Raw genomic sequence first — 144,179 nt, forward strand, 5'->3', positions numbered from 1 at the left:
TGGTGTCAGGGCATTAGCAGAGTAAATATGTGAGGTTATGGGAATACAGCATGGGTGGGATTGTGGTTGGTGCAGACTCAGTTGGCCGAATGGCTTCTTTCTGCATTGTCAGGATTCTATGTGACAGTGATAAATCAAATCAAATATAATATGCAGGAGAAACAGCAATAATATAAAATAAAAGTAATTGTCTATGGAACATCCTCCCTATTGTCTTCAACATAGCCTTGTTTCTCATTACAGCAGAAGAGAAATATAAACCTACTTTGATGTCTTTTTGTTCAAACAGGTGAAATGCTTCACAAATGATGAGACAAGTTGAGAATTCAGTTACCGTGGACCTGAAGATTTTCTACAAATCAGGCTTCTGCTTTCACCCTGCTGAATGATGTTTTGAAAGAATCTGTGAAAGGAGACCCAGTTTCTGTAGTTGCACATAAAGCAATGGTAACTGTGACAGAGTGTTGATATTAAATTGAAGGTTGAGGCACAGTATGGGTGGAAGGCAGAACATGTAGGGACATTTAACACACTGTGAAGACTGCTATGTTCTTTGTTCAAGGCTGTACTTAGCATTCATGAACATGGTTACAAAAGTCCATATTAATGCCTCACTGATAAACATTTTTAAGCAATAATGTCAAAGTGTAGTGAATTTGCGTTTTTGGATGAATGAGCCTCAGATGAAATTGAAATGTTGGAAATTGAAGTTGAGGGACTGAACATCCGGGTGTTTAGCAAGATTCAGTTACCAGACATCACAAACCTCCCGTTGTCATCGGCTTTACTTTTCGTCTTGGATCTGGGCAGGATTTTATCAGCTGGAGACTCTCCTGTTTTTATTCAGTGTTAACTGTTTTCTCAGTGAATACCTTTCTGTGACACGATGTATAAATGTGCACTAAAGTTATATGTTTGCAAAGAGTCAACTGTAGTAAGACACGCAAAGATATAATTATAAATGAGAAAGTTTAGAGAGATGTGCGTCCTTGTCAGATACTCTTATTCTTTGCCCCTCCATTCCCAGTGGTGAATCCACTTTTGAAGGGAGGCTTGAAAGCTGCTGTCGCCCCATTTCTCTGATTCATGCTCTATGTGATTACAGCATTCCATTGGGAATCATGGAATTCCATCTTATCATTCAGGATAAACGACACTGTCTCCAAACCTAGTGGCTTATTAATGAATAGGAGGAAAAAGACCATTATCTTCATTTTAAAGATTTTGTTATCAAAATATGTCCTTTTCTATCCAAATTTGTCCAAACTGCGTTCTTGATTTCAAATGTGCATTTTCAATGACAGACATAGCAACTTCTGCTCCGTGATGTTACTGAGGTGAAAGATGGGAACATGCATAAAGGCCACTATACTTTCCAGAACACCTTTCCAAAACTATGTGCCAAGAGGCTCAAGGCAACCCAAAGCTATAATGTGCTTGTGCCTCCATTTCCTAGCAAGCCTACAAAGCAGGCCAGTTGCCACATAAATCAGAGCAATTCAGGCTGCTACCCTATGTTAGTTGGACCCTTCACCACACACCATCGTTGCTAATAGCTTCTACATCATCGCTTGTTGTCAGACATAACTAGCCTAAGAGTCACAAGGTTATGAGTTCAAGTCCCAATCCAAAGACTCAGTCCAAAGAGCTCAAAATCTAGGCTGACAATTTGGGAGGAATTCTCTAGCCCTTCCTGCTGGTGGGATTTTCCAGTCCCGCTGCAGTTGACCCCCACCTTGGGTTACATGACAGCGGCACTGAGACAGAATGCAAATTGCTGTTGACTTTGGCAGGAGTGGAAGATTCTAGGGAGAGGGGGCTCACCAGCAGCTGCCAGTGGATTTGACTTGATTTGATTTAATATTGTCACAGGTATCAACGCAGTGAAAAGTTTTTTTTTTACGCACTATACAGACAAACCATACTGTTCATAGAGAAGGAAACGAGAGAGTGCAGAATGTAGTGTTACAGTCATAGCTAGGGTGTAGAGAAAGATCAACTTAATGCAAGGTAAGTCCATTCAAAAGTCTGATAGCAGCAGGGAAAAAGCTGTTCTTGAGTCGGTTGATACGTGACCTCAGACTTTTGTATCTTTTTCCCAAAGGAAGAAGGCGGAAGAAAGAATGTCTAAGGTTCTTGTGGGGGCTCCTTAAATTGCTGGTTGCTTTGCTGAGGCAGTGGGAAGTGTAGACTGAGTCAATGGATAGGAGGCTGGTTTGCATGATGGATTGGGCTACATTCATGACGTTTTGTAGATCCTTGCATCCTTGCAGAGCAGGAGCCATACCAAGCTGTGATACAACCAGAAAACATGCTTTCAATGGTGTATCTGTAAAAGTTGGTGATATGCCAAATTTCCTTAGTCTAAGAAAGTAGAGTCATTGGTGAGCTTTCTTAATTATAGTGTCGGCATGGGGGAACCAGGACAGGTTGTTGGTGATCTGGACATCTAAAAACTTGAAGCTCTTGACTCTTTCTACTTTGTCCCCATTGATGTAGACAGGGGCATGTTCTCCTTTATGCTTCCTGAAGTCAATGACAGTCTCCTTTGTTTTGTTGACATTGAGGGAGAGACTATTGTTGCTGCACCAGTTCACCAGATTCTCTGTCTCATTCCTATGGTCTGTCTCATCGTTGTTTGAGATCCGGTGGTGTTGTCAGCAACCTTGGAGGAGAATTTGGCCGCACAGTCGTAGGTATACAAGGGGTATAGTAGGGGGCTGAGAACACAGCCTTGTGAGGCACCGGTGTTGAGGATGATTGTGGAGGAGGTGTTGTTGCCTATCCTTACCGAATGCAGTCTGTGAGTTAGGAAGTTCAGGATCCGGTTGCAGAGGGAGGTGCTGAGGCCCAAGCCTTGGAATTTGGAGATGAGTTTCATGGGAATAATCGTGTTGCAGGCTGAGCTGTAATCAACAGATAGGAGTCTGACATAGGTGTCCTTGTTATCTAGGTGTTCTAGAGTTGAGTGCAGAGCCAGGGAAATGGCTTCTGCTTGAACTGTAGTGGATCCAGGTAGTCCAGGATGTTGAAATTAATTCATGCCATGACTAACCTTTCGTAGCGCTTCATAATGATGGGTGTTATTGGATCAGATCATTGAATGGATCTTCCATTCCTGCCAAAGTCGACAGCAATTTGCATTCTGCGCCAGTGCTACCATCATGCAACTCAAGGTGGGGGGACGACTGCAGTGGGACTGGAAAATCCCGCCAGTAGGAAGAGCTGGAGAATTCCACCCTTTGGAGCAGTAGAGAGGATGCAAGATTGTCGCAGGCACTGTTTAGGATGAGAAGCAGTACACTGTCTCAGGTGGATGTAGAATACCCCAGGGCATTATTTTAAATAACAGCAGTCCTGGTCACTATCCATTCATCGAACATGATCACTAAATAAACAGATTAACCAGTCATTATCACGTTGTCATATGTGGGATCTTGCTTTGTGCCAATTTCCTGTCCCTTTTCTTACATTGCACACACAGTAACTACTCTAATTGTAGGGATATCCTGGAGGTGGTTTATAAATGCAAGTTTTTCTTTTCAGTATGTTCCATCAGCAATGTAACCATTTCCTTTACAATACGTGTGTTTGCGCTGGTGCCTGCCTCAGGTAGCAGTGACAATAGTTTACGCTCAGGTTGAGGTGCATTCAAGGTGTGCCTGATAAGACGATGGTGTTCTCCTTACCTGATAAAGGACAAATGTTACACTTGGGTTTGTTTTATGATTTTGCACTGCTAGTCTAGCATTTTCCATTATAAGAGCACAAATCATGAAGCTATGGATCTATACGCTTGAATTGTTGCTGGCAATGTTTCTATAACCAGAGCACGAAGTCAGAAAATCTACCCTATGGTGGATATGCAAGTACAGAATTTGCTCCTTTATGTTTCAGTCTCCACTGTTCTTATGTTAAAGGTAAAACTGCACATAAATCAGACTTCTGAATAGATCTACGTTATATTTCAAGGAGAGTACAAATTCATGTGGGTTAGGTGGACTGGCTATGCTGAAATAGCCCTAGTGTCGGGGGGATTAGCAGGGTAAATATGTGGAGTTACAGAAATAGGGCCTGGGTGGGATTATGGTCAGTGTAGACTCGATGAGCCAAAAGCACTGTAGGAATGTTATGATTCTATGGTTCTATGAACCCGTGCCTCTAGATACCTTTGTGCTGTAAGTTGTCCTTATACATCCCAAATTGCAATGATTACAAATACATCTGCTGTTGTTCCTCTAATGAATCCCACATGACTAAGGAAGCTCTGAACAGCTGCCAAGTCAATGTGGGCAATTGCGACTAACTTAGTGGTTTAAACAAAAAGGCAGCATGGACAAGTTGGGCCGAAGGATGTGTTTCCATGCCGTAAACCTCTATGGTTCTATGATTCTATATTAAGTTCATCCTTCTCTACACTCTAGCTACGACTGTAACACTCTGCATGCCCTCCCTTCCTTCTCTATGAACGGTATGCTTTGTCTGTAAAGCGCACAAGAAACAATACTTTTCACTGTATTCCAATACACGTGACAATAATAAATCAAATCAAATTGGCCCTGGAAGAGATGGAAGAACTGGACACATTATTTTTGAGTACTGCATTATTGGTACATGCACTGTGATTTACTTGTACACAATGTATATGGAATATATAATTATTATGGTACAAACGAGCAATGCATCCATCAATTGCAGTGTCTTCTAAATTCCTACCTCTGAATGAATTAACCATAGCTTCCTTGTCCAGTGTGAATTGCTTAATATCTGAAGCTCCCTTGCCACTTGTGTCAGTTTTGTTTTTGAGTAGTAGAACAATGGTAATTGAGATACTCTCTGCCACTGTAACACTCGCAGGAATGCAGTGGGGTGGAACATCCACTCTTATCGTGATTCACCACTAACCTTGTTGCAAATTCTACAGGGCATGATTATTTGAGTATTGAGAATGGGTGCTTAACACATGGAGCAACAGAATAGTGAGTGGGGAAGAGAGGGGGATATAACGTGTTGGCACGATGGAACTCTGACACAACAACTATTGAAGGTCCAACATGATTGCTTTAATGAAAGCTGGGTGCAGTGATGGGGCGACAGTTTGTAGATTAATCACTTGGCCAAAAGGAACTGTACAGAAATGTGTGCCAAACCAGAGGGCACTCTTCATTCTGGTCAGTTAGGAACCAGACCTCACTAATCGGTCGAACATTGGTTTGCCTGATGCTCTGGAGTTTAGTTTGGTTTAATGGCGGGCAGACCCCCTTCATGCCCCCATTTTGATTGGCTTTCACCTACTAGAAATGGCTTAATATTGCCCAACCCAGAATGGCATCAGACAAACTTTGAATAGTGTTTGCCCATGAGACATTATGTAAAATTAATGCTTTTTAGCCCTCTTTTAGCACCCATGAGAAGTGGGTGACCAGATTCAGTTTTGTCCCCATTGTGTCCGACATATCATCCTGTTTGCACTTTATCTATTTTTTCTCCTCTCTCTCAGGACCATATAGTCTGGCACATTTGTCACTGAAATCAAGGCCTGAGTGCTAGTACCCGATTTCCTAAAACGAGTGAAGCAATCTGTACTTACAAAGCTATGATTGAAGGACGTGCTGTGACAGCAAATAATCACAAATTTGACATCTTCACATGACAGATAGTCATTAAGAGAAATCTTACAGACATTTTAAGAAGAATTATCAGCCATGGCTCAGCAGTCACTGAAAAATGGGGACCAGAAGCATCTACAGGGACAAAATTGATCGAAATAAGGGTCACATTTGAAATAAAATATCCATTAACAAAATTCAAATACAAAAGTGATTCAAACCTATTTATTGTGAGATGGTTAGGAACGCATTAGTGTGTTCAGCTAGACTTACATTTACAAAACTAAAGGAATTCTCAAAGCTTGGTGTCATGGCAACTATTTTTTTCATCTAAAATTGAGACAGCAAATATTCCTTAAGCGTTAAGGAGATTACCTTATTTATATTTCATGAGGTGAAAGTTAACACACAGATTACAGGCGGCTAATGGTTTAAGTGCATGTTACCTGCACAATTAAAACATGGAATAATTTTAACTTAAAAAGACAGATTGCTTTACATTAAATAAATTGTGGGGCAGTTTTTGCTTTTGTTTTTCAGGCAGGAAAATCAGGCGCGGAGACATTCTAAACAAAGCGAATTCAAGCAATCACCCTAATAAATAAATAAATAAACTTTACTTTAACAACTTGTATTTATGCAGCACCTTTAGTGTAGTAAAGCTTCCCAAGACACTTAGTGGGAGCACGGTTAATCAAAATTTGACATAGACTGATGTAACGGGATATTCAAGGCAGATAGAATTAGGTTTAGAGTAGCATCTTAGAGGAAAGGAAGATAGAGAGGCAAAGAGATTTAGGGAGGAAATTCCAGAGCTCAGAGCTCAAGATAGTTGCAGACACAGTGGTTAGCGCTGCTGCCTCACAGCACTGGGGCCCCAGGTTCAATTCCAGTCCTTGGGTTACTGTCTGTGTGGAGTTTGCATATTCTCCCGTGTCTGCATGGATTTCTCTTCCAGTTTCCTCCCACAGCCCAAAGATGTGTGGGTTAGGTTGGTTGGCCTAGCTTTTAGCCAGGGAATCTCTCAGATAATTTGATCATAAAAATCGTCTAAGCTAAAGCCCATAAAGCAACTAAAGCCACAAAAGATCATGCACAAAGACAGCCAAAAGGCTTGTATTTGATTTATTCTCATATGTATTAGTATACAGTGAAAAGTATTATTTCTTGCACGCTATACAGACAAAGAATGCCATTTGTAGAGAAGGAAAGGATAGAGTGCAGAATTTTCTTTATTCATTCGTGGGACATGGCCAGCGTTTATTGCCCTAGTTGAGAGTCTACCACATTGGTGTGGCTCTGGAGTCACATATAGACCAGACCAGGTAAAGATGGCAGATTTCCTTCTCTAAAGGACGTTAGTGAATCAGATGGGTTTTTCTGAAAATCGAGAATGGTTTCATGATCATCAGTAGATTCCTAATTCTAGATAAATATTTTTTAAATTAAATTCAAATTCCACCATCTGCTGTGGGGGGGATTCAAACTTTTGGGTCCCCAGGACATTAGCTGAGTTTCTGGATTAATAGCCTAGTGATAATACCACTTGGCCATCGCCTCCCCCTGGTTTATTCTACAACCAGATCGAAGACTTGTTCATTTTCAGAGGAGTGAAAGCAGTCAAAATGCTTACTGGATTTAATTTAAAACAAACGATGGAGGAACTAAACTGAACAAATCTCCGAGAACTGAGAGTTTCAGGTTTCAAGAGTGACAGGTGGTGCAATCGCAAAACCGTAAATCATAATTTTTCCCAAATTCTCTAGATTTGAAAATTGTGTCCCTGAGTTGAAAAACTGAAAAGGTCACTGCACTATGTTTGGCAGCACTGAGAGAAAGCACAAAGTTACAACCTGCCTACTTGATGTCAATTGCAATAAGGATACCGCAGTCTCCATCAGGGCGACTGGGAGCTTGAACAAGTATGATCAAAGAAAGTGAACATGGCTTTGTGGAGGGAAGGTCATGTCTGACTAACTTAGCTGAATTTTCTGAGGAGATTACTAACATGATGGATAGGGACAGTCTGTAGATATTGGTAGAGTGTCTGATCTCAAAGTTTCTAAATCAGTGAAGTGGTGGCATCGTGGTATTGTCTCTGGACTAGTAATCTAGAAATCAGGGTAATGTTCTGGGGACTGAACTCAGTAAAAATATGGAATTAAATGTCTAATAATAAACTCTTGCAAATTGTCACAAAAACCCACCTGAATGACTAATGCCTTTTAGGGAAGGAAATCTGCTGTCCTTACCTGGTCTGGCCTACATGTGACTCCAGAGCCACAGCAACGTGGTTGACTCTTAAATGCCCTTAGAGATGGACAATAAATGCTAGCCCAGCAAGCAATGCCCACATCCCATGTACGAATAAGTGAAAAAAGAAATACGTTTAACAAAAAAAAAGCTATTTCTTATACTTAGGAATGATCCTGAAAATTTGTATTTTGCATCCCCTCAGCCCAGTGTCAGAAAGCTCTTAAAGTTGACAGTAGTGACGTGGAGAATCCATTTGTCGCATTAAAATTGCAGCGACTGAGCAAATGCAGCTTTAAATTATTTCCAGGATGTGAGGGATTATCCTGCAGTTGCTATTAGAGTAATGTTCATTTTTCAATATAATTGCTGCTCTTAAAGCTTTGGCTTCCACGTCGAACACTAAACAGCAATCTGTTCACGGCATATTCAGACCCTTGTATAACTGCCCAGCACACAACAAGGCACTTCATTTACAGGACACATGCACATGCAGAAAGATGTTTTATGACCACCGTAGGAAAGCAGTGGATTGCTGAAAATTTTGCTTGATTAGCACTTACAGTGAAATGTAGTTTTCTCACCATCCTGGTTCACAATATTGTGTTATCACTTTAAATACCATTTAATCAATGGGATGAATCAGCACACAAGTGGCGTAGTTGTATATGACACATTTTTGTTCAAGTAAATGAAGCTGTACTTCAGTCAAGCATAACCCTCCTTGACAAGGAATAATTATTTGTATACTTGAGCACATAATTGAAGCTGACACTTCAGTTCAGCATTAAATGATTATTATATTGTCAGATCTTGGTGGTCCAGGTGGACACGAAACTTCCCATGGAACTATTTGAGAAAGAGCAGCAGATTCATCTGCTGGCTTAGTCAGTATCTATCACCTGAACACTATTACCAATTGTAGGCAAAGATCTGACTCGTAAACCTGTTCTCTGGCATCCCCATATGTGCTCTGTCTGAAAACAAATTCCAACGAGTCTGAATCTCGCTGCAGAAGCCTGTGGGTGGGACTGATTACACCCAAAATACTGCAGCTCTGATTGGGTCCTCCAACTGCACATGCGTAGTAAAAAAAATAGAAAAATGCTCCCCTGCTTCCAGGCTGGATAATGCCTCCCCAGCCCCCACAGACATTGCCCCACCCCACAACATCACTGACCCCCTAATCCCCCCACCCCACCCCCCCCCCCACTACCCAGTCTGATCACAGCCCCCTGCCCCCTTCCTCCCTCCCACCACTGATCACAAGCAGAGTGGCAACAGACCCCCTCTGCGCCCCCCCCCCACCAGAAAGCCATCTGACCCACCACCCCCACTCCAACCCGACCAGAGAACAACCTGACCCACCTCTCCCCATCAGAGAACAACCTGACCCACCTCTCCCCATCAGAGAACAATCTGACCCACCTCTCCCCATCAGAGAACAATCTGACCCACCTCTCCCCATCAGAGAATGATCTGACCCACCTCTCCCCATCAGAGAATGATCTGACCCACCTCCCCCCTATTACTTGACCAGAGAACGATCTGACCCACCTCCCCCCATCAGAGAATGATCTGACCCACCTCCCCCCTATTACCTGACCAGAGAACAATCTGACCCACCTCTCCCCATCAGAGAATGATCTGACCCACCTCCCCCCTATTACTTGACCAGAGAACGATCTGACCCACCTCCCCCCATCAGAGAATGATCTGACCCACCTCCCCCCTATTACCTGACCAGAGAACAACCTGACCCACCTCTCCCCATCAGAGAATGATCTGACCCACCTCCCCCCTATTACTTGACCAGAGAACGATCTGACCCACCTCCCCCCATCAGAGAATGATCTGACCCACCTCCCCCCTATTACCTGACCAGAGAACAACCTGACCCACCTCTCCCCATCAGAGAATGATCTGACCCACCTCCCCCTATTACCTGACCAGAGAACAATCTGACCCACCTCCCCCCATCAGAGAATGATCTGACCCACCTCCCCCCTATTACCTGACCAGAGAACAATCTGACCCACCTCCCCCCATCAGAGAACGATCTGACCCACCTCTCCCCCATCAGAGAACAATCTGACTCACTTCCCCCCAACCAGAGAGCCATCTGACCCACCTCCTCCCTTGAGGTGAGACCTTGAGTTTGAATAGGCTGCTGTGTTCAGTTACAAAGCAAGATGAACTGCAACTCAATAGACTCATTGATATTAGAGCACTTGGGGACCTGTGGATGTGAAGGATCCCATATAAATGCAAGCTCTCTTTTGTTTCTTTCAAAGTAAGGATCCATATGGGTGGCATGGTGTCACGGTGGTGCCTCACAGTGTAAGAGATCCAGGTTCAATTCCAGCTTCGGGTGGAGTTTGCATGTTCTCCCCGTGTCTGCGTGGGTTTCCTCCAGGTACTCCGGTTTCCTCCCACACTCCAAAGATGTGCGGGTTAAGTTGATTGGCCATGCTAATTTGCTCCTTAGTGTCAGGGGGATTAGCTGGGTAAATATGTGGATTATAGAGATAGGCCTGCGTGGAATTGTTGTCAGTGCAGGCCTGATGGGCTTCAGTACCGTAGGAATTTTATGATTTCATTTTGCAAAAATTTGACAAAATCCATTTCCCAACTTTCCTCCCACCTGACCTCATCACATGAATTTAAGTGGCAAAATCACCTGACCTGGCCTGAAATCCGTTGGCGTCATTTTTTTGAAAGTGAGTGATTATCTATCTCTGCTTTTAACATATTGCATCACTATTTTGTCTCCCATGTACATTTTCGCCATTCGGGAAAAGCCTTCATTAATGAACGGATGGGTGACATGTAGAAAATCCCACAGATTGGAATGTTTCTTCTGTTAAAGTTACTACAACATTAAGTTTCTTTAAAAGAGGATCCTTGCAGGGAAACTCTTCACAGAATCACAGGATTGATGTGGAAGGAACTTAATCAGTCCATTGTGTCTGCACTAACTTTTCCAAATGACGCAGGACTCTGTGCTCTACGGGCTGTTTCCGGGGACGCACACTGAGACAAATATCAACTGCTGCTGGAAGGTCATCAACTCGGTGAAGGACGCACTTTGGTCCGCCCGAAACTTGCTGATCTTCCAGCTGAAAGAACTGTCCTCGACCGAGTGTTGCAGACTGGCACATTCCAAGGTCCAGGACTACGTGCTAAGGGACGGGCTGAAGCTTGGGGCAGCCGCCGCAAAGGCACAATGGGGAAAGGCCACACTGTAAGGCCTTTTAACGGAGGCAGACCGAGGGCCCAGGAACTGCAGAATACCCTCGACCTGCATATCTGTGTGCCAATCTGAGCACTAACGGCACACAGTAATCTTTTGAGGCGTGTATATAGTTTTTTAAGTATTGAAATGTAATCATTGTAATTTGTACAAATATGTAAATATTGAGGCATGGACATAGTTTTTTTAAGTACTGAAATGTTAAGTACTGAAATGTAGTCACTGTAGTTTTGGACAGATCTGCAAAAATGTTTTCATTCCGCATTGTTTTGCTACTCGAAGCCCTGTACACTGTAATAGATTACTTGAGATTTTTATGAATAAAGTATATTTTTGGAAAAAAAAAACTTTTCCAAATGAACAATTCACCCAGTGCCATTTTGTCACCTTCTCCCCTTCTTCTGGTTTGGAAAGCAACAGAAGATAACTCCTTCATGTTAATCCTAGTTCCTTTTAATTCTGAGTGGCAGCCCTTTGAGGGTCTCTGCCTGAGTGTCTACCTTCCAGCCAACTGCACTACGTTACTACTGATCATTGTGCCTCTTTTTCTTTTAACTTCATGATACCGATTTTGCAACTTGGAGCATTTGGAAAAAGAGGTAATGCAAGGCAAAACACCAGGAAAATGTGCACAAAGATCACCCAAGATGGCAACATGGACTGACCTCTCAATGGGAGAAGCAGTGAAGGCAGCAGACAGAATAAATCAACGGAGAAAGATTGTTCATAATGCGACCAACCCTTGGAATGAGGAGAGATGAAAGAGAAGAGAAGCAGCCCTGGACATGGGAAGGATATAGATCTGATGTTTGGGATGTTAGAATAGCAGAAAATGGCATGAGGTGGAGCTGATATGCGTTTCAAAGATGGTGCTGCCTGTTTGTGGTGGGATCTACCACTGTTGCTGGTCTCAACCTTAGAAAGGTTTTTGTAAATCATTGATTATTCATCAACTATTCACAATAAATTGGATTGTCTGGAAGAAAGTTCTATTCCATTGAGACTGTGGATATCCAGATCTCTTGCCATTCATGCTGGTGGGATTCTCAGGTCCTGTTTCCCAGCAACATGGGTAACTTCAATGGAAATTCCCAGTAACCCGCAAATCTTTGGACTGTGGGAGGAAACTGGAGCACCCGGAGGAAACACACGCAATCATAAGGAAAACAGGCAAATTCCAGACAGTCACCCGAGGTATTGAACCCAGGTCCCCAGTGCTGTAAGGCAGCAGGGCTAACCATCGTGCCACTCTAATCAGCCATACTCCACCTGTTACCACCCTTTTACTATTTTTAAGTTCTAGATATTATTTGATCTTAAGTTCTAATCATACTCATTTGAGACTCACCATTTAAACAGGAAACAGTTTGGTGTAGGAACTCAGCAAGTCTTCTGGAGATTTATATCTATTAACAAACTACAGCTCTTGCTTCCTGGTTTCAGTCTTGATGCTAATTGCCACTCGCTCTCTGTACCTCTTTTGCATACCCAACAACTAATCAAACTCAAATTAACTTCGGGACAAACTAAAAGGGGCAACCCTCCAAAAAGGAAGAGGGGAAACAGCCCGAACAGAAACCAAAGTCGAAAGGAAACTTAAAACATTAAATCAAAATGTGATTGTAAGGGTCTACAACACATCCCAGCCCCTGCGGTGCCCAGCGGGCACAGAAGGGCACTCGCTGTAGCACTTACTTCCCCCAGGACAGCAGGCGCTACAAATTAACTTCTGTTCTAAGTGAAAGTGAAAGCTTCTGCCTATTAAATTCATTCCAAGCTGCAACCCATAGTGTGACCAATGATGTTATTGCATTCTAATTGGCCTAAATGAGGTGAGACTAATTTTTAATTGGCTTAAGGGATGCGTGATCAATGTTTGATTGGTCTAGGTGGGCATGATTGGTTTCTAATTGGTTTCTTAAGGGTGTTGGTCATCTATTGATGTCATTCCCCATAGTCCCCTGACTGGTGTCAATTACTTGTGGGTCCATTCCTCTCACTAAAGTTTGTTTGCTGCCTTACTTCTTACTCAGCTAAAGAGTGATTACGATATCTCCCACTCTCATTTGTTCAGGTAGCTCTTTTGCATACCAAACAAGTAAACAAACTCAAATTAACTTAGGGACAAATTAAAAGGGGCAGCTCCCCAAAAAGGAAGGGGGAATGGCCTGAACAAAAAGCAAAGTCCGAAGGAAACTTAAAACATCAAATCAAAAGGTGATTTCTCATTTGTTCAGGATGGGGAAAATATGCTGGCATGCCCCAGAATTGATACCTTGAACTCATCATCTCAAAATCTTATTTAATTGGTATAAAATCAAACTTCTATCAGTGACTCAATGTTTTGGACAGGTTATTTGAGAGTTTCTGTTATTTCTCTTTGATTATTTGGAATGAGATACTTTCCCTCTAAAACAAGGAATAGAGCAGGAAGGTTGATTATAACCTTAACAAGTAAAGAAGTTGATAAATATAGCTTACATAATGTTAACTATACAATGTACGTGAGAATAGTTTTCACACCTGCTTTTACCTGAGATAAGCATGCAATGTGTCGGAACATGGTGTAGATGTCAAAATGATTTACAGGATTTCATTAAAACGGGCATGTTCTCGCTGAGACAAGGCAACTGCTTTACTGTAGTTTTTGTTTGTCGTATCTGTCTGTACTTGGTAGAAGTCAATTAAACTAACAAATAGTTCTGCAGAACTTAAAGTTATGGAAATTACACAAAAGTCCACATAAAATTCATATCAATGTTTGAAAATGATTGGTGTGGTAGATATAGCAACACATTCAACTGACATATTAAAATTTAAAAGAACTGCAAAGTTACAGAAGCTAATTAATAAAGTTTATTTATTAGTCACAAATAAGGCTTACATTAACACTGCAATGAAGTTACTGTGCAATTCCCTTAGTCGCCACAGTCCGGTGCCTGTTCGGGTCAATCTACCTAACCAGCACGTCTTTCAGATTGTGGGAGGAAACCAGAGCACTTGGAGGAAATCCATGCAGGCACGAGGAGAATGTGCAAACTTCACATAGACAGTGACCCAAGCCGAGACTTGAATGCAGGTCCCTGGTGCTGTGAAGCAGCAGTGCTGACCACTGTGCCAACGTGCTGCCTACTTTCTAAATTATTCTGAAACATTCTAAACTTTGAAAATCATAGTGTGAAATGTAGTGATTTCCATCATGTTATATTGCACTAATTTAATGCACGAGGCTGGATGTTTGAATATTTTTCTTTGCACAATAGGGCTTTGAATTTGGAGAATTGATCATTTTAATTGTGAGGGAGGTGGATTGTTCTACACTAGCAATTATTTAAGCTCCACTGCCCTAACACTGCATGTGTTATTTCTCCCTGATCGATTTTGAATGTGATGTGAAGGCCAAGTCATGCGATGTGTTTGTGTTCCAGAATTCAGCATGAGATCAGATTAGCCTGAAATTCTTAATCTGTGTGTAAACTAAAAACCTTTGCTTCTCTTATTTGCAACTTCACCTCTCATCTGAATCCTTTATTTCAGCTTTATTTTCCATTGTATTTTCTACCTGATGCCAGTCAAAAGCACACTTTTTCATCTTTATCCTAATTTTTGTCTTTTTTGTCATCAGGAGATCTAGATTTATTTACCCTACCTTTCCCATTCAAGGGAGTTTTTAAAATTCATTCACACTGCCCGTTCCTGAGGGCATTTAAGGGTCAACCATGTTGCTGTGGACCTGGAGTCACATGTAGGCCAGACCAGGTAAGGATGGCAGATTTCCTTCCCAAAAAGACGTTATTTTCATTTTACAAGTAGGCTTACATTAATACTGCAATGAAGTTACTGTGAAAATCCTTTGTTTTCACAGGCACCCGTTCGGGTACTTTGAGGGCAAATTTATCATGGTCAATACACCTAACGAGTACATGTTTTGGATTATGAGAGGATTCCGGAGCACCTGGAGGAAACCCACGCAGACACGGGGAGAACATGCATTAGACTCGCACAAACAGTGACCCAAGCCAGGAATTGAACATGGGTCCCTGGCTCTGTGAGGCAGCAGTGCTAGTCACCGTGCTGCCCGCATTAGTGAACCAGATGGGTTTTTAGTGGTTCAACAGTGGCTCATCATTAGACTTTTAATTTCAGATCCTTATTGAATTCAAATTTCATCATTGGCCATGGTGAGATTCAGGTGCAGGTTTGTGGATTACTAACCCAGAGGCAATATCACACGCCACTGCCTCCCCCACTGCAACTACCGTCAATATACCTTGACTGTACCCAAGTCATCCCTTCTTTGAAGGTAACTCATTGATCAGCTTTTATCCTGCCAACCTTTGACTTCAGGTCTAACAGTGCTCCTTCCACATTGGACTGGAAACATACTACTTAACAAACGTTCCTGAACACATTTGAGGAACTCGTTCCCTTTACATTACTACTATCCCAGTCTATATTTGGATAATTAAAGTCCCCCTTTACAAGTACTCAGTAATTTTACACCTCTCTGTAATTTCTTTGCAAATTTGTTCCTCCACATGCTTCCTTTTAGTTGTGGCCTATAATCTACACCAAGTACCTTTATTGTTCCTGACCTATAGCCAAATACATTCTGTCCTTTACCCCTCTGGGACATTCTCTATTCCCAGCACCCTTCTCCCTTTTCTTTCTTTCCTATATTTCCTGAATGCCTTGTACCTAGCGATATTTAGTACCCAGTCCTGTTCTTATTTAGGCCAGGCCTCATATTTCCACAGGGCACTCTGTGCCTGAACTTATAGAGTCATAGAGGTTTACAGCATGGAAACATGCCTTTTGGCCCAACTTGCCCATGCCGCCCTTTTTTTTTTAATTTTAAGCTAGTCCCAATTTCCCGCATTTGGCCCATATTCCTCTATACTTGTCTTACCCATGTAACTGTCAAAACGCTTTTTAAAAGACAAAGTTGTACCCACCTCTACTACTACCTCTGGCAGCTTGTTCCAGACACTCAGCACCCTCTGTGTGAAAAAATTGCCCCTCTGGACACTTTTGTATCTCTTCCACTTTAAACCTATGCCATCTAGTTTTAGACTCCCCTACCTTTGGGAAAAGATATTGACTATCTAGTTGATCTGTGCCCCTCATTATTTTATAGACCTCTATAAGATCACCCCTCAGCCTCCTACACTCCAGAGCAAAAAGTCTCAGTCTATCCAGCCTCTCCTTATAACTCAAACCGTTAAGTCCCGGTAGCATCCTAGTAAATCTTTTCTGCATTCTTTCTGGCTTAATAATATCCTTTCTATAATAGGGTGACCAGAACTGTACACAGTATTCCAAGTGTGGCCTTACCAATGTCTTGTACAACTTCAACAAAATGTCTCAATTTCTATATTCAATGTTCTGATCGATGAAACCAAGCATGCCAAATGCCTTCTTCACTACCCTGTCCACCTGCGACTCCACTTTCAAGGAGATATGAACTTGTACTTCTAGATCGCTTTATTCCTTAACTATCTCCAATTCCCTACCATAATTGAGTCGGTACTGCCCTGGCTCAATCTATGCATTTATCTAAATTAAACTCCATCTGCCACTCGTCAGCCCACTGACCCAATTGATCAAGATCCCGTTGCAATCTGAGATAACTTCCTTCACTGTCCCCTATGCCACCAATCTTGGTGTCATTGCAAATTTACTAACCATGCCTCCGATATTCTCATCCAAATCATTAATATAAATGACAAACAACAGTGGACCCAGCACTGATCCCTTAGGCACATTGCTGGTCACAAGTCTCCAGGTTGAAATACAACCCTCTACAACCACCCTCTGTCATTTTGTCATCAAACCGATTTTATATCCATCTAGCTACCTCACCCTGGATCCCATGAGATTTAATCTTATGCAACAACCTACCATGCGGTACCTTGTCAAAAGCCTCACTAAAGTCCATGTAGACAACATTAACTGCATTGCCCTCATCTACCTTCTTGGTTATTCCTTCAAAAAACTCAATCAAATTTGTGAGACATGATTTTCCATTCACAAAGCCATGATGACTGTCCCTAATCAGGTACATCTCTAAATGTCTTTAGATCCTGGCTCTCAGAATACCTTCCAACAACTTACCCACCACAGATATGAGGCTCACCAACCTGCTCTTCCCAGGCTTTTCCCTGCAGCCCTTTTTAAACAAAAGCACAACATTTGCCACCCTCCAATCTTCAGACACCTCACTCGTGACTATCGATTATTCAAATATCTCTGCTAGGGGACCCACAATTTCCTCCCTAGCCCCCCACAATGTCCTGGGATGCACTTCATCAGGTCTCAGGGGTTTATCTACCTTGATGCGCTTTAAGACTTCCATCACCTCCTTCACTGTAATATGTACACTCCTCAAGACATCACTATTTATTTCCCCAAGTTCCCTAACATCCATGCTTTTCTCAACTGTTATTACTGATGAGAAATATTCATTTAGGATCTCACCCATGTCTTGTGGATCCGCACATAGATGACCTTGTTGATCCTTAAGAGGCCCTATTCTCTCCCTAGTTACTCTTTTGGCCTTTATGTATTTGTAGAAGCTCTTTAGACTCTCTTTGCCTTACCTGCCATGACCTCTCCAACCTCTTAATCTCGCTGGGCACAGTAAGAAGTCTCACAACACCCGGTTAAAGTCCAACAGATTTATTAGACATCATGAGCTTTCGGAACACTACTCCTTTATCACTCACCTGATGAAGGGGCAGTGCTCCAAAAGCTTGTGATTCCAAATAAACCTGTTGGACTTTAATTTGGCATTGTGAGACTTCTTAGCGTGCCCACCCCATTCCAACACAGGCATCTCCACTTTAGGGTCTAACTGAATTAAAATATTGATCCCAAACCATCACAAAAGGCAATGAATTGTAACAGTATTCACATATACTACAAACAGCATTTATTTTGGGCCTTCCAAAAGGCAATACATACACCACTTAAAAAAAGTGTTACTATAACACTGTTAAGTTACTAACACCATTCATCCTATTTGTACAATGAGGTGGCCATTACGTGAGATATATTGGCTTGACTGCTTTAATGTCGCAGAAGTAACGACAGCTGTCAGGTCTATTCTATTTATGTTTAATAATACTTGCTTTGCTGTTAATGTCCTAAATATAGTCTCTTAGCGCACTCAGGAAACATGACTGAACTTTACGTACCACAATATTGGAAGATAAAAAGAGACCTCTGTTATAAATGTCTTTGTAACTTGCTCTTCAGAGTCATTTATTTTCTTGTGTATACATGTTGAAAGCTACAGATCCAATATTTAAATTCCGTTTGGGATTGACAACATGTAAAAGGTCAAAGATGGCACTTTAACATTCTAACAGAATGTCAGCCTTTGTCAGTTTTGTCCTTGTAATAAGTGCTTGAGACGGAGCCTCATTATAGGATTGTGGTGAAGGTGACCTATTACTCAGACTGAATATTGATCAAATAGTCTACAACAGTTCTAAGCAGCATCAACATGCTTTAATGCTTTTATTACCAACTATTCCACTGCTCTCTCGGCTGCCCTCCCACCTTGAACCCTCTGTTAACGTAAGCTCATTCAGAACTTCTACTGCCCATATCCTAACCTGCACCAAGTTTTTTTTTAAGCCCATCACCTCTGTGCTTGCTACCCAAGTTGTCTCACTGCCCAGCACTGCCTTAATTTTAAGATTCATATTCAAGTCTTCAAATTCTTCCTTGAGCTTCCCAGGCCCTCCTCTTCCTACTTTTGTAACTCCCTCCAGCCCCACAACCTTCTTGAGGTCTCTGCACTCCTCCAGTTCTGGGCCCTTGTATATCCTTGATCATAGAAGCCCAACAGTGCAGAAGGAGGCCATTCGGCCCATCAAGTCTATACCGACAGCAATCCCACCAAGGCCTTATCGCCATAACCCCACATTTTTACCCCGCTAATCCCTTTTACCCACGCATCCTGGGATGTTAAGCAGCAATTTAGCATGGCCAATCAACGTAACCTGCACATCTTTGGATGTGGGAGGAAACCAGAGCACCCAGAGAGAACCCATGCAGACGTGGGGAGAATGTGCAGACTCTGCACAGACAGTGACCCAAGCCGGGAATTGAACCCAGGTCCCTGGCGCTGTGAAGCAGCAGTGCTAGCCGCTGTGCTACAATGCCGCCCTCCGCCTTTGGGCTTTAGAATTCACTCTTTGAACTTCCTGCCTCTTCACCTCTCTTCTTCAAGGTGCTCCTGAAGACTTTCATCACGTTTTTAGTCACCTGGCTCAGTGCCTTGGTTTCACACTTTGTTTGATAATTGCTCTGAATGAAGCACCTTAGGGCATTTCACGGTATTGTAGGTGCTCCATAAATGCCAGTTACTGTTGCTGCTCATCAATATTTAACCTGGAATACACAGTAAAATGTAAAATATATGCTTAAATATTTGCTTCTATACAGCCCTCAAATTGTAGTTTTCAGCCATAGAAACTATAGAAAACTTAAGAGCAATTGGGCGATTTTAAAAGCATGAGTAATATCTACTGCCTGTATTGAAATGACTTCAGTGAAACATATGTATCCAGATTTTGAATTGCTTTGAGAAGTGATGAAGTAACAGTTACACTCAGAACACATTTCAATGTCAATTTGCAGTACATAATGTAATTGCAGGAATACTACATTTGTATCAGGAGCAACAGCCCACTGTATATCACATTGATGCGAGGACAATTCCATGGATGTAAAAATCAGACACGTAACACTACTGGCACCAGTATCACAGGAGCCAAGACTCATTAATGTCAGCCCGACGACTTGTACTCTGTCTGGCATGCTAGAATTGTGAAGGTGCTAGTGCCAACATAGCATGCATGTATAACTGAGACATTAATCAAGAAGACATACGTGTGCAGGGGGTACAGGGAAATAGCGGGGACTAGGCCATGATGCTCATTTTGGACAGCTGGCACTGACACAATGGGCCAAATGGCCTCCTCTGCTCTGTAATGATTGTGATCATAGAACCCTACAGTGCAGGAAGAGGCCCTTCGGCCCATCGAGTCTGCACCAAACACAATCCCACCCAGGCCCTAACCCCATATCCCTACATATTATACCCACTAATCCCTCTAACCTACGCATCCCTGGACACTAAGGGGCAATTTCTTAGCATGGCCAATCAACCTAACCCGCACATCTTTGGACTGTGGGAGGAAACCGGAGTACCTGGAGGAAACCCACGCAGACACGAGGAGAATGTGCAAACACCACACAAAAAGTGACCCAAGCCGGGAATCGAACCCAGGACCCTGGAGCTATGAAGCAGCAGTGCTAACCACCGTGCTACTGTACCGCCCATCATGATGTGCCGGAAACATGCAGAGTGAGCAGATCATGATGTCAAACCACAGGTCCCGTGAAGACAATAACCTAGTGGTATTATTGCTGGATTATTAATCCAGAAACTCAGCTAATGTTCTGGAGACCTGGGTTCAAATCCCACCACGGCAGATGGTGGAATTTGAACTCAATGGAAAATATCTGGAATTAAGAATCTACTGATGAGCATGAAATCATTGTTGACTGTCAGGAAAAACCTATCTAATTTACTAATGTCCTTTAAGGAAGGAAATCTACCATCCTTACTTGGTCTGGCCTCCATGTGACTCCAGAGCCACAGCAATGTGGTTGACTCTCAACGGCCCTCAGGCAATAAATGCCAGCCAGCCAGCAATGCCCATGTCCCACAAATGAATTTTAAAAATTGCCCGCTCTCAAATGCTCCTGATTGAAAATGAGTTCAAAGACATGAGGAGTACTCGCACCACCAGCACTATTTAAAGATATTGCCGTGGGACTTTCAGGTGAGGTGCTTATGATTTACTCTGCTGCTGCAAAGTGAGTGGAAGCACAATGTTGAATGTTACTAGGGATGTTTTTGAAAAGCTTTTGGATTTGAAGGGAGATGGAGCCCAGGCAGCAGTAAGCAGAAGCAAGGTGCAGAGGATGGGGGAAGAGGGCTTTTGACAGCAGCTTGTATCTTGCAAAGGTATCCAGGAAGCACAGCACCTACTTCCAGCTCAGCCAATACCAATGTCTGAGGCATATTTGACCAAGGAAGATTTGACTGCCATCTTCTGCCAATCTGCAGCTGCCAGCTATGCCAAAGATAATGCTGCCAGTGGCTGTCAAGATCATTGTGACCCTCCAATTTCTACGCCTCGAGATCCTTCCAGATAGGAGCAGGTGAACATTGCCAACATTTCATGGTTAGGTTAATAATTCTATGTGAAGTCTAAAAACAAAGAACAAAGAACAATACAGCAATGGAAATAGGCCCTTCAGCCCAACAAGCCCGCGCTGCCATTTTAACAATGTGCTTTTCCTCCTCCACCCTTGACCCGTGTCTATGCTTATGGCACCCCCACTGGAAACCAGATTAAGGGGAGACTAATTTAGGGACAATTTGTTACACCAAAAGAGCACATCTTTGGGGTGTGGGAGGAAGCTGGAGCACCCAGAGGAAACCCACACAACCACAGGGAGAATGCACAAACTCCCACAGATACGGGCCCAAATCCATGTATCTGCACAGCTAGCAGTGATAGTCACTGAGCTGTCGTGGTGCCCATCTGCTGGTCCAGTTTAAGCGTATACAAACGACGCGAAGTACTAGGCTACTCTCGAAACATCCAAGAGCAGCCCACACACGACCCACCGCGTGTATGCCCCTCGTTAGACAACAAGGTGGACTGACGCACCTGTGGAGTAAAAGAGAAAAACATCAACACATGTAACAGTTGATTTCTAGGAACGTCCCAAGGCTCTGATCCTTATTTAAAACAGTCTCCTATAACCCTCCATCTCTATTTCGCTCATGTGTCTATCTAAGTAAACCTTAAACAAGTCCAGTGTGCCTGCCTCCACCACCTTACTTGGCAGTGCATTCCATACGCCCCCCTCCCCCCGACCCTCTGTGTGAAAAACCTCCCTCTAGCATCCAAATTATACCTCTCCCCCCTCAACTTCAACCCATGGCCCCTCGTGATATTTGTCTCCAATCTAGGAAAAAGCAAGTCCCCAGGACCTGAGAGTCCACATCACTGAGTGTTGAAAGAGGAAACTAAGAAGATAATGGATGCATTGATGATCATGTTCCAAAGCTCTATAGATTCTGGAAAGGTTCCTGCAAATTGGAAGGTAGCTTTTGGGCATGCACGAAGAGGTGTTTAGCACATTGCAGAGCCTACCACAGAGCCTCTTGTGAATGTCAAACAACATGAAGGAATCTAGCTCCATCTTTGTGCTCTAAAATCTTCTGAAAGAAGTGTGAAACAAGTTATATTTATTGAGCACCTCATCACACCTTCCAGAAATGTCTCAAAGCACTTCACGCACAAGCACTTCACATGCAAAGAAATGGGGAATGCAGCAACTCATGTTATTTTCACCTTGCGAAGATGCTTGTAATTTAATAACTTTCCTCTAGAGGGGGCATTAAGAATCAAGTGCCTCTCCTGTTTGTTTAGATACTTAAGAAGCATTTAAGAATGGATACCAACATGGGAGAAATTACAAGAATAATTAGCAGCATATCATAAATGCAGTTGTGTGAAATCGCTTCACTTGCTAATACAATAAAGGCATTAACTTGTTTATTTTAAATGTATTAATGTCTCCGTTACGTTAAAGACAATTTCACAGGACACGCATTAACTCATTACTAATATCAGAAAACGTTAAATTCACCCCACTTTAACACCAACAAACAAAATTGTTAAAGATAATTATTTTCTTTATTCATTTGTTCAGTGTATATGTGCAAATCAACAAAGGGTATTCACATATTTGATATCCCCATCCATCACTGAAAAATGGTACAGTGTTGTAATTCTTTGGCATATAGTCTATTAAATATTTTATTTGCCATTACAGCTGGTGTAGTTACTCATCATTGAATACAGATTTCTCCAAGCTATAGTTCTTAGATCGCTTATACTTAATGTGAACATTTGCTGTATAGTATAATCTATCTTTTTTATCTCATAGAATCCCCTACAGAGCAGAAAGAGACATTCAGCCCACTGAGCCTGAACTGACAAAAATCTCCCACTAACACTAAGGGTCAAGTTAACATGATCAGTCAACGTAATCCGCACATCTTTGGAGTGTGGGAGGAAACCGGAGCACCCAAGGGAAACCCACGCAGACATGGGGAGAATGAGCAAGCTCCGCACAGACAGTGACCCAAGCTGGGAATGAAACCCGGGTCCATGGTGAAGCCCAGTTGCTGGGCTTCCATGCTACATCAGTCAACAGGAAAGAACTGAGCCGATCTATCTTCAGTTATTGAGCCCAAAAGCAGAACAAATGTTCTTCTAAGTAGCTTCATGCATTTTTGTTACTAAAAGAGCTGTATTGAGGAAATAGATTTTGCCTGATATTTTTACCAAGTTGATTTAACTTCTTCAACCCTCTCCTTAGGTGTGACTTGGAACATTCTTGATAATACTCTATAGCTGTAAAATTGCTTGGTAGAAAATAAAGGCTTTCTTTAGTATCAAAGCAAGTATAGAAGGTTGAGAAATGACATTATTTGTCACTTTATTTATGAAAGACTTCCATTTGAATGAACTGTAAGCTACCAGCATATGTGAATAATATCCAGCTGTTGTATAAAGCGGCTGAGATCAGTTTGAGGTTTGCAGTGGGATTTGCCCTGCTTCACTCTAACTCCCAGACTACAGCCCACAGCATCCTCACTGTCTCAGATGTTGGACTTTGACAATCTAATTACACACTTGTGCAGCAAAGGTCCTTGAGGCATCAAAGCATCGCATCAGATGATGATTGCCTTGGCGCCCAGAGACATGTCGAGAGGATAAAACACTCTTTCTGGCATCATGTCATCGCTAACATGACAGGCTCAGTTACTGGTCCTCCTGGCCAGGGGGCGCAGTTACTGGTCCTCCTGGCCAGGGGGCGGAGTTACTGGTCCTCCTGGCCATGGGGCGCAGTTACTGATCCTCTAGGATGGGGATGCAGCCACTGATCCTCCTGGGCAGGGGGCGCAGTTACTGATCCTCCAGGATGGGGATGCAGCCACTGATCCTCCTGGGCAGGGGGAGCAGTTACTGATCCTCCAGGATGGGGATGCAGTCACTGACCCTCCTGGGCAGGGGGCGCAGCTACTGGTCCGCCGGGATACGGGGGTGCTGTTAATGGTCCTCCAGAATAGGGAGCAGTGTTTCTGCTCCTCTAGGGTGTAGAGTAAGTGGTCCTCCAGAATAGGGACGCGGTTAGTTGTCCGCAAGGAGAGGAGCGGAGTCATTGGTCTTCCAGGGGCGGAGTTGGAGGTTCTCCGGGATAGAGGCAGAGTTACAGGTCCTCCAGGCTAGGGGGTAGAGTTGCAGGTCGTCCAGGCTAGGGGGCAGAGTTGCAGGTCGTCCAGGCTGGTGGGGCTGCGTAGTAGGTCCTCCAAGCTAGGGGGTGGAGTTGCAGGTGCTCCAGGCAACGGGGCGGAGTTGCAAGTCCTCCAGGCTGGGAGGCGGCATTGATAGTCCTCCAGGGTAGGGGGCGGAGTTGCAGGTTCTCCAGACTAGGAGGCGGAGTTGCTGGTCCTCCAGACTAGGGGGCGGTGTACAGGTCCTCCAGGCCGGGGAGGGGTGGAAAGCTGCTTGTTCTCCAGGCTAGGAGGCGGAGTACAGATCCTCCAGGCTAGGGGGCGGAGTTGGTGGTCCTCCGGGGTAGGGGGCGGAGTTGCTGGTCTTCCAGGGTAGGGGGCGGAGTTGCTGGTCCTCCAGGGCGTGCGGGTGCTTCGTCTCCAGTTCAGACGCGCGGTTCTAAGATGGCGGAGGAAGCGGTGCAGAGTTCTGTGGGGCCCGGGGTTTTGCAAGAGATTTTTACCAGTCCTCTGAACGTCAGCCTTCTCTTCCTGTGCCTCTTCCTCCTCTATAAGATCGTGCGGGGAGATCGGCCTACTGAGGGGGAACCGACAGATCGCCAGGAGGAGTTGCCCCGGCTCCGGAGGGACTTCACCCCGGCCGAGATGCGGGAATATGATGGCGACAAGAACCCGCGGATCCTCATCGCCGTCAACAGCAAAGTCTTCGATGTGACCAAAGGAAAGAAATTCTACGGACATGGTACCGACAGCCGGGCCGCAAGTGACCGACACTTGGTCAAGTTATTTCCCCCGATATCCCCCCGCCCTCACGATCCCCCCCCTCTGTCCGATCCCCCCCTTTGCCCGCCCCCCCGATACCCCCCTGCCCATCCCCCCTATCCCCCCCTGCCCATCCCCCCTCTGCCCGCCCCCCCTACCTCCCCCGCCTGACCCCCCCATCCCCCCTGCCCGCCCCCCCAATTCCCCCTTCTGCCCGCCCCTCTGCCTGACCCCCCCTTCTTTCTGCCCACTCCTCTGCCCGACCCCCCCGCTGCCCCCTGACACCTCCATTTGCCTGACCCCCCCCACCCGACCCTCCCCTGCCTGCCCCCGACCCTCCCCTGCCTGCCCCCGACCCTCCCCTGCCTGCCCCCGACCCTCCCCTGCCTGCCCCCGACCCTCCCCTGCCTGCCCCCGACCCTCCCCTGCCTGCCCCCGACCCTCCCCTGCCTGCCCCCGACCCTCCCCTGCCTGCCCCCGACCCTCCCCTGCCTGCCCCCGACCCTCCCCTGCCTGCCCCCGACCCTCCCCTGCCTGCCCCCGACCCTCCCCTGCCTGCCCCCGACCCTCCCCTGCCTGCCCCCGACCCTCCCCTGCCTGCCCCCGACCCTCCCCTGCCTGCCCCCGACCCTCCCCTGCCTGCCCCCGACCCTCCCCTGCCTGCCCCCGACCCTCCCCTGCCTGCCCCCGACCCTCCCCTGCCTGCCCCCGACCCTCCCCTGCCTGCCCCCGACCCTCCCCTGCCTGCCCCCGACCCTCCCCTGCCTGCCCCCGACCCTCCCCTGCCTGCCCCCGACCCTCCCCTGCCTGCCCCCGACCCTCCCCTGCCTGCCCCCGACCCTCCCCTGCCTGCCCCCGACCCTCCCCTGCCTGCCCCCGACCCTCCCCTGCCTGCCCCCGACCCTCCCCTGCCTGCCCCCGACCCTCCCCTGCCTGCCCCCGACCCTCCCCTGCCTGCCCCCGACCCTCCCCTGCCTGCCCCCGACCCTCCCCTGCCTGCCCCCGACCCTCCCCTGCCTGCCCCCGACCCTCCCCTGCCTGCCCCCGACCCTCCCCTGCCTGCCCCCGACCCTCCCCTGCCTGCCCCCGACCCTCCCCTGCCTGCCCCCGACCCTCCCCTGCCTGCCCCCGACCCTCCCCTGCCTGCCCCCGACCCTCCCCTGCCTGCCCCCGACCCTCCCCTGCCTGCCCCCGACCCTCCCCTGCCTGCCCCCGACCCTCCCCTGCCTGCCCCCGACCCTCCCCTGCCTGCCCCCGACCCTCCCCTGCCTGCCCCCGACCCTCCCCTGCCTGCCCCCGACCCTCCCCTGCCTGCCCCCGACCCTCCCCTGCCTGCCCCCGACCCTCCCCTGCCTGCCCCCGACCCCCGTTCTGCCCGACCTCCCCCTCTGCCTGATGCCCACCTCTGTCTGCCCTGCCCACCCTCCCCACCCCACTCTGCTTGCCCCCTGCCCACCTCATAATAAATGCAAATTCTTCTTTTTAATATAGATTTTTCAAAGGGTTAATATCTGTTTGCAAGATATTTTCAGGTTTGCTAACTACACAGATGATCGTGGGGTCATTTGTGAACTTACACAATCTTTGGAACTCTTGCCAGACAGATTACATGGCAGAATGGGGGTGAAACCAAGGAGTGTTTAGTCCCAATGCTTAGGCCATTATGGTTGGAACAGCTTTAGTGAATGTTCTGTCTGCTATTTTCTCATCTTCCCTTCAGAAGCATTTGTTATGATCTTGAACCAGATCCCCAAATTTTGGTTTGCTCTAGTGAGGGACCAATAACATTTTTCGACATAGTAAGTTCTTGGGATCTAAAACTAAGAAAATAAAGCCGCAATATTCTACAGTTTAAAACAAATAAAAATAAACTTTACTACTCAGATGTTTCATACTCTAATATTGAATTAATAGACAAACTGCGATCAAACTCTCTGCATCATAAATGGCGTTTGTGATCAAGATGGATCCCACAGATTTCTAAGCACTCCACCCAGACTTCTTTCTCCAGTGCGGGTTACACAGTGTCATTAAAACTGTGAACTTTCTCCAAAGGTCACTCTGACTTGGGCTGCCTCAACAATTGCTCATCTGATTAGTTCAATCTCTTCCCTTAAGACTACTCCCACTGGCTTCCTGAAGCTGCACTCCAGCACTGACTCAGGAGCACAACTCCAATTCTTCAGCCACACCAAACAGAACACCACTTCTCCAAAGGGTTACCATAACCCGCAGCACGGAGTCACCAACCTTCCGCCTCCTTTTCAGCTCTCCAGGGCTTCGGCGAACCCAACCATACAGAGCCAGCACACAGACACCATTTCTTTTGCTGCCTGTTCATAGAACATAGGTGCAGGAGTAGGCCTTTCGGGCCTGCACCATCATTCAATATGATTACGGCTGATCACGTCCTTTCAGAATCTCACTCCTGCTTTCTCTTCATATCCCTTAACCTCAAGAACCATATCCAGCTCCCTCTTGAACATATTTAACAAACTGGCCCCAACAGGTTTCTGTGGTAGAGAATACCACAGCTTCACGACTCGCTGAGTGAAGAAGTCTTCCTCATCTCAGTCCTGAATAGTTTACCCTTATCCTTACTCCTAGTTCTGAACTTCCCCAACATCGGGAACATTCTTCCTGCGTCCAACCTGTCCAGTCCCATCAAGATTTTATGTTTCTATAACATTCTTCTCTCTCATTCTTCTAAATTCCAGTGAGTACAAGCCCAGTCGATCAAGTTTTTCTTCATATGTCAGTCCTGCCATTCCGGGAATCAATTTGGTGAACCTTCGGTGGATTCTCTCAATAGCAAGAATATTCATCCTCAGATTAGGAGACGAAAACTGCATACAGTACTCAAGGTGTGGCCTCGTCGAGGTGCTGAATAACTGCAGCGACATATCCCTACTCCTATACAGACAATATGGTGGCACAGTGGTTAACGTTGCTGCCTCACAGTGCCGGGGACCTGGGTTCAATTCCACCCTTGGGTTTCAGTGTGGAGTTTGCACATGCTCGCCAAAGCTGCGTAGGTTTCCTCTGGGTGCTCCAGCTTCCTCCCAGACTCCAAAGATTGGCCAAGCTAAATTGCCCCTCTGTGTCAGGGGGACTAGCAGGGAGAATGGGTGGGCTTGAGGAGGTATTGCCTGAATGGAATTGTGGTTGGTATAGACTAGATGGGCCAAATGACCACCTCCTGCATTGTAAGGGTTCTGTGAAAGCCAGCATGCCATTAGCTTTCCTCACCGCTTGCTGTATTTGCATGCCAACCTTTAGAGACTTTTCCACCATGACACCCAGGTCACGTTGCACTTCCCTTTCTCCTAAACTGCCACCATTCAGATAATCTTCCTTTCTGTTTTTGCCACCAATGTGGGTAACTTCACATTATATTGTATTTGCCCACTCAGTCAGCCTGCCCAAGTCACCCTGCAGCCTCTTGGCATCCTCTTCACAGCACATATTGCCACCCAGCTTAGTGTCATCTGCAAATTTGGGGATATTGCATTCAGTTCCTTAGTCCAAATCATTAATGTATATTATGAAGAGCTGGAGTCCCAGCACTGAATCCTGCGGTGCTACCTCACTGGTTACTGCCCACCACTCTGAAAAGGACCCCTTTATTCCACTCTCTGCTTCCTGTCTGCCAACCAGTTCTCTATCCACTCAATAAATTACGTCCAGTACCATGAGCTTTAATTTTGCTCACTAATCTCTTGCATGGAGTCTTGTCAAAAGCCTTTTGAGAGTTCAGGTGGCACAGCCATCCTTTCCACGCAGGCCCACTGCTCTCAGGAGGACTGCGTCATTCAACTGCAGGAAGGGAAACCCAAAGCAGCATATGCACAGCCAGACATCTTGCCTTGATTCTGGTTAGGAGCGAAAGTAACAGGGTAGTTGTAATGGGGGACTTTAACTTTACAAATATTGACTGGAAAAGCTATAGTTCGAGTACTTTAGAGGGGTCAGTTTTTGTCCAATGTGTGCAGGAAGGTTTCCTGATACAGTATGTAGATAGGCCAACAAGAGGTGAGGCCACATTGGATTTGGTACTGGGTAATGAACCAGATTAGGTGTTAGACTTGGAGGTACGTGAACATTTTGGTGATAGTGACCACAATTCGGTTATGTTTACCTTAGCGATGGAAAGGGATAGGTATATACCGAAGGGCAAAAGTTATAGCTGGGGGAAAGGAAATTATGAGACGATTAGGCGAGATTTAGGATACATAGGTTGGAGAAGGAAACTGCAGGGGATGGGCATAATTGAAATGTGGAGCTTGTTCAAGGAGCAGCTACTTCGGTCCTTGATAAATATATAGCTGTCAGGCAGGGAGGAAGTGGTCGAGTGAGGGAACCATGGTTTAAAAGGAAGTTGAATCTCTTATGAAAAGGAAGAGGGAGACATATGTAAAGAAGAGACGTGAAGGCTCAGTTAGAGCACTGGAGAGTTACAAGTTAGCCAGGAAGAACCTAAAGAGAGAGTTAAGAAGAGCCAGAAGAGGACATGAGAAGTCTTTAGCAGGTAGGATCAAGGAAAACCTTAAAGCTTTCTATAGGTATGTCAGGAATAAAAGAATGATTAGGGCCAGTCAAGGACAGTAGTGGGAAGTTGTATGTGGAATCTGAAGAGATAGGAGAGGCACTAAATGAATATTTTTCGTCAGTATTCACACAGGAAAAAGTCAATTTAGTTGAGGAGAATACTGAGATACAGGCTTTTGGACTAGATGGGGTTGAGGTTCATAAGGAGGGGGTGTTAGCAATTCTAGAAAGTGTAAAAGTAGATACGTCCCCGGGCCGGATGGGATTTATCCTAGGATTCTCTGGGATGCTAGGGAGGAGATTGCAGAGCCTTTGGCTTTGATCCTTATATCATCATTGTCTACAGGTATAGTACCAGAAGACTGGAGGATAGCAAATGTCCCCTTGTTCAGGAAGGGGAGTAGAGACCGTCCTGGAAATTATAGACCGGTGAGCCTTACTTCTGTTGTGGGCAAAGTTTTGGAAAGGATTATAAGAGATAGGATTTATAATCATCTAGAGAGAAATAATTTGATTAGGGATAGTCAACATGGTTTGTGAAAGGTAGGTTGTGCCTCACAAACCTTATTGAGTTCTTTGAGAAGGTGACCAAAGAGGTGGATGAGGGTAAAGCAGTTGACGTGGTGTTTATGGATTTCAGAAAAGCGTTTGATAAGGTTCCCCATGGTAAACTACTGCAGAAAATACTGATGCATGGGATTGAGACTATCTCATGATGACTAGTGTCATCATGAGATGACACTAAAGTCGGTGGAATTGTGGACAGTGCCGATGGATGTTGCAGTTTGCAGAGGGACGTAGATAAGCTGCAGAGCTGGGCTGAGAGGTGGCAAATGGAGTTTAATGCGGAAAAGTGTGAGGTGATTCACTTTGGAAGGAGTAACAGGATTACAGAATATTGGGCTAATGGAAAGATTCTTGGTAATGTGGATGAGCAGTGTGACCTCGGTGTCCATGTGCATAGATCCCTGAAAGTTGGCACCCAGGTTGGTAGGGTTGTTAAGAAGGCACACGGTGTGTTAGCTTTTATTGGTAGAGGGATTGAGTTTTGAAGCCATGAGATCATGTTGCAGCTGTACAAAACTCTGGTGCGGCCACACTTGGGAGTATTGTGTACAGTTTTAGACGCCGCATTATAGGAAAGATATGGAAGCATTGGAAAGGGTGCAGAGGAGATTTACCAGGATGTTGCCTGGTATGGTAGGGAGGTTTTATGAGGAAAGGCTGAGGGACTTGAGGTTGTTTTCGTTAAAGAAGATTAAGAGGTGACTTAATTGAGGCATACAAGATAATCAGAGGATTAGATAGGGTGAACAGCGAGAGCCTTTTTCCTCGGATGGTGATGTCTAACATGCGGGGACATAGCTTTAAATTGAGGGGTGATAAATATAGGACAGATGTCAGAGGTAGGTTCTTTATTCAGAGGGTAGTAAGGGCGTGGAATGCCCTGCCTGCAGCAGTAGTGGACTTGCCAACTTTAAGGGTGTTCAAATGGCCAGTGGATAGGCATATGGATAATATTGGAATAGTTTAGGTTGGAGGGTCATTAGATTGGTTCCACTGGTCGGCCTAACATCGAGAGCCGAAGGGCCTGTACTGCGCTGTAATGTTCTATACTGTGCAAGGGCCAAAACCCATGGGCTGCTGGGGATTACAGCCTTTGGCCTCTGCCTGGGAACACACCCCTCCCCAAGAGAAAAGTAAGCCCTGTTTTATAACACACTGCCTAGAAGATTACACTGTTGCAAAGACTGTCTCTTGAGCATTGATGTGATGGCAGAAATGTTGTGTAACAAAGATTTTCCCAGAACTAGCACACCACCTTCTAGCGATTATGTGTGCTGTCTTCCTATAGGTCTCCACATGTAACCAAGCCAGTTCTTTCGTCATTTGTAATACAATTTTTTCTTTTTTCTGCACCTCCCCCTTTGCCTCATGTATCATTCTGGAATTGGCTTCTAGGCCAACCTCTTTGTGCTAGGAGGGGGACGGGTCACACTTCAAACACTTGCTACCTGAGCAAGTTCGTCGCTGACGAAGGGTCATCCTGGTTCTGTTCTCCCTCCTCAGATGCTAGCAGACCTGCTGAGATTTTCCAACATTTTGCTTTTGTTTCACATTCCAGCACCTGCAATATTTTGCTTTTATTTCAAAAAGATAAAGTTTGATATGATACAAAACATGGAGGTATGAAAAGAAATGACTTGCTGAGCAAAAAAAAATCAAGCAATGAATTATTTAAAAATACAAGTAATTAATAAGGATGAGAATTATAGAGAGTGATATGGAGCGGGAGGGAGAGAGTGATAGGGAGCGGGGAGGGAGAGAGTGATAGGGAGCGGGGAGGGAGAGAGTGATAGGGAGCGGGGAGGGAGAGAGTGATAGGGAGCGGGGAGGGAGAGAGTGATAGGGAGCGGGGAGGGAGAGAGTGATAGGGAGCGGGGAGGGAGAGAGTGATAGGGAGCGGGGAGGGAGAGAGTGATAGGGAGCGGGGAGGGAGAGAGAGATACGGAGCGGGGAGGGAGAGAGAGATACGGAGCAGGGAGGGAGCGAGAGATACGGAGCAAGGAGGGAGAGAGAGATACGGAGCAAGGAGGGAGAGAGAGATGCGGAGCAAGGAGGGAGAGAGAGATGCGGAGCAAGGAGGGAGAGAGAGATACGGAGCGGGGAGGGAGAGAGTGATACGGAGCAAGGAGGGAGAGAATGATACGGAGCAAGGACGGAGAGAGTGATACGGAGCAGGGAGGGAGAGAGTGATACAGAGCGGGGAGGGAGAGAGTAAGTCCAGAGGCTTGGGATTGTGGATAACCCTGTTCAAGGCAGTGCTGCATTGTAAGCAGCTGGTTACACACTGCCAGAGGACTGGGAGCCCCAGCTTTGCAGCTTGATTCAAAATCTCATGATGCTTCTCATTGTGAAAAAAGTCCTCTATGAAAGGGATTGCCAGAACTGCTTATAACAATTGAGAAGTGAGGCTCGTTGACATTTAGGAAAGGCCAAGAAAGTTGGGTGAATAGGCTGGTAGAAAAGACCCCGTAAATGTGTTTAAAGGTAATGGGGTGGATTTTTTTGGCAGAAAGTGGGGAAGAGTGAAGAGATTGGGGACTAAGATGGAAAGTGTGTTGCTGAGGCAAAAGAAGAAGCTGTTTGGATTCTTGTGACCTTTTCCTCGCACGTTCTTCAAAAACCACTTTTACTCAGCAAGAGTTAGAAATGATTGTTTGGAGTAGTGGATGTGGGCCTTTATTTAGCTTGCATTAGATTAAATAGCATACTGTCCATTCAACAGATCCCTCATGGTGTGTATTGGAGTACTGACTCATAGTGGATATCAGAGCACCATCCCCATCCCTGGCCTGTGCTTAACAGTGAAGTTAAATTCGGAAAGAATCATTCTAAAAAGTGCCTGGTCTTGTTTGTGAACAGCTTTTGAAATACTGGCTGTGTTACTGATTACTCATTGCAGGCCTTTCCAAATAATCAGTAAGCAAATCAAATCTTTGTGGATATTAGTGTATACACTGCCACTTAAACAATAGCTTGGTTCCCACCTCCACTTCTTGTACCTACTTGTGTAATTATGACATTTGGACCCTAGTTTCATTTCAAAGCAGTGACTGCAGAGCAGGTTATTCAAGTGTATGTGGGAATGAAGGTGATTATACTAAACAGCAGGTATGAGAGGTGGTGACTGGTGTATGACCATGGTTCATCCTTTCTAGCAACACTTTGTTTGCTTCAGATTTTCATCTAAACTAGTAAGCTTTGCGTATATGTGTTGCACAATGTCAGCTGATCTTTGGTCATCAGCTGCTGTTGTGTGCAGGAATACATTACTGAGTTCACAGGCTCACGATTCCTGATAAACAAGCATCTGTGAATGGGCTCATCACCAAAAGTACACATGCCAGTGCTCAAAGTAATTGTGGTATACCACAGGAGATTTTCTCTGGTCGTACTTTGAGGAACAGTTCTCTGTGACCAGAAATGCTGGTAGATTCCTTCCCTTTTCTGAACGGTTTTACTCTGCCTAGTTCTTGGTGCTGGTCTGAGGATCTGTCTGAATTGTTTATAGGTGGCAGCCAATGGCTAAGAGTGGATTCTGATCTGTACCCAATGCTTAATACAAATTCAGTTGTTTGTAAATTAGAGTCAGTGCATTGTTGCTTCCCACTTAATTTCATGGTATTTCAATTATGTGCCTTTTTCCCTACAGTCCTGAAACAGGCCATTCAGTCCATCGAGTCTGCACTGACTCTCCGATAAGCATGTGGGAGGAAACCAAAGCACCCCCACAGACACGGAGACTGTGCAAACTCCACACATGGTTACTCAAGACAGGAATTGAACCCAGGTCCCTGGAGTTGTGGGAGGCAGCAGTGCTAATCTATGTGCCATTCTGCTGCCCTTACGTACACATGGTAATTAAGTATTTTGAACCACCTGTCACATAAATAAATCAAACAGACTAGGACTTTTCTTTATTTAATCAAGTATGTTAGTATGCCTAAACCTAGATATAACTCCAGGAGCATTTGGAAAATTTACAAAGAATCATCTGGAGCAATCAATAAAGATTGGACATTCCCCCCCCCCCCCAAACCGGGTGCCATGACTCAGCAGTCTCTGGCTGTCGAATTTCCGGCGGTGTCAGCTCCACACCAAAAATTGGCACGGAGCTGAATAAATTATTTAAATATTGATTTGAATGTGATTAGCAAGCCCAGGACTAAAGTTTCTGAGCATGCTAGAGTCTCCCCTCACTGCCAGGAATGTTTCACTCCAGCAGGGTTTACAGTAGCTCCCCACTTGCAAGGAGCTGGCAGCCCAACCCCACTGGAGATTTGGGGTTGGGTGGGTGGTGCCCCTGAGCATTGCCAGTTTGGTAGTGGCAGCCTGGCTCCCAGTACCGCCCCAGAGACAAAGTGGCAATGCTCAAGGTTGGTGGGGGGGGGGAGATTGGTGGGGTTGGGGGTTCCCGTTGCCAATCTGCACTTGGCAGTTACAAAGGGAGGGAGGCCAGCGGGGTGGGGAGGATGTCGGTCTGCTTGGGGTTTTGGGGGAGTCAAGGCTGGCTGGGGGAAGGGATAGAGTTTGAAGCTTGTCTGGACACATCTGGGATGCCAGTGATCGGGCAGGGTGTGGGTCGCATGGTCAGCTATGCAGCTGGCCAGCAATTCGGAGGCTGACAGTGTGGGGCTACAGCACATGTGCTGATCTCGGCACTGACAGATCAGCGCATGCGCAGTCGCCCGCTCGGCACTATGCTGCCAGTCTGTACAGCAGAGATAGGCCCAGCCCCCTGATTTTTAATGATATTCACACTCATGCACTCTGTGGTGCACAGAGTATGGGAGATTCATTTTGAAAATCCTTCTAAAAAAGCCATCGGGAGTTACTCCAGTTTTTACGCGAATTCAATGCTTAGAGTTTTTTGGGAGAGCGTATGTTAATATGTCAAATAATAAGTTTATTAGACCTAGAAATTTGCTGCTGTTGATGCATTCATTCTCACAAGTTCCCCTCTATATCTAGTTTGGACTGAGTCATGTCATCGCCTTGAACTGCAAAGTAAGTGCAGGCCATCCTGTGAGAAACATCTGCTATTCCCTCCATCTCGTCCTGATGGACTTTCTTGTGTTTCTGTTTTCGTAACTGAATTCCCTATTCACCTTTCTGACTAATCCTGCTAAAACTCAGTGTCTTTCTGGAGGCCATACCCCTTGTGGCCTAGATTGAATCAACTTCTATATACTAACATTGTGTTAGGAATTTCTATAAATTCTTCTACTCCCTCTGCCTCTCAATACACTTGGAGGGGAGTATGCATTCAGTTTCCTTCCTTAGTCAGGATTGTTTTGGTGTTGAGTACTGGAAAATGCACAAGATTATGGCAGAGGAAATGAGATAACTTTTTTTTAAAGATAAAACTACCTTTGTGTTTGTCCAGTCGCCTTTCCTGTGACAGTTGGAGAAACCTGTGCATGTTTTATATGTAATGAACAATACTTTTGCAAACGAATATTATTTATAGGGGCTGAATTTATTCTAGGAACTTTGGGATCTTCAATAGTTATCAGCTGAGATTTTAGTCACTGATTTATGAGCTTAAATCTGAAATGCAGGTTCTTGACATGGGACTGTTCTTTATGTTTTTGAACTACTTATAATTTCTCCATGCTATGAAAACTGGTTACTGGTGTACTAAGTTTAAATTAAATTTATTTATTAGTCATAAGTAAGGTTCCATTCACATTGCAATGAAGTTATTGTGAAATTTCCTGAGTCGCCACACTCCATGAATCAGCACTATTTCCCCTCCCTATTGACTTGACATTTAGCAGCTACTGATAAGCAGCTCTAAGATCCTGTTTGGAAGAGGAACATAAGAACATAAGAACATAAGAAATAGGAGCAGGAGTAGGCCATCTAGCCCTTCGAGCCTGCCCCGCCATTCAATAAGATCATGGCTGATCTGTTGTGGCTCAGTTCCACTTTCCCGCCCTCTCCCCATAACCCTTAATCCCCTCTCTTAACAAGAACCCATCAACCCGCTTCTTAAAAATATTTAGCGAGGCAGCCTCCACCACTTCAACGGGCAGAGAATTCCAGAGATTCACCACCCTTTGAGTGAAGAAGTTCCTCCTCAACTCCGTTCTAAACCGCCTCCCCTTTATGTTGAGGCTGTGCCCCCTAGTCCTACTGTCTTTTTTGAGCGGGAAGAGTCTCTCCACCTCTATCCTATCCATCCCATTCATCATCTTATACGTCTCAATGAGATCTCCCCTCATTCTTCTAAACTCTAACGAGTACAAGAAGGAGTGGGTGGGAGTGGGGTTGATCAGCCTCACAGTCTGCATGTCCGCGGCTTTCTATCTGTTGTTGATGCATAATGTAGAAGTTTTACCAGCAGGAATTCCGATCTATAAATGCACTGAGTTCCATCAAAAGTGGCTGTGCACTTTTAAGTAATCTGTCACAGTTCAATACCTTCCAAGCAGAATTGCTTTTGTGCTTCCTAGGAAGAGAACATTTCCTAGGAGAATAAATGGAGATCAGTAAGTTCCATAAGTTCCAGCGCTATGGAACAAGTGCTCGAAAATGAGATTCAGCTTAGGGATTCAGCACAGGCAAGATAGGTGAATGGCTTTCTCTTGTGCTGTAACGATTCACTGATTCTATATCTACTAGAATGTTTCTGTAAATACACTTTGGTAAAGTTCCCACTGTGTTACTGATTGATCCAGGCTCAGCACCTGATACCACGTGCCAGATAAGAATCATGGCATCCCTACAGTGCAGAAGGAGACCATTTGGTCCATCGAGTCTGCACCGATCACAATCCCACCCAGGCCCTATTCCCATAACCCCACGTATTTACCCTGCTAATCCTCCTGACACGAGCCAATCAACCTAACCTGCACATCGTTGGACTATGGGAGAAAACCGCAGCACCCGGAGGAAACACATGCAGATACAGGGAGAGCGTATAAACTCCACACACACACACACACACACACACACACACACACACAGTGATCCAAGGCTGGAATTGAACCGGGTCCCTGGCACTGTGATAGATTCCGACATTTTTACATCTGTACTTTCAACCATGCTTTCCATTTAATTGCTTAATTTTAAGCTTTCTATTTCTTGTATTTCATGTTCTTCACCTTTGAATGGACTAGCTGTTCTGTCAACTTAAAGTCTTGCCTCTTCTCTAAGTTCTGGTTTGCTCGGCTGTTGTGTGACTTCCTCTACCAAGCAACTCCAAAGATGTGCAGATTAGGTGAATTGGCCATGCTAAATTGCCCCTTAGTGTCCAAGGATATGCAGGTTAGGTGGATTGGCCATGGTAAATTGCCCCTTAATGTCCAAAGATGTGAGGTTAGGTAGATTGGCCATGATTAATGCGTGGAGATGGAGCAGAAGAATGGGCCTAGCTAGAGTGCTCAGAGGATTGGTGTAGACTCGCTGAGCTCAATAGCCTCCTTCTGCATTTTAGAGATTTTATGGACTTGATCCTCACTCAAACATGGAGCCTTCCTATTTGATCACTGATGGCATTGAGTACTTCCACTACTATTTGACTTGATTTATTATTGTCACATGTATTAGTACACAGTGAAAAGTATTGTTTCTTGCATGCTATACAGTCAAGCATACCATACATAGAGAAGGAAAGGGAACAGAATGTAGTGTTACAGCCACAGCTAGCATGTAGAGAAAGATCAACATAATACGAGGTAGGTCCATTCAAAAGTCTGATGGCAGCAGGGAATAAATTGTTCTTGAGTCAGTTGGTACGTGTCCTCAGACTCTTGTATCTTTTTCCTGATGGAAGAAAGTGGAAGAGAGAATGTCTGGGTTGCATGGGTTTTTTGATTATGCTGGCTGCTTTTCTGAGGCAGTGGCAAGTGGAGGCAGTGTCAATGGATTGGAGGGGGCTGATTTGTGTGATGGACCGGGCTTCATTCATGACCCTTTTTAGTGTTTTGTGAACAGAGCAGGACCTTACTAAGCTCTGATACATCCAAAAGGGGTGGCACAGTGGTTAGCACCACTGCTTCACAGCTCCAGAGACCGGGGTTCGAATCCCGGCTCCGGTCACTGTCTTTGTGGAGTTCGCACATTCTCCCTGTACCTGTGTGGGTTTCCTCCCGCAGTCCAAAGATGTGCGGGCTAGGTTGGCCACTCTAAATTGCCCCTTGGTGTCCCAGGATGCATAGACTAGAGGGATTAGTGGGTAAATATGTTGGGATATGGTGATAGGGCCTGGGTGGGATTGTTGTTGGTGAGACTCAATGGGCCGAAAGGCCTCTTTTTGCAGTGTAGGATTCTATGATTCGTTGAGGAATGTTTGCTATGATGCATCTGTAAAAGTTAGACAGAGTCGTACAGACATGCCAAATTTCCTTAACCTCCTATTGTTCCTTGGAAGATCTCCAATAATTCTTATTTCTTGGCACTTGTTCCTGTTCTCCCCAATCAATTCAGCTGGCAAGTGGCCAGAAGTAAACATAGATGGGTTTAGGCAGACTGACCTTCCTGTCGCGCCTGTGGTGGGAGGCTGCAAGTAGAAACAAGGATTGCAGCAATCAGGATCATTCCTTTGAGAGCCTGATAGGTAAACTAAGAACTGACAATTATTCAGATCATGTTCGAAAGAATGATGGATGAAAATAAATCTAACAGACACAAGGATATGAAAGAGAACAAGAGCGAGATGAAGTTAGAATGCAAGTACAAAACATTATAGAAACCCTGTAGTACCGAAGGAGACCATTCGGCCCTCATGATCTTGTCGAATGGTGGAGTAGGTTTGAGAGGTTGAGTGGCTTATTCCTACTCGTAATTCGCATGTTAAAATACATACCATTAACAGTTAAAAGTAACAATTTAGGCCTTGAAAATGTGCTGTGGATTTTGATATTGGTCTGGTTGATGAAACTGACTTAACATCTGTGTTAATGTGGCAGACTGGGATTTCCAAGGGCATGTTAGCTGTTCCCATACTAATATCACAGTACAATTTCAAGGTCCGAGATTAGTTTGAATTTTGGAATAAAATTTCTTCTCCTGACATATTATTTGTGTTTAAACATGTGGCCAGCAGCATGGTTAGCATTGCTGCCTCACAGCTCCTGGGTTCGATTTCCGGCTTGGGCCACTGACTGTAGAGTTTGCATGCTCACCCCCATGTCTGCGTGGGTTTGCTCCGGTTACTCCCCTCAGTCCAAAGGTATGCAGGTTAGGTTGTTTAGCCATGCTAAATTGTCCCTTAGTGTCCTGAGATGTGTAGGTTAGATGGATTAACGGGTAAATGTGTGGGTTTGTGGGGCATGGGTGGGATTGTTGTCGATGCAGACTCAATGGGCCGAATTTGCACTATAGGGTTTCTATGATTACTATGATGTGTGGCCTTGCTTCCTGTAAGAGCTGTTTTCCTTCGGCTGTTGGCCACACTTTCTCAATTTCACATTGTTTAGTTGATTCTTCTTTTGGAAAATAAACCGGAAGCTGAAATGGAACTCCTGCAGCTTCTGATCAGTACAATTATGTTCAAATGAATTGTCATGGGGAGGCTGTGCCTTTGTTTTCTGTAAGGTCATTTCCCAGTGTTGTTTATAACTAAATAATTGTTAGAGAAATGAAACATCAGTTGGAGGAAACAATTGCATTAATAATTTTTATTTTGTCTAGACGGTCCTTACGGAGTATTTGCTGGAAGAGACGCATCAAGAGGCCTTGCTACATTCTGCCTGGATAAGGAGGCGCTGAAGGATGAATATGATGACTTGTCTGATCTCAATGCCATGCAGCTGGAAAGCCTTCAGGAGTGGGAGATGCAGTTCACCCGTAAGCATTCTCTTTGAAGTCTGAACCTCCATTTTTGTTGTCTGGGCCAGGAGATTCTAATCTTATTTCAAATCCAGGAGAATACAGCAGAGAGGAGGAACCATGGACAGAATTAAGCTCAGTTCTGTTGTATAACCACAGAGATGCTTGCATTAAACCTCTGCCTATTGTTTTCTCATTCCACATTGTGTTTAAAAAAAATTATTTACAAATATCTTCACATAGAATTTAACGAGAAATGCCAGTTTCCTATTGGAAATCCTTATTGACCTTTAATCTTTAAAAGCTTTTGATTGTTCAACTGTAAGTTGAACCTTGCCAGTAAAAGTTTGCTACCAGTTGGTATTTGCTTCCTTTCCTGGCAGGGATTCTTCATCTTAAACTGAGAATTATTTCGCTTGTCACTGTTATAGTCTATTTGATTTCATTTAATTGATTCTCCTATCTATGCCCTGTTTACTGAGGAAGACGTGAATGTTATAGTTAACATTGTGAAGGAGGCAAATGTATGAAAGATTTACTTGGTTGGATGCTAAAGGAATCCAGGAATATAGGGATAGTGCAGGAAAGTGAACTTTGGGGCTAGTGATCAGTAATAACCTTATTGAGAGGCTTCTATTATGTTCTTATGTGTAGTAGAATTATGTATTTGGTTTGGATCAATACCAGAACCAGTGCTACCAGTGATGAAATTACTAGAATGGTCTGAATTTTAACTTGTGTGGGGGGATGGGGAGTTGATTCCTCAATTAGCTTATTGGTCCAGAAAACCATCCCATATACACTCCAGAAATCCTCCTCTATTGCACTGTGACTATTTGGCTCTCGCAATCTATCTGCAAATTAAAGTCGTCCATAATCACAGATGTTCCTTTAACACACGCACCTCTGATTTCCTGTCTAATGCTATTCCCATCATTACCACCACAGTCTGGTGATCTGCAAGCAACCCCCACAAATGTTCTTTGCCCCTTGGTATTTCTTTAGCGGACCCGTACAGATTCCACACTGTCTGTGCTAATATCTTTCCTCACTATGGGCTATGGAGTGATTTATCAGAGAAGCAGGGTGAGATGAAGAGTGTGAGCTTCCTCCTCTTTGCGCAGCGGCACACTGCAGTGGAAATCAAGTTGTGTCCCAGCAGGTTTAAATTGCACCTTGGGACATTTCCTCAGACTGGAATGTCAGTTAATTAAAGTAAAGACCTTCTAACATTCATGCTGTCTTCTTTCCCAATTCTTTCCAGAGAAGTACTATTATGTCGGAAAACTGCTAAAACCGGGAGAGGAGCCCACAGAATACACGGATGAAGAAGATACAAAAGATGGAAAAGAGGCTAAAGAATTGAAAAAGGAGTGAAGTTCTGCAGTTTGGAGAGATCTATTTTTGTAGAATTGATCACGCAACAACAACATTGTATTGAATTTTTGAAGTAAGATTTCTGTGGGGGTGGGAGAGGGCATGATTATTGCAATTGTTGAGTCTCATTACTTTGACAGATGTTTTGTGGTAGAGCATTGAGTGAGGGTGTGGAAGGAACTGTTAAGGTGGGAGGTGCATCATTCTTAAAAAAAAGACAGCGATGTAACACTATTGTCCCAGCCCAAGGCAGTGCCGCCTAGTCTGATAATCAAGCTACTCAATTCAGTCAGGATTATATATAACCAATGTTTTCCTTCAATTCTCTAATTGGAAAAGGCAAAGACCTTACGAATTAAGTTTAGAGAAATACATTGAAGGCACAGCAGGGAAACAGGCCATTTAGCCCAACCAGTGCAGGTAGACATTTACCTTTCATGTGAACAAATAGTGTTAATCACATTCCTGCAGAGTTGACCTGCTTTTAGCAGTGTTTTTGGCCCAGAAAGATGTGCAGCACCAGTTTACAGCTGCAGTATTTTGTACGTCAGCAGTTAATTCTGTTCAAATAAAAGCAAATTACCACAGATGCTGGAATCTGAAACCAAAAGAGAAAACGCTGGAAAATCTCAGCAGATCTGGCAGCATCCTTTGACAAAGTGTCATCTGGACTCGAAACGTCAGTTCTTTTCTCTCCTTCCAGATGCTGCCAGATCTACTGAGATTTTGCAGCGTTTTCTCAATTCTGTTTAAATGTTGTTGCTCTTATAATTACAACAGAGCCCTTTTTATCAAGTGCAGTCCCTCGGTGCAAGTATGTAGCAATAATTGAACAGGATAACTTTCTGAGGGTTGAATTTCACAGGAACTGTGTGGGAGAGCTCTGTTGAAACCGCATTCCCTTCAAAATAATGGGCCGACGAATCAAACTGTTTTAATATGCATGTGAAATCATTCCAGCAGTTAACCAATGAAAAAGCAGGATGTTTTGCTTATGTCATTTTTTCTAATTGAAGGGATAAGGTGACCTGTTTCTATGTCATTGTTGTAAGCCTTGTACAACAGCCGTCTCAAGTGGAAGGCTGATATGTGGCCTCTTCAGAGAAAAGTGCTTTGTAAAAGAAATTGAAATCCCGTGTTTGCATTAAATGTATGCCTAACCAGGTTAAATGTTGTATACTAACAAAATATGAATGAGTCTGTGCAAATAGACATCAGATGATACTGTAAGGCATCTGTGTTTACTTTTGTTGAAATAAAGAATGTCACTACTTGGAATTTGAAACATGTTGATTGAATTGTGTAAAAATGAGAACTCTTGCAGTAAAGTTTGCAGGAAGTGTGATCCTTCATCATGCTGACGCAGTTGATAGATACCTTTGATGCAGATTAAGGGTGCAGAAGTGTCCTGGTTATGGTATAGAATCAGCAGCCCAGAGATTGAGAGTTAGAATTCCACCAAGATAAGTTATGAATTTGTTTCCAATGAGTCAGGATAACTGATGCACTGCGCCACATAACCTTAAAGTGCAAGATTTGTGTCAGAAACTAAACTGGGACATTACAGTGGCACAGTGGTGAACATTGCTGCCTCAGAGCTCCAGGGACCTGGGTTCAATTCCAGTTTTGGATGACTGTGTGGAGTTTGCATGTTCTTCCTGTGTCTGCATGGGTTTCCTCCGGGTGCTCCGGTTTCCTCCCACAGTCCAAAGATGCGCGGGTTAGGTGTATTGGCCATGCTAAATTTCCCTGAGATGCATAGATTGTTTGAGGGGGTGGGGGAGGTGTTAGCCATAGTAAAATGTGTGGGGTTACAGGGAGAGGGTGTGGGTAACATACACTGTCAGAGAGTCAGTGCAGATTCAGTGGGCCGAATGGTCTCTTCTGCACTGTAGGCATTCTGATGAGTTAATATCCCTCAGGAAAGTACACTGCAACTTCCCATACCATCTGTTAAGCACTCACCCCTCCCGCCACCTCTCCACAGGCCTGTTTCATCTAATTAATTTTGTAGTGAAATTAAGAACCTTTAAATTTCAGTTTTATTGCTGATTTCATAATCTTTATTTTCAAATGTTCTTCAGTTTTAGAAAAAAAAACTCAATTACATTTTAGGAAATAATCAGGAAAATCACTTTTAATCATAACTATAAAATGCTGTACAAAAAAGATAACATGCTGCTCTTGTGATAAATAACCTTGATTGCAAAACACTCAAGTTACTCTAACTGTAACATACATGTCTAATTGTGAATGAACTCCATGTCTCTGTGTGCTAAATGTACATTTAAAATTGGACATCATTTTAGCTTGAAGCATGAATATTTTTAACACCTGTCTTGAAAGTTTGTGCTGAAATTATTTTTTTTTCAGTACATGATGTGAAGAATTAGGATTGCGTGCACTATTTATTTTCTTAACAGCTGTGATTATTAAAGCTCTTTTTTTTCTTTTGCTTTGTTCACAGTATGAAACAACTTAACATCTTGATGCTGATTTCCATTCTTTTTTTGTTCCATCCCCATTATAAATAATAAATGCTCTTGGTCGAGTATCTGGAATGTTCATCAGTATTGATCTTTAGGTGACCAGTAATCAGTGTTCCTGTCAAGTGTATAAAAAATCCATAAAGGTTTGTTATCGTACCTCATTTTGAATAGCGCTTTTTTTTAATCACCACAGGCCAGGCTGCAAAAGTGTACTGACAGTCCCCAAACATGTGCTTAAAGAATTTGGCTCAGATTATCTCATTGCAGAATTTGGCACTGCAATTAGTGTCCTGGGATATGTGAATACCATCAATGCTGTCAGATGGATTTTCCACATCAGGTGGGAGGACAGGCAGCTTGCATCAATGTCCTTGAAGGAGCCAAGAGCACCAGCATCAAGGTCTTGGTCATCCCAAATCAACTCTTCTGGGCCGGCCATGTGCCTAGGATGCCAGAGTCTCGACTGCCAAAGTAAATGTTTACCCAGCTCAAGAAAGGCTTCTGAACAAGAGGAGGATAAAGGAAGCACTTCAAAGACATTTTGAAGGCTTAACTCAAGAAATGCAACACAGATGGGTAACCCTTGCTCAGAAGAAACCTACCTGGAGGAACGTCATGATTGATGGGACACAATTCTTCAAGAACACCGGAGGGCAAAAGGAGGTCCAGATAAGGAGCTGGACAAAGGAATACCAGCGATCTGGAGTCCAAGGAACAATCCCACCTCCTGGAGAAACCTGCCAAATGTGTGGTTGAAGATGCAGCTCTCGGATTGGGCTCATCAACCTTGCAAGGACCCGCAGAATACGTGACCAGTGACATGGATTTTCTTGGATGGACATTCATGCTCTTTAGTGAGTGATCACTGAAGAAGAAATGGCAAACTAGGTGACAAAAATTTTTTGATTAGATGCATTGGCCATGCTAAATTCTTCCTTAGTGTACCCGAACAGACACCGGAGCATGGCAAATAGGGGACTTTCACAGTAACTTAATTACAGTGTTAATGTAAGCCTACTTGTGACACTAATAAATAAACTTTGTGAGCACAAATTGTCTAAAATATTTTGATCGGCATTGCAATTACAATGTGCACATTAATTAAAGAGCACATGTCACTGCTATTTAATGTTGGTTCACTCACTCAATTTGTCACCATCACAAATGGAAAAGTTTGTTTCTGCTCTGCACCTTTACAACGTCCAGCTGAGACTGAGAACTTCATTTCCCTTTGGAGGGGCAGTTTTCCTAATGCAAAAAGGAAACATCTGTATTTACTAAATCACCCAAGGAATTGTGCTCGTCTAGTCCAGTGAGATTTGGTTTCAGTGCCGTTTATTTAAATATAGTGAAAACCTCTCCTGTACTTGGTTCTCATTGCATCTTTGTACATTGAGGTTCTACCTTTTGCTATTGTCAAAATACCAGGTCGAGTTTTGTGCAGTAACTGACCAAGCCAAACTGGTTGCCAGTCAGGTTTCAGAGTCAATCTAGGCAGTGCTTGGCTGGATTCGGAATACTATTGCTAATCTGGAATGGACACCAATTGAAGATCAGCATAAATGTGATGTTGATTTCTGGGGAAATGTTCAGTTTTTTTTAAAAACTGAAATAAATATTTCACTTCTCAATATTTTCAAATCTAACTTTTTGTCAGTCAACTTTTGACTGAGTTAAGGGATCCTGCAAAAATGAAATGCAATGAGAAAGTACTGAAATATTTTGGGAAAAGACGATAAACAAGTTGAAAACTTATTGAATCATGACTACAGTTATCACCTGTTGCTCAGTTAGTACAATTTTCCAGCCCAGATCCAGAACAGATTGCAATTACCTCGTATCGACTACTTTCCATCAATGGGATTAGGGCACACAGACATCTGCTGCTTTCTAACCCAATTTGATTTGAACAGCACACTTAATTCCCTGGTTTGTGACACTACAACACTAACTTGCATTTATGTAGCACCTTTAACATAGTGGCAGTCTCATAAAGTGCTTCACAGGAATATTATCAAATAAAACACTGGGCAGTGATATCAGTGATGTTGTGGAGATGCCGGCATTGGACTGGGGTAAACATTGGACTGGGGTAAGAAGTTGCACAACACCAGGTTATAGTCCAACAGGATTATTGGTAGCAAACACTACTAGCTTTTGGAGCGCTGCTCCTTCATCACCTGACTTTAACCTGGTGGTGTGAGACTTCTTACAGTGATATCAGGACAGGTCAATTTTGAGGGCATTGTAAAGGAGGAAGGAAAAGTGGAGAAGTTTATGGAGAGAATTCCACGAGATCGACAAATCGTTAATAATTGTGCAAAATATTTAATCCTGGCCTTTTCTTTATTGAATTAGAATGGAAAAGGTGCTACTTTCATCACCATAAATCCTTGCAGTTTAACTGCAGAATAATATACTAGTACAGTACAAATAGATAAAAAGAATGCACCTCTTGCCTCAAAGTGGCAAACAAGTGATGGGTGCAGCAGATAACAGCACACAATCTGTAATATATCTGCAGTTCTGTCCCAACAGGTTCTGTTCATTTGGAATGATATTGATCTTAATCAGGTAGACCTCAAGTTGCTTTGGTTCAATATTGGCAACAGTGCGAGTACAAAGTTTACCAGTTCCTCAAAGTTACCTCTTTAACTCGTTAAGCTCTCGTAACATTAGAAAATGTCATCAGTGTTTGGAGACCAGCGTCTGAACATAACACATCATTCAGAATTCCACCTTCTAAATCAGTGAACTCTTCAGGGCCAACAGTACAACTGAGCTTTGCTAGTTCTAAGCCAGTGTTGGTATCACACCATTTATAATGCGTGTTTCAAATTAATTCTGCTTTGAACAAATGCAGTTTGACAAAGGCTGGAATTCTAATATTCCAAACTTTTGTTTTAAAAAGTCACGCCTGAGCCTAACATGAGTTTTAACCTGGAGTTGCCAGCAGACTGATTGAAGGATCATGGGGAGAAGGCAGGAAAATGAGGATGAGGAGCATATCAACCATGATCGAACAGCAGAGCTGACTCAATGGTCCAAATGGCCTAATTCTGTTCCTATATCTTATGAACCTATGAACAAATGGACTGTGACACTTTAAAATGAGTTCGCTGCAGGCCATTAAGTGGGTTAAGATGTATAGTTTCAATGTCTTTAATCACACAACAGCTCCTGAACTGACTATGCTAGCAATTTGGACTGGTTATGGGTGGAGCATTGTAACATAATCTGTGTAAAATCTGCAGATATTTATCCTTATCCCCATTCAGCAGGTTGCAATTTCAGTCTCAGATTTTAAAAAATCAATTCAACTCTTGGCAGTAGCTCCTAGTCTCTAACTAAAAGCACCAAATGCTTTAGAAAAAATAAACTGAAGATACAGGTTAGGAATTATTTAGCAGCCATTTTGTATTCAGACAATTGCCATCTCATCTGAATGCATGTATACGCAGTAAACAATGCTAATGAGGTGCTTGGATTCTGGCCAAATTCAGTGGAGTATCAGAGTTCAAGTAGGAACCAGGAGCAGAGAATAATAGTAATTAAAACTTAGAATAGTCAATGTTGTTCCTTTGTTTAAGAAGGATAGCAAGAATAATCCAGGGAATTACAGGGCAGTGAGGTAAATTATTGGAGAGGATTCTCCAAGACAGGATTTACTCCCACTTGGAAATAAGTGGATGTATTAGCAGGCGGCAACATGGTTTTGTGAAGGGGAGGTTGTGTCTCACGACCTTGATTGGGTTTTTGGAGGAAGTGATGAAGATGATTGATGAGGGTAGGGCAGTAGATGTTGTCTACATAGACTTCAGTAAAGCCTTTGACAAGGTCCCTTGTGGCAGGCTGGTGCAGAAGGTGAAGTTGCATGGGATCAGAGGTGAACTAGCAAGGTGGATACAGAACTGCCTCGGTCACAGAAGACAGAGGATAGCAGTGGAAGGGTGTGTTTCTGAATGGAGGGCAGTGGCAAGAGGCATTCCTCAGGGATCAGTGCTAGGACCTTTGCTGTTTTTAATGCATATAAATGATTTGGAGGAAAATGTAATTGGTTTGATTAGTAAGTTTGCGGACGACACAAAGGTTGGTGGATTTGCAGATAACGATGATGACTATCAGAGAACACAGCAGGATATATATTGGTTGGAGACTTGGGCAGAGAGATGCAGATGGAGTTTAATCCAGACAAATATGGGGTAATGCATTCTGGAAGGTCTAATACAGAGAGGAAATATACAGTAAATAGCAGAACTCTTAAGAGTATTGGGAAGGCAAAGGGATCTGTGTGTAAAGGTACATAGGTCACTGAAAGTGGCAATGCAGGTGGAGAAGGTAGTCAAGAAGGCATACAGCATGCTTGCCTTCATCAGCCAGGGTGTTGAGTTTAAAAACTGGCAAGTCATGTCACAGCTTTATAGAACCTTAGTTAGGCCGCACTTGGAATAAAGTGTTCAATTCTGATTGTCACAGTACCAGAAAGTCTTTGGGGAGGGTACAGAAAAGATTTACCAGGATGTTGCCTGGCATGGAGGGCATTAGCTATGAGGAGAGGTTGGTGAAAGTTGGTTTGTTCTCACTGGAACAACGGAGATTGAGGGGCAACCTGATAGAAGTCTACACGATTATGAAGGGCATGGAAAAAGTGGATAGGTGGAAGAGTCAATTACCAGGGGGCACAGATTTAAGGTGTGAGGGGCAAAGTTTAAAGGAGATGTACAAGACAAGTTTTTTTTTACACAGAGGGTAGTGGGCGCCTGGAACTCATTGCTGGGGGAGGTAGTGGAAGCAGATACGATAATGACTTTTAAGAGGCGTCTGAACAAATACATGAATAGGACGGGAATAGGAGATTCCTGGAAGGGCAAAGGGCTTTAGTTCAGTCAGGCAGCATGTTTGGTGCAGGCTTGGAGGGCCAAAGGGCCTGTTCCTGTACTGTAATTTTCTTTGTTCTTATGTCCTCTGTTTAAGCCCAGAGCCTGCTCTATCAGTGTCTTCATCCACTTTAGAAAGAACTTGCATTTATATAGCATCTTCCACATCAAAAAGCACTTCATAGTCAATTAACTAAAGTATTGCCACTGTGTTAACACCAAGAAAACTTGGCAAATAATTTGTACACAGCAAGCTCCCAAGAAAACAGTGAGATAAGTATCCAGACCATATGTTTTTATGGAGGAAAGGGGACAAAATATTGTTGAGAAGCAAGCAGTTTAAATCTGATTTTAGGGGGACACTTATTGTGTTGTTTCTGTTTCCTTTGGTTATTGAATATCTGGAGTGTTTCCTTACTTTTCTAGATTGGCTCCCAAAGGCCAAATTTGTTCTCAAATATGTTGACAAAGATTGAATGATTGCTGGTCAGTCACACAGGCTATAGTATTGCATTTACTCAACCATCTGTCAATTCATATCAAAGCTAGCTTTAAACGTGCTACTTTGTTCAAATCAGATTAATTGAAGTGCTTTGGCCAAGAAAAGCACCACTGTATGGAAATGGATTTTATTATGACAGCACAAGTCAAATCATATAGAAATTTATTTTTAATGGTTGATGCTTTGGATAGGATAAGCAGAAATTTCTGAAAGATATGATGAGTTTCACTGTACTTTGATCTCGTAAATCCTTCTGCTTATTTACGGCAATGAAATGTGTTCACTTGACTTTGATGCTTCTTCATCTTTTGCTCACTGCTGTTGTTGTCATAAAGCCCAGGGTCACAATCAAGCTGCTTGGAAAGGTATGTCTGGTTTCCATCCAATCCAATTTGAGAACTGTAATGATGGCGCCCAAAATCGCTCTCATGAGGCCAAGAATAATCTCCATAGCAACCATGGTGAATGCCAAAACCCCTCTCATAGAAGGAATAATTGTCCATATATTCATTCTTTGTAGGCTGGGGTAAAGCAGCAAGACTTTCCCAACGCGTTTCCATATCTCTATTCCAATCCATGAGATGATGCTTACGTTTGCACTGCTTGTCTTTGGGATGTACTGTGATCATCGTGCTGCCTTCCGTTTTTTTGTGTTTTGCTTCTTCACCGAAGACCTCGGAACAACTGGACAACTGATTATCCACCTCCAACTCGTTGCTCCGCTTTTTATCAGATCTTGCACCATCCCACGAGTCTTCCCTCGGGTACCCATGACAAGGTTTGCCAGAATTGTGAAGTTCGTGTCCTTTCCAAGGATATTTCAGTTCATTCCTGGATCCACCAGCAGCTGGCTGTACGTCGTTGCTGTACGTTTGAGATTTTTTGTTAGGTTTATGATTTGAGGCTTCCCGGTGAACTCCTGACTCACGATTTGACCAGCTGCGCACAGCACTGAACTCACAGGCACTATCCTTCTGAAGCCGCCTTACTGTTTTATTTGATTGTTTCAGAAGCTCATCTGTGCTGACTTGCTTGAAACAATCTGGCCCAGTCTTGGTTACCTTGCAATGAGATTTCCCCAATATTGGCCAAGTGATATCATTCTGGGTGTTTTTAATTGAGATTTTCCAATTAGTAGTGGGATTTTTCCATGGTTCTTTGGAGTCTGAACAGGAAGATATCCACAGATCCTTGGGGCTAGAATATAGATTGCCAGGATTACTGACGAATTTCCTCTCTTGGCCATTAAAGTCATGGAAAGAGAAGGCACAACTGTTCTCTGTGCCACCAGCTATATCTTTCAAATGTAGTTGGCTCCCACCAGCAAGATCTTTCCGAAAATCCAACTGGTTGCCTGCATCCTTCCATTGCACCCTGAACTCTCTGTCATATTCTTTCAGCTGGTGATTGGTACTACAGCTGGAGGCTTTCTGCTTGGTGCTAGACTCACTGATGGTGATAGTCCATCGATATTTGCTATCGCGTTCGTAATCATGCCATCTATTTTGAGGTGTGATGCTAACCTTGGTGCAAAGGTGGCTCGAGTCATTCTTCAGATCTATTCGGAAGCTTTCCCCGTTGTCCGACACTACCCTCCGCCACTCGGAGTGGTCTCCGGGGCCGTGGCAGATACCTGCACGGCTGGGATCCGAGGGGCAAGCGAGCTGATGGTAATCCAGCAGACAACTGACAAAATCCTCATAGTCATAAAGTTGATGGCGAATCTGACGGTCCACTGCGGTGACCTTGCGCGAGTGCCCATTGCATGGATAGCCACCTTGCCCACCCGTACGCTGGTTATGTAAATGTGCACCACAATCTTGCGTCACAGTAATTTGCAATGATCCAGACTGACCACATGTTTTGTCTTTCCCCCTGACTGGGCCATGCCATTCCTTGTCGTCAACAGGAGTCATGTCTATCAGTGAGGTCGAGAGAGGAACGTTATCTGTTTGCGACGTCAGAGGCTGACTTGCTCCAGTCAGTGACATGTGCTTCTCCTCCTCAGTGCCTTTGTCCACCGCCTTAACCTTCTTCCATTCTTCAGTCTCCGCTCTTGGAAAGCTTTTCTTCCCGATGACATCTTCACCTGGGGGTTTCCTTTGCTCCTTCTCTTCCGTGTGCTGACGTTTCACCCTTTTCTGGTAACACTTTGTTGTGTCACTCTCAGGAAGGTGTCTCTTCCAAAAACACGTTTCCTTTTGCAAGAACAACTATCAACAAACAAAAATGGTAAAGTGTAAGTGTCTGAGGGTGATTAGCTCCATTTCATATCTATAAATGATTTATTGGCGTGTAGAGTTAGTCAGTACTTGACATTGTTGCTTTTCCATTCTGGGGAGATGTGAACCCATCCTTAATACCCCTTGAGAAGGTGATAGTGAAGCCAATGTCTTGAACTGCTATAATCCATGTGGCGTAGGTGAAGGGAGAGATAGTGATAATGTCACTGGATCAGTCATGCAAAGGCACGGGCTAATGCATAGGTTCAAATCCCACCACAGCAGATGGTGGAATTTAATTTTTCAAATTAATAAAAAAATCTGGAATTGAAAGCTTAGTCACAATGACCTTGAAACTAACGCCAATTGTTGTTAAAACCCTTTAGGATGGAAATCTGCCAGTCTAGCCTGTATGTGACTCTAGACACACAGTAACGTGGTTGACGTTTAACTGTCCTCTGAAATGGCCTAGCAAGCCACTCAGTTCAAGGGCAATTAGGGACAGACGCTGTCTTTGCCCCCATGAGAGAATAAGTAAAAAGTGCTGCCAGGCAAGCAGTTCCAGGGTTTTTATCCAGTGACACTGGAGGATTGGTGATTTACTTCCAAGTCAGGGTTTTGTGCAACAAGGAGAGGAACTTGTAGGTGGCAGTGTTTCTACTCGATGCAGCAACTGCTCTCATCCTTATGGCTGGTGGGGCCACAGGTTTGAGAAGTCCTGTCAAAGAAGTCTTGGCAAGTTGTTTTGGTGTATTCCATAGATATGATATACTGCAGCCAATGATGGGGAGAATGACTATGCCAGTGGGGGGGAGTGACTATGCCAGTGGATTGGGTATCAAGCAGACTGTTTTTCTTCCTGAACCTTGAGCTTCTTGATTGTTTTTGCAATTTCAGTATCTGAGGTGTTGGACAGGCTTCAGGAAGTCAGATCAAGTCCCTCAGCCCCTTGTCATTGAGCACCCAGTTTCTGAGTTGTTTTACCAGCCCCGGTATTCCTTTAGGCCCAGTTGAATTTTCGGTCAATGGTCACTCCTAGGATATCAATGGCAAATCTGACAATGAAAAGGTATTAAAAATTAACAGAATTGTTCCTCTCTTGGTGGGGACGAGAAATACCTGGCAGTTGTTCTTTTCTCATTCTTTCATGAGCGTTATTGGCAAGGGCAGCATTTTCTGCCCATTTGAGTGGCCTGCTAGGCCATTTCAGAGGGCACTTAAGAGTCAACCACATTGCCAGACTGGGTAAGGATGGCAGATTTCCTTCCTAAAAAAGGCGTTACTGAACAAGATAAGTTTTTTTAAGACAACAATTGTTTCAATAGACTTTTCATTCCAGATTTTTCATAGACGGAATTCGAACCCGGGTCCCCAGAGTATTACCCTGTATCTCTGGATTACTAGCACAGTGACAATACCACTATGCCACCTCCAGTTGTGTAATGAAAATATCTGGATTTTTTCCAGCTCTTGCTGTAGGTGAGCAATTCTGAGGAATTGCAAATATGCAATGATTAAAAAAAAACTTTCACACAAATGCTTTGGGTTTGGAATGCACTCTCTGGAAGTGTAATGGAGGTAGTCTCAATCGAGGCACTCAAGAGATAATCAGATGATTATTTGAATAAAAGGAACATGCAGGGGAACAAGGAAAGGGCAGGGAGTCATGATGCATGTTTGGAGAGGCACATGGGCCAAATGGCCCCATTTAGTTCCTCTCCTTGAACAGACTGGAGGGGCTGATTGTGGACAAGTCCCCAGGACCGGATGGAATGCATCCGAGGGTTCTGAAAGAAATGGAGGAGGTGATAGTGGATGCCTTGGTGGTTATTTTCCAGACGTCGCTGGATTCCGGGGAAGTGCCGGAAGATTGGAAAACGGCTAATGTTACGCCGTTGTTTAAGAAGGGTGCCAGGCAAAAGGCGGGGAATTATAGGCCGGTTAGTTTAACGTCTGTGGTAGGTAAAATGTTAGAATCCGTCATCAAGGAGGAAATAGCGAGGCATCTTGAGAGGAATTGCTTGATAGAGCAGACGCAGCACGGTTTCGTTAAAGGGAAGTCGTGTCTGACAAATTTACTGGCGTTCTATGAGGATGTGTCTAGGGCGGTGGATAGAGGAGAGCCAGTGGATGTGGTCTTTCTGGATTTTCAGAAGGTGTTTGACAAGGTACCTCACAAGAGGTGATTGCAGAAGGTCAGGGGACATGGAGTTGGGGGTAGGGTGTTAGCGTGGATAGAGGACTGGTTGTCAAATAGGAGGCAGAGAGTGGGGGTCAATGGGTGCTATTCGGATTGGCGGTTGGTGACTAGTGGAGTGCCCCAGGGGTCGGTGCTGGGGCCTCAGCTATTTACCATTTATATAGATGATCTGGAGGAGGGAACCGAGTGTAGGGTGTCGAAATTTGCTGATGACACCAAGATTGGTGGAAAGGCAAATTGTGCGGAGGGTGGGGAGAGTCTACAGAAGGATCTAGATAGGCTGGGCGAATGGGCCAGGAAATGGCAAATGGAATTTAATGTTGGCAAGTGCGAGGTGGTCCACTTTGGTAGGGATAATGGTAGGAAGGATTATTACTTACGTGGAGAAAAACTGCAGCAGGTGACGGTGCAGAGGGACCTCGGGGTCCTTGTGCATGAGTTGCAAAAACCCAGCTTGCAGGTGCAGCAGGTGGTCAGGAAGGCGAATGGGATGCTGGCCTTCATAGCGAGGGGGATTGAATATAAAAGTAGGGAGGTCTTGCTGCAGCTGTATAGGGCATTGGTGAGGCCGCAGCTGGAGTACTGTGTGCAGTTTTGGGCGCCGTACTTACGCAAGGATATTTTGGCCTTGGAGGGAGTGCAGAGGAGGTTTACTAGGCTGATGCCGGAGTTGAGGGGGTTGAGCTATGAGGAGAGGCTGAATAAATTAGGCTTGTACTCGTTAGAGTTTAGAAGAATGAGGGGAGATCTCATTGAGACGTATAAGATGATGAATGGGATGGATAGGATAGAGGTGGAGAGACTCTTCCCACTCAGAAAGGATAGTAGGACTAGGGGGCACAGCCTCAAGATAAAGGGGGGGCAGTTTAGAACAGAGTTGAGGAGGAACTTCTTCACTCAAAGGATGGTGAATCTCTGGAATTCTCTGCCCGTTGAAGTGGTGGAGGCTGCCTCGCTAAATATTTTTAAGACGCAGGTTGATGGGTTTTTGATAAGAGAGGGGATTAAGGGTTATGGGGGGAGGGCGGGAATGTGGAACTGAGCCACGACAGATCAGCCATGATCTTATTGAATGGCGGGGCAGGCTCGAAGGGCTAGTTGGCCTACTCCTGCTCCTATTTCTTATGATCTTATGATCTTATTTCTGGGAAACAAGTTCATTTGGCAAAGCAAATAGCAGAAGCCTGGTGTCTGGGAAGAGAAATGAATACTTCGAGATGATCTATTTTTGACAATTGAGAGAAATCTAAAGAAATTCACAGATGTAGAGATGGTCTAGAGGAGATATTTTGAATGGCACCAGAGACCTCAGTGACGTGGTAAATTGGGATTGTTTCTCTTAGAACAGAGGAGGTTAAGTGTTTAATAGATGTGTTCCCAATGACGAACAGTTTTGATAAGACTGAATAAGGAGGAACTGACTGGTTACCAGCTAACCACTTTCTGGACCACAGAACACAGATTTACATTGATTGACAGCAACCCAGAGGGAAAAAATGTAGCAAGTTATGATCGGGAATGCACTGCTGGAAAAGATGCTGAAAGCAGATGCAGTAATTATTTTCAAAAGAAAATTGGGTTAATTCCGGTGGTGGGAATGTTTGTGAGGCTGTGGGGATAGAGCTAGTACAGTGGGACTAATTGGAAAACTCATTCAAACAGCTAGCACAGGTACAATGGGCAGAATGGCCTCTTCCTCTGCTGTATGGTTCTGGAGTTTTGCAAAGCATTTTAATTAAGAGACAACATGCTGAAAGAAGTTACAATGCACATGGAGCAACTTATCTATTGTTGGTAATATCCTTCACAGAAATATAGTGTGAGGGAGAGCTCCTGGTGGGAAAGGCTATAAAGCCTTTGTGAAAGATGTGAAAGATGCCATTGTGTGAAGGATGTTGCATAGTATGGCAGCGGTGTAACATTGTACAAAGGTAAATCATGTGGTACCCACTATCAGGGTAACACGCAGAGACCGACAATGCACTACAAAATGTACTTACAATATAAATATCACTTCCTTTGGCTTGTACTCTGTATAAAGAAAGGTATCGCTTGTCTTACTTAAAACAAACACTTTTATCATCCAACTTATTGACTTACTTTCATTTAACTTCTTAATTGTATAGGATTAATGCTTGGCATTTTAAGTATACATCACGATATCGGCCACTATGTTTGTACAACCAACTGGCGCAAGGGAAGAGGGCGTATCCTGTCAACTATTGGTGCCCAACTGGTTGAGTGGACAAATTAAATTAGAATTATAGTTTACAAAGATGATTAAATATCATCATAGAAGCTCTACAGTGCAAAAGAGGCCATTCAGCCCTTTGAGTCTGCACTGACAGGCTATTTTAACCAGCACCCCCCCCTACCCCCCCAATATCCGCACACATTTACCACGGCTAATCCATCAGAGGTTTCACTCACAGGAAATGGGCTTGTCTCTGTCGCTGAAAGTGAAGAGTGCTGATGACCCATTACACAGCACACCACGTGTAGTGTATTCAACGCAAACACATTCCCCTGAAAACTAATCCCGTACATCTGAGTTTGCCTCATTTTACTGTTTCTATTCAGTCAGTAGTTTCTCACACAGGGCCCTGTGGGGAAGATTAGGCTGCCACCTCTGTGGTACTGATCTGTTCTGCCCACTATTTGTTCAGTGCCATCCACCACAGACAGGATAATGAGCAAACCCATTTCTTTCTACACCCATCTTTCCTGTGTTTCACAGACTGACAGTGCAGTGCAGTGAACCTGAAGATGGTTGTTGAGGCCTTCCCAAGATCAGGGTCTGGATAAGCCAGAACCTCCTCCGCGTAGTGTCGGCAAAAAACAGATCCTGCTTTCTGGCTCCACTTGACCTCGACTCCCATTAACCTTCCCAGCTGCCTTTGGTTAGATATGGGAGATGTCAAACTCTGACCTGATTTTGATTTGATTTATTGTTGTCATATGTATTGGGGTACAGTGAAATGTATTGTCTCTATGCGCTATACAGACAAAGCATACCATTCATAGAGTACATGGGGGAGACAGTACAAAATGTAGTGGTAGACGTACAGATAGGGTGTAGAGAAAGATCAGCTTAATGTATGGTAAGTCCATCCAAATTTCCATTCAACCCCAGCTTCCACTTTCTGCCTCTCATCAACCCCACTTTATTTTCCACCCTACAGCACTGCAACTCCACAGTTCCTACCAACCCCCACCCACAAAACCCCACTCCATTCCATAGTTACTTCAAGTCTCCAAAAACCTGCTCACCTGGCTTGCAGCTTCAATCTCTAGAATAGAATCACAGAATCCCTACAGTGCAGAAGGAGACCATTCAGCCCATCGAGTCTACACCGACCACAATCACCTATTCCTGTAACCTCACATATTTACCCTGCTAATCCCCCTGACACTAAGGTCAATTTAGCATGGCCAATCAACCTAACCTGCACATCTTTGAACTGTGGGAAGAAACCGGAGCACCTGGAGGAAACCCACGTAGATACAGGGAGAACACACAAACTCCATAGAGACACCAACCTGACGCTGAGGTCCCTGACGCTGTGAAGCATCAGTGCTAACCACTGCGCTATCCCTAACAAGCAAATGTCTTCAAAATGTGACAGGCTACATCCTTGCCAAGTTGCTCTCTCCAGCCATCCCTGTTCTCTCCAACTTCTAGACAGCTCATTATGTCATCCAATTTCTTGTTTTCAACTCCCTCCGTGCATTACTCCACCCTTCCTTAGTGATTTTCTCCTGCCTTATCTCCTCACACATTCACCGTCCATTCCTCTTACCTTGGGATCTTCCTCAACCCCAATCCACTCACAGCACTATTGATAGCTGCTCATTCAACCATTATCAGCCTGAATGGATCCCTCTGCCTGAAACCTCCCTTCCATCTTCCCTTCATCTCCTCCCTGCCAGACCCTTTCCCCTCATCTTCTGTCTCCCTCGTATTGGAAAGTGCAAGAGGAGATGTAGGAAGTCAAAGAGAAACAATGAGATAATAAAACAGGGTAGCGACTTGGGTAATGATAACCAGACTAAGGCAGGAAGGAACAGAGAGTCCAAACTTAATAGTGCATCCGTAAATAAAGCAAAGATCATGTAAGTGCAACAATGATAAAAAGACAAAATGGAAGGTTCTGTATCTGAGTTCACGCAACATTTGTAACCAAATGGACAAATTGTTAAATAGAAATAAACATGTATGACGTGATGGCCATTACAGAGATAAGGTGCCAGGGTGACCACAGTTAGGACCTGAATATTAAAGGGTATTTTCCATTTCAGAAAGATAGCAAGCTAGAAAAGGGTGGTGAGGTCGCTCTGTTAATTAGGGATGTCATTAGTACAGTAATGAGAGAGAACCTTAGCCCAAAAGGGCAAGTTGCAGAATCAGTTTGGGTAGAGACAAGGAATAGGAAATCTAAAAGGTGGCTTGTGGGAGAAGTCTAAAGGCCCCCTAACAGTAGTTACATGGTAGGACAGGGTATACAGGAAGAAATAAATGGGCCATACAAAAAAAAAAGGACTGCAACAATCATAAGTCATAGGAGCAGAATTAGGCCACTCGGCCCATCAAGTCATTCAATCATGGCTGATTTTTTTTCCTCATCCCCATTCTCCTGCCTTTTCCCCATAACCCCTGACCCCCTTTTCAATCAAGAACCTATCTATCTCTGTCTTAAAGACACTCAATGACCTGGCCTCCACAGCCTTCTGCAGCCCAGAGTTCCACAGATTCACCACTCTCTGGCTGAAGAAATAACTATGGGTGTCCTTAATCTACACATAGACCAGGTGAATCAGATTGTGAACTCACGGCCCAGGCTACCTTTGCCACAGTCTATTTGTGACAATTTCTTAGGGCAGTACTTTCTACAGCTAACCGGAGAACAGGTTATACTGCATCTGGTAATGAGGCAGAATTAATCAATGATTTCATACTAAAGGGGACTCTAGGCGACAGTATGATAGAATTTCACATTCAGTTTGAAGGAGAGTCCAAGACTAGTGTTTTAAAGCTGAACAAAGGTATGCATAGCAGATCTAGTTATGTGGGAAACCAGGTTAAAGAGTAGAACAGTAGAGATGCAGTGACAGACTTTTGTAGAGATATTTAATAACTCTCAGCAAAGATATTGAGGTTAAGGAGATTAGCGGGGTAAATGTGTGGGTTACAGGGATAGGGTGGGGGGGTGGGCCTGGTTAAGATGCTCTGTCGGAGAGTCAGTGCTGACTCAATGCGCTGAATGGCCCCCTTTTCCATTGTAGGGATTCTGTGGTTCATCTCCGTGAGAGAGAAAGAGCCTTTGAGAGAGAGGTTGATCATCCGTGGTTGAATAAGGAAGCTAAGGATAGCATCAAATCAAAAGAAATACTGTACAAATCTGCAAAGATTGGTGATGGTCAGGAGATAGGGCAAATTTAAAAAAAAAAACAGAAAAGGATGACTAAAGAAAGCTAAAGAGAGAGAAAGTAGACAATGAAGGAAAGCTAACTCCTGACATAAAAACAGATATTAAGAATTTCTACAATAGGAAAATAATAACTAAAGCTACAATAGGTCCTCTCGTGAATATGTTTGGGGAATTGATAATGGTTCAGCAGGTATTTGGTGACTGTTTTCACTGTGGCAGACTTGGAAAACTTCCCAAAGATAGTGGTGAAAGGGAGGGAGCAATTTGAAACAATCCCCTTCACCAGGGAAAAAGTGCTGGGAAATGTATGAGATCTAAAGACTGACAAGTCCCCAGGACCAGATGACTTGAAAGAAGAATTAGTACAGACATTGGTTATAATCTCCCAAAAATCCTTAGATTTTGGAAGGGTTCCCGTGGATTGGAAAATAACTAATATAACACCTTCATTCATGAAAGGAGGGAGACTATGAAACTATAGACCAGTTAGCCTAACATCTGTCATGGTAAACTGCTAGGATCCATTATTAAAGAGATTATAGCAGTGATACTTCGAAAATTATGATTTGATCAGGCAGAGTCAATATAGGTTTGTGAAATGGAGATACATTTATTAGAATTTTTTTGAAGTAACAAGCAAGGGGGATAAAGGGGAACCTCTAGATGTGATCTACTTGGATTTCCAGAAGTCATTTGATAAGTTACCGCATCAAAAGTTAAAACACAAAATAAGCTTATACCATGTACAGGGTGACATATTGGCATGGATAAAGGATGGGTAGGCTAACAGGAAGCAGAGAGTAGGCTTTTTTAGATTTGGCAGGCTGTAACTAGTGGTGTGCAAAAGGATCAGTGCTGAGGCCTCAACTATTACCATCTACATCAAGACTTCAATCAAAGGATTGAATGTGTGGTAACTAAATTTGACGATGCCAACAAAATAGGCAGCAAAGTAAGTTGTCACAAGGAGTTAGAGAGTATGCAAAAGGATACAGATAAAAAGAAAGGCAGATGGAGTATAATGTGGGAAAATAGAAAAACAGTACACTACTCAAACAGAGAGATTGCAGAACTTGGGAGTACAGAGGGATTTGGATGTCCTGGTACATAAAACTCACAAAAGGTTAGTTTGCAGATACAGCAAGTGATTGGGACAGCAAACGGAATGTTTATTACAAGGGAAATATAAAAGCAGAGTTTTACCTCAGCCATCCAGGGACATCTGGCTAACTGCATACAGTTACAATCTCCATATTTGAAAAATATACATGCAATTGCATTCGAAGCAATTCAGAGAAGGTTCACTCGATTCACTCCTCAGGCGAGGAGCTTATCTTATGAAGGAAGGCTGGATAGATTGGGCCGATACACATTGGAGTTTCGAAGATTAAGATGTGATCTTATTGAAATATACAAGATCCTGAGGGGATCTGATGGGATGTTTCCTCTTGTGGGAGAGACTAGAATCCAGTGACACTGTTTCATAATAAAGAGTCTATCATTTAAGATGGAGACAAGGAGAAATTTTCTCTCAAAGGGTCATCTGTCTTTGAAATTCTCTTTTCCCAGAAAGCAGTGGAGGCTGGGTCACTGAAGTTATTCAAAGCTGAGTTGGACAGATTTTTGATTGGAAAATCGGGAGACAAGGGTCACGGGAGACAAGGGTTAAAACGTTCCTTTATGTCAAACTTTTATCCATGTACCCTAAGTGCCTTTTATTTTATAATGTCTAGGGGCGCTTTACTTCATTACGTGAAAGGTGCTATATAAAGACAAGTTGTTGCATTGTCATTGCTCTAAATGTCATTCAGAAACTGATAGTCAAGTTCCGCACACATGAGGATGGCCTCAACTGGGATCTTGGATTCATGCCACACTATCTGTAACCCCCATGACTCGCCTGGGCTTGCAACATCTCACTTACTGTCCTGTCTGGAGACAACACACGTCTCTCTAACCTATGCTTAATGCTCTCTCCACTCACATTGTCTGCACCTTTAATACTTGATTAGCTGTAAAGACTCACATTCTAATCAGTATTCTGTAAACTGAGTGTGTGCCTTTATATGTCCTGCTTGTGATCAGAATTCTCCACTCACGTGACAAAGGGGCAGAGCCCCGAAAGCTAGTGACGTTTGCTACCAAATAAACCTGTTGAACTTTAACCTGGTGTTGTGAGACTTCTTACTGTGTCATTCAGCTGGACAGACCGCACAAGTTTTTGATCTGCAGCTGAAATGCTCCACCTGGTGGCTCAACTAAGAATCGACGTGCTAAAATAAACCTGGTAAGAAGTCTGACAACACCAGGTTAAAGTCCAACAGATTTATTTGGTAGCAAAATCCACTAGCTTTCGGAGCGCTGCTCCTTCATTAGGTGAGTGGGAGTTCTGTTCACAAACAAGGCATATAAAAACACAAACTCAATTTACAAAATAATGGCTGGAATGCGAGACTTTACAGGGAATCAAGTCTTAAAAGGAACAAAGTGAGAGGATCTACACTCCAATCTCGTAAAAACTCGCATTCCAACCATTATTTTGTAAATTGAGTTTGTGTCTTTATATGTTCTGTTTGTGACCAGAACTCCCACTCACCTGATGAAGGGACAGCGCTCTGAAAGCTAGTGGTGTTTGCTACCAAATAAACCTGTTGGACTTTAATCTGGTTTTGTGAAACTTCTTACTGTGTTTACCCCAGTCCAACGCCAGCATCTCCACATCATGAAATAAACCTGCTCAGTGAAATCAACAATGTCAATCCCCCAACTCCCCGAAAAAGTCTCCAATTCACTTTCCTGTCAAGAGATGATAGGAAGAAAAATCCTAGTATAACGTCTAGGTAACTGTATGTGACACCCCAGTCACCCACAGATACACCCCCCCAATCCAACTTAACTAGTCCCAAATCCTATTCCTCACCCCCCTCCACCCGAGCCAACCTGACTAGCTTCTAGTCTGACTACCCCCAATCCTTCTAAACATTCACCCACCTGCCAGCTATCCACCTCTCCCATCTGCTACCCCACTCTCTTACCCAATTAACTTATCCACCCTATTCCCTTCCTTACCATACTCATCCTACCCACCCTTGGGTGGCACAATGCTTATAGCACTGCGGCCTCACAGCGCCAGGGACCAGGTTCAATTCCCGTCTTGAGTCACTGTCTATGTGGAGTCTGCATGTTCTGTCTGTGTCTGCGTGGGTTTCCTTCAGTGCTCTGTTCTCCTCCCATAGTTCAAAAGACATGCTAGTTGGGTGCATTGGCTGTGCGAAATTCTCCCTCAGTGTACCCAAACAGGTGGCGGAGTATGGAGAGTAGAGGATTTTCATAGCAACTTCATTGCAGTGTTAATGTAAGCCTACTTGTGATACTAATAAATAAACTTTTGAAAAAATTTACCACCCAACCCCCTTTCCTTATCCACCCACCTTACCCTACACTTAGCTTCTCTGCACAGCTTTTCAAAGAAGCTTTGGGACATTTAAACTCTTTACTGACCAGAATTCGGCAGCTGTTGCCAGAAAAGGAAGTATGGCTCCTGTGCCGATTCTCGTCTTTGGTCCCTCCGCTGCCCTGAGACAGGGTCTGGAAGGACGCCCATCGGAATATTGATCCAAAAAAATCAGAAGTAAATAAGCGCCAACCATCTGTTTGATCCAGATGGGTGGGGCAGTGGGATTTGGGCCAATATTCTGGCACTCACACCAGCCTGCCATGGTTCTGCCGGCAAAGTCACTGTCTACTGAGCTACACGGAATAGAAAAACCCCATATCGCATCACTGTTTGGGACTTTCTGCTGGAATGGTACCTCAGCTAAAGAGGGGAAAAGGAAGCGTGCTGCTCCAATTCGGAACTGAAACCAGTTCCAACTTCTGTTAGAAAGCGCACCAGTCAGGACACTAGGTGTTGGGCAGTCTGCTCAGTCTCAGAGAGTGGCACGGTGGTTAGCACTGCTGCCTCACAGCGCCAGGGTCCTGCGTTCGATTCCTGGCTTGGGTCACTGTCTAGGTGGAGTTTGCACATTCTCCCAATGTCTGCATGGGTTTTCTCTGGGCGCTCCGGTTTCCTCCCACAGTCCAAAAATGTGCGGGTTAGGTGGGTTGGCCATGCTAAATTTGTCCCTTAGTGTCAGGAGGACGAACTAGGGTAAATACACGGGGTTCTGAGGATATGACCTGGATGGGATAGTGGTTGGTGGGCCGAATGGCCTTCTCCATCCTAGGGATGATTCTATCCCTACGTAGAATCCCTAGATGATTCTATGATTGGCCACTGGAGTGAGTTACCAAAGAACTATTATGACAACAACAGTTTATACAGAGCCTTTAATCCACCAAGCCACTCGGCAGCCAAAGGCTTGGTCAAAGCAGTAGGTTTTATGGAGTCCTTTAAACTGGAAATTCAGGTAGAGAGACGGAGAGAGGAGTAGGGACCGTATTCCAGGGCTTAAAGCCAAAGTAACTGAGGGCATAGTCACCAGTGGTGTGATCCACACACGAGGCTGGAATCAGACAAGCACAGGTACCTCGAGAGAGGCTAATAACTAACAGAGTTAGGGAAAGGGTAAGCCATCGAGAGAGATTGGAAAACAAGGATGAGAATTTTGCCAACAAGACATTGCTTGACCAGCACCCAAGTGATGAACGGGTAACCTGGCAGGGGTCAGTGCCCACTGGGAGAATGACGATATCATGGGAAGAATGAGAGGCTGGCACAGAAAGGAGAGGGGGACGGAGAAACACACTCAGAATCAGATACTTACTTTGGCATTGTGTAAGAGCACCGTGAGCAGTCGATACGAGTCCAGCTTTCTCTGTGCTAACACCAGCTTCCTGTCCTCCCATGCAGTCGCCTCCTTCTGCTCTTTTTCATTCCCCATTTTTATCTTCCACTGTTTGCGCAGTTGATGTCTCTCCTCCCGCTCTTTCTGCCTATGCTCCCTCCTCCTCAGCTTCTCTTTCCGTCTCCTCTCCCTCTCCCGTTCGTCTTCCCTACGTTTCCTGAAGGTAACAGTCCAGAAAGTCAACGTGAGTTTACACAGAACCGTTCTGGGCATCTCAAGTTTATTCAATGTTCACCTGAATATAAAACTCATAAAATATATTCCCCCCTCAAACGAAGAGTTCTGTCACATGAAACTTTACATGTGAGCTAACACAACAACCACATTTATCTTGTGTGAAAAGCAGCTGGAGAATGCTGCTCATTAAAGTTCAGTTGGCTGAGTGATGAAAACTCAGGAAATCCACTATGGTTCTGTTTTAAGCGCACAAGTATGATGGCACAATGGTTAACACTGCTGCCTCAGAGTGCCAGGGACCTGGGTTTGATTCCCGGCTTGGGTCACCGTCTGTGTGGAGTCTGCACATTCTACCCGTGTCTGTGTGGGTTTCCATCGGATGCTCCAGTTTCCTCCCACAGTCTGAAAGACGTGCTACTTAGGTGCGCTGGCCATGCTAAATTCTCCCTCAGTGTAACCCGAACAGGCGCCAGAGTGTGGCGACTAGGGAATCTTCACAGAAATGTCATTGCGGTGTTAATGTAAGCCTACTTTTAAGACTGAACCTAGTGTATGTACTTGATCAGAAGGCAGAGAGCGGGATTTTACAGCCTCGCTCACCCTGAAACTGTAAAATCAAGGTGAATGGACCTTCCCATTGCCCACCCCTCACCCCCTCTGATCCCCATGGCAGGTGGGGCAGTAAAATTCCGGTCACAGTGTATCATACAATGTCACCATGGGAATGTTATTACAAATAATGTTTCACGACGCTTTCGTCTTATCCTGCACGAGAGCAAGAATCTCATAAATGTTACGTAAAATTATGCCTCAAGTCACATTTTGTCTTCACAACTCTCTTTAAAACCTACCTCTTTGGCTCAGTTTTTGGTTACGCTTCCTCATGACTCCTCCTTTCACTCAGTGTCCATTTTTAACAGATTATGCCTCTATAAAGTGCCTCCGCGGGACATCTGTCTCTGCTAAAGACATTCTTACAAGTGCAACTTACTGTTGGAGTGGAGTAGGGCCTTGTGGCACAGTGGTAGCAGTGTCCCTACCTCTGGACCTGAAGCTCCAGCTAAAAATCCAACTCCATGATCCATTGGCCATGGAAAGAATGTTCAACGGGATGATAATCAGCTAGGGAATCCTTCCCCCACTATTCCTCAAAAAAGGAAATAAGTGTGTGTGTGTGTGTGTGTGTGTGTGTGTGTGTGTGTGTGTGTGTGTGTGTGAAGATATGCTAAAAAATAAGTCAGGGATGTATATACTATATAACTTAGTGAAATATATATGACTTGCAGAATTATTTTTTCAACTATTCTTGGCCTGAAGTCTTCACACTAAAAGGAAACAGTTTTAAATAGAAGATAGAAGCAGGAGTAGGCCATTCAGCCCTTCAAGCTTTACCTACAGTACTAGCCAGGAAGCTGACAGCACTGGGTGTAACGCTGATTTTACACCCTACAAGCTCTACTATAAAAAGGCGGCAGTGATGTTGGGTGGAAGACAAAACTAGCATTTCATCTTACCTTTTTGGACTTTGTTCGGAAGAATAAAGGAGCTGAATACTATTTAAAATGAGAAAGACTGCAGAAAGCTGCAGTTGAAAGGGATTTAGAGGTCCTGGTGCATTGAGCACATAAAGCTAGCATGCCGGTTCAGCAGGCAAGTGGGAAGGTACGAAAGAACTAGGAGCAGGAGTAGGCCATCTGGCCCCTCGAGCCTGCTCTGCCATTCAATAAGATCATGGCTGACCTTTTCATGGATTCAGCTCCACTTACCCGCCCGCTCACCAAATCCCTTAATTCCTTTATTGTTCAAAAAATAATCTATCCTTGCCTTAAAAACGTTCAATGAGGGAGCCTCAACTGCTTTACTGGGCAAGGAATTCCACAGATTCACAACCCTTCATGTGAAGAAGTTCCTCCTCAACTCAGTCCTAAATCTGCTTCCCCTTATTGTGAGGCCAGGCCCCCTAGTTCTAGTTTCACCCGCCAGTGGAAATAACCTCCCTGCTTCTATCTTATCTATTCCCTTCATAATCTTATATGTTTCAATGAGATCTCCCCTCATTCTTCTGAATTCCGATGAGTATAGCCCCAGTCTACTCAGTCTCTCCTCATAAGCCAACCCTCTCAACTCTGGAATCAACTTAGTGAATCTCCTCTGCACCAGCTCCAGTGCCAGTATGACCTTTCTCAAGTAAGGAGACCAAAACTGTACACAGTACTCCAGGTGTGGCCTCACCAGCACCTTATACAGCTGCAACATAACCTCAACTGTTTTTGAACTCCATCCCTCTCACAATGAAGGACAAAATTCCATTTGCCTTCTTAATTACCTGCTATACCTGCAAACCAACTCCTTGAGATTCCTGCACAAACACACCCAAGTCCCTCTGCACAGCAGCACTTTTTTTTTTGCTTACTTCATTCCAATCCAATCAAGTCAAATTAAAGCCAATTCAGAGTCCCAACACGTTGGGACATTCCCGATCCAGGCTGAGAAGACAGGGCTCTCACCTCCTGTCTTGGGCTTGATCTACATGATCCAAGCTGATTGGAGTAGGTGTAGCTCCTCCTCCAAGGCTTGATCTCATTTGCATCTTAGCCAAAAGGCCGAGATGCCGCTTTTAAAAAATTGCTTCAAATGAAGCTGAAATGTAACCTAATGACTTCAACCAAGTGCAGTATGTCGATACTACACTTGATCGTAGCCAAAAGGCCAGCAGCATGCTGCAATTTTTTACCATTTAAATCATAGTCCATTCCTACCAAAATGGATGACCTCGCATTTACCAATATTGTACTCCATCTGCCAGACCCTTGCCCACTCATTTAGACTATCTATATCCCTTTGCAGACTTTCAGCGTCCTCTGCACACTTTGCTCTGCCACCCATCTTAGTGTCATCTGTGAATTTTGACACCACTACGCTTGGTCCCCAACTCCAAATTATCTACGTAAATCGTAAACAATTGCGGTCCCTACACTGATCCCTGAGGCACAGCACTAGTCACTGATCGCCAACCCAGAAAAACACCCATTTATCCCCACTCTTTGCTTTGGAATGTTGTCTTTTAATTCAAAGGGAATGGAATATAAAAATAGGGAAGCCTTTCTAGACCATACAAGGCACCAGTTAGACCACACCTGAAATACAGTTTTAGTCCCCTTATCTAAGAAAAGATAGATTGACTTCGGAGGCAGTCCAGAGAAGGTTCACTAGTTTGATCCTGGGTATGGAGGGATTTCCTTTTGAGGAGAGGTTGGTAGGTTGGGCCTGTACTCATTGGTGTTCAGAAGAATGGGAGGCGACCTTATTGAGACATATCGGATTCTCGGAGATTGACAGGGTGGATACTGAGAGGTTGTTTCCCCTTGTGGGACAGCCTAGGACCAGAGGGAATCATCTCAGAATGAGGACTCACCCATTTAAGATAGAGATGAGGAGGAATTTCTTCTCTCAGGGGGTGGCGAATCTGTGGAATTCTTTGCCACAGAGGCTGGATCGTTGAGTATGTTTAAGGCTGAGATAGGCAGATTTTTAATCAGTCAGGGAATCAAGGGTTATGGGGTTAAGACAGAAAGTGGAACTGAGGATTATCATATCAGATCATTCATGGTCTCATTAAGTGGCAGAGCAGGCTCGATGGGCTGAATGGCCTACTTCTACTGTTACGTCTAATGATTCTTACATCCTCAAGATAATTATTTTGTCAGAAAACCTAGGAATGAACTTGTGTACAGCGAGGAACTATGTAGAATAGAGAAATGGCCAGTTAATCTATTTTGCTGCTGCTGATTGAAGGAGAGAAACCTGGGAGTTAGCAGTGACACGAGATTGTGTTCCCACTGAGCAGATTGACGCTCCACTAATTTAACATCGTCTCCAAACCACAGGTTAAGGTTTCAGAACAAAAGCTTTGAAGATTTTCGGTGACATTTTCAAACAACGACTCCGTTTCTCTCTCCATCACCAGACCTGCTGAGACTTTCCAGCATTTTCTGTGTTTATTTCTGATTCCCAGCATCCACAGCATTTTGCTCTTGCAAAAGTATCCCGTATGCCTTCTTGATTAATGAGGAGATCAGGGGTTCTGGGGAAAAGGCAGGAGAACGGGAAGGAGAAAAAAAAAACATCAGCCACAATTGAATACTGGAGCAGACTCAATGGGCTGAGTGGCCTCATGTCTTATGGTCTTAACCAACTCATCTGCTTGTCCTGGCACCTCCAGGGGTTATCTTGTACCTTACAGTCTGAGGTCTCTCTGCTACTCTGTATTTCTCTGGATTCTCCCATTTATTGAGTGTTTCCTTGCTTTTTAATGCCTTCCTCTAATGCATCTTCTCACACTTCTCTGGCCCAAATTCCATTTGCCTTTTATCTGCCCACTTCATCGTTCCATTGATACATTCCAGTATCTACTGCTTTATCATCACTGGTTGTCCACACAATCAGATCCTGTTTCGTTTCTAAACTTCTTAATCATATCCTTTAGAAATATAGAAAAACTACTGCACAAACAGGCCCTTCGGCCCACAAGCTGCGCCGAACATGTCCCTACCTACTAGGCATACCTATAACCCTCTATCTTACTAAGTTCCATGTACTTATCCAAAAGTCTCTTATAAGACCCTATCGAATCCGTCCTCCACCACCACTGCCAGCAGCCGATTCCACTCACCCACCACCCTCTGAGTGAAAAACTTACCCCTGACATCTCCTCTGTACCTACTCCCCAGCACCTTAAACCTGTGTCCTCTTGTGGCAACCATTTCAACCCTGGGAAAAAGCCTCTGAGAGTCCACCCTATCTATACCTCTCATCATCTTATACACCTCTATCAGGTCACCCCTCATCCTTCGTCTCTCCAAAGAGAAAAGACCGAGCTCCCTCAACCTATCCTCATAAGGCATGCCACCCAATCCAGGCAACATTCTTATAAATCTCCTCTGCACCCTTTCTATGGCTTCCACATCCTTCCTGTAATGAGGCGACCAGAACTGAGCACAGTGCTCCAAGTGGGGTCTGACCAGGGTCTTATAAAGCTGCAGCATTATCTCCCAACTCCTAAACTCAATCCCTCGATTGATGAAGACCAGTACACCATACGCCTTCTTAACCACATCCTCTACCTGCGAAGCTGCTTTGAGAGTCCTATGAACCCAGACCCCAAGATCCTTCTGATCTTCCACACTGCCAAGAGTCTTACCCTTAATATTATAATCTGTCATCCTATTTGGCCTGCCAAAATGAATCACCACACACTTATCTTGGTTGAAGTCCATCTGCCACTTCTCCGCCCAGTCTTGCATCCTATCAATGTCTCGCTGCAACCTCTGACATCCCTTCACACTATCCACAACACCTCTAACTTTTGTGCCATCAGCAAACTTACCAACCCATCCCTGTCATTTATAAAAATCACAAACAGCGAGGGTCCCAGAACAGATTCCCTGGGGCACTCCACTGGTGACTGACCTCCACGCAGAAACAGACCCATCTACAACCACTCTCTGCCTTCTGCAGGCAGGCCAGTTGTGGATCCACAAAGCAATGTCCCTTTGGATCCCATGCCCCTCACTTTCTCAATAAGCCTTGCATGGGGCACCTTATTGATAGGTACCACAAAAAGCAAGGGGCCTGATCCTGAATTCTGCAGAACCCCACTGGGAACAGCCCTCCAATCACAAAAAAAAAATCCAGCAACCATTACCATTTACTTCTAACCACTGAGTTAATTTTGGAGCAAACTTGCCTCTTTCACTTGCATCTCACAGGCCTTTTTGTCATGTAGCTAAAGTCAAATCTGATTCTGTCCTTATCCACCATCCACACAAGCATTTACCAACACCAGACACTGGAATAGTAATCCAAAGCAAAAAAAAACAACCCTTACTCATTGCCCTTCCTCTCATAGAGAGATAGAAACCCTACAGCACAGAAAGAGGCCATTTGGCCCATTAAGTCTGCACTGACCACAATCCCACCCAGGCCCTACCCCCATATCCCTACCTATTTACCCACTAATCCCTCTAACCTATGCATCTCAGGACACTAAGGGCAATTTTAGCATACCAATCAACTTAACCTGCACATCTTTGGACTGTGGGAGGAAACCAGAGCACCCGGAGGAAACCCATGCAGACACGAGGAGAAAGTGCCAACTCCACACAGACAGTGGCTCAAGCCGGGAATCGAACCCAGGTCCCTGGAGCTGTGAAGCAGCAGCGCTAACCACTGTGTTACCGTGCGGCCAAATACCTAAATGTGAAAACTAATTCTAGCATCCCCCTCTGACTCCCTTATTCTTTTGTGGGGCATTGGCATCACTGCAAGGCCATCTTTTTTACTGCCCATCCCTAATTGTCCTTGAGAAGGTGGTGGTGATACATCTTCTTGAACTGCTGCAGTCCATGTAGCATAGATATTGTCGAGCTGAATTCAAGAGTTGAGGCGAGAGTGATTTCCCTTTGACCTAGTGCAGCCTCAAGGAGCCTCATAAAACTGGAGTCAATGGGAATCAGGGGGAGAACTCTTCACTGGCTGGTGTGGGCTAATGCACTATAACCCTTTTCTCTATAATTTAGCCCATTAAGCAATGTGCTCAGTCATCCAGCAATTTGGATTTGAGGTCGTAATTGAGTCTATTTATTTGAAATTCCTCAACTAGAACATAGAACATTACAGCGCAGAACAGGCCCTTCGGCCCACAATGTTGCGCCGACCAGTTAAAAAAAAACAATGACCCACTAATCTAAACCAATCCCTTTTCGTCCATAAACGAAATGGGTTGAGTAAATCCTGCTTGCCCAGATATAGCCAACAAATCCTCAAAATTAATTCCGAATCACGCAAACAACATTTATTATTTAGACAATTATATTCCAAACGTAAGCAGTGAAGCCAAAAACGATGTTAAAATGCATATCAATCCTTTAACTGTTTGATTTTAGCCAATGTACTTCTTGGAGATAGACAAAGTAAGTTTGCGTGTATGATAAGCTTTAAGATGTAATTTAGTCCCCCCTCAATCCTTATAGATCAAACGATTGATATGTGGCAATGGAGCAGCCTCACAGTGACAGGACCCAGGTTCGATTTGTCTGTGCGGAGTCTACACGTTCTCCCTGTGTCTGCGTGGGTTTCCTCCGGGTGCTCCAATTTCCTCCCACTGTCCAAAAGACGTGCTAGTTAGTTGCATTGGCCATGCTAAATTCTCCCTCAGTGTACCCGATCAGGCGCCGGAGTGTGGCCACTAGGGGATTTTCACAGTAACTTCGTTGCAGTGTTAATGTAAGCCTACTTGTGACAATAATAAATAAACCAAACTAAATAGGCACCCAATGCGAATGCCATCATGGGATCATTTGCTGACTAATTTTGGAAGTGTCTGATAGCTTCTGCTGATATAAATCCAGAGAACCTGACAGTGAATGTCCCCCGCCAGCACAAACCAGTTCAGCCGTTGCTTTCTACGACTTTCCTGATCAGTGGTCCTGCCTCTGTGTTCAGATCAAAACAAAATTCAGTAACCGCTGCCAACCTATGTAATGAAAATAAAACTAATCCTTGCCAACCCAGCAATTAAGCAGGTTAAACATTAAAGCACTATAAGTTGGAAGGCACCAGGGCACAGTGACATTAACCACTGCCAAATACACTACCTCCCAGGACCACACCACACAGTCGCTTTCTAATTAACCACACTGGATTGTGCAAAGTAAACCATTGCATACAAAACTATCCCTACTACAAAATGGGTTTCTGCCACTAATTTTCCTGACTGAATATTGGAAATGTTCATTTTACACTTAGACCATAAGATCATAAGGCGTAGGAGCAGAATTAGGCCACTCGGCCCATTGAGTCTGCTCTGCCATTCAATCATGGCGGATATTTTTCTCATCTCCATTCTCCTGCCTTTTCCCCACAATCCCTGATCCCCTTATTAATCCATCTCTGTCTTAAAGACACTCAATGATTTGGCCTCCACAGCCTTCTGCGGCAACGAGTTCCACAGATTCACCTCTCTCTGGCTGAAGAAATTCCTCCTCGTCTCTGTTTTAAAGGATTGTCCCTTTAGCCTGTGGTTGCACCCTCTGGTTTTAGTTTTTCCTACTGTGGAAACATCCTCTCCACGTCCACTCTATCCAGGCCTCGCCGTATCCTCTAAGTTTCAATAAGATTCCCCCCTCATCCTTCTAAACTCCAACGAGTACGGACCCAGAGTCCTCCTAATGACTTCTTCCCAATGAACAATTCACCAGCCTGGACATTCCTTAACAAAAAAATAAAACAGACATAACAATCCCAGGCGTCTCCCTGAGAAACCTGATTTACCGCTCTGCCTCCTTGGCCTGCTCCTCTTCCTTGTCCCTGCGTTTTTGATCCTCCCGCTGTTTCTCCAGCTCTTGCAGCTTTAACCTCTCCAGGTTGCGCTTTTCAATGGCCGAGTCGCTCAGATGCTTGGTTGTGTCAAAGGTCACCTGGAAGAGAAAGTACGAGACTGGTCCCTGTACGAGTTACTGCACCTTAAAACAAGCACACATTAGGGATAAAGGTGTTGTTCGTTAGACAGAAATCAGCTCAGAGTCAAACTGATCACGGCCCTCCACATCCAATATACAGAAAGGTGCAAGCAGAACTAATTAACAAAGCTGAAGGAAACTTGGAACAGTCCATAGGGAATCAAAGCCTAAAAATGTTCCCTTCCTTAGACTAAATAGCTATCTTTTTCCCCATTACAATGATATATGGCACTTTTAAACAGTAGTCAGGAAGAAGACTTGCATTTATAAAGCATCATGACCACAGATATCTCAACGTGGTTTACAGCCAATGAAGTACGATGGCTGTTGTCATTAGTCAGAAATGTGTGGAACTCTCTTTCCCCAGGGCGCAGTGGAGGCTGGGTCATTGCATACACACAGTAAGGAGTCTCACCATACCAGGTTAAAGTCCAACAAATTTATTTGTTAGCACAAGCTTTGGGAGTGTTCTTCAGGTGAAAGAAGGAGCAACACTCCGAAAACTTGTGCTACCAGATAAAACCTGCTGGGCTTTAACCTGGTGTTGTGAGACTTCTTACTGTGCCCACCCCAGTTCAATGCCAGCATCTCCACATCATTGAATACATACAAGGCTGAAATAAACTCTCAGAAGAGGGGCCATATGGATTCCAAAAGTTAACTCAATTTTCTCTCTCTACAGATGCTGTTAGACCTGCTGAATTTTTCCAGCATTTTCTGCTCTTGATACTCAGGACTGAGTTAGAGTTTTGGTTGTCAAAGGTTAGACAGAAAAGTGGAGTTATGGCCACATTGACCAGTCATGATCTTATTGAATGGCAGTGCAGGCTTGTGGGGCCAAATGGCCTACGCCTCCTCCTATTACATATTTAAAATTTACTTATTAGCGTCACACAAATAGGCTTACACTAACACTGCAATTAAGTTACTGTGAAAATCCCCTAGTGGCTACACTCCAGCACCTGTTCAGGAACACTGAGGAAGATTTTAGCACTGGTGGAAAAAAACCCACCCAGAAACGGGGAGAATGTGCAAGACTCCGCACAGGCAGTGACCGAAGGACGGGAATTGAACCCTGCACCCTGGTGCTGTGAGGCAGCAGAGCTAACCACTGTGCTGCCCAGTGATGTTATGTAGGAAATATAGCAGACAATTTCCACACAGCAACTCCCACAAACAGCAAAGTGATAACGGCCAGGTCATATGGGGTTTTTTTGTGACTTTGATTGAAGGTTAACTATTGTTCAGGGCACCAGGGATAACTTCCCTGCTCTTTGTCAAAATAGTGGGATCTCTTATGCCCAAGCAAAGAGGGCACAGTTTAACATCATATGCCAAAGGTGGCGCTTCTAACAGTGTAGCATTCCCTCAGTACTGCACTGGAGTGTCAGCCTTGATTCTTGCCCTCAAATCCTGGTGTGGGACTTGAACCTGGGATCTTATGACTTAAAGAGATGACTGCTACCAACTGAGGTACAGCTGACACTGGTCATCTAGTAAAGATCCAGGGAGAACGTAACCACATCCATATCTAACAAATGCAAGTCTTTTAGCACTATACCTTTATGTTACATGCCAGGGCCTTCCCATCGTCCCCTTTGTGCATCAACTTCATTCCCCGTAAAGACTCCATCGCTTTCACGAAGCCCGCACAATCCTGATATTGGACGTAAGCTTCAAAAGTGGGGAGCCCACCAAGGCTAAACGTATTGTACTTCTTTCCCGTCATCTCCTCTCGATAGGGATCCAACATGGGAATGTCAACATTGCGGATCTCGCCAAACTTTCCAAAAACTTTCTGAAGGATCTCTTCCATTGGCTTCTCCCTGTTGAGCTGGTTTGAAGAAAGCCACTTGCAAGGCAGCCCTTCCATATGAATAGTGTCGGGCCTCTCTCCGGGTAAGGCCTCATTCATGCAGTCAGAGCTCTGAAAGAAGGACTCCCAGTCACAAGGGCTTGGAAAGTTGACTTGGGTTACAACGGCCAGAATCTTGGCTGTCTCGTTCATACCGTTCAGTTGAATGGTTTTGTTGTTAAACTTTTCCCACACGGTTTGAACCTGGTTCTTATTTTCAACTTCCACTTCAAAGCGAACAAAGTCCATTGTACTTCGCAAGACTTTGAGCGAGGTAATCTGATCTGGGTACGCCATCTTCTTCAGAATCTCCATCACTTCCCAGTTTGAAATGAGCCGCGGGGATACCTTGGACTCGGGAAATATCACACTGATTGTCAGCCTTGCGATTGGTTTCAAATACAGACACTGGGGAGCAAAGAGTTCCACTGCATCAGAAGTATCAAACAGTCTTGTGGCTGCCATGGCAACATTAAGCTCTGCAGATAAAAAAAAGTAAAGTAATCGTTAGAAATAAAATTACATTCATAAAATTTCCTGCACTTAAAATGGCCATCGGCACCTAGAAGAGTTTTTTTTATTCATTCATGAGATATGGGCATCGCTGGCTGGCCAGCATTAATTGCCCACCCCCAGATGAGAGTCAACCACATTGTTGTGGCTCTGCAGTCACGTGTAGGCCAGGCCAGGTGAGGACAGCAGATTTCCTTCCCTGAAGCACATTAGTGAACCAGATGGGTTTTTCCAACAATCGACATAGTCATCAGTAGATTCTTAATTCCAAATATTTTTTATTGAATATATTCAATTCCAAATATTTTATTGAATACAAATTCTACCATCTGCTGTGGCAGGATTCAAACCCGGGTCCCCAGAACATTACCTCAGTTTCTGGGCTAATAGTCTAGCAATAACACAACTAGGCCACCACCTTCCCATGGTATTATAGTGTCATATCCAGTTTAGTGTCACATTCAATGCCAAGGTCTATAAACTATTATTTATTTTCACTAACAGCTACATGTACTGTATGCATTTAGGCTGGCATGGTGGCACAGTGGTTCGCACTGTAGCCTCATAGTGCCAGAGACCTGGATTCGATTCCCAGCTTGGGTCACATTCTCCCTGCGTCCGTAGGTTTTCTCGGGTGCTCCAGTTTCCTCCCACAATCCAAAAGATGTGCAGGTTAGGTGAATTCATAGAACCCTACAGTGCAGAAACAGGTCCTTCGGCCCATCGAGTCTGCACCAAACACAATCCCACCCAGGTCCTATCCCCATATATTATACCCACTAATCCCTCTAACCTACGCACCCCTGGACACTAAGGGGCAATTTCTTAGCATGGCCAATCAACCAAACCTGCACATCTTTGGACTGTGGGAGGAAACCGGAGTACCCGGAGGAAACCCACGCAAGGAGAATGTGCAAACTCCACACAGACAGTGACCTGAGCCAGGAATCAAACCCAGGACACTGGAGCTGTGAAGCAGCAGTGCTAACCACTGTGCTATCCTCAAATTGGCCATGCTAAATTCTCCCAAACAGGTGCCGGAGTGTGACAACTAGGGGATTTTCACAGTAACTTCATTGCAGTGTGAATGTAAGCCTAGTTGTGACACTAGTGAATAAACTTTACTTTAGTTTTACTTTTAGCTGGATGGAGGAGTGAAATAGACTCTTTGCAGCTTCTCCTTGAATCTAATTCAAAACTAGCCTCCCCATATGTTGGTCGTATGTGTCTTGGAAATGAGTTCAGACAATATCTTTCCAGAGGTGCAACCTCCACCATCTAGAAGAACAAGGGCAGCAGATGTATGGAAATATCACCACCTGCAGGTTCCTCTCCAACTCACTAAGCATCCTGCCTCGGAAATGTATCACCATTTCTTCACTGTCACTGGGTCAAAATCCTGGAACTCCATTTCTAACCAAACTGTGGGCGTATCTACACCAAATAAACTGTGCGAGTTCAAGGAGGCAGCTCACCATCATCTTCTCAATGCCAATTAGAGAGGGCAATACATCTGGCCTTGTTTATGACTTTCACATCCCAAGAATGATTGTTTATTGGTTCGCTAGTGGCCAAAGTAATGCTAGCATGGGGAAAAAAAGTGAAATAATGGCCCCAGTAATGCAGCAGAGTGTGCACTGGGGATAGCACTGCGGGAGTGTTGTCCTTCAGCTAAACATAATCCTAGTAGAGCTTGAGGCTGATACCATTTTGTAGAAATTTTTTATTCACTTGTGGGACATGAGCGTTGCTGAGTGACCAGGGTTTATTGTCCATCCCTAGTTGCCCTTGGAGAGCTGCTGAAAGTCAACTACATTCGTGCGGCTCTGAAGTCACATGTAAGCCAGACCGGGTAAGGACGGTAGATTTCCTTTCCTAAAGGGCATTAGTGAACTAGAGGGGTTTTTCTGACAATGGTTTCATGGTCATCAGTAGATCCTTAATTCCAGATATTATTTTATTAAATTTAACATCTGCCGTGGTGGGATTCGAATCCAGGCGTCCAGAACATTCCCTGAGTTTTTGGATTAATAGTCTAGCAAAATACCACTCGACCTTGGCCTCCCTCTGATTTGCAGAAGCATTTCACTCACGAGCACAGGTACAATTGTTTCCATCCTGGAGAAGATGGAAGAAGCCAGAAACAGGACATTTAGGGAATAGTGATCATTGTATCGTAAGACTTAGTTTAGCTATGGAAAAGGACAAAGAACAGTTGGGAGTAACAATATCTAACTGAGGGAAAGCCAACTTCAATGCAGTGAGAATGGATCTGAGCTCAATAAATTGGAGTTAAAGGAAAACTGACCGCTGAACAATGGCCCACCTTAAGAAAGGAGATGATTTGGGCAAAGTCATGGTATGTGCCCTCAAAAGGGAAAGGTAGGGTAAACAAATCCTTGGGCGGCGTGGTAGTGCAGTGGTTAGCACTGCTGCTTCACAGCGCCAGGGACCTAGGTTCAATTCCTGACTTGGGTCACTGTCTGCTTGGAGTTTGCTTGTTTTCGTCATGTCTGCATGGGTGTCCTCCAGGTGCTCCAGTTTCCTCCCACATTCTGAAAGACATTCAGGTACATTGACCCAAACAGGCACCAGAGTGTGGCGGCTAGGAGATTTTCACAGTAACTTCATTGCAATGTTAATGTAAGCTTTACTTGTGGCTAATAAATAAACTTGAATTTTAAATCCAGAGCCCCTTGGATGACAAAAGAGGTAGAGATTATCATGGTGAAGGAAAGGTGTGCTTATGACAGATGTCAGGTCAAAAATAATGTGAAAACTGGACTGAATGTACAATGCTCAGGGGAGAGGTGAAGAAGCAAACAAGAGAAGCAAAGAGAGAGTATGAAAAGAGACTGGCAGCCAACATAAAAGGGAATTCCAAAGTCTTCTATAGGCATAAAAATAGTGAAAGGATATGAAAGGAGAAGTTGGGTCAATTTGGGACCAAAAGGGATTTACATTTGGAGGCAAGTAACATAACAGATATTAAATTAATACTTTGCACCTGTCTTTCCCAAGAAGGTGCTACCCAGGCATGAGAAGTCAAATAGGACATCAAAGGGTTTAAAATTGATATGGTGGTGGTATTGGATAGGCTGTCTGTATTTCAAGTTGATAAGACACCAGGATCGGATGTGGTACAGGCAAGGATACTGAAGGGGATCAGAGTGGAAATTGAAGAGGCACTGACCATTATTTCCCAGTTTTCCTTAGACTCAGCAGTAGTGCCAAAGCACTGGAGAATTACAGACACTACATTCTTGTTCAACAACAGGGTGTTAAAAATAAGCACAACTAAAGTCAGTTTACTTTCTAGAAATTTCGAGAAACAATAATTTGGGGCAAAATTAATTCTAGAAACAATAATTTGGGGCAAAATTAATAGTTACCTGGGCAAAGGTGCATTAATTAAGGAAAGTTAACATGGATTTTTTAAGGGAGAATCATAAGAACATAAGAAATAGGAGCAGGAGTAGGCCATCCAGCCCTTCGAGCCTGCCCCGCCATTCAATAAGATCATGGCTGATCTGTCGCTTTTAATCGTGTTTAACTAACTTGTTGTAGATTTTTGAGGAGGTAACAGAGAGTGTTAGAATCATAGAATCTACAATGCAGAAGGAAGCCATTTGGCCCATCGAGCCAGCACTGATGACAATCCCACCCAGGCCCTATTCCCATAATGCCATATTTTTACCCTGCTAATTCCCCTGACGCTAAGGGAGAATTTAGCACAGCCAATTAACCTAACCTGCATATCTTTGGACTGTGGGAGGAAACCTGAGCACCCAGAGAAAACCCACACGTACATGGGGAGAATGTGCAAACTCCACATAGAGATCCAAAGCTGGAATTGAACCCGGGTCTCTGATGTTGTGAGGCAGCAGTGCTAACCGCTGCACCACCATGCCATCCCACTGGGATGAGGGAAGTACTGTTGATGTGGTATACATGGACAGGATGAGAGAGCAGTTACTAAAACATACATTTTCCAAGTAAAAGAAACATGGACTACAAGAGCAAAGGAGGGTATGTTGAACTTGTACGAGGCACTAGTTTGGCCTCAGTTGGAGTCTGTGCATCCAGTTCTGGCTACTGCAATTCAGGAACGATGTGAAGACATCGGAGGGAATGCAGGAAAGATTCACAAGAAGGTTCCAGCAGTGAGGAACTTTAGATATGATGATAGATGCCAGAAATTCTGACTGTTTTCCTTGGTTGGAAAGAAGATTTGATAGAGTTAGTCAAAATCATGAGGGGTCTGGACAAAGATAGGGAGAAACTGTTCCCACCATGAAAGGATGAAGAACAAGATGGCACTGATATAGAGTAATTAGCAAAAGAAACAAAAATATTATGAGAGAATGCTTTTTTTACACAGTGAGTGTTAGGATTTGGAACACACTGCCTGAGACTGTGGCGGGGGGGGGAAGGCTCAACTGAAAGAATCTGAAAGGAATTAGACAGACTGGGCTTATTTCCATTGGAGTTTAGATGAGTGAGAGGTGACTTGAAGGAAGTATGTAAGATCCTGAATGGTCTTGATAAGGTGGATGTGGTAAGAATGTTTTCTCTTGTGAATGAGTCTAGGGCTAGTGGGCACTGTTTTAAAATTAAAGGTCACCCTTATAGGAGAGAGATGAAGAGATTTTTTTTTCCTCTGGAGGTTTGTGAAACTTTGGAATTCTCAGCCTCAGAAAGTGATGGAATCAGGGTCATTGAATACTTTTAAGGCAGAGGTAGAATGATTCCTTTGTCAATAAAGAAATTCTGAGGTTATTGGAGGTGGATGGGAACGTGGAGCTCAAAACACACGAAAATCAACCACAATCTTATCGAATAGCAGAGCAAGCTCGAGGGGCCTCCTTCTGCTCCTATTTTGCACTTTTACACACTTGTAAATGGCCCCCTTCTGCTGTACTGTATGACTCTAAATGAATATCACCACTGTATCTCCTCATCTGAAGTAGGCACTGTTGCCCAAAGCATTAGATTATAAGAGTGATGTATCAACCTAACCCTCCAACAACAATATCCAGCCAACTGCCAACCCCAGCTGCCTTCAGGTCAGCATTAAAGCTGAAAAAGTCACTCTGTTCAAGGGTAGAAATACAATGTCATGATCCAGACTGCAACATGACACAGCTGCACATGGTCCAGGAGACTAGGCAGAGGATTTAATCTGTCGGGGGGGGGGGAAACTGTTGAATTTTAGTAAGAAAAATGAAGAAATTATGATTGAATCTAAAGCAACTTTGACTTGATTTATTATTGTCGCACGGATTGGGGTACAATGAAAAGTATTGCTTCTTGTGCGCTATACAGACAAAGCATAGAGTACATAGGGGAGAAGGAAAGGAGAGTGTGTAGAACATAGTGTTACAGTCATAGTTAGGGTGCAGAGAAAGATCAGCTTAATATAAAATAGGTCTGAAAATAACAGAAAATGATGGAAATAACCTGCCGCTTCAGAATTGATTTTAAAAAAATGCAAACTCAAATTTTGGGTTTGGTCCACGCAGCAGATCTCAACTGAAGTTTATAAATGCTAAAACAGTTTTTCGGATCCCTGGGTCATGCACTGTTCCATAGACCAAGCAACTGTCTACAGTTCTGGTCACCCTATTATAGGAAGAATATTATTAAACTAGAAAGAATGCAGGAAAGAGTTACTAGGATGCTACCGGGACTTGATGGTTTGAGTTATAAGGAGAGGTTAGATGGACTAGGACTTTTGTCTCTGGAGTGTAAGATGCTCCAGGATAATCTTATAGAGATCTATAAAATAATGAGCGGCACAGATCAGCTAGTTAGTCAATATCTTTTCCCAAAGGTAGGGGAGTCTAAAATTAGAGGGCACAGATTTAAGGTGAGAGGGGAGAGATACAAAAGGATCCAGAGGGGCAATTTTTTCACATAGAGGATGGTGAGTCTCTGGAGCAAGCTGCCAGATGTAGTAGTAGAGGTGGGTACAATTTTGTCTTTTAAAAGCATTTAGACCATCACATGGGTACAGACAGATATGGGCTATATGTGGGCAATTGGGACTAGCTTACGGGTTTTAAAAAAAAGGGACAGCATGAACAAATTGGGCCATGCTGTAAACCTCTATGACTGACACATACAACTGGCCATCCAAGTGAGCCAATAATCCTTCCCTCACTACAGACAAGTATTTGGCTTTCACCTAACACCTCGCTTAATGACCTTAGCTAATGCTTGAAACTCAAGTGTCAGAGGAATCCGAGTTAAGCACTGACACCTCATCACTGCGTGATGTTGTGGACTAAATAACGGCACCATCTGTTTTTATGGGACTTTGCGATTGTAATCTAGATTTTCCACCTTCTCTCAATTCCATCTCTCTTGCAACAAGCAACTGATTTTTTTTACATGAAACCAGCACATAAATAAATCCAATTAGAATGTTTAGAATGTGAAACTTACTATCAAATGGAGTCACTGAGTCAAAAAGCGCAGAAGAATTTAAGGGGAAGCTAGATAAGCAGATGAAAAAGGAATAGGAGGATACATTTGGTAGTATGAGATGAAGAGGGTGAGAGGAGGCTCATTTGGACTGAATGCTCTGTTTCGGTTCTGTAAATTCTATGTAAATCTATGTTATAAGGAGTCTACAATTCCATAAGACATAGGAGTAGAATTAGGCCACTCGGCCCATCAAGTCTGCACCACCATTCAATCATGGCTGATTTTTTTCTCATCCCCATTTTCCTGCCTTTTCCCCATAACCCCAGATCCCCTTAGTAATCAAGAACCTATCTGTCTCTGTCTTAAAGACACTCAATGACCTGGCCTCCACAGCCTTCTGCGGCAAAGAGTTCCACAGATTCACCACTCTCTGGCTGAAGAGATTCCTCCTTATCTCTGTTCTAAAGGATTGCCCCTTTAGCTTGAGGCTGTGCCCTCTGGTTCAATTTTTCCTACTAGGGAAAACATCCTCTCCATATCCACTCTGTCCAGGCCTCTCAATATCCTGTAAGTTTCAATAAGATCCCCACCCCCCCATCCTTCTAAACTCCAATGAGTACAGACTCAGAGTCCTCAACCGTTCCTCATACAATAAGCTCTTCATTCCAGGAATCATTCTTGTGAACCTTCTCTAGACCCTTTCCAAGGCCAGCACATCCTTCCTTAGGTATGGGGCCCAAAACTGCTCACAATACTCCAAATGCGAGTTTATCTACAAAAACACTACCAATTAAAGCACTCAACCTTTGTTAACATACCTTAAGAATATTGCAAGCTATTTTAGAATTGCTCTCTCAACGGAACAATGTTACTGCAAGGTCAGGAACTCCAAGTATGATGGGTGGCACGGTGGCACAGTGGTTTGCACCGCTGCCTCGCAGCACCAGGGACCCGGGTTCAATTCTGGTCTCAGGTCACTGACTGTGTGGAGCTTTCACATTGCCCCCGTGTCTGCATGGGTTTCCTCCGAGTGCTCCGGTTTCTTCCCACAGTCCAAAAGTGCTTGGTTAGGTTGATTGGCCATCCTAAATTGACCCTAGCGTCTGGAGATTAGCAGGGCAAATATATGGGGTTGTGGGAATAGAGCCTGGGTGGGATTGTGGTTGGTGCAGACTCAATGGGCTGAATGGCCTCCTTCTGCACTGAAGGGATTCTATGTATACAAAAGCTCTACCAACTCAGCTGATCTTTGTCAATGCTGCAGTCAAATCTCTCTCTTTGGCCTAATGGGCTAACAAAATAAAGATAATAAGTCAATATTGGTATTTTGAGTTGTTATCCAGTGACACCTCCCCCACCCCTATGCTGTAAAGCAATAACTAACAGACATCAAAACAGAAGCAAAATTCTGCAGATACTGAAATAATGTAGAAAATGCCGGAAATATGCAGTAGGTCTGGCAGCGTCTGTGGAGAAGGAAACTCTCTCTATTATAAATTCCCCCATTTCAGACTGTAAGGGGCCTACATTTGTCTTCACTAATCTTTTTCCTCTTACATAATTATAAGAGCTTTTACAGTCCACTTTTATGTACTGGGTTTCAAGCACATGGCGTCAGTGGGAAAAAGAACAAGAGAAGGTCTGTGATGGGAGTGGGGGTAGTGCAGGACAGATTAAATCGCAAAAGATCTCATGGTGCAGGGAAGCTGGTGGTGGTAATGGGACAAGGAAAGAAACAAAAGGTATGCCCAGAGGACCTGTGAATGGCATGATAGCAGACATCTGACTACCAAGTAAAGAATTAAGAAAGGAATGACAGAACAAAAAAAAACAAATTAGCAAAAAGAAAACCATAAAACATAACATGAGCAGAAGTGGCAATCGAAAATCCTTGAAATCAATGTTGAGTCTAAAAGGCCATAAAGTGCCTATTTGAAAGATGCTCTTCCTCAAGTTTGCCCTCAACTTTATTGAAAAATATAGCAGACCGAGAACAAAAAGATCAGAGTAAGAAAAGGTAGAGAATTTTGGTATTAGTGTGAGGATAAGTTATTTTACTCCAGATGTGATTCTATTCACACACTAGGAAGCTTCTATCAAAACAAACTTTATTTTAACAATACTATTTAACCATAACAAATGAATTAGCTTAACTTTTAACAACTAAAATATTTAAATGTGACAAGATACAATTCTTAATCATCTCTATTCTTTCCAATTTAAGAAATATTCCTCACGGGCTTTCACTTCTCTTCAAAATCAGCTAGTAAACACTTCTGAAGATAGAGACACCTGTCTTCTGACGCTCAAACAGCAATCCCCAGAGAGAGAGAAAAACTACCTCTTATTTCTTTCAGGGTCAAGCAAAAATGAAACTGTTTTTCCCCTGTAAGCTTGGCTCCATCCATTCATGTGACTTGGTCTCTTATCAATCAAATTAAACCTTATCCTAAGATTCCAGGTAAACAAAAATGCATTAGCTCAGTTTAAAACAAATACCCTATTACCTAAAATCATTTGTTCTTCTGCATTCTCATCATGGAGCAGTCTGGTTTGCAGACAAAGCAGCACCAGATAAATGAGAGCTGAAGTTTAAACATACCCCACACAAGAAACATGATATGAATACATTTCTTAATGGTACATTATCGTCACAATGTTTCTAGTAGCGGTAGCAATCATGCGGGCTGCTTTGCCCTGTAAGGGTACCACATTTCCTGAGTGTTGTTGGAGCTGCACTCATCCAGGCAAGTGGAAAGTATTCCATTACATTCCTGGCTTGTGCCTTGTAGATGGTGAGCAGGCTTTATGGAGTCAGAAGGTGAGTTACTCACTGCAGGACTCCTAGTCTTCGATCTGCTCCGGTAGCCACACTATTTGTGTAGCTAGTCCACTTTACTTTCTGGTCAATGGTGATCCCAAGTAGGTTGATAATGAGTGATTCATGAGCAATATCTTAAATTGAAAGAACTACACACAATTGTGAGACGACCTTTCATCATCAATCTGAAATCAGTTTCTTTCTCCAGGGAAGCTACCAGAACAGTTGAGTGTTTCAGCATTTTCTATTTTTATTCCAGATTTTCAGCATTCACAATATTTTGCTCTCAAATTTGTGTTCTCTTCAACTGCCTTGTGTCTTGACTTATCCACTATATTTAAGGCAATTAAAATATTGCGTGTTTAATGTGTAAAACAAAAATTATGCTAAGCCTCTTCGCAGAAAGGAAATTTTTAGCTTTTTTATAACTCTTTCATGGGATATGTGCATGGCTCTCTGGCCAGCATTTATTGCCCAACCCCAGTTGCCCAAGGATACTTGAGAGTCAACCACATTGCTGTGGCTCTGGAGTCACATGTAGGCCAGACTGGGTAAGGGCAACAGATTTCCTTCCCTAAAGGACATTAAAGAACCAGAAACAATGGTTTCTTAATTCCTGTTTTTTTCAATTGAATTCAAAATCCACCATCTACCATGGTGGGATTCGAACCTGGGTCCCCAGAACATTAGCCTACTTTCTCAATTAATAGTCTAGTGATGATACTACTAGGCCATCGCCTCTTATTGCTAGGTTTCATCTGAGGAAGCCATCTTGAGGGTGAAGACTCAGCTAGTTCCTCAACAAAATGGGAGTTTACTAAATCGAACGGATATTCCAGAATGCTTTCGGCCTCAGACACTTCACCTTTCACTGCGATTGTGGTCAATAATCTGGAAGCCTGGACTAATGATCCTGAGACACTAGTTCAAATTCCACCAGGCTAGTTGGCGAATATAAATTCCAGTAATTAAATAAATTTCAAGCAAAAAGCTACTATCGGTAATAGTACCAAGAAATTATTGGATTCTCATTAAAAATACATCTGGCTTATGAAAGTTGGTTTGCAAGTGCAGCAGGTAATTAAGAAGGCAAATGGAATTTTGTCCTTCACTACTAGAGGGATGCAGTTTAAAAAGAGAGAGGTTGTAGTGCAGCTGTATAAAGTGTTGGTGATGTCACACCAGGAGTACTGTGTACAGTTTTAGTCTCCTTGAGAAACTGGCACTGGTGGGGGTGTAGAGGAGATTCACTAGGTTGATTCCGGAGTTGAGAGGGTTGGCTTAAGAGGAAAGACTGAGTAGACTGGGGCTGTACTCATTGGAGTTCAAAAGTATGAGGGGAGATCTTATAGAAACATAAAATTGTGAAGGCAATAGATAAGACAGAAGCAGGGAAGTTGTTTCCCCTGGCAAGTGAAACTAGAACTAGGGGGCATGGCCTCAAAATAAGGGGGAGCAGATTTAGGACTGAGTTGAGGAGGAACTTCTTCAAACAAAGGGTTGTGAATCTGTGGAATTCCCTGCCCAGTGAAGTAGTTGAGGCTACCTCATTGAATGTTTTTAAGGTAAGGATAGATACATTTTTGAACAGTAAAGGAAACAAGGGTTATGGTGAGCAAGCGGGTAAGTGGAACTGAGTTCCACTGAGTTCTTTCGGAAAGATTTTATTGAATGACGGAGCAGGCTTGAGGGACCAGGTAGCCTACTCCTGCTCCTAGCTCTTTTGTTCATATCAATGTCTTTTATGGAAAGAAATCTGTTATCCTTACAGCCCCATTGCTTCCTCACTGGTGGGGGCTGGTTAAATCCAGCAGATGGACAACCCAACACCTATTCACTCACACCTGCCTCCACAGGAATTGTTTCAGCAATGGAGGTGACTTTGAGTGACCTGCCCTCCAGTGGGTCAATTGAGGCCCTCAATTGGGCAATTACTGCACATTTAATGGCCTTATCCAGTCACTAGCAGGATGAAACTCTTGGTGGGATGGGTCTATGCCAAGCACACAGCCCCATAGGTTTTCTTGAAAGGGCTTGTAGTAGGCAGGGAGGGGTCAGGGTCCCTCTTTAAGGGACCAGGTCCCCGAGTTGCCCTCCCTCCATGACCTCACAAATCTCACGCCAACTTTCCTCCCCCCAAACCCATAAATTGGCAGCCAGCAAGAGTCCCAAATCCCAACCCAAATCCCAATCCAACACCCATGTCCCAACTCAAATTACAATCCAACACCCAAATCCCAATCCAACACCCAAATCCCAACCCAACACCCAACATTTGTATTCCAAGGTTCAGGAAAGCTATCAGTCTCTGATTGGCTGGAAGCACTCAAGGCGAGATCTCCTGATACAGAATGGCAGAAGTATCACCTTGAATCTATTCATGGCCAACCAGCTGCTAAATGTTTGAAAGGCAGCTGATGTTGCCCTCGATGCTTGCCAGCTTGACTTCTAGTGGGTGTGTGTGGGGGTGGGGGCGGGTTGGTTATGGAGAATCCAGTGCCCCAAATAATTCAGTCCAGTATGTTTGACTTTTAAATACTCACCGAGGAGGCAATGGCATTACTGCCAGACTTTTAATCCATAAACCCAGCTTATGTTCTGGGGATCCAGGTTCAAATCCTGCCATGGCAGATGGTGGAATTTCAATTCAATAAAAAAAATCTAGAATTAAGAATCTACTGATGACCGTGAAACCATTGTCGATTGTCAGAAAAACCATCTGGTTCATTAATGTCCTTTAGGGAAGGAAATCTGCCGTCCTTACCTGATCTGGCCTACATGTGACTCCAGAGCCACAGCAATGTGGTTGACTCTCAATTGCCCTCTGAATAAGGGCAACTAGGAATAGGCAGCAAATGGTGGTCAGCCAGCGATGCCTGTGTATTTCAAACAAATAAAAAAAACAGCCATGCAAGCCCCTCTGTTGTCAAGAGGTGCCTCATTTCTACATTCTCAAGGCCAATTAAGCATGGGCAATAAATGTTGGCTTCACCAGTGAATGAATAAATATTCTTTTGTCCACTTTAAAATACACCTGTAGACAATCTAAGAAGATAAGTGCACATTGCAACAATGTAGCTGAAGACTCAGGAGTGACAGCACCATTACAATAGGAGCAAATCAGAAAATCTGGCATTCCCAGCACTGATATTACAACAAGTTACTCACACGTTATCTCCTGTAAGGAAACAAGTTATCAAAATCACAGAATGTACAACAGGATGTACAACGGGATGTCAAGATCATTTGTAACACTTGGGAAAATATGAAACCAATGCAAAATTTGCACAAGAGTTTTGGGAATGATACTTCCAAAAATATTTGCGACCAAAAACCATAACCTATGCTTCAAAAATTTTGAATCACGATGAGATTTGATAAACCTCCCTTAGCTTGATATATAACTGAATCGTTCCACTCATAACCAGGACATTATTCTATTCTGCGGGTTAAATCAATCTTTGAAATTTTATTTGTGGCCACTTCTTTTATTTCAATGTTTTTGGGAATTAACTGTGCATATTGATATCCCAAAATAAACCTCAATTTGAAGAGAAAAGTAATAGCTGCCAATTTTGCATTGCCATGCACTGAAGAAATGAAGCGCTAAATCACACAATCAATTAAAACTAAAACCTAGGTTCAATAAATGCAATGCAACCTTATTGTCTGGGGATGGTTTCATCCGTAACACATCCTTTTTTTCATTCATTTGTAGGACATGGGCATCGCTGGCTAAGCCAGCATTTATTGCCCATCTCTAGTTGCCCTTGGAGGGTAGTTGAGAGTCACGCACATTACTGTGACACTGGAGCCATGGATAAGCCATTCCAGATAAGGATGGCAGATACCCTTCCCTGAAGGACATTAGTGAACCAGATGAGTTTGGTCTTCAGTAGGTTCTTAATCCCAGATTTTTTTAATTGAATTCAAATTCCACCATTTGCAGGAATTGAACCTGGGTCCCCAAAACATTAGCTGAGTTTCTGGGTTAATAGTTCAGCGAAAATGCCATCACAACAGAACTTAACGCTGACACAAATACTTAACTTTCTACGCTGCCCACCAGAACGCACAGCAGATGCACAGGAGCACAGAAGTTACAAAATAGACGGAAGCCATTTGGTCCATTGAACTAGTGCCAATGCTACCTTTCCAGCTGTAGCCATCTTCAGCTGTATTGGAATTCCTGAATAATTATCTCCTGTTCAACAGTTCCTCAACTGTTGCGCCAACCTTTTTCACCCAGAAGGCTATGGGAATCTGGAACTCCCTGCCTGAAAGTGTGGTAGAGGCGAGATCTCACAACATTTAAGTAGTATTTCGATGAGCACTTGAATACAAGGCTACGGGCTGAATGGCAGAAAGTGGGATTACAATAGATAGGTGCTTGAAGGCTGGTGCAATGGGCTGAAGGCATCATTCCATGCTGTACAACTCAATGGGTGGGATTTTCCAGCCACGCTCACCCCAGAACCATTAAATCCCACCCGAGGTCAATAGATATTTGCATGGTCTGCTGGAGTGTGGCAACTTGGGGATTTTCACAGTAACGTCATTGCAGTGTTAATGTAAACCTGCTTGTAATGTTAATAAATAAACTTCAAATTTTAGATGTGACTATGCCAGATATAACACTAGTAAATGCAGTGGCAAAGTGAACTATACAGAACTGCAGACAATAATATGCACAACAGTTTGAATCACGTAACAACAGGTTTTACTTTATTTTCCTGATCCTGAGTCCTTACTAGGATGTCCTTCCGAGGGGTCTACCTTCCCTCCAGCACTGGTCCAACTATTCAAGTGTGCACCTTGAGTTGGCAGCTATCACTGTACCCTCCTGACTCACTGTCTACTAGCATCGTAGCCTTTCCCCCAATCCCTGATACCACTGCCACCCTGGGTGAGATTAATTAGCCACAGACTGATGACCCCTTTCCATATGATCCTCTTTTCTGAGCCAGTTGTCCACAGCAAACGCCCTCACCCGGATCAGTGAACACCATGGTACCGTATTGGAGAAAAGTCTGTGCAACTTGCCTGAGATTAAATAAAGGCCTGTCACTCACACACAGGAGCACAACTCCCCTCGCTCACTGTCCTTTGTAATCCATTCACAATGCATAACTTCGGGCTCGCGTTGTTGTGTTCACATTTGCCTGACATCAAGCGACTGTCTGCTGAAATAATCTCTTTTTCTCTCTCCCTTTAAATAACAAAGGGGGTGTAGCATTAAAAATTCCAGTCGGTGCACAAAGCGACAGTCCAGTCTGCTTGTGCCTGCTGACAGCTGATTTTCATTCCCGACCGTTTGCAGTTCTTGAAGCTAAACATTCAGCAATCAACCCGTGTTGCTCTCTGCAAAAAAAAAGAACAGAACCTTCCCCAGCTGATTCTCAATAACCAAAAAGAATTGAACAGGAAATCCTCAACTGGCAGGGTCAAGATTGAAACTGCACACAGACTGAGCAAGCGCAGCTGCTCCCCTTCCTGCTTCACTGCAGAGTAACGAGGCATCAGGAGCAAGATTGTAACTGTCTCTCAGTCCTGCCAATTATTTTATCCTTCTCAAGGTTACAGCAGCAACTCTGTGGCATCAATTACAAAAAAAATGTGTCTATATGATTTTTAAACTCAACAACAATTGAGAATGTTCTGCTATCCCCCTGAATCCGCTCCCTTAAATACCTTTATCCCTCAAATACTAAGTCAAGGCTTGTATTTGCCTGCCGCAGAATATAGTCAAATAGTGTTTTTCAGATTCTTTCACAGGAGATGGGCATCATTGGCCAGGTCAGCATTTATTGCCCATCCCTAATTGCCCCTGCTGGGGAGCTGCCTTCTTCAACCGCTGCAGTCCATGAGGTGTAAGGACACCCACAGTGCTGTTAGGAAGGGTGTTCCAGGGGTTTGATCCAGCGGCACTGAAGGAATGCTGATGGGCGGCACGGTAGCACAGCGGATAGCACTGCTGCTTAACAGCTCCAGGGTCCTGGGTTCGATTCCCAGCTCGGGTCACTGTGTGGAGTTTGCACATTCTCCTCATATCTGCATGGGTTTCCTCTGGGTACTCTGGTTTCCTCCCACTGTCCAAAGATGTGCAGGTTAGGTTGATTGGCCATGCTAAGAAATTGCCCCTCAGTGTCCAGGATGCATAGGTTAGAGGGATTAGTGGGTATAATATGTAGGGATATGGGGGTTGGGCCTGGGTGAGATTGTGTTTGGTACAGACTCGATGGGCCTCTTTCTGCACTGTAGGGTTCTATGATCTATGATGTATTTCCAAATCAGCATTGTGTGTGACATGGAGGGGAATATGATGGTGGTGTTTGTATCTCCTGTCCTTGTCCTGTGTGGTAGTGGTTGTGGATTTGGAAGGTGCTGTCTAAGGAGCTTTGGTGAGTTACTGCAATGCATTTGGTAGATGGTACACACTGCTGCCATGGTGCATCAGAGGTGGAGGGACTGCATGTTGAAAGTGATGGATGGGGTACCAGTAAAGTGGGGCTGCTTTGTTCTGGATGGTGTCAAGCTTCTTGAGTGTTGTTAGAGCTGTATCCATCCAGAAAGGTGGAGTTAAAGTCCTGAAAGTGGTTCCTCCAACAGTGTAGCACTGTCTAAATACTGTCAGTCCAGCCCAGTTTTTGTCTCTGAAGTGAGGCTTTTTTTTCAGTAAATAAAGGGTGATGCAGCAAGCTGTCCTATAGTAACTAAACAATAATCATTATTATAAATGCCCATCTTAGGGTGCATCAAACTGAAAAATTGCCTAACTAAACAAGAACCACCAGAAACAGCTGCCTTTCCAATAAAAAGGTAGACTCAAAATCCTGTGATGAGTTACTCATCTCCTGACTCCCCAAAGCCTGTCCACCATCTACAAGACACAAGTGAGGAATGTGATGCAATACTCTCCACCTGCCTAGCTGAGTGCCGCTGTAACAAGACTCAAGAAGCTTGACACTATCCTGGACAAAGTGGCCTGCTTGATTAGCACCCTATCCACAAACATAGGAAGCTGTTTTTACCTGTATTCGAGTGCTTAAGCTGGGATTTGGTAACTGAGGGAGTTTGGTGAGGAGGGCAAAAAGTGATTTTAAATTAATGTTCTACATTTCCCCTAAAAAGTGTGGCAGCCTTGGTAAGTAGGATCCTGGTGAGTATTTCTATTGTCCTTATGCTAAGTTATTAATCAGAAACTCCAAAGTATGTTATGAAGCCCCACTAAATCCTAACCATTTTTTCTATTTTGGGATTAGTGTGAGGATAAGATGTTTTACACCAGGTGTGATTGTATTGACACGACAGAAAGCTTTTATCAAAGAAACGTTATTTAACAATACAGTTTAACTATAACAAATGAATTAGCTTAACTTTTATCAATTGAAATACTTAAAAATTACAAGATACAATTCTTAACTGCTAATCTATCTTTATTAGTTCCAGTTCAAGCAATATTCCTCTTATAAACTTAACCTCTTCAAAATCAGTTAGCATCACATGGACATACATGCTTCTACTTGAGCTGCCAGTCCTCGAGCCTTTACAACACGCCTGGAAAGAGAGACAGAGAGAGAGAGACCTATTTCTCCTAGCAGGTTTCAAACAACAGCCTCCAGAGAGAAAGACACAGAGACACTTCTTACTTCTTTCTGAACCCAGCAGTAACTGCCTGTTTTTCCCTGTAAGCTTAGCTACTCCCTTAGGCACATGATTCTGCCAATCAATGTATTCAAAACCGTAGTCTAAAACCCCAGGGGAAAAAACAAATAAACAGAAATGCATTAACTCAGATTAACACAAACACATTCCTTGCTAAAATCAATCATTAACTTGCATTCTCAGCATGTGACGTGCCTAGTACCTAGACAAATCAGAACCATCTAAAAACAGCTGAATTTTAAACATACCCCTCACAAGAAACATGATATGAGTACATTTCTTTAAGGTACAGCATCATCACATTATACTGTGGCAATCAGAACTGCACACAGTACTCTAGCTGTGACCTATCTATTATTACTGCGTAACCTTTTTCACTAGAAGTATTTTAAATATGTTCCCTATTTATCTAACAAGAACATCAGCCATTTGAGAAGAACAAATACCATTAAAAAAATCCCTGACTGCCTGACAACATCTTTTTATATTTTGAAGTATCAACTTATCTAAACATCACCTCAAACCTATTACTGTATAGATGTGACCAAATCAATCCTAAAGCTAATCTCAGGATAGACGGTGGCATAGTGGTAATGTTACTGGGTTCGTATCCCAGAGGCACATGCTAATGCTCTTGGAATATATGCGTTCAGAACACATTGTGGCAGCTGGTGGAATTTGAATTCAGTTGATAAATCTGGAATTATAAAGCTATCTGACAAAAAGCTGAAAATTATCATCAATTATTGTAAAATTCCAATTGGTTCACTAATGTCCTTTCGGGCAGTAAACTTGTCCTCCTTACCTTGTCTGGCTTACAGATATTCCAGATCCACAGCAATGTGGTTGACCCTTAACTTCCTGAAATGGTTGCTGGCAAGCCACTCAGTTCAGTTAGAGATGGGCAACAAATTTGGCCTTGCCAGCAATGCTCCTATAAAAGTATAATAAGCATCAAATGGAGGGTGACAAAAATCACATTTGTATAAAACATTTCATGACCTCCAAACATTTTAAGACACTTTGGAAATAATGAAGTGCTATTTTGAACTGTTATCACCATTGTGATGTAAGAAATCTACCGCCATTCAGCACACAGCATGGTTCCAAAAACAGCTACGTTAATCATAGAATCCCTACAGTGCAGAAGGAGGCCATTCGGCCCATAAAGTCTGTACAACCACAATCCCACCCAGGCCCCATTCCCATAACCCCACTAATCCCCTGGACATTAGAGTCAATTTAGCATAGCCAATCAATCTAACCCACACATCTTTGGATTGTGGGAGAAAACCAGAGCACCCGGAGGAAACCCACACAGACATGGGGAGAATGTGCAAACTCCACACAGGCAGTGACCTGAGGCCGGAATTGAACCCAGGTCCCTGGCACTGTGAGGCAGCAATGCTAACCACTGTGCCACTGGGTAATCTGTTCACTGAGGGACAAATATTGACTGTGTAGAATTGACCAGCCTTGATTGAAACCATAGAATCTCCAGAGTGCCAAAAGAGTTCAACGTCCCATCTAGACTGCACTGACTCTCTGAAAGAACATCCTGGCCAGGCCCTCCCTCTGCACTACCCCTGTAATCCTGTGCATTTACCATGGCCTATCCACCTATGCTACACATCTTTGGACACCAAAGGGCAATTCAGCATGGTCCATTTACCTAACCTGCACATCTTTGGACTCTGGGAGAAAACTGGAGTGCCCGAAGGAAACCCACACAGACATGGGGAGAACATGCAAACTCCACACAGACAATCACCCAAGGCTGGAATTGAACCTGGAACCCTGTCTCTGAGGCAGCAGTGCCAACCACTGTGCCACCCAACTGCAGGCTTGGGATCTTTTAATTCATCTGGAGAGGGCAGTCATGGTTTAATGCCACATTGACAGTGCAGCGCTCAAACTTAGATACTGTGCTCAAATATGTGGAGAATGGCTTGACCGCAGGAGTTTCTGACTCAGAGACATCTGTTATTGCAGAGCTGAAGTTAACCCTTGTGATCAAGGATTGGGATTCTTACATTCACTTCTTCTGAAGAAAGGGTTGCCAACAGTGAATAAAGGTGTTCCTGGGAGTACCATCACATGGCTCACACCCATGCTCCAGCCAATAGCCATCCTCATGTCGCCCTGTCTTCCTATGCCAGTTGGAAAACAGAAAGATTCAATACCCAATTGAATAATGTTTTATTGTCAGCCAAACAGCCATTTTCAATATTTTTATATCTGCCCGAGAGAAAAGTTCAAAGAAAACTAAGTCCCAATGATTTTTCTCCAGGGTCACACACAGCAGTGTCTTTGAAATTGCTGGAGACTCCAGGCCAATCCTGGAAGGTTGGCAACCATAGACCGGAGATGACAACTTGTTGCTGTATCCATCTGAATTTGAGACCAGTAATGTGCCCAGTGAGCTATCTTGACTCAGCGGCAGGCAGCTCGTTTTTGCTGGTAAAAGAGGGGGCGAAATGAAAACAAAATATTGCGGATGCTGGAATCTGAAACAAAAACAGAAAATGCTGGAAAATCTCAGCTGCTCTGACAGCATCTGTGGAGATTTGAACTGTTGGCTCTATTATCTCTCCACAGATGCTGTCAAACCTGCTGAGATTTTCCAGCATTTTCTGTTTTTGTGAGAGGGACTCACAACACCAAGTTCATGTCTCTGAGTCAGAAACTCCTGTGGTCAAGTCATTCTCCACATATTTGAGTACAGTATCTAAGTTTGAGGAAGCAGCTCGCTTGTTAATTTCACTGTAAATGGCAACAAGTTAGAAATTACACAGCTTTGAAATGGGGAGGCAGCGGTCCAAAAGTTTGTACTACCAAATAAACCTGTTGGACTTTAACCTGGTGGGGTGAGATTATTTACTGTGCCTATCCCAGTCTAATGCCGGCAAATCCACTTTGTGAGAGGGGAAAGAAGTCTAGTGTAACTTAAGTTTATTTATTATTGTCACAAGTAGGAATACATTAACAATGCTGTGAATTTATTGTGAAAATCCCCTATTTGCAATGCCCAATTTGCAAATTCCAATTCCCTGTTCGGGTTTGCTGAGGGAGAATGTAGCATGGACAATGCACCTAACCAGCATACCTTTCAGACTGTGGGAGGAAACTGGCGCACCCGGAGGAAACCCATACAGACACGGAGAGAATGTGCAGACTCCGCATGGACAGCGACACAAGGCTGGGAATCAACCTGGGTCCCTAGCGCTGTGAGGCGGCAGTTTTTTGCATGAAACAATGCCCATTTTCTTTTTGGTGTGCTGTATGAATGAGACAGTACTCCCAGCCGGACTCTGCAATCCCTGAGCAACACTGGGATGTGAAACAAAAACAGGAAATGCTGGAAAATGTCAGCAGGTCTGACAACAACTGTGGAGAGAGAATAGAGTAAGAAATTTCATAACACCACGTTAAAGTCCAACAGGCTTATTTAGTAGTAAACGCCACTAGCTTTCAGAGTGCTGCTCCTTCGTGAGGTGAGTGAGGAGTTCTGATCACAAACAGGGCATATAAAGGCACTACGGTGACGCTACATGTAGACGTTATGAAAACGGATGAATGAACGCCCGACAATCACCAGGCGTGACTGTTCTCTTCCTGTTGGCGAACACTTCAGCAGTCATGGGCATTCAGCCTCTGATCTTCGGGTAAGCATTCTCCAAGGTGGCTTTCACAACACATGACAGCGCAGAGTCACTGGGCAGAGACTGATAGCCAAGTTCCGCACACATGAGGACGGTCTCAACAGGGATCTTGGGTTCATGTCACACTATTTGTAACCCTCATGACTTGCCTGGGCTTGCAACATCTCACTTACTGTCCTGTCTGGAGACAATACACATCTCTTTAACCTGTGCTTAATGCTCTCTCCACTCACATTGTCTGCACCTTTAATACTTGTTCGCTGTGAAGACTCACATTCTAATCAGTATTCTGTAAACTGAGTCGTGCCTTTATATGCCCTGTTTGTGATCAGAACTCCCCACTCGCCTGAGGAAGGAGCAGCGCTCAGAAAGCTAGTGGCTTGTGCTACCAAATAAACCTGTTGGACTTTAACCTGGTGTTGGGAGACTTTTTACTGTATTTACCCCAATCCAACGCAGGCATCTCCACATCAGAGAGAATAGGGCCAACGTTTCAAGTCTGGATGACCCTTCCTCGGAGTTTTTTTTATTTTAACACTGGGATTTTCTCCTCCTTGCTGTACCTGTCAGGCCTGGCTGGTAAAAAGTCTGACAACACCAGGTTTTAGTCCGACCGATTTATTTGATAGTAAATTCACTAGCTTTCGGGTTAGCCCCTTCGTCAGGTGAATGGAGAGTTCTGGCCTCACACAGAGCATATAAAGCACAGACAGTTTACAGATTACTGATTAGAATGCGAATCTTTACACCTAATCTGCTGTTCAAGTTAGGTTAAAGTGTAAAGATTCTGGAGTCTCCATTCACCTCACGAAGGGGCTAACCCGAAAGCTAGTGAGTTCACTATCAAATAAATCGGTTGGACTGAAACCTGGTGTTGTCAGACTTTTTACTGTGTTTACCCCAGTCCAACGCCGGCATATCCACATCAGGCCCGGCTGATACATTTCGGTCTATAGACAGGAATGAGCAAACTTGCTAAGAGTCGCGGTTTTGACCAGAGTTTCACAATCTAAAGTGCACGAAGGTCGGTTCACTATCCACCCTCGATTTAAGCTGTAATGGGTGGAGCTTTAAACGCCGCCGAGTCCGGCCCCCCCCGCTCCCGCATCATCGCCAGCGGCTTCCTGCATTCACCAGGAAGATTAAACCCCGGCCTCGGACCGATAGCTGCTGCTGCCGCCGCCCGGAGGATGGTGCTGGGTAAGCGGGACTCCAGGATCACTTACTGCCAGGGGCTGGGCTGCGGGGCAGTGGCCGGGCTGCTCAGCCGCTCCCTGACTTGCCCGCTGGACGTGGTCAGGGTCTTGACCCAGGTGGGGACCTTTCACAGCAAGAGGGGCTTCCTGAGCACATTCCGGATCCTGGCCGAGGCCGAGGGGGTGCGGGCTCTCTGGAAAGGGAATGGCATCGCCTGCATGCGGCTCTTCCCCCACAGCACCGTACAGCTGACCGCTTACAACAAGTAAGGAAGCAGCTCGCTTGTTAACTTCACTGTAAATAGTAACAAGTTAAGAAATGACACACAGCTTTGAAATGGGGGTGGGGTCTCTTTATGTATCAAATCCGCAGGGTTAATCCTCAGTGGGACACTTGTCAATTTCTGCAACTTTTAGCACCAACTGTGTTGATTTAAATAAAAGGGAGAGGATGGAGAATGGTCTTCGTGTTCCACTTTACAGTGTTTTAGGAGCTCCAGGTTTAAGTCGGTTGGTTGACATTTTGCCGTGGGGGGGGGGGGGGGGGGGGTGCTGGGGGGTGGAGGAGGGGGGTGTGAACACGCCTTCCCTCCACATCCAATCCCCCGGCTTTGCTGTCACTCAGCAAATACTGTAAGGAGATACACCGCTCAGCTTCCGGGTGGGAGTGACTCATTTTACAAGTGGATATAAATAGACAGCGAGCCTCTCAGGTTAAACATGGGCAGTTGCAGTTTGAAATGTCGAGCGCAGTAAAGGGTTCATGTCTCTTCACCCCCCCCCCCCCTTCTCCAAATGGCCTGTCTTTCCACACACTGTACACTTCCTCTCTTTCTATGTATACATATATATATATCATTATAACATCTATCACTTGCCCATCAGCACTCCCTGGCGATTGGAGGAGGCCATTCAGTCCTTCTGACCCCCGTTTCCACCATCCGTTGTGGATCATAGAGTCCGAGTGCAGAAGGAGGCCATTCGGCCCACCGAGTCTGTACCTATCATGTAATCCCACCCATCCCCATAATCCTGTGCTTTTCCCCTGCTGGTCCCCCTGACACTCAGGGTTAATTTAGCATGTCCAATCCACCTATCCCACCCATCTGTGGAGTGTGGGAGGAAACCCACACAGACACAGGGAGAATGTGCAAACTCCACACAGACAGTAATCCAAGCCGGGAACTGAACCCAGGTCCCGGTGCTGTGAGGCAGCAGTGCTAACCACTGTGCCACCCGTAATCATTGCTGGTCCACTGCTCAGTTCCATTTTCCTGCCACTGCTTCTTATCACTCCATCCCTTGGGTTCATGTCATACTGGACACTGTGTTGTAGGAGGCAGTCACACCCCTTAGATTAAATACCTTGAATTCGGTCAGTGGGTCAGGGACAGGAGAGTGTGGCTGCGAATGAGGCAGGTAGAGGGATCCAGGAGGTAAGATTGCAGGAGCCTCAGTCCCTGAACTTGTCCAACAGGTTTGAGATCCTTGCTCCCTGTGTGGATGGGAGTGGGTACTGCAGGGAGCATGAGCAAACTGACCATGTCACCATAGTACATGGAGCTGTTCAAATGGGGGGAGAGAAAAGAAATGTAAATGTAATTGGGGATAGTATGGTTAGGGGCACTGATATAATTTTCTGTGGCCAGAATCGAGAGTCCCTGCCTGGTGCTCAGGTTCAGGATATCTCATCTGGGCTGCAGAGGAACTTGGCATGGGAGGGTAAAGACTCAGTTGTTGTGGTACCAATGACATAAGTAGAACAAGAACAAAGATTCTGGCAAGGGAGTATGAACAGCTAGGAGCTAAATTAGAAAGCAGAACCAAAAAGGTGGTCATCTTTGGATTACTACCTGAGCCACAAGCTAATTGGCCCAGATTAAGGAGGTAAATGCGTGGCTTAAAGATTGTTGTGGGAGAAATGCAGCACTAATATTGGGGCAGAGGGGACCTGTTCCAACGGGATGGTCTTCAACTGAATCGTGCTGGGACCAGAGTCCTGGCGAATCATATAATGGGGTCTGTAGATAGGGCTTTAAACTAAATAGTGGTGGGGGGTGGGGAAGAGGGTTCAGTTGTATGTTGAATTAAAAAATAAAAGTTAAAAGAGAGGGTGGAAGTGCAGGTTAGTGATGAGGACTTTCAACTAGTTAAAGGAGCTGAGGGCTCAGGAGTGGTTAGTAAAGTTTCCAGGCTATGTAATAGAACAGAGATTATAGTGGCAGGAATCTAACCTCAGGCAAAGCAAAAAAGGTGACAAGTATGAGAAGGGGGGCGGTTAATGCAGGATTGAGGGTGTTGTACCTAAATGCCCGCAGCCTCTGGAACAAGGTAAATTAGCTTGTTGCACACATTGAAATTGGACAGTACAATGTTGTGGGCATTACAGAGCAAGGGGATCAGGGCTGGTATCTAAATATCCAAGGATGTGTGTCCTGGTAAAAGGACAAGCAGATGGGCAAAGGGGGCAGGATTGCATTGTTAGTGAGGAATGAAGTTAAATCGATAGCAAGAAGCGATATAGGATCAGAATGCATAGAATCTCTGTGGGTAGAGTTGAGAAATCGCAAAGGTAAAAAGACCCTAATGGGTGTTATGTTCAGGCCTCCTAGCAGTAGTCAGCATGTGGGGCAGAAAATAAATCAGGAGATAGAAAAAGCTTATTAAAAAAGGCAATATTACAATAATCATGGGGGACTTCAGTATGCAGGTGGACTTGGAAAATCAGGTAGGTAGTGGATCCCAAGAAAAGGAATTTGTGGAATGTCTAAGAGATTTTTTTTTGGAGTGGCTTGTGACAGAGACTACTAGAGAACAGGCAATTCTAGATTTGGTGATATGTAATGAGGCAGACTTGATTAGGGAACTTAAGATGAAGTAACCCTTAGGGAACAGTGACCACAATACAATAGAATTTACCCTGCAGTTTGAGAGGGAGAAGCTGGAATCAGATATAACAGTATTACAATTAAGTAAAGGTAACTACAAAGGCATGAGGGAGGAGTTGGCCAGAGTTGATTGGAAAAGGAGCCTGGCAGGGAAGACAGAGGAACAGCAATGGAAGGAATTTTTGGGGGTTATTTGGGAAATTCATCCCAAAGAGGAGGAAACATGTGAAGAGGAGAAGGAGGCACCCATGGTTGACGAGGGAAGTCAAGGACGGCATAAAAGCAAAAGAAAAGGCATGCAAAGTGGTCAGGATGATTGGGAAGCCTTTAAAAGCAAGCAGAGGACAACTAAAAAAGCAAAAGGAGGGAGAAGCTAAAATATGAGTGTAAGCTAGCTTGTAATATAAAAGAAGTTAGGAAGAGTTTTTTTCAATATATAAAAGGTAACAGAAAGACATAAATAGATATTGGACTACAGAAAAATGAGGCTGGAGAAGTAATAATAGGAAACAAAGAAATGGCAGAGGAACTGAATAGTTACTTTGCATTACTCTTCACAGTGGAAGACACCAGTGGGATGTCAGAGCTTCAGGAGAGTCAGGGGGAACAGGTGAATGTAGTTGCCATCACTAAGAAGTCGTCTCTGGGGAAACTGAAAGGTCTGAATGTGGATCAATCACCCTACACCCCAGAGTTCTGAGGAAATTGTGGAGGCATAGGTGGTGATCTTTCAGGAATCATTGGAGGCAGGGAGGTTCCCGAAAGTAGCTAATGTAACACCACTGTTTAAGAAGGAAGTGAGCCAGCAGATGGGAAATTATAGGCTGGTTAGCCTGACTTCAGTCATTGGCAAGATTTTAGAATCCATATTTAAAGATGAGATTGCAGAGTACTTGGAATTGCATGATAAAGGAGGACTGAGTCAGCATGGCTTTGTCAAAGGGCGGTCATGTCTGACAAATCTGTTAGAGTTCTTTGAGGAGGTAACAAGGAAGTTAGATAAAGGAGAAACAGTGGACATGATTTATTTAGATTTCCAGAAGTCCTTTGACAAGGTGCCGCATAGGAGACTGTCAAATAAGTTAAGAGCCCATGGTGTGAACAAAGAACAACCCAGCACGGGAAACAGGCCCTTCGGCCCAACAAGCCCGCGCCGCCGCATCACCCTACACCTATTCTACCCTGCGTGTCTACGAATAGAACCCCTGACTTAGCCAGATTCAGGGGAGAATAGTGTCAATTTGGTAAAACCAATCAGCCTAAGAGCACATCTTTGGGGTGTGGGAGGAAACCGGAGCGCCCGGAGGAAACCCATGCATCCACAGGGAGAATGCACAAACTCCCACAGGCACAGGCCCAAATCCATGTATCTGCACAGCTAGCAGTGCTAGTCACCGAGCTGTTGCGGCGCCCTTCTACCAGTCCAGGATCAAGCACACACACCGACACAAAGTACTAGGCCACTCCTGGAACCTCCAAGAGTAGCCCACGCACGACCCATTGTGTGCATGCCCCTCGTTTGACGACGAGGTGGACCTCCGCCTGCGGAATAAAAGACAAAAACGTTAATCACAAGCCTGCCTTTCCGGTCTCTCCCGAGGTTCTAACCCTTATTTAATACCCCTACCATAACCCTCCATCCTCGTTTCACTCATGTGCCTATCTAACTGAACCTTAAACGAGTCCAACGTTCCCGCCTCCACCACCCTACTCGGTAGCGCGTTCCATACACCCACAACTCTCTGCGTAAAGAACCTTCCTCTCATATCCAAATTATATCTCTCCCCCCTCACCCTTAAATCATGCCCTCTTGTATTTGTTACCAATCTAGGGAGCAGTCTCTCACTATTGACTCTGTCTATTCCCTTCAGTATCTTATATACCTCTATCATGTCCCCCCTCAATCTCCGTCTTTCCAAGGAGAACAGTCCCAGTTTCTCCAACCTTTCCTCGTACCCCAGCCCCTCCATGCCAGGCAACATCCTGGTAAACCTCCTCTGCACCCTTTCCAGAGCCTCCACGTCCTTCCGGTAGTAAGGTGACCAGAACTGGACGCAGTACTCCAAATGCGGTCTAACCAACGTTCTATACAACTGAAGCATTAGTGTTAAGTGGAGTGTTAAGGGTAAGATCCTGGCGTGGATCGAGGATTGGTTGATTGGGAATAAAAGGTCTTTTTCAGGATGGCAGCTGGTGACTAGTGGTGTGCCTCGGGTCATTAATATACATTAACGATTTGAAAGAAGGAACTGATGGCACTGTTGCTAAGTTGCAGGTAATACAAAGATATATGGAGGAACACGCAGCATTGAGGAAGTATGGGGGCTGCAGAAGGACTTGGACAGGTTAGGAGAGTGGACAAAGAAGTGGCAGATGAAATACAATGTGGAAAAGTGAGGTTATGCACTTTGGAAGGAGGAATGGAAGCATAGACTATTTTCTAAATGGGAAATGTTTAGGAAATCAGAAATGCAAAGGGAGCTATTGTTCAAGATTCTCTTCAGGTTAACGTGCAGGTTCAGTTGGCAGTTAGGAAGGCAAATGCAATGTTAGCATTCATGTCGAGAGGGCTAGAATACAAGAGCAGGAATGGACTGCTGAGGCTGTACAAGGCTCTGGTCAGACCCGTTTGGAGTATTGTGAGCAGTTTTGGGCCCCATATCTAAGGAAGGATGTGCTGGCATTGGAAAGAGTCCAAGAGGAGGTTCACAAGAATGATCCCTAGAATAAAAAACTTGGCTTATGAGGAACAGTTGAGGACTCTGGATCTGTACTCGTTGGCATTTAGAAGGATGAGGGGGGGATCTTATTGAAACTTACAGGATACTGCGAGGCCTGGATAGAGCGGACATGGAGAGGATGTTTCCACTGGTAGGAAATACTAGAACTGGAGGGAACAACCTCAGGCTAAAGGATGATCCTTTAAAACAGAGGTGAGGAGGAATTTCTTCAGCCAGAGAGTTGGTGAATCTGTGGAATGTTTGCCAAAGGTGGCTTTGGAGGCCGGGTCATTGAGTGTCTTTAAGACAAAGATAGGTAGGTTCTTGATTATTAAGGGGATCAGGGGTTATGGGAAATAGGCAGGAGAATGGGGATGAGAAAAATATCAGCCATGATTGAGTCTGCTCCACCATTCAGTGGGCTGAGTGGTCTAATTCTGCTCTGATGTCTTATGGTCTTATGGGAGAGAATTTGGCTACCTTTATGTGACAATTAACTTAGTTCTGAGTTTAAAATAGTATCTCATTCTTGTTTGTTACCTCATCAGAGGAATTAGTTACTCTGTATTTACTCTATCCATTCCTGTTACAAATTCTTTCTTAAATGATTCCAGGTATTTTTAACCTCAGAAATTTATTTCACTCCTTGGTTACTCTTTACTAACACGTTCGCAACTTCAACCACTATAGTTTAATTTAAAGGAATCTACCTAAAATAATCTCTTAAAAATATCCAGCAGACAGATTTTTGGTTCATTTTAAGTCCCAAAAGTATAAGGAAGGGAGAAATTTGCAGGGCCATTCGCAAACAGCAGAAATAGATCTAACTGAGCAGCACATGGTTAGCACTGCTGCCTCACAGCACCAGGGATCCAGGTTCGATTCCTGGCTTGGGTCACTGTCTGTGTGGAGTCTGTACTTTCCTCCCATGTCTCCGTGGGTTTCCTCTGAATTTAAATTCAGTTAATAAACTTAAATTCAATTAATAAACCTGTCATATAAAGCTAGCTTCATTAATAGTGCCCATCTCTATCATAGATTGTCATGAAATCCCATCTGCTTCACTCGACTCCTTTAGGGGAGGAAATCTGCCGTCCTTACCTGGTTTGGCCTACATTTGACTTGGTTGATTCTGAACCATCCTCTGAAGCGTTCAGTTCATGGGCAATGAGGAATGGGCAGCAAATGCTGGTGTTGCCAGAGATGCCCACTTCTCATAAAAGAATAAGGAGAAAAATGTTGTTTTTAGATAGCCTGGTGTAACAAAGTGACAGACACTGGGAGGTATAGTTTTAATAGCTGGACTGAGCTAAGATAACCGTTTTCTTCAGTTGAAGCCCTTCAGTTAGTTTCAGTGTCCAGGTCTGGTTAGCATAGGTTCCTGCGTTGCGTGCTACTCAGTGGTTCCTGCTTAACGTCCATGTATGGGAGGGATGAGATTGTGCATAGCTGAAATGCCCTTCATAGTTAAATAGCCTGCTCATTCTTGTCAGGGTTCATATGAAGATTGTTGCAGTATGGTGGTTCTCAGTTTTTTTCATTCATTCATAGGACATGGGTGTCGCTGGCTGGCCAGCATTTATTGCCCATCCCTAGTTGCTCTTGTTCAGAGGGCAGTTGAGAACCAACCACATTGCTGTGGCTCTGGAGTCACTTGTAGGCCAGACCAGGTAAGGATGGCTGATTTCCTTCCCTAAAGGGCATCAGTTTTCCCGACAATTGACAATGGTTTCATGGTCATCAGATTCTTAATCCCAGATTTTTTATTTATTGAATTCAAATTCAGCCGTAGCGAGATTCAAACCCGGGTGCCCAGAATGTTAACTGAGTTTCTGGATTAATCGTCTAGTGACAATACCACCGTGCCATCACTTCCCCCAACAAGAGTCAGTCTTCAGAAAGGAAGGAATGATGACAATTTATGAATGGATCTGCATGTAATTATGATTTGGATAAGATCAGCAGACACATGGGAATGCCACCACTGGGAGGTTCCCCTCCAAGTCACCCACCATCCTGACTTGGAAACATATCGTCGTTCTTTCACTAGTGCTGGATCAAAATCCTGGAATTCCCTCACTAACAGCACTTTGGGTGTACCTACACCACAGGCACTGCAGCGGTTCAAGAAGACAACTCACCATCCAGGGCAATTAGGGATGGGCAATAAATGTTGACCTAGCCAGTGACACCCACATACCATAAATAGATAAAGTAACTGGTGTAGTTCACATTAGCAGATGCACGTGCCCATTTTTAATTCTTATGCATGGGATATGTTTACTAGATAATTACTTGGTTTCTGCAACAACGTAAATTTAACCACCTTTTGTGAGCATACTTGGCCTCTCTGTGCTATTAGTTTATTTGAGGAGGACACATGAGGACGGCTTCAACTGGGATCTTGGGTTCATGTCACACTGCATGTAACCCCTCACCATTTGGCCTGGGTTTGCAAAATCCTACTAACTGTACTGGCTTGAGGCAATTCATACCTCTTTAACCTGTGATTATCCGTCTCTCCACTCACACTGTCTATACCTGTAAAGACTTGATTACCCGTAAAGGGTCCCATTCCAACCATTATCTTGCAAAGAACAAAGAAAATTACAACACAGGAACAGGTCCTTTCACCATCCAAGCTTGCACCGACCATGCTGCCCAACTGAACTAAAATCCTCTAACCTTCTGGGGACCAAATCCCTCTATTCCCATCCTATTCATATATTTGTCAAGATGCCCCTTAAAAGTCACTATCATATTTGCTTCCACAATCTCCCCCAACAGCGAGTTCCAGGCACCAACCACCCTCTGTGTAAAAAGAAATTGCCTCATACATGTCCTTTAAACCTTGCCCCTCGCACCTTAAACCTGTGCTCCCAAGTAATTGACTCTTCCAGCCTGGGAAAAAGCTTCTGACTATCCACTCTGTCGACGCATCTCAATCTTGTAGACTTCTATCAGGTCACTCCTCAACCTCTGTCGCTCCAGTGAAAACAAACCAAGTTTCTCCAACCTCTCCTCATAGCTAATGCCCTCCATGCCAGGCAACATTGTCTCTGTCTATATATGGGGTGTTTGTGAACCCAACTCTCCACTTACATGATGAAGGGAGCAGCGCTCTGAAAGCTTGTGATTCCAAATAAACCTGTTGGACTTTAACCTAGTATAGTGAGACTTACTGTGCCTACCCCAGTCCAACACCGGCATCTCCACATCATAGTTTATCAGAAATACTGTAATATTTCATGATAGAAAAATAAATTCACACAGATCTTCATATCAGAATAAGAAGCTGTTTATTTAATTGATCATTTACTAATTTTAGTTTCTGCAATTTCCAGTACAGGAGAATTGAATGTTTTCCATTTTTATTTCTGCATCATGCAATGTTGTTATAAACAGCTGGTCCAGATTGTATCCTGTTCCACTGCCTGCAATATCTTTAAATGTATACTTCATTAAAATGAAGACCTAGTAAACTATGCTTTGATTCATCACAAATGAAGATTCTCTGAATTGTGAGGGTTCTGAGGTATTACTGAATTTTCAGTCCCCATGCTGCCTCGTTGCAGTAACTTGTTGAGTCACGGCACTTGTGCAATTCTAGGCAGATGACACAAAGCAGGAGAAGGCATTGGAAGCAGTTCCTCCTTAGTTGGTTTTGAATTTCCCCCAGAACCCTCTCCGCTCAAAGAACAACTCCAGTTTCCACCCATGTCTGCGCCTAACAGCTGTCCCCATTACTGGCTTCATTCTAATGACAGGGTTTATTGTGCCACTAATTATTGTTGGCTCAGATTTTTAGATGGATCTAGGCTACACAAGTGAGAACTGCTACCAGCATCCCTTTTGAGACATTGATTGTTTGTTTCCCAGGTTTGTGAGCCTCTTCATGGATGACTTTGGTCACATATCCCATTGGAGTGCCATTGTAGCAGGAAGCCTGGCTGGGATCGTGGCTGCTATCCTGACTTACCCAGCGGAGCTGATTGAGACCCGCCTAATTGTTCAGAACAGCACGGCGCCCACCTACAGAGGGATCATCCACACTTTCTTCACCATCTACACCAAGGAGGGATTCCCAGCACTTTACCGTGGGGCCTCACTGACAATACTGGGTAGGTGGAGAAGACCTTCAATACAATGAGAAACATTGAGGGAACTAGGTCTCTTCTCCCTGGAGAGATGAAGGTTGAGAGGCAACCTGAAAGAGGTTTATAAAATATTGAGAGGAATAGATAGGATGGATTCTCGGAGGCTATTTCCCAGGGCTGAAACAGTCGCTACGAGAGGACACCGGTTTAAGGTGCTGGGGAGCAAGTACAGAGGAGATGTCAGGGATATGTTTTTCACTCAGAGGGTGGTGAGCGAGTGGAATCGGCTGCTGTCCCACCCAATAGGTTTTGCAGACATTAGCTAATTAACTCTTCAAATCCCTCCCTATCTCTATAAGTTTCTCCACCTTACAACCCTCCCAGGAATGTGCGCTGTTCCTCTTGTGGTTCCTCACTTGTTTAACCATTTTTGACTGTCTCTTCAGCTATTTAGACCCTCCCTAGACCTCTTTGTCTCTCTTACTCCTCCCCTCAAAATGTTCCTTCAAACCTTTTTCTTCTCTACTGTTTGATCATACATTCTAACTTGGTGCCAAGTACGTGCTTGTATAGCTCCTTTGGGTTATGTTATTACATTAAAGGCATTGGCTGAGTCTTGGCATTCACCATCACCTTCACAAGGGCAATAAATGCTGACCCAAATCTCATGAATGAATGTTTTTAAAAAAAATTGAAATTTGTTTTTGTAGCTAATGATAGAGGCGAACTCGCTGAGGTCTTTTAAAAGACTTCTGGATGAGTATATGGGATTTAATGGGATTAGGAGTTACAGATAGTTCTATGGCTTGGTAGGTATGGATATGATCGGCGCAAATTGTGGGCCGAAGGGCCTGTTTGTGCTGTAGTGTTCTATGTTCTATTTCTACCTGTATTTGTAGATTTGCTTAGGAGCAGGAGAATTGTTGTCGAAGATGCTAATTCACCCAGTAGATAGAGAACTCAACTATTTATGGATTCCTAGATGGACATTTTTAGAGGATTCTACATTTAACCTTTATTAATCAGTTAGAAATGGATAGTTCAGCTGAAGCTCTCGCTCTGGTAGTGAGTGGAGACAGGGTGGGGCCTGAGCTCGATTACTCCCCTACAAAATGATGGCCAACACTCACTGTCAATGCTGTCACATGATGACCAGCCACTTGGGCAAAGTGACTGGCATCCAGGTGGGGAGATGGGTGAAAATTGGTTAGAAATGTGTTTGGGCAAATGCAGTAATAGAAAGAGGGAACTGGAAGGGTTGTGTAACACATACAGCAACAAGCTGGGTCATTCTGGCTGGGAAGACGTGGGGGTCATGATGAGTTTGTGACCTTTAGCAAAGCTGCCTGTGGGTGGCACCACTTGAAAAGAGTTCCTAAAAAGAGGAATTGGAGAGAAGGTTAACTCTCATTTCACAGCTATCCGCCCTCAGTGGAGCTTTTCACAAGTGGTTAGAAGTGAAGATTCGTAGCGTACCTACTTGTTTTCTCAATCAGACCTGGGAAGGGAGGGGATTTGGCTGGAAGACTCGAAGAAGAGGAAAATATGAGTGGGGAGAAAATAAAATGGCTCAGGAAGTAGGAAACTTTTTTTTAGGATTGCCTTTGACCTATTACCAGATTACTGCCCTATTTCCTGGTCCCTTGCACATTAATACATTGATTTTCAAGTTGGTACGTTAGACTTGAGGCAGTTTGTGTCGGGGAAATTCCAGGGAACCTGGGACCTTGAGACAGAAGCACAGTGTCTTGAGAACAGTGTATATTCTTTATTTTTCTACATTTATTGGTTTATTAGCGAGCTGTTTCTGTCTGCTGCAATATGACTGCTTTAGCAATGGGAGGACTGTTTCCTTATGGCTAGTTAATGCCCTGGTTCAGATGTTGGGACAGGGTAGAACCTTGGATGTGTGTTGGGATTTACAGGTGGTCCCAGGATTGTGTCATGGGTGGCCCAGCAGGCAGGGACAAGACAACAGCAAAATGAGCAGGCTTGCAACCCAGGGCAGAAACTTTGACTTTTCAGCGCCGTTGTGGTGGGACTCGCTTGTAGGAGTTTCGATACCACAGCTAAAAATCCATTAACTTTTGGTGGGACTGGATGATCCTGATGCCAGGCGGGGCTGGAAAATCCCACCCAATAGGTTTTGCAGACATTAGCTAATTAACTCTTCAAATCCCTCCCTATCTCTATAAGTTTCTCCACCTTACAACCCTCCCAGGAATGTGCGCTGTTCCTCTTGTGGTTCCTCACTTGTTTAACCATTTTTGGCTGTCTCTTCAGCTATTTAGACCCTCCCTAGACCTCTCTGTCTCTCTTACTCCTCCCCTCAAAATGTTCCTTCAAACCTTTTTCTTCTCTACTGTTTGATCATACATTCTAACTTGGTGCCAAGTACATGCTTGTATAGCTCCTTTGGGTTATGTTATTACATTAAAGGCATTGGCTGAGTCTTGGCATTCACCATCACCTTCCGTCATTAAGGAGGAAATTGCGAGGCATCTTGAAGGGAATTGCTTGATAGGGCAGACGCAACACGGTTTCATTAAAGGGAAGTCGTGTCTGACAAATTTACTGGAGTTCTATGAGGATGTGTCTAGGGCAGTGGATAGAGGAGAGCCGGTGGATGTGGTCTTTCTGGATTTTCAGAAGGCGTTTGACAAGGTACCTCACAAGAGGTTATTGCAGAAGGTCAGGGGACATGGAGTTGGGGGTAGGGTGTTAGCGTGGATAGAGGATTGGTTGTCAAATAGGAGGCAGAGAGTGGGGGTCAATGGGTGCTATTCGGATTGGCGGTTGGTGACTAGTGGAGTGCCCCAGGGGTCGGTGCTGGGGCCTCAGCTATTTACCATTTATATAGATGATCTGGAGGAGGGAACCGAGTGCAGGATGTCGAAATTTGCTGATGACACCAAGATTGGGGGAAAGGCAAATTGTGCGGAGGGTGTGGAGAGTCTGCAGAAGGATCTAGATAGGCTGGGCGAATGGGCCAGGAAATGGCAAATGGAATTTAATGTTGGCAAGTGTGAGGTGGTCCACTTTGGTAGGAAGAATGGTAGGAAGGACTATTACTTACGTGGCGAAAAACTGCAGCAGGCGACGGTGCAGAGGGACCTCGGGGTCCTTGTGCATGAGTCGCAAAAACCCAGCTTACAGGTGCAGCAGGTGGTCAGGAAGGCGAATGGGATGCTGGCCTTCATAGCGAGGGGGATTGAATATAAAAGTAGGGAGGTCTTGCTGCAGCTGTATAGGGCATTGGTGAGGCCGCAGCTGGAGTACTGTGTGCAGTTTTGGGCGCCGCACCTGCGCAAGGATATTTTGGCCCTGGAGGGAGTGCAGAGGAGGTTTACTAGGCTGATACCGGAGTTGAGGGGATTGAGCTATGAGGAGAGGCTGAATAAACTCGGCTTGTACTCGTTAGAGTTTAGAAGAATGAGGGGAGATCTCATTGAGACGTATAAGATGATGAATGGGATGGATAGGATAGAGGTGGAGAGACTCTTCCCGCTCAAAAAAGACAGTAGGACTAGGGGGCACAGCCTCAAGATAAAGGGGAGGCGGTTTAGAACGGAGTTGAGGAGGAACTTCTTCACTCAAAGGGTGGTGAATCTCTGGAATTCTCTGCCCGTTGAAGTGGTGGAGGCTGCCTCGCTAAATATTTTTAAGAAGCGGGTTGATGGGTTCTTGATAAGAGAGAGGATTAAGGGTTATGGGGAGAGGGCGGGAAAGTGGAACTGAGCCACGACAGATCAGCCATGATCTTATTGAATGGCGGGGCAGGCTCGAAGGGCTAGATGGCCTACTCCTGCTCCTATTTCTTATGTTCTTATGTTCACAAGGGCAATAAATGCTGACCCAAATCTCATGAATGAACGTTTTTAAAAAAAATTGAAATTTGTTTTTGTAGCTAATGAAAAATACTGGCATTGCTTTATATCACGGTATGAGGCGGGGAATGCTGAAGAAGGAACTTAGGAGAGTGTGAGTGAGAAGTTGTGGACATGTTTTGAAAAGTGAGGATGATTCAGAAAAACAAAATCCAAGAAAAGCAGAGTTTTGGATCCGGTGACAATGGCCAGAACTCCTCCACCTTGCCTGCTGTGGAATTACAGCGGGTGAGGGTCCAACAACGGAAATCCCCGTTGACCTCGGATGGTAATTCCTGGCCTCGCATGGCCATAAAATCCCTTAAATCTGTAGTTGGCATCCCTTGGAATTCTGACTCACTATAATCTACTTTTGGAACCTTCTGAAATCTTGAAAGTGCTTTCAAAATGCAAGTTTTTCCCTTTCTTTGTAAACTGGCAGGAAACTTGCAACCTAATCCTCGCGAAGATTTTCTAACTCCTCCTGTTCACGCTTCTACGGTCAGTTATCCATTGGTATCATTGACGGACTAACCACATGAAACGTTCCTCCCTAGATTAGAACAAGTAAACAAGTGAATCATATGATCTGCCAATCAGTACAAACAGGGCAGCATCTATTCACTTGGATTGAAATACTAAACAAATACCATACAGCACTTCAGCATCATTTACAGACCAAGATTTTACTTATTTTAATAATTTTATGAAATAGGAGCAAGAGCAGACAACTCACCTCTTTCAGCCCACTCTGCTATTCATTATGATCATGGCTAATCTAGCTCAACTTTACCTTCCCGTACTATCTTCATGTCCATTCTCATCCTTGGGTGGCACAATGGTTAACACTGCTGCCTCACAGCAGCAAGGACCCGAGTTCAATTCCGACCTTGGGTCACTGTCTGTGTAGAGTTTGCACATTCTCCTCGTATCTGCATGGGTTTCCTCCAGGTGCTCCGGTTTTCTCCCACCATCCAAAGATGTGTGGGTTAGGTTGATTGGCCATGCTAAATTCTCCCTTAATGTTAGTGGGGGGGGTGGGCTAGCAGGATAAATGTGGGGTTAAGGCATGGATGGAGCTGTTATCAATGCAGGCTTGATGGGCTGAATGGCCTCCTTTTGCACTGGAGGGATTCAATGATTTGCTCTTTCATGGGATGTGAGTGTTGCTGGCTGGGCCTGCATTTGTTACCCATATCTAATTGACCCTGAACTGTGTGGCTTGCTAGGCCATTTCAGAGGGCAGTTAAGAGTCAACTACCTAGCTGTGGGTCTGGAGTCACGTGTAGGCCAGACCACATAAGGATGGCAGATTTGCTTCCCAAAAGGACTTTATTGAGCCACGTGGAGTTTTACAAAACTCAATGATAGTTTCACAGTCAGATACTATTTTCCAAATCCATATTTTATGAATTAGATTGTAAATTCCACCAGCTATCATGGTGGGATTTGAACCTGAGTCCTCAGGAACATCATCCTTGGCCTCTTGATTGCTAGTGCAATGATATTACAATTATGCCACTGCCTCTCTGAATTCTTCGATTCCCTTAACATCCAAAAATCAACAATTCACAGCTGTCTGGGCCAGAGAATTCCTAAAATCCACCACTCTTTGAGTGAAGAAATTTCTCCTTACCTCAGTGCGAAATGACCAACCCCTCATTCTCAGTCTGTGACTCCATATGCTAGATTTTCCAGCCAAGGGAAATATTTTAGACTCATAGAATCCCAATAGTGCAGAAGGAGGCCATTCACCCATCGTGCCTGCACCAACTCTCCGAAGGAGCGTCCATCCAGGCCCAACCCCCCGACCTATCCTCGTAAGCGTTTGCTATGGCCAATCCACCCAACCTGCACATCTTTAGATTGTGGGAGGAAACCGGAGCACCCGGAGGAAACCCTCGCAGATACGGGGAGACTCCGCACCGTCAGATGGTCACCCAAGGCTGGAATTGAACCTGGATCCCTGGAATTGTGAGGCAGCAGTGCTAACCACTGTGTCACTGTTTATTAGCATCAGTCTTATCAAGCTCTTGATGAATTGTATATGTTTCAATCAGATCACCTCTTGCTCTAATCCGAGAATTCTTATACTTCCTTTTTCAGGAGCAGTGCCCTTTTCCGCAGGTTCCTTTTTGGTCTATGTCAACCTGGATAAACTCTGGAATACACCCAGTGTGAAACACACGCCTCTCCAGAATTTTGGCAATGGCTGTCTGGCAGCCGGTGTCGCACAGACGGTCTCCTTCCCATTTGAAACTGTAAAAAGGAAGATGCAGGTGAGTTTTGAGCTGTCCTTCTACAGCTGGGAAGGTGAGTGGTATATTGAACTGTGCCTGCAACCTTCTACCTACCTTGTGTTGTACCTGCTAATTCTCAGATACTTTCGACCAATTTACTCACTCCAAGGTTTTACCCCAGTGCCCTTATTTGCAAGATGGACAAACACAAGTAAAGGTTCAATAAGTTTATTAATAATACTATTAACCCTTAAATTACCCACATAAAACAAGAGGATCCCCCAGATTCAAGTATACCACCCACGAAGATGGTTTGGTTAAACTGCTGCTCGATCCTCTGACTCCCTCTGGTCCATCGTCACAAAAGTGAATCTCAATGGCAGCTTGTTCCTTCCTGCCTTCTCTGGTCAGCCTTCCAGATGGTCAAGGTCATCTCCTTTGTCGAGTCTTTGCTCCTGGTGTGTCTGAAATGTGTCCCTTTATCCCCCTGCCTGCTTGCCTTTCCAGAAACCTCTCTGGCTTCTGGCCAATGAGGTCCCAGGAGGGGGTTCCAGTACCCAGTGGGTTTCTTGATGTCTGCCTGACAGGGTCCGCCCCCAGGTGTCCACCTCCATGCTGCTGCTTACATGTAACCTGTTACCAGATAAGGTAACTGCAGGAACTCTCGGTGACACAAAATCTGGCCCGATCTGGACCTCTAACAATAGACCAGTGATTTATCTCCTGCTGGGTCTCAGTAGGGTGCAACGACCTTTGATGGGTGATTGATGGGTCAGGCCCAGACACATTTGTGTATTTTGTACAATTGGCCTGCCCGAGGTTTGACTGTGTTTGATTTTATTATGCCCAATTCTTTAATTTAGGATGTCCAATTTAATTAGTCTTAAAACTAGGCTCTGGTTATATTACACAATTGTATGGCTGGGTACGTTTCCCTGGTACCTCTAGTCAGTAACTATAGCTACTTTAGCACCCTCTGATGAAGGGTCCTCTAGACTTGAAACATTGGCTCTGTTCTCTCTCCACAGATGCTGTCAGACCTGCTGAGATTTTCCAGCATTTTTCTGTTTTTGTTTCAGATTCCAGCATCCACAGTATTTTGTGTTTAATTTTGGCAACCCACTTTTCTTGATGCTCATTCCTCATCTCCTAAAAGCTATTAATTGCGAATTCCTCTGTCAATTTTGATAAGACCATCAGATATAGGAGCAGAATTAGGCCATTCAGCCCATCAAGTCTGCTCCGCCATTCGATCATGGCTACTAGGCTTCTCAAACCCATTCTCCCACCTTTCCTCTGTAACCGCTGATCTCCTTACCAATCAAGAACCTACCTATCTCTATCTTAGATGTGCTCAGTGACCTGGCCTCCACAGCCTTCTGTGGCAATGAATTCCACAGATTCACCACCCTCTGGCTGAAGAAATTCCTCCCCGTCTCGGTTCTAAAGGGTTGTCCCTTTACTCTGAGGCTGTGCCCTCGGATTCTAGTCTCTCCTACCAATAGGAACATCCTCCCCGTGTCCACTCTATCCAGGCCTTTCAGTATTCTATAAATTTCATTGAGATCCTCCTAACCTCCATCGGGTACAGACTGGAGTCCTCGAACACTCCTCGTACGTCAAGCCTTTCATTCCTGTAAGTGTGTTCCCAGCTATGTCCACCAGTCTGCGCTGTTGGCCCATTCCTCTACCCGCAGCCTGCTCCAATGGCTTTTTTAAAAGAATTAAAATTAGCCGCTCAATGTTTTACGGACTTGGTGCTTGCTGCGTTTGCAGTAAATAATACTAGTGACGCAGCCGAATCACTTCGACACTGGCTGCTGATTGGGAGGATGTGGGTCCAAGCTCAGAACTCTTTCTTCGCTCTGATTTATAAAGTGTTTTGAAGGTCAGTCAAATCACAGCTGACGGACAGCAGCCGGCGTTACTGTGCTGAACCAGTATCAGTAAAATCAAAATTTGCCTCGATGATGTGTTCGGTGCAGGCAGGAAGTCAGATTCATTCATTATAAAACAGGTTCTCCAGTGTCACAGAATCATAGAACCCCTACAGTGCAGAATGAGGCCATTCGGCCCATTGGGTCTGCACCAACCGCAATCCCACCCAGGCCCTATCCCCTTAACCCCACATATTTACCCTTCTAATCCAGGGTCAATTTTAGCCTGGTCAATCAAGGTGTCCCGCGCATCTTTGGACTGTGGGAAGAAACCAGAGCACCCGGAGGAAACCCACGCAGACACTGGGAGAATGTGCAGACTCCTCGCAGGCAGTGACCCGAGGCTGGAATCGAACCTGGCTCCCTGATGTTAGCCACTGTGCCGCCCCAAAATTTTTCAAGGTTCATTTTTTTTGTCAATACCATTTCTAAAGGTGCAGTAGAATGGAATGGTTCCTCCAGCAGTCCCTACATGGACTATCAGCGCACCCATACAGGGTAGCAATGCTTTTTTTGATATTGGGAAATATCGGGGCCAGTAAACTGAAGACTTAATTGCAACTTTACAGCACTGATGCACGTATGCACCGTTTTTCCCCATTACTTTGGTTTATTATGGTCACGTGTATTAATATATATGAAAAGAATTGTTTCTTGCACGCTACACAGACAAAACATACCGTTCATAGAGAAAGAAACGCAAGAGTGCAGAATGTAGTGTTACAGTCATAGGGTGTAGAGAAAGATCAAATTAATGCGAGATAGGTCCATTCAAAAGTTTGATGACAGCAGGGAGGGAGCTGTTCTTGAGTCGGTTGGTACGTGACCTCAGACTTTTGTATCTTTTTCCTGACGGAAGAAGGTGGAAGAGAGAATGTCTGGGGCGCGTGGGGTCCTTGATTATGCTGGCTGCTTTTCTGAGGCAGCTGGAAGTGTAGACGGTGTCAGTGGGTGGGAGGCTGGTTTGCGTGATGGACCGGGTGACTTTTACGACTGTTTATAGTTTCTCGAGTGGTTTAGATGTTCCAGGCAATGTGAATGGGAGCTGAAACTGATTCTATACCAACCAGCAGGACAGTGACAAACAGGACTTGAATTCCCTGTCAAATTGACCCAAAATTATTCACTAAAGTAAAAAGAGGCCTGTGATCTGTTACTGTCCCTGCGATAGAATTGTAATTTAATCAGAATAATTTCCATCTGGCTCGCACCCTAATTCATATGGGCAAAGCATAAATAATTCAATTACCTACCTCATTCAGGCCAAGAAATCATTCACTTGTGTTCAGCTCATCCCACTTGCTCCCTGAAACCTTTCTTTCCTGCACATCCAGACGGTTGTTTCAATTTTCCCTGAGCTGTTCTCCGTCCACTGCAACCTCCTCCAGCCCGTAAACCCCAATTCTGATCTCTTTATAACTCCTCACCCTACCTCTGGCAGCCTCGGCTTTTTCAGCCTTGCCCCAAAGCTCCAGAGTTCCCTTTCTAAACCTCTCTGCTTAAACCAGACTTGCTTAAAACCCTGTGGACCGAGCCCCTACCCCCGTGGAACAAGCTCTGATCCTATTGTTCTAATGTCTTCTAATGCTTGATCGTGGCTCTTTGGAATACTGTGTGATATTTTGTTTCACTACAGGCGATATCTAAGTGCAATTCTTGTTTCTGTGTATGACCACTTTATCTCTCATTGTAGGCGCAGAGTCACCTGCTCCCTCACTATGGAGGTGTTGATGTCCATTTTAATGGTGTTGTGGACTGCTTCAAGCAAATTATGAAGTCAAAAGGTGTCCTGAGCCTCTGGAATGGTCTCACAGCCAATCTACTGAAGGTGATAACTGTCTCTATAATTCAGCAGTTGTTAGACGGTTGGCAGTCGAAGAAATGTATTGATTGTGTTGCACTGCGAACATCAGTATTGTCCTTGCTTTCTCTGTGCTCAATGCAATTATTACAGACAATAATACACTTCCCTCATCCAAATGGACAACTATTCACAAGACAGAAAAACTATCTCTTTATTGTTTAAATTGCAGTCATTATATCCTGAACTGCTTCCTACTGCACAGGCTTAGAGATTAGAGTCAATCTCTATTTCTCTTTCACTCTTCTGCTTGCTCTTGTCCTCTATTTTGCTCTCTCCTCTCTCGGTCATTCAGTGTGTCTCTCTTTTGGTCACTCTCCCTCTCTCTCCCTCTCTCTCTCTCTCTCTCTCTCTCTCTTTCACAGTCACTCTGTCTCTCTGTCTCTCAGTCATGCTCTCTCCCTCTCTCTCGGCCGTGCTCTCTCTCTCTCTCCCTCTTTCACAGTCACTCTGTTTCTCTCTCTCTCGGCCGCGCTCTAACTCTCTCTCAGTCACTCTGTCTCTCTTGGTCTCTCTCTCGGTCATGTTCTCTCTCTCTCGGTCGCTCCCAGTCCCTCTGTCCCCCTCCAAGTCTCTGTCCCTTTTGCTTTCCCCCATAAGACATTTGTTAAAACCTACCTCTTTCACCTAGCTGAGATACCCTTATGTGGTTTGATAAATTATGTTAAATAGCAAACCCTCCAATGCAACACCTTGCTGTATGAATGCAAGTGGCCATTGTTACTTTTAAAATATCCTGCAATAATTAATGTGTTGTTTTAGTTCACTGATTTATAACTATTTCTGGGAAATTTATATATTGTATAGAAAGTATCTATTTTTTGAAATTTTAATTCCTCTGATAATGCAGCCAATGTAGTTGGTGTGAGGTTGGGTTAAGTAGGCCCCACAATCCATCCCCAGTCTGGGTTAAGTTAGCTAGCCTCAGATCTGATGTTTCTTGATGCTTCATGCTTGGTTTTAACAGCCTTGGGAGAGGGGAAAGTCAGCAAGGATTCCCCATCCCTGTTGACCATCCAGTGATGCATATTGGAAGTTTGTAGGCCACTGCAAGATCAACTCTGCCCCAGAGTGGAGCAACCAGCCACTGCACATCATCAAGGTTCAGTATGAATAATGGCAATTTGGGCCAGCCAAGGTGGGGGTTACAGAAGGTCACGAAATTCAAGACTTGATACTTTCACAAGGAACGGTGTGGTGCAGAAGATCGGAGAGCTGGGATGAAGTGTTTCTATTAAAAATTGAGATAATTTTAGGGACTGCCCAGGAGTTCTAGTCATAAAGATAGAGGTTTACAGCATGGCACAACTTGTCCATGCCACCCCTTTTTTAACCCCTAAGCTAGTCCCAATTGCCCACATTTGGCCCATATCCCCCTATACCCATCTTACCCATCTAACTGTCCAAATGCTTTTTAAAAGCCAAAGATTGTATCCGCCTCTACTGCTACCTCTGGCAGCTTGTTCCAGAGACTCACCACCCTCTATATGAAAAATTGACCCTTTTGTATCTCTCTCCTCTCACCTTAAACCTATGGCCTCTAGTTTTAGACTCCCCTGCCTTTGGGAAAAGATATTGACTAGCTGATCTGTGCTCCTTATTATTTTATAGACCTCTATAAAGTCACCCCTCAGCCTCCTACGCTCCAGAGAAAAAAGTCCCAGTCTATCCAGCCTCTCCTTATAACTCAAACCATCAGCTCCTGGTAGCATCCCAGTAAACCTTTTCTGTACTCACTCCAGTTTAATAATGTCCTTTCTATAATAGGGTGACCAGAACTGCACACAGTACTTCAACTGTGGTTTTACCAATGTCTTGTACAAATTCAACAAGATGTCCCAATTCCTGTATTCAATGTTCTGACCGATTGAAACCAAGCATGCTGAATGCCTCCTTCACCACTCTGTCCACCTGTGACTCCACCTTCAAAGAGCTGTGAACCTGTACCCCTAGATCTCTTTGTTTTATACCTCTCCCCAATGCCCTACCATTAACTAAGTTAGTCCTGCCCTAGTTTGATCAACCAAAGTGCACAACCTCGCATTTATCTAAATTAAACTCCATCTGCCATTCATCAGCCCACTGGCCCAATTGATCAAGATTCTGTTGCAATCCTAGATATCCTTCTTCATTCTCCACTATGCCACCAATCTTGGTGTCATCTGCAAACTTACTAACGATGCTACTAAATTCTCATCCAAATCGTTAATATAAATGACAAAAAATAGTGGACTCAGTGCTGACCCCTGAGGCACACTGCTGGTCACAGGCCTCCGGTTTGAAAAACAACCCTCTACAACCACCCTCTGTCTTCTGTCATCAAGTCAATTTTGTATCCATTTGGTTACCTCACTCTGGATCCCGTGAGATTTAACCTTGTGCAACAACCTACCACGCCAAAGGCCTTGCTAAAGTCCATGTAGACAACATCAACTGCACTGGCCTCATCTACCTTCTTGGTTGCCCCTTCGAAAAACTCAATCAAATTTGTGAGACGTGATTTTCTGCTCAAAAAACCATGCTGACTGTTGCTATTCATCCCTTACATCTCTGAATGCCTGTAGAGTTACATTCTGAAGGTTACTGAGCAAGATGTCAGCCTTGGCTCAGTGTTGCTATTCTCACCTCCTTGAGCTTAACATCCATCAGTTTGAAAGTTTAATAGGCTAACACGTCACCGCAGTATTGAGAGTGCTGATTATGGGAGCTGTCATTTTACAAGTGAGACATGAAACCGGAGCCCTGTCTGCTTTCTCGGACAGATGTAAACATCACCCATGTGAGGAGAGCTAGTGAGGTCCACCTGGTATCCTGGAAAAGATTTACCCTCAGCCAACATCAATAGAACAGAAAATCTCAGCAAGTCTGTCAGCATCTGTGGAGAGAGAATAGAGCCAACGTTTCAAGTCGGGGTGAGTCTTCATGCTGTGACCAAGAAGGTTCCAGATGTGAAGAAGGGAATGATGGCTCCATCTTACGCTCAGTCATTGAGAGCTTCCTCACAGTGCAAAACTGAATCCATATGGATCACGTGCGTCCGTGATTTGATTGCTGATCACTCTTGGGTTTTGTTCACTGGTGGACAGTTACTACCTGGATTAGAGATGGAAGTAAAACCAGCCAGGGCTTGCACTCCTGTTCGCTACCCAGTGACCATCACCAGCAACCCCCCCTCACCCCACCCAATGGGGGTCAGGTATTCAAAACACGTTGCTTGGCTGTGATACACACCAGAGTCGAAGAGCCTATCAACCCTTAGGAGGATTACTCGGAAATAGGCTATTCAGTGCAATTTGTCCATGGCAATGTTAATATTCCAAGCAAGCCTCCTTCCCACCATATCCTTCTCTTCCTTCCTCCCTCAACTGTGGGAAAAACAAGAAACAATAGCTTGTGGTTTTCTGTTCCTGCACTCTCCATTCTCCCCTGTCCCTCTGTAATCAGAGTAAAAAGTCTGACAACACCAGGTTTTAGTCCAACCTACTTATTTGATAATATACTCACAAGCTTTCGGGGTTAGCCCCTTCGTCAGGTGAATGGAGGGTTCTGGCCAGAACTCTCCATTCACCTGACGAAGGGGCTAACCCCGAAAGCTTGTGAGTATATTATCAAATAAGTAGGTTGGACTAAAACCTGGTGTTGTCAGACTTTTTACTGTGTTTACGCCAGTCCAACGCCGGCATACCCACATCATGACCTCTGTAATCAGAACAGAAGTCAACCCATCAGCTCCACAAACTTGTTCTGCGATGGATGAAAGTTCATAGGCCCGCCAGCACAGAACTGGAAAAGACGATCAGGGGAGAGAGGGCAAGGGCATGGAGAGAAACAACACCAAAATGAATTGTCATGATGCAACTTGTACATTAAGGTACAAATGTATGCAGTGACCCACATGTGAGTGGTCCACCAATTTTGGGATGAAGTTCATTGCCAGAATAGCTTTAACTGCTGTGTGAGGATTTACACTGATAGCATCCAGACACAGCCAAGTCAATATCAGGTTGTTTTGGTTTCACATCTGTGGCAAGTTTTTAAAAAAATACGCATGAACTTTGGAGTACATAGCATGGAGTTAGCAGCAAATAGCATTGAGTCCATTTGGTCTGATTTATTATTGTTACATGTATTAGTATACAGTGAAAAGTATTGTTTCTTGTACACTATACAGACAAAGCATACCATACATAGGGAAGGAAAGGAGCGGGCACGGAATATAGTGTTACAGTCAAAGCTAGGGTGTAGAGAAAGATCAACTTAATGCGGGGTAGATTATTCAAAAGTCTGACAGCAGCAGGGAAGAAGCTGTTTTTGAGTTGGTTGGTACGTGACCTCAGAATTTTGTATCTTTTTCCAGACGAAAGAAGGTGGGAGAGAGAATGTGTGACGTCCTTAATTATGCTGGCTGCTTCTCTGAGGCAGCAGCAAGTGTAGACAGAGTCAGTGGATGGGAGGCTGGTTTGCGTGATGAATTGGGTTTCGTTCATGACCCTTTGTCGTTTCTTGCGATCTTGTTTTCCATGAGTTTGACTAAGATCTAGAAGGTGGAATTAAGAATAATCGAGCATGAATGTTGCCAAACTCTTCTTTAATGTCGACGTTGTTTTTTCTCTATTTATGTAAAGCATCTGACCTGTGGCCTCGGTTCAGGGTTTTGCTTCTGGGTCTGGATTTTTGGCTGAGGACTCCACTTCAACAGACGGTCAAACTCACTTCCTAATGGAGTCTCATCTAAGGCCCAAAATTCAATTTGGTTTACACATTACCACTATACCATTGTTCTTAGAGAGAAATGGGTGGTCGCCATTAAAAACTACAGCACAGAAACAGGTGATTCAGTCCAACTGGCCTGTACTGGTCTTTGTGTGACATATGAATCTCCTCCCATTCCCTTTGCCACATTTCAACATATCTTTCTATTCCCTTTTTTCCCTCGTGCATGTGCCTGGTTTCCTGCTAAAAGCACGTAAGCCATTTGCCTCAGCCACTTCATATGAGAATAGGTTCCATATTCTAAGCACTCTGAGTAAGATAAATTTCTCCTCATTTCCCTGATGGATTTAATAATATCCAGTTTGTACTTATCCTTGTTTGAGTTCTGCCACAATTGGAAACATTCTGCCCACATCCATTCTGTCCACCTTCTTCATAGAAGACCTCCATTGGGTCAAAAGTGTTCTCTTTTTTTCGAAGGGAAAATAACCCAAGACTATTCAATCTTTGCAGATATCTCTGTTCTGGTATTATTCTGGTATATTGTTCTTGCATTGTGTCTTTTTTTTAATAATTAGGAAATCAAAACTATGCACAGCAGTGCAACCTGACTGGGGTGCAATATGATATAATGCAACATAACTACATATGGGTCCTTAACAGTGACAATTGGAGCAGCCAAATCTCAAACATTGACATTCTTTGATTTATGCATAAATCTAAAATATGTTATAGCGTCGTAAAGGTTTACAGCATGGAAATAGGCCCTTCGACCCAACTTGTCCATGCCGCCCTCTTTTTTTTAAAACCCCAAAGTTAGTCCCAATTGTCTGCATTTGGCTCATATCCCTCTTTACCCACCTTACCCATGTAACTGTCTAAATATTTTTTAAAAGACAAATTTGTACCCATCTTTACTACTATCTCTGGCAGCTTGTTCCAGACGCTCACCACTCTGAGTGGAAAAAATTGCCCCTCTGGACCCTTTTTGTATCTCTCCCCTCTCACCTTAAACCTATGACCTCTAGTTTTAGATTCCCCTACCTTTGGGAAAAGATATTGACTATTTAGCTAATCTGTGCCCCTCGTTATTTTATAGACTGCTATAAGGTTACCCCTCAGCCATCTACGCTCCAGAGAAAAAAGTCCCAGTCTATCCAGCCTCTCCTTATAGCTCAAACTACCAAGTCCTGGTAGCATCCTAGTAAATTTTTTCTGCACTCTTTCTAGTTTAATAATATCCTTTCTATAATAGGGTGGCCAGAACTGTACACAGTATTCCAAGTGTGGCCTTACCAATGTCTTGTACAACTTCAACAAGACGGCCTAACTCCTGTTCATTAAGGTGGAATGATTGTTGACACCCACAAGCCTCTCCACCTTAGGAAGAGGTTCCAGAACCTGACGACAAAATCGGAACTGAAATAGGCCCTTCAATCTCTCCGTCATCCAATTAGTTGCTTTGTATCTGAACTCAAAGTTTTCAGGATGGATCCCAATTTATGGGTGTCAGGAAAAGATGGGGGAGGGGCAGGGGCTGGAGTAACCTTGGACAGATCCAAATAACCATTGACTATAGAATCCCTACGGTGCAGAAGGAGGCCATTCGGCCCATTGAGTCTGCATTGATTCTAGAAATGTCTCTGCCAGCAAGCAATTTTGGCCTTTGAGGAGAAAGAGCCAGGTGTCTTCAGGGCTAGTGAACGTGGCACAAAGACAATGCCTCCGTCTACCCTGATAACACTAATTTTAAGTGTGGTATTTGCAATTGATAATGCAAATCAAGACTTATCCTAATACCATACATGGAATGACATCAGCCTAGATTGTACACTTATGTCTAAGCTGAACACTCTGTCGTTGAAATGACAGATTGATCTATCATCATATCTCCATTTACCACCCTTAGTTCCAAAATCCTTACTATCCCCTTCCTATCCAAGACTGGCCAATCTGCAACCTGAACAGTTTAGCTCTAATTTTAATGTGCTTGGAGCAGGAAGGATTGATCCAGCCACGCACTGTTGCTTAGGACTCTCACAAGAAGAACACGTGGGCCAAACTTGTGTCCAACAAACTTCTCCCACATGTCCCTAAAAGTTGTAGTCAGGCTTTGGACAATGTCATAGGCCCCCCCAATAATCCAGAAGCTGACTGTCTGAAACAGGCAAGCGCACCGGTCGCCTAAGGTAAGGCCCTTCTTTAAAAACTGGCAGTGGCCAAGGTATCTGTGTAGACAATTGGTCTCATTGTCTCTGAATGAATGATGCACAATAATAAAGGAACAAAAATGAGGAAGAAAGGCAGGACGAGTGATAATTAATTGGGAGAAAACTGATATTCCTGAGTTAGAAAGTTTCAACTGTGAAGAGAAAGAGCGATCAAATTTGCAGAAATACTATGTTATCTGTGTGGATGTAATGTGGAGTTACAAATGAACACTCAGTGGTGGTAACTGAATCTGCTCCAATAGTTCAGATACCTGGAAAAGCCTGTTTTTTTTTAATTGTTCACACTCGACATGGATGTTGCTGCTAGGCCAGTATTTTATTGCCCATCCCTCATTGCCTGTGAGAGGGTGGTGGTGAGCTGCTTTCTCGAACCGCTACAGCCCATGTACTGTAGGTACATCCACAGTGCTGTCGGAGAGGGAGTTTCGAGTTTTTGACCCAGTGGCAGGAAGGAACACTGATGTATTTCCAGGTCAGGATAACGTGTAACATGGGGTTCCCGTGTATCTGCTGTGCTTGTCCTTCTAGGTGGTAAAGATCGTGAGTTTGGAAGGTGCTGTTGAAGGAGCAAAGTTAAATTTCAGAGAAAGGAAAACCTTAACTCCTATCACCAGGATTTATATCAATACATTTGGTGTGCCCCCTGAATGGGGATATTAATCAGGCTGTTTTGCTCTGCAAAGTGTGTTTAATAGTCTATAATTGTCACGAAATTAGGCTTTTTTTGTTTAACTCATTATATACAAGAGCTATTTAAGAATTTACCATGGTGGAGTGTGGTGGGGGAGACTTGGGGTGGTCACAATGTCCAGACTAGAGCTGAGAATTGGGCTTAAGAGTTTTATAAAATTACAGCCATGCAGCCCCTGATCAACCGTTGCCAGAGAGACAGATATGGATAAAAAGCTTTTTGAATTATCTCTGCGTGAAGCCTTTTTGCAATCCCAAGAGGTGTTTGTAGTGCAGTAGCACCTGGTCACGCTGTTTTCTAATGTACTGCATCCATTGGTGTTACATAAACTTGCTGAATATTATGGCTCTCAAAGAAATGGGCACACCATATAAAACATCCCCATATGTGTCCAAAGTGTGAATATAGAGAATTAGACAGAAGACTAAAGTGCAGTACCTCAAAGATAGTGCTTTCTGGACTGCTGCCAGTGCCACGTGCTTGTAGAGTAGGAATAGGAAGATTAGGCAGATGAATGTGTGGCTTGAGAGCTGGTGCAAGGAATTAGATTTCTGAATGACTGGGATCTCTTCTGGGGCAGGGTGATCTATTCAATAGGGAAGGATTACACATGAACTGGAGGGGAATTAATATCCTGGTGGGGAGATTTACACAAGCCACTTGGGAGGGTTTAAACTAGTTTGGCAGTGGAGTGGGACACAAAGCAGTAGGGAGACAGGAAAGAAGTTGAGGACAGAATGGAAGTTATGGGTATATCTTCCATGTAACGGTAAGATGGGTATGGAGAGATATGGGCCAAACATGGGCAATTGGGACCAACTTAATGGTAAAAACTGGGCAGCATGGACAAGTTGGGCCGAAGGGCCTGTCTACATGCTATAAACTTATCTGACTCTCAAGTATACTTGTTGGGGAGAGCTGTCTATTCAGTTTTAAACTTGTACCCATTTACCTGCCTGTTCTGACCAATGCTCTTAATTCACAGATCATCCCCTATTACGGTCTGATGTTCAGCACATTCGAGTTCTGCAAACGGGTTTGTCTATACAAGAATGGCTACATTGTGTCCCCCATGAGCTATCGGCTCAGCCCCGGAGTGGATCAGAGCTTGGGGGCCGAGGAGCTCCAGGAGCTGCGGAGGTTGATCAGAGCGAAGAGTTTTGAGTCCAACCGATCCACACTAGGCACCAAATGGTGGGGTTGAGGAAACAGTCTGCAGAGGCTGTGACAGGATATTTGTTCACCTGAAGTGAACTTTTACCTCGTTGCTCAAAAGAACCTTTCACTTCAAAGACCGTGCATTTCTCCTGTCTGTGTCAGTCTAAGCTAACATATCAACCAGTTAGATGCCCAGCTGAATAATGGAGATGGCATTCTTTTACTAAGCTAACTTGGGTCCTTATTGAATGAACGGGGCAGGCCACTATCAATGTGCAAGACTCAAACTTCAATGACTTATCCTGAGCAATTTACATGATGATACATAAGTTTACTTTTCATTTTATGTGCCTCATATTCTTGGGGTAAAGTGTGAACATTGACTGCACCCATCGATAGGTAGCTGGTAACAAGAAACAGTGGAATGGTATTTAAGGTGCCAGTAATAGATCAGACATGAAGGTGAAGTGACACTAAAATCATTTGTAAGATAAGAAAAAAAACTTGTGTTTTACATTGTGCCTTAACAAAGAAAAATGTTGCTTCACTGAGGAATTGGCCAATTTCTCAAATCAAAGTGACATTAGAATGTGTGAGCGTGTGTATCCCAGGCATGCCGAGTGCAGTTATCAATTTCCCAGATTCTGAGAGAATGTAACACTCGTACCACAGTACTGATGTTTACAGATTAACTCAGCATTGAAAGAAAAAAATAGTCTAGTAAGCAAAGATGTAGAGAGCAAGAAACTGCGCTCCATGATTGTAAATGATGATCTTTAGTCTCTCTGGCCAGCACAGTTCCACCTTATGACCTTGTCCGAGACCTGAATTTTACCGCTTTGTCTGCCCAAGGCTTGTAAGTTCCCACCGAGGCCAACGGAGAATGCCATTCTGTGAGTCTTCTCCACCCCCAATTCTGGGCCGGATGTGCCAGTAAAATTCCAGCACTGAAGTCTAAGCAAATTATGAATGAACCAAAGAATAACAGGGTTGAACTGATGCAGTGAACAAGTGTTCGTACTAAGCAATAATGCTGGGTAGTTCTTATTGAATAACATCCTATTTGTTGGATTGCACAAACTTGAATTACTTATTTAGTCTCAACTGCTCTGTAACAGAGTATGAAATGGTAAATTTTATTTTTAGAACACATTGCCCTGTGATCTGTCAGTTTCAGTGTTTAAGCAATAGCAGAACCAGGCACTGTAATCACCACAAAATGAATTCAGTATTACGTTTAGATTCTCCACGTCAACCACTTTTTTATGTATCCATGAGACCAAAGGTAGAATTCTTTTCTGATCATGTTCCCCATTTTTAATGACAGATTAAGTTTTATGTCTATTGCACATAATAAATGTTTACACATTTAATCACCTGTCTATTGCAGATTAGCTCAACACATGTACAGTACATTACAATAAATCATTTACCTCACAGACGTGACATCCCGTGATATTTGTCGCTTGTTTTATGTAGTATGACTCTGCTCTTGCATTTGTCTGATTTTCTGAAAAGCCGTTGGAAAAGGGTGCTTTTACAAAACAGTCTAACCATTAAACCACTCGGCACTTGAATCCAAAGTAACCATGGCATTCCTACTTGCATCATTTCTCTTTGATTTGATTTGATTTATTATTATCACGTGTATTAGCATACAATGAAAAGTATTCTTCCTTGCACACTAAAGACAAAGCATACCATACATAGAGAAGGAAAGGAGTGATGCAGCAGTGTTGCAGCCATAGCTAGGATGTAGAGAAAGATCAACTTAATATGAGGTAGGTCCATTCGAAAATCTGATGGCAGCAGGGAAGAAGCTGCTGTTGAGTCACTTGGTACGTGACCTCAGACTTTTGTATCTTTTTCCCGACAAAAGGAGGTGGAAGAGAGTATATCTGGAATGCAGCAGGTTCTTGATTATGCTGGCTGCTTTTCTGAGGCAAAGGGAAGTGTAGATGGAGTCGATGGATGGGAGGCTGGTTTGTGTGATGGACTGGGCTACGTTCACAATCCCTTATAGCTTCTTGCGTGGTTTTTCTCCCTCCAGGCAAATGGCATCCTTACTGTGACCAGCTAACTCCGGCATGAGCAGGGGTTGAATTCGAGATCTTCCTTATATGACTGTTTTAGTGTTGGTTCTACGCCGCATTTGACAATTAAACAAACTACTCAATATATCCCGTGTTAGGGTTGCAGAGATTGTTCTTGCTATGTTACCAGGGTACTGCAGGGATCGGTGCTAACAGCCCAGTTATTCACAATATATATTAATGATTTAGATGAGGGAACTAAAGGCAATATTTCCAAATTTGAATTTGACACAAAGCTGGGTGGGAAGGTGAGCTGTGAGGAGAATGCAGAGATGCAGTGATTTGGACAAGCTAAGTGGGCAAATGCAGTATAATGTGCATAAATGTGATATATCCACTTTGGTGGAAAAAACCAAAAGACAGATTATTATCTGAATGGCTATAGATTGAGAGAGGGGAATGTACAACAAAGCCCGTGTATCTTCGTGTATCAGTCGCTGAAGAAAAGCATGCAGGTGCAGCAGGCAGTAAAGGCGGCAAATGGTATGTTGGCCTTCACGGTGAGAGGATTCATGTACCGGAGCGGGGATGCCTTGCTGCAGTTATACAAGGCTTTGGTGAGACCACACCTGGAATACTGGGTGTGATTTTTGCCCTAACTCACCGTCTGCAGGAATGGCGGTGTGGGCTTGGAATCCGGAAAGTGTGATTCGTACTGACGAGTTTCAGTGTTCCAATCTTCCCAGCCTCTCATCAGTGAGTGGTGTGAAACACATGGTGGGACTGCAGAACGCTCATTTTAATATATTAGCATGTCATTAGCGAGCAATCTCTCCGGGACTCCCCTCCCCTCCCCCATCCCCCCAAATGATGCCCCTCACCAAATATTCAGTGGTTTTAGGGATCCAGGTTCAAATCCCACTATGGCAAGTGGTGACATTTGAATTCAATTAAATATCTGGAAGTAGAAGTCTAATGATGACCATGAAACCAATGTTGATTGTCGTAAAAACCCATCTGGTCCTTTTGAGGAAGGATATCTGCCATCCTTACCCAGTCTGGCCTATGTGTGTCTCCAGAGCCACAGCAATGTGGTTGACTCTCAAATTCCCTCTGAAATGGAAGGCAGTTAGGGATGGACAATAAATGCTGACCCAGCCAGAAATGACCAAAAAAATGAATAAAAAAAAGGAACTTGATACCTTCAGCTCCGTAGGGGATTTCAGAGGTAAGCACTCTGGCAGCTATCGCTATCCGGGGTGTTCTCTACTCAGGGGACACCACAGAGATTGTGGAGGACGCTGATAAGTACAACTTGGGGATGAGCGATTCCACATGCGCCATATCGGGAGGGATCCACAGGGGGTACATGCAGATTTTAATCTTCCCTTCATTTCAAGGTAGCCCTGAAACTATATGGAACGTGTATAGATAAGAGAGAAGTCCGGATTAGGCTATTGAATTAGATGATCAGCCATAATCATAATGGTTGGTGGAACAGGCTCAAAAGGACTAATGGCCTACTCCTCTTATTTTCTATGTTTCTAAGACTTAGTAAGTCAAAAATTTGAAAATTTGATGTTACTGGGACTGGAAGGTTTGACTTACAAGGAGAGGCTGGATAGACTGGGACAGTACACTAATCATAGAATCCCTACAGTGCAGAAGGAGGCCATTCAGCCCACCAAGTCTGCACTGACCACAATCCCATTCAGGCACCAATCCCATAACCTTTCGTAGTTACCCTGCTAATCGCCCTGACACTAGGATTAATTTAACAAGGCCAATCAACCTAAGCTGCTCAATTTTGGACTGTGGGAGGAAACTGGAGCACCTGAAGGAAACCCATGCAAACACAGGGAGGACATACAAACTCCACACAGACAGTCACCTAAGGCTGGAATTGAACCTGGCTCCCTGGTGCTGTGAGGCAGCAGTGCTAACCACCGTGCCACTCCGCTGCCATGTCTCCACAAAGTCAGCCCGATTTCTCTGGCTTTCTGGCAGGTGTGGCCTGCGCCATGAACTACATGGGTCTTATTATTCCCAACTTTTCCAGGCATTCCAATTCAGACTTTTCCAATCAGGGCTATGGAACTAAGCTCACTCTAAAATACTTAGGTGCAGCATTGGAATTGTCAAAGATCTCAGCATTGGTTTCCTTTTGTTTTACCAAGCCTTTCCAGGAAGACTCCAAGGTACTTATTGATGACTTCATTCAGTCCACCCCATACCCAGCCCGAAAATTTCCAGCCAGTTCCGTCTGGAGTGTTGGAGCCAATCTGTCCCCATAAGACTAGATCCTTATCCCTGTACAATGATGAGTGGAAGTCAAGCTGACTGCTGCCTGTAAGTCACTAGAATTGTCAAAATGTCCTTTATCTGCAATGGTTCCCTCGTGTAGGTGGCCAGTCTGGCCTTTGTGCTTTCTAAATTCAGGAGCTGTCCAATAATGGAGACCACAGCCCCTCTATCCACTTCCATTTTAATGGCTGGCCATTTACTAACACTTCCACCATTACCAGGTCAATCTTTGTCGTGGAGGTGTGATTTAATTGCATTGTCCCTGTTCCTGGTAGTGGGCCTATCTGCAAGGTACAGTACTGGCCTTGGCCTTTTCTTGAAACAGCATGCATTTTGAATATCCCTCTCTTAGCCTTGGCTATACTCTTCTGCAACACTTGCAATAGTCCACCATCTGCCATCTACAGCTTCCTGTTTGGTGATGCAATTCAGGCTCCACCACTGTCAGGGATTCTGAGATATCTTACTGATACCAGCACTCTCAGTTGAGGTTGTATGAGGACTCTCCCCACAATCGGAGTTAACTGCTGTCTAACTAAAGTAAAAAGTAAAGTATATTTGCTAGTCACCAGTAAAGCTTACATTAACACTGCAAATAAGTTATTGTGAAATTCCCCTAGTTGCCACAGTCTGGTGTCTGTTCAGGTCAATGCACCTAAACAGCACATCTTTCAGACTGTGGGAGGAAACTGGAGCACCTCGAGTAAACCCATGCAGACATGGGGAGAACATGCAAAATCCACTCATACGGTGGAATTGAACCTAGGTCCCTAGCACTGTGAAGCAGCAGTGCTAACCACTGTGCTACTGTGCCACCCACTTCTGATATCTCCTGCAGTGCCTGAGCTCCTTTCTCTGCTTTCTCTAATGATAGGGCTATCCCAATGTCTTCTTTAGATCCAAATTGGGTTCTATCATTTTTCTTAGACTGTCATCGTGTTAATTCCACAGACCAGTCTATCTCATAACATGTTGTTCAGGGGTGGCCTGATTTCATAGTGAGCTGCCAATTTTTGCAATAAGGTCAGAAACTCAGGCATATGCCTTGCCATGTTAAAGTGGTATTGCTGGAGTGTTATAGAAGGTTTCAGGTCATTTTCACCTTTCACCATGTCCATCAATTCATTAAAGGTTTTGAATCAGGAGTGTTCAGGTGGGTCAGCCTTTTCTATTGCACTAAAGTTAAGGACCCCACATGCTGTCAACAGGATCGCTCTCTGTTTCTCGTCCCCATCAATACTATTGGCCTGAAAACTGTAACAAATGTGCTCTGTGTACTAGACCAAGTCTTCTATGCTTGCATCATAGAGGAATTTCACAGTAACTTCATTGCAGTGTTAATGCAAGCCTTACTTGTGACTAATAAATAAACTTTACTTTAGACATCAAATTTACCAAAAAGAGGCATTTTTCTAACTGGAGGATTAATTGTCTTGACAGTAAAGATGGTCCAGAGGGAAGAAAAACTCACTTTACTCCTCGTCGCCAGTGTAATAATCTTACCAAGGCCAGTCTTCTTTCATTATCACCCTTTTTTGACAGTATATTCTGAACATCATTCAACAGTTGTGCAGGTCAGCCCCCTGAGTAGGGCCAGCTTGTTTTAACACCCCCCCCAACCCCACCCCACTGTTCTTTCCCTATTGGCTGAGCCTCCACTTGCCTAATAGGGGAACTTATATTCCATGAGAACCATAGGAGATCTATTGATGATTCCCCCAAGGCCATCATAACACCTACCTCTCCATACAAATACTACCCAGGTGAGCAGTGAGTATTCTGTCTGGCTCCTTACTGAAGCCTTGTCACTGGTACTTGATTTAAATTTTTAACATGAGGTAAAGCAATCTCTCAGCCGCACTGGCCATCATTTTGCTTTCATCAAGGGTCGTATGTAGCCTCCTTCGACATCAAGGGAATTCCTGGCCAGGTTGTCACAGATGAGACTTTGTACTTATCTGCCTAATGACGCCTGGGATAAAATTAGAGGAACGTTTGTGCATTTTCACCCTTGTTGTCCAACCAGCCTCTTTTATAGAAACGGAACCACCCTAATTAACAAAGTCTGGGAGATGAGATGTTGGTTGGAGTGGTAATTTTAAAATGGTAATTGAACATTACCTGAATGAGAGTGAATAACAGGTAAACTGAAAAAATAAGCTGTCTCAAAACACCAAGTTTAAGTCCAACTTAAATCTGGTGACTCACTTGATGAAGGAGAAGTGCTCTGAAAGCTTGTGTTTCCAAATAAACCTGTTGGACTTTAACCTGGTGTGGTGAGACTTCTTACTGAGCCCACCCTAGTCCAACACTGGCATCTCCACATCACAGGTAAACTGAAAGACATTAATATCGCATTTTTACATTCTAATTTCGTTCCTTTCTCTTACATTCTCCAGAATCTATTTAACTCCTGTCCAGTGATCCATGCAAGGGTTTAACTCCAAGAATATGTAGCAGGTTATTTCACAATGGGAATAACAGAATGGGCAGGGTAGTCAGTACTGACCTCACCAGGTATGTGAAATGTCTCTGGAAAGTGAGACTGTGATTAACGCTAATTGATTTTCCCCTTCGCTCACCCAAAGAATATGGACGCTGATGTTTAGAACAACATTTACATAAGACCATAAGAAATAGGAGCAGGAGTAGGCCATCTAGCCCTTTGAGCCTGCCCCGCCATTCAATAAGATCATGGCTGATCTGTCGTGGCTCAGTTCCACATTCCCACCCTCTCCCCATAACCCTTAATCCCCTCGCTTATCAAAAACCCATCAACCCATGTCTTAAAAATATTTAGCGAGGCAGCCTCCACCACTTCAACGGGCAGAGAATTCCAGAGATTCACCACCCTTTGAATGAAGAAGTTCCTCCTCAACTCCATTCTAAACCGCCCCCCCTTTATCTTGAGGCTGTGCCCCCTAGTCCTACTATCCTTTCTGAGCGGGAAGAGTCTCTCCACCTCTATCCTATCCATCCCATTCATCATCTTATACGTCTCCATGAGATCTCCCCTCATTCTTCTAAACTCTAACGAGTACAAGCCTAGTTTATTCAGCCTCTCCTCATAGCTCAACCCCCTCAACTGTGGTATCAGCCTAGTAAACCTCCTCTGCACACCCTCCAGGGCCAAAATATCCTTGTGTAAGTACGGCGAACAAAACTGCACACAGTACCCCAGCTGCGGCCTCACCAATGCCCTATACAGCCGCAGCAAGACCTCCCTACTTTTATATTCAATCCCCCTCGCTATGAAGGCCAGCATCCCATTCGCCTTCCTGACCACCTGCTGCACCTGCAGGCTGGGTTTTTGCAACTCTTGCACAAAGACCCCAAGTTCCCTCTGCACCGTCGCCTGCTGCAGTTTTTCGCCACGTAAGTAATAGTCCTTCCTACCATTATTCCTACCAAAGTGGACCACCTCGCACTTGCCAACATTAAATTCCATTTGCCATTTCCTGGCCCATTCGCCCAGCCTATCTAGATCCTTCTGCAGACTCTCCACACCCTCCGCGCAATTTGCCGTTCCACCAATCTTGGTGTCATCAGCAAATTTCGACACCATACACTCGGTTCCCTCCTCCAGATCATCTATATAAATGGTAAAAAGCTGAGGCCCCAGCACTGACCCCTGGGGCACTCCACTAGTCACCAACCGCCAATCCGAATAGCACCCGTTGACCCCCACTCTCTGCCTCCTATTTGACAACCAATCCTCTATCCACGCTAACACCCTACCCCCAACTCCATGCCCCCTTACCTTCTGTAATAACCTCTTGTGAGGTACCTTGTCAAACGCCTTCTGAAAATCAAGAAAGACCACATCCACCGGCTCTCCTCTATCCACCGCCCTAGACGCATCCTCATAGAACTCCAATAAATTTGTCAGACACGACTTCCCCTTAACGAAACCGTGCTGCGTCTGCTCTATCAAGCAATTCCCCTCAAGATGCCTCGCTATTTCCTCCTTGATGACGGATTCTAACATTTTACCTACAACACAATTTGTTCAATTGAAGTTTGCGGACTCAGTACACACTGTTTGATCTTCTAACACTGGATTTTTTTTTACCCACAGATACACCTTATACAAGCTATGGAAGCCACCATTGTACCTGTTCATGATTTATTAAATTGAGTCTCTGGGAAGTCTGTGTTCTGCCTGTTCCTGCTGACAGTGCAGTTTTATACATTCTGCAGGTGGGGCACCCGACACCCTTTAGGAGTCCCTGCCATTAACACCTCCTCAAACAGCAGTGTAAATACAGTTTCCACCATTTGTTAAGCTGCTTTGTAATTTTTCACTGCTGCAGCTAGTTTCTGGGCTGGGCCATATTACATAGTTTACACACGCACAGCGACGTTTACATGATACCTATACAGAGTTATCACCTTGGCAATACACAAACATCATTCCTCTGTCATGATAGAACTAGTTGTATATTCTGGCTCTCTTTGTGGTTCACAGCTTGTGTGGCTTATTTTTCAATTTTATGTGTGAGCAGGTTTATAATTTAGGTGCGAATGACCATCTCGTGGATTTTGTTCTATCCAAATGCTAACTTTCCCAGTTCTAATGCTTCCACTTTCTGTTTCGTTCTCTCGTAGAATCCCTACAGTGCAGAAGGAGGCCATTTGGCCCATCAAGTCTGCACTGACAACAATCTCATCCAGGCCCTATCTCCATAACCCTACATATTTACCCCACTAATCCTTCTAACCTAAGCATCCTGGGGGCAATTTAGCATGGCCAATGCACCTAACCCACATATCTTTGGACTATGGGAGGAAACCGGAGCACCCAGAGGAAACCCACAGACATGAGAAGAATATTCAAACTCCACACAGACAGTGACCCAAGCTGGGAATCAAATCCAAATCCCTGATTCTGTGAGGTAGCAGTGCTAACCACTGTGCCACCATAACCCACGCAATTGTTTGTTTCCACTGGTGCTGTGGGAAAGGTAACAGTACCACAAGCTCTTTGTGATCTACTTTATTCCTTTGATTCCTAGTTTATGGGCAGAACATTATAGTGAGGGATGTAGTGGTGCATTACAGATGACTCGGGGTGTCTGTGGTAACATATACTTTTATACGCGTGTTGTAGCCTGGAGCTATGGATAGTGATGGTAGAGGCTCCAACTTTCTTTCTAGCACATAGCTGACTAGGCATGTCTCCTGCCCTTACTGTCTGCCTTTAGTGTGTTGAAAGGATCTGCAGGTTGATAAACAACCCGTTTTATCATGTTATGAACATACCTTCATTCATCAAGTCTTGGGGTGGGACTTGTATTGGGAGCTTCTGGCTTAGAGACAGGGATGCAACTCACTGTATCAGAAGGTTTCCCTCAAAGAAAAACATTGATAGGAGAGAGGATTGCAGTTACTTTGAGGTTTTATATTGTTGCTATTTTGAGAGGAATGTGTACAGTTACATTGTTAATTAAGTGAACTGGTTGCAGTCTAAAACTCACTACCAAATATAACATTCACTTTCTCTTCATGAGTATTCTATCTACAGGCAGGTCTTTGGTGGTTGTGCACAGAAGTGCAGCAAAATGCCCTGATTTTTTTACGATAGGTAGGGAGAGGAGCCAGCCTCCAAATCTACCCCAGCTGGAATGTAGACTGGAGTGCCATTCTGTCTACGTTACTCTAATCATGTTCTCGTAATGATGTGGTTTATGCAAAATACTAATCTGTAATTCACCAACTGGAAACCTGAATGAAACTTTTAAAAACAATTTTTCAAAAAACTAGTGACTTGAGTTCATAACCCAAGATGGCTAACCCCAATTTGCATCAGTATACCTTCCACAATCTAATTACTTGGAGTGGAGTCAGTCTGCCTGCAATATCCATCAAAGACAATGATTTCAGGGAAATATGAATGACTGTTATCTCCTGTCTCATCAGTGAGGTATCTATAGCGATCTCCAGAAGTATTCAGATATTGGAAGTGGACCATTTAATCTAATCACTTGGACAATGGACCCTGGCTAAATTGGTTTCCAGATGAGCTAATCATGGTGGGCCAAATGGATTGTATAAATTGAGCAATCAGAGGGGGAAGAATATGATGATTGTCCCTTTAAGGATCCATCTGCAGGGTAAGAGTCACATGACCTGGGGACCCAATGGGGGAGCCAGGTAAGGTATCACCCTGGTGAGCTCGGGTTTCTGTTCCAGATGCAATTTGGGAAATGGGATAAAAAGAGACAATGTAGACATAATGGTGCAGTTTTGAAGAGTGTGCAGGATCAGAAGGACTTTAAGATTTATGTTCATACATCTCTGAAAGTGACAGGGCATGGTTAGCAAAACAAATGGGAGCTCCTACTTCACAAATAGAAATATTAAATACAAAAGCAGGGAGATTATGATGAAGTTTTATGGTGTTCTAATGCATAGAGTACTGTGTCCAGGTATGGGGAATTTTAGTTACATGGTTAGGTTAAAGACGCTGGTGTTGTTTTCCCAGAAGTAAAGGTGTTTGAGGAGAGATTTACTGAGGTGTGCATAACAGTGAAATGTTCAGATAAGGTAGGTAGCAGATCATACAAGGACCAGTGGACACAGATTTAAGGTTTTGGGCAAGTATCAGAGACACTTTCCCTGATAAGACTGACTCACTGCACCAATCCTCTTCTCTATACTCACCTCCACCAACAGAACAGATTGGAGGCAGTTCAAGTTATGTTGCCTTCGTTCCAAAAACAAAACCACTCCAACTTCACTCCAGTTTCTGTATGCAGAGATGCTTGTGAGTGCACACTAACTGTGCTCCAGCTCATTGTTGGTTCCTTATCTTAATCACATGAGAAAATGGGCCTTTCATTAAATGCTTGGAAAGCTGACATCTCTTTTTTAACCTGTTCCCACAGCATAACACTTCAAATAAAATCAAAGGCAGGATTTTGGTAAACGCGAACCATTTTCATAATCTTGGGAGCCTCCTCTTGATGAAGGCAGACATAGATGATGATGCTAGGTGCCAGCTCAGCCTTTGGCTTTGAGGCCAAGGATTGCAAACATGAGACTGTCATAGGTTACTAGGCAGCAGTGGCCCCACACTCCTGTATGCTTCAGAACTTTGACAATCTACAGCAAACATCTCAAAGCATCAGAGAATCCCATCAGCAGTGTTTTTGCAAGATTGGCCCAGATTCAGTGACAGGAACAGCAGTCCAACAGTAGTGTCCTCTCCCCGTACAACTTGCCCAGCATTAAGATGCTAACCATTCAAATCAGCTCCACTCTCATGTCTGATCCCAGACTCCCAAACCAATTACACCACCCAGAACACAGTCATGGTGTGAGACTCCCAAGAAGACAACAGAAACACTTTAAGTATGTCCTTGAAGCATCCCTGAAGAGAACAAACAGCCCTGTTGACTCTTGGGGGTCCCAGGCTTGTGAACAAATGAAAATGGAGATTTACTTGAGAAGGTACTGAATGCATTGACCGTTTGTTGAGGACATGCACAGGAGAATGGGATAGATCCACAGAGCTGCCAAAGGCTTTATGGGCCAAATAGTCTCCTGCTGTGTTGCTATGTCTCTATGAAGTATATATTTGCGTACAGTAGTGTCACTATTGATTATATGTTTCATGTTCTGAATCCTGAACACACAACTTTCTAATACAGAGGCAAGAGAATTTCAACAGCACTCAAATGGAAAGGGAAAGTTTTATTTTTAGAAATAAAAGAATGACCAGGGTGAGGTTGGGGCCAGTCAAGGATAGTAGTGGGAACTTATGCATGGAGTCAGAAGAGATAGGTGAGGCATTGAATGAATACTTTTCTTCAGTGTTCACTAAGGAGAGGGGCCATGTTTTTGAGGATGAGTGTGTGATACAGGCTGACAGGATGGAGGAGGTAGATGTTCTGAGGGAAGATGTATTAGCAATTTTGAAAAACCTAAGGGTCGATAAGTCCCCTGGGCCAGATGGGATACATCCTAGGATTCTTTGGGAGGCAAGGGATGAGATTGTGGAGCCATTAGCTTTGACTTTGGGTCCTCACTGTCCATGGGGATCGTGCCAGAGGACTGGAGATGGTGAATGTTGTTCTTCTCTTCAAGAAAGGAAATAGGAATGACCCTGGTAATTATAGGCCAGTTAGTCTTACTTCGGTGGTCGGTAAGTTAATGGAAAGGGTCCTGAGAGATAGGATTTATGACCATTTGGAAAGATGCAGCTTAATCCAGGATAGTCAGCACGGTTTTGTGAAGGGTAAGTCCTGCCTCACAAATTTGTTTGAATTCTTTGAGGAGGTAACTAAGTGTGTTGACAAAGGTAGAGCAGTTGATATCATATACATGGATTTTAGGAAGGCGTTTGATACGTTGGTAGGAATAATGGTAGGAAGGACTATTACTTACGTGGTGAAAAACTGCAGCAGGCGACAGTGCAGAGGGACCTCGGGGTCCTTGTGCATGAGTTGCAAAAACCCAACTTGCAGGTGCAGCAGGTGGTCAGGAAGGCGAATGGGATGCTGGCCTTCATAACGAGGGGGATTGAATATAAAAGTAGGGAGGTCTTGCTGCAGCTGTATAGGGCATTGGTGAGGCCGCAGCTGGAGTACTGTGTGCAGTTTTGGTCGCCGTACTTACACAAGGATATTTTGGCCTTGGAGGGAGTGCAGAGGAGGTTTACTAGGCTGATACCGGAGTTGAGGGGTTGAGCTATGAGGAGGGGCTGAATAAACCAGGCTTGTACTCATTAGAGTTTAGAAGAATGAGGGGAGATCTCATTGAGACGTATAAGATGATGAATGGGATGGATAGGATAGAGGTGGAGAGACTCTTCCCGCTCAGAAAGGACAGTAGGACTAGGGGGCACAGCCTCAAGATAAAGGGGGGGGGGGGGGGGGGGCGGTTTAGAACGGAGTTGAGGAGGAACTTCTTCACTCAAAGGGTGGTGAATCTCTGGAATTCTCTGCCTGTTGAGGTGGTGGAGGCTGCCTCGCTAAATATTTTTAAGACGAGGGTTGATGGGTTTTTGATAAGCGAGGGGATTAAGCATTGTGGGGAGAGGGCGGGAATGTGGAACTGAGCCACGACAGATCAGCCATGATCTTATTGAATGGCGGGGCAGGCTCAAAGGGCTAGATGGCCTACTCCTGCTCCTATTTCTTATGTTCTTATGTTCTTATAAGGTTCCCCATGGTAGGTTCATGAAGAAAGCAAGGAGGTGTGGGATAGAAGGAAAGTTGGCCAATTGGATAAGTAACTGGCTACCTCATAGAAGACAGAGAGTGGCAGTGGAAAGAAAATTTTCAGACTGGAGGCCAGTTACCAGCGTTGTACCACAGAGATCAATGCTGGGTCCTCTGCTATTTGTGATTTTTATCAATGACTTGGAAGAGGGGGCTGCAGGGTGGGTTAGCAAATTTGCTGATGACACCAAGATTGATGGAGTAGTGAATGAGGTGGGGGGCTGTTGTAGGCTGCAAAGAGACATTGATAGGATGCAGAGCTGGGCAGAAAAGTGGCAGTTGCAGTTTAACCCTGACAAGTGCAAGGTGATTCATTTTGGTAGGACAAACTTGAATGCAGATTACAGGGTCAACAGCAGGGTTCTGAGGAATTTGGAGGAACAGAGAGATCTTGGGGTTCATATCCACAGATCTCTGAAGGTTTCCACTCAAGTGGATAGAGCCGTGAGAAAGGCTTATAGGGTGTTAGCATTTATTAAGGGGAGGTTTGAGTTTAAGAGCCATGGGGTTATGCTGCAACTATACCGGACCTTGGTGAGACCACATTTGGAATCACTATAAGAAGGATGTGGAAGTATTGAAGAAAGTGCAGAGGAGATTTGCCAGGATGCTGCTTGGTTTGAAGGGTAGGTCTTAAGAGGAAAGGTTGAGGGAGCTGGGGCTTTTCTCTTTAGAGCGGAGGAGAATGAGAGGTGACTTAATAGAGGTTTATAAGATGATGAGATCGAGTGGATGTGCAGAGACTATTTCCCCAGGTGGATGTAGCTGTTACGAGGGGGCATAACTATAAGTTTCATGGTGGAGATATAGGAGGGATGTCCAAGGCAGATTCTTTACTCAGAGTGGCTGGGGTGTGGAATGCGCTGCCTGTTGTGATACAAACAAAGAACAACCCAGCACGGGAAACAGGCCCTTCGGCCCAACGAGCCCGCGCCACCGCACCTTCCTACACCTACCCTGCCCTGTGTGTACGTGGTGGAACCCCTAATGTAGCCAGATTCAGGGGAGAATAGTGTCAATTTGGTACACCAATCAGCCTAAGAGCACATCTTTGGGGTGTGGGAGGAAACCGGAGCGCCCGGAGGAAACCCACACAACCACAGGGAGAATGCGCAAACTCCCACAGACACAGGCCCAAATCCATGTATCTGCACAGCTAGCAGTGATAGTCACTGAGCTGTTATGGCGCCCGTCTGCTGGTCCAGGATTAAGCACACACAACGACACGAAGTACTAGGCCACTCTCGAAACATCCAAGAGCAGCCCACGCACGACCCACCGTGTGCATGCCCCTCGTTTGACAACAAGGTGGACCGACACCTGTGGAATAAAAAGACAAAACATTAACATGTAATACTACATTTCCGGTGTCGTCCTGAGGCTCTGATCCTATTTAATACCCTCTACTATAACCCTCCATCCTTGTTTCGCTCATGTGTCTAAAGAAGTAAACCTTAAACAAGTCCAACGTGCCTGCCTCCACCACCCTACTCGGTAGCGCGTTCCATACCCCCACGACACTCTGCGTGAAAAACCTTCCTCTTGTACCCAGATTATATTTCTCACCCCTCACCCTTAGATCGTGACCTCTCGTAATTGTCCCCAATCTAGGGAAAAGCCTACCCCTGTTGACTCTATCTATTCCCTTCAGTATTTTATACACCTCTATCATATCCCCCCTTAATCTCCATCTTTCTAAGGAGAAGAGCCCCAGTTTCTCCAACCTTCCCTCGTAACTCAGTCCTTCCGTGCCAGGCAACATCCTGGCAAACCTCCTCTGCACCCTTTCCAGGGTCTCCACGTCCTTCCAGTAGTAAGGTGACCAGAACTGGACGCAGTACTCCAAATGCGGTCTAACCAACGTTCTGTACAACTGAAGCATTAGACGGCAGCTCTTATACTCTATACCCCTTCCTATAAAGGCTAGCATTCCATAAGCTTTCTTCACAACCTTCTCTACTTGTGTCGACACCTTCAGAGATTTGTGCACCTGCACTCCCAGGTCCCTCTGTATTTCTATACTCTTAATCGGTCTACCTTTTATCACGTAACTCCTCCCTGCATTGTTCCTTCCAAAATGCATCACCTCGCATTTGTCAGGATTAAATTCCATCTGCCATCTATCTGCCCAATATACCAACCTATCTATATCCTGCTGTGTCACCTGACAGTCCTCCTCGGTATCTGCCAATCCTGCCATCTTGGTGTCATCTGCAAACTTGCTGATCACATCACGTACACCCTCTTCTAAGTCGTTTATATATGCCACAAAGAGAGGCCCCAGTACTGAGCCCTGCGGCACACCACTGGTGACTGACCTCCAGCCAGAAAAGGACCCTTTGACAACTACTCTCTGTCTCCTATTGCCCAGCCAGTTTTCGATCCACCTAGCTACCTGTCCTTGTATCCCATGAGCCTTAACCTTTTCTACCAGCCTACCGTGAGGGACTTTGTCAAACGCCTTACTGAAATCCATATAGATGACATCAACCCATCATCAACCGTTTTTGTCACCTCCTCGAAGAATTCTACCAGATTCGTAAGGCAAGACCTCCCCCGAACAAAGCCATGTTGCGTATCCCTAATCAGATCGCAACGCTCCAAATGCTCATACATCCTATCCCTAAGAATTTTTTCCAATAATTTTCCTACCACCGATGTCAAACTCACTGGTCTATAATTACCAGGGTTACCCCTACTACCCTTTTTAAACAGCGGTACCACATTAGCTACCCTCCAGTCTTCTGGGACCTCACCTGTGTCCAAAGAAGAGACAAAGATTTGCGTCAGAGGCCCAGCAATTTCACCTTTCACCTTCCTAAGCAACCTGGGAGAAATACCATCAGGCCCCGGAGCTTTATCTGTTTTTATGCTACCTAAAAACCTTAGCACTTCCTCCCTTGTAATGGATATTTCCTTCCACTGATCCACAGCTCCCTCCAAGACATTACAAGACACCAAACCCCTCTCCTTCGTGAATACCAACGCAAAGTATTCATTCAGGATCTCCCCCATTCCCTCCGACTCGATACATAGCTCCCCTTCTTTGTCCCTGAGAGGACCAATTTTCCCTCTAACCACTTTTGTGCTCCTAATATAAGAGTAAAATGTTTTTGGATTCTCCTTAATCCTATCAGCCAAAGCCATTTCATGCCTTCTTTTCGCCCTTCTAACTCCCCTTTTTAGCTCCCTCCTACTCTCTCTATATTCTTCCAGCGCACTCTCCGTTCCCAGTTGTTTTGACCTAACATATGCCTCCCTCTTCTTCCTGACCAAGTCTTCGATACCCCCTGTAATCCACGGCTCTCTAATCCTACCTTTCCCATCCTTCCTCTTTACCAGCACATGCCTTTCCTGCAACATTATCAGTTTGCCCTTAAAAGCCTCCCACTTACCAACCGTGGACTTGCCAGCTAACAACCTCTCCCAATCAGTGTCCTTCAGCTCCCTCCTAATCCGACTATAGCTCGCCTTCCCCCACAGTTCAGCACCCTCCCCTTCAGACGACACTCCTCCCTTTCCATTTTTATCCTAAAGTAGACGGACTTGTGGTCACTGTTAGCCACATGTTCGCCCACCTCAACCTCAACCACCTGCCCCGGCTCATTTCCCAACACTAAATCCAGTATAGCCCCCTCCCTAGTCGGGCTAGTTACGTACTGCTCCAGGGACCCTTCCAACACACATCTTACAAACTCCTCTCCCTCCATACCTCCAGCTCTAGGCACCTTCCAATCCACTCCAGGAAGATTAAAGTCACCCACTACAACTACCTTATTTTTTCTGCACCTATCTAAAATGCCTCTGCAAATACCTTCCTCCACTGACCTCGGGCTGTTGGGTGCCTTATAGTATACGCTTAGCATCGTAATCTCACCCTTTTTATTCCTCAACTCCACCCACAGCGACTCAATCCCTAACTCCTCCATATTGTCCTCCCTCTGCACTGCTGTGATGTGCTCTTTTACTAACAACGCCACCCCACCACCTCTCTTCAACCCTCCTCTGTCACACCTAAAACATTTATACCCAGGAACATTCAGCTGCCAGTCCTGCCCTTCCCTTAACTAGTGATAGTGGAGTCGGACACTTTAGGAACTTTCAAGCAGTTATTGGATGCGCACATTGGAGCATACCAGAATGATAGGGAGTGGGATAGCTTGATCTTGGGTTTGGACATAGCTCAGCACAACATCGAAGGCCGAAGGGCCTGTACTGTGCTGTACTGTTCTATGTTCTATGAAAAGATTAAAGGCCAATGTTAGGCAGGATCCTTTAGAAGCTGACATTCTATGAGACCAAGGAATAGCAGCAATTAACAAAGAAGAAAATCATGTGGAAAAAAGGCTGGTACATGGTTTGGACAGGACTTATATGCCTTGACCCAGCAGGCCAAGTAAAATCACATGAAATACATTAGCCAACAGTCTATATAGTATGTTATGATTCAGGTGAGAACCTCCAAAGTGTTTTATGGAGCCAACCTGGATGATAAGTTTTGCCTCTTGAATTTGGCAAGGATGAGCATGATATATTTCACTTCAGGTTTGATTCAAATGCCCACTAGCGATCTTTTATCAAACAAAGTTTATTTAAGAATATAGTTAAAACGTATAGTAAGAAAATTAGCAAGAACTCTTATCAATTATAAACAAGAAACAAAACAATGACTATAATGAATAACCATTAACAAATATATCCAATGTGTTCCAACAAACCAACCCTGTGGACAAAAGACCCTTTTCACAGGTTTAACACAGCAAAGAATAATGTTCACATGATACCTATGGATGAAATCTGCAGTCCTTTTGAAACACTCAGACCAGTTTGAAATCAGAACAGTTTCCCAAAACACCAGGGACTCTAGGCTGTCACCAACAGCCAATTTCCCCCTTCAGAAAGGCAAAACCTTGCTTTCAGCTAACAAACAGAATTTCGAAAACTAGGGAGAGACAGACTTCTTTTCAACTTGCTGTCCCTTCTAGAACTCAATTCTAACTGCAACCAAACAGAAAAATAAAACCTCGAATTTCCTAGGAAAAAGATCTGACAGGATCCATGAACTTCCTCCTAGAAATGCAGGGCCTTAAAACCAATCCCAGAATAAACATAAACAACCCCCTTTTAAGCTATTGCAGTAGCAATAAAAAGGACACCTCCAGTCAAACCATTAATAAATGGCATCAACTGAGGCCATGAACGAAGAAAACACTGAAGATGTGGGAGCTGCAGAGATCATGATTCAAAAAAAACTTTCTTAAAGGTACACTA

General features: G+C 44.3%; 3 protein-coding genes across 3 annotated transcripts; 2 read left to right on the plus strand and 1 right to left on the minus strand.

The window, feature by feature from the left end:
* Positions 1-24,898: 24,898 nt before the first annotated feature.
* On the plus strand, positions 24,899-42,827 carry LOC145342345 (membrane-associated progesterone receptor component 1-like). Its single transcript, XM_080187853.1, has 3 exons — positions 24,899-25,256; positions 40,028-40,183; positions 41,430-42,827. The coding sequence occupies exons 1-3, from the start codon at positions 24,959-24,961 to the stop codon at positions 41,540-41,542; spliced, it is 567 nt and encodes a 188-aa protein (XP_080043979.1). The 5' UTR covers positions 24,899-24,958; the 3' UTR covers positions 41,543-42,827.
* A 5,864-nt stretch (positions 42,828-48,691) lies between these two features.
* LOC145342344 (A-kinase anchor protein 17B-like) lies at positions 48,692-89,872 on the minus strand. Its single transcript, XM_080187852.1, has 5 exons — positions 89,466-89,872; positions 74,366-75,138; positions 72,617-72,762; positions 64,028-64,265; positions 48,692-51,623 (listed from the first exon to the last, which is right to left on the minus strand). The coding sequence occupies exons 2-5, from the start codon at positions 75,122-75,124 to the stop codon at positions 49,668-49,670; spliced, it is 3,099 nt and encodes a 1,032-aa protein (XP_080043978.1). The 5' UTR covers positions 75,125-75,138; positions 89,466-89,872; the 3' UTR covers positions 48,692-49,667.
* Positions 89,873-96,871: 6,999 nt separating this feature from the next.
* Positions 96,872-126,876, plus strand: slc25a43 (solute carrier family 25 member 43). The gene is made up of 5 exons (XM_080187854.1): positions 96,872-97,211; positions 106,433-106,674; positions 112,623-112,795; positions 116,387-116,521; positions 125,175-126,876. Exons 1-5 carry the CDS (start codon positions 96,940-96,942, stop codon positions 125,391-125,393), a joined length of 1,041 nt encoding a protein of 346 aa, XP_080043980.1. The 5' UTR covers positions 96,872-96,939; the 3' UTR covers positions 125,394-126,876.
* The last annotated feature ends 17,303 nt before the right edge of the window (positions 126,877-144,179 follow it).

The sequence above is a fragment of the Carcharhinus amblyrhynchos genome, chromosome 4 (assembly GCF_965287045.1).
Source record: "Carcharhinus amblyrhynchos chromosome 4, sCarAmb.v2.hapA, whole genome shotgun sequence".
NCBI classification, from domain to species: domain Eukaryota; kingdom Metazoa; phylum Chordata; class Chondrichthyes; order Carcharhiniformes; family Carcharhinidae; genus Carcharhinus; species Carcharhinus amblyrhynchos.

Coding starts and splice junctions, on each gene's coding strand:
- slc25a43 (XM_080187854.1), top strand. CDS start 96,940: ATGGTGCTGGGTAAGCGGGACTCCAGGATCACTTACTGCCAGGGGCTG. Junction 106,675..112,622: donor GGCCTCACTGACAATACTGG/GTAGGTGGAGAA, acceptor TTCCTTTTTCAG/GAGCAGTGCCCTTTTCCGCA. Junction 112,796..116,386: donor CTGTAAAAAGGAAGATGCAG/GTGAGTTTTGAG, acceptor CTCTCATTGTAG/GCGCAGAGTCACCTGCTCCC.
- LOC145342345 (XM_080187853.1), top strand. CDS start 24,959: ATGGCGGAGGAAGCGGTGCAGAGTTCTGTGGGGCCCGGGGTTTTGCAA. Junction 25,257..40,027: donor AAAGAAATTCTACGGACATG/GTACCGACAGCC, acceptor TATTTTGTCTAG/ACGGTCCTTACGGAGTATTT. Junction 40,184..41,429: donor GTGGGAGATGCAGTTCACCC/GTAAGCATTCTC, acceptor AATTCTTTCCAG/AGAAGTACTATTATGTCGGA.
- LOC145342344 (XM_080187852.1), bottom strand. CDS start 75,124: ATGGCAGCCACAAGACTGTTTGATACTTCTGATGCAGTGGAACTCTTT. Junction 64,266..72,616: donor CAGGCCAAGGAGGCAGAGCG/GTAAATCAGGTT, acceptor TGTTACCTTCAG/GAAACGTAGGGAAGACGAAC. Junction 51,624..64,027: donor TGCTCTTACACAATGCCAAA/GTAAGTATCTGA, acceptor GTTTGTTGATAG/TTGTTCTTGCAAAAGGAAAC.